The sequence below is a fragment of the Ornithorhynchus anatinus genome, chromosome 15 (assembly GCF_004115215.2).
Source record: "Ornithorhynchus anatinus isolate Pmale09 chromosome 15, mOrnAna1.pri.v4, whole genome shotgun sequence".
Lineage (NCBI taxonomy): Eukaryota > Metazoa > Chordata > Mammalia > Monotremata > Ornithorhynchidae > Ornithorhynchus > Ornithorhynchus anatinus.
In genome coordinates, this window is record NC_041742.1 from 1,250,383 (window position 1) to 1,393,491 (window position 143,109).

The 143,109-nt window shown below is 54.1% G+C and overlaps 1 protein-coding gene across 2 annotated transcripts; it reads right to left on the reverse strand.

The window, feature by feature from the left end:
* Window positions 1-17,429: 17,429 nt before the first annotated feature.
* Window positions 17,430-114,506, reverse strand: CA10 (carbonic anhydrase 10). 2 transcript variants are annotated; one of them, XM_029080107.2, is made up of 9 exons: window positions 114,306-114,506; window positions 80,561-80,635; window positions 59,762-59,904; window positions 27,184-27,369; window positions 20,808-20,903; window positions 20,469-20,541; window positions 18,897-19,051; window positions 18,259-18,433; window positions 17,430-18,111 (listed from the first exon to the last, which is right to left on the reverse strand). In XM_029080107.2, exons 1-9 carry the CDS (start codon window positions 114,331-114,333, stop codon window positions 18,089-18,091), a joined length of 954 nt encoding a protein of 317 aa, XP_028935940.1. In that variant the 5' UTR covers window positions 114,334-114,506; the 3' UTR covers window positions 17,430-18,088. The 2 variants fall into 2 exon arrangements, with proteins under 2 accessions (XP_028935940.1, XP_028935937.1); XM_029080104.2 differs by lacking the exon at window positions 114,306-114,506 and adding an exon at window positions 113,014-113,277.
* Window positions 114,507-143,109: the final 28,603 nt, after the last annotated feature.

A 143,109-nucleotide genomic window follows, 5' to 3' on the forward strand; every position in this document is an offset into this window, starting at 1 on the left:
GTACTTTCCAAGCATGAAGCTGTGTGACTTTGGGCAAGTCACTTAACTTCTCGGTGCCTCGGTGACCTCATCTGTAAAATGGGGATTAAGACCGTGAGCCCCACGTGGGACAACCCGACTCCCCCGTGTCTACCCCAGCGCTTAGAACGGTGCTCGGCACATAGTAAGCGCTTAACAAATACCAGCATTATATTATTATTATAAGTGCGGGGCTCGGCACAGAGTAGGCGCTCGATAAATACGATCGAGTGAGTGAACGAACGGCAGACGCACGACGGAGGGTCAGACGATGAAACACAACCCAGACCGACGCACAGAATAAAAACCGAGTCGGTGGGATGCCGTGGCTAGGGGAGCGGAGCTTCGCGCTCCTCCGGATTCGGAGTTCTGGAAAGTAAGAAGACTTACCCAAGGTCACACGGCAGGTAAGAGGAGGAGAGTGGCTCGGTGGAAAGAGCCCGGGCTTGAGAGTCAGAGGTCATGGGTTCGAATCCCGGCCCTGCCACTTGTCAGCTGTGTGACTGTGGGCGAGTCACTTCACTTCTCAGTTCCCTCGGCTGGAAAATGGGGATGGACTGCGAGCCTCAAGTGGGACAACCTGATGACCCTGTATCGTCCCCAGCGCTTAGACAAGTGCTCTGCCCATAGTAAGCGCTTAACAAATACCAACATTATTATTATATGAGGTGTGTGAGCGCGTCTGGGGGAGGGGGAATCCAGCTACGGTTCGTAGCGGCGGAGCTGGGGGTGCCGAGGGATCCGGTGGATCTGGGGAGGGGGGAGATTGGCAGAAAGGTCGAGGGGGTGGGGGGTTGGTGTCCCAATCCCAGCATTGGCTTGAACAATTTGACCGAGGACGTGGGTGGGTCTGGGAGCCGCCCAAGGTGGCAGCGGGAAGTCTCCGGTTGGAGCCCCGGGGCGAATCTTTCCATCAGTCATATTTATGGAGCACCTACTGTGTACAGAGCACCGTACTAAGCTCTTGGGAGACGGTCCGAGTTGGGTCTGTGCTGCCCTTCTCGAGCTCGATCCCCGCTGGGCATTCCGTCCATCTTGCGGGGAGCTTCCCGGCCCCCTCACACCCTTGGATTTCTGAACCGAGTGTCGCAAAACCAGCGTCTCCTGAAGAGGCTCTTTGGGAGATTTTGGGGGGAGAGGGAGCCGGGGACCGGCTGTGAGGTGACCAAGGGGGAAGAGGCCTCAGCTCCATCCCCGGCTTGACCCCCGAGGAGACAGGGGACGGCAGCGACCCAGGGCTCCCGCGCCAGGAACTGTGCGCCCCGCTTCTTCAAAAGCCGCCGAACCTCCTCCGCCGAGAGCCACGTGGCCCATCCATTTCTACATCTTGGTTCGTTTCCGGGCCTTCCCGAAGTAATTCCGTCCGCGGCGTCGCGTGAATCAGGGTCTTATTTAAGGAGTCGAGGTCGAAGCGACAAATGTCAATTACCGTCTCCAGCGGCTCTCGCCTCGATGGGGTCCCGTCGCTGGGGAGAGTGACGGGGCGCCGGGGCTGGGGAGGATGGCGGAAGGTCTCGGACGGTGCCGTTCCGCAGCTGGGGCAGAAAGATGCCATTCGCGTTGGAAGCCGGCGCCGGTCTTGGGTCCCAGATTCTCAACCCGGAGCCCTCCCGGGCTGCGGTTCAGATCACCCCCGGTCTCTTTCTGCACAGCGGCACTGACGCTGTCTAGAGGATAGAGCCCGAGACCTGGTTCTAACCCCGGCTCTGCCACTTGTCTTGCCGTGTGACTCGGGTCAAGGCACTTCGCTTCTCTGGGCCTCGGTTACCTCATCCGTGAAAAGGGGATTTACCCCACATGGGACAGGGACCGTGTCCAACCTGACTTCCCGATATCTACTCCGGCCCTTAAAACAGTGACTGGCACAGAGTCAGCGCTTTACGAATACCATAAAAATAAAATAAAAGTAATCTTGGCCTTCACGAGGAGGGCAACGTTCCCGGAGATCAGGTCATTCCCTATTTCTTTCCTCGAGAAGCTGATGTAGCATCCGGGTGGGGATAGAGGAGACGTGTGGACAGATGTTTGGACGACGGAGAACACATTTGCTTGTCTACTGTGGGACCTGGGGCCAGTCATTTAACTTCTCTTAAAGGGCCTCAGTTACCTCATCTGTAAAATGGGGATGATGACTGTGAGCCCCACGTGGGACATGGACTGTGTCCAACCTGACTTCCCTTATATTCATTCATTCGCTCAATCGTATTTCTCGAGCGCTTACTGTGTGCCGAGCGCGGTACTAAGCGCTTGGAAAGTACAGTTCGGCAACGGCTAGAGCCAATCCTTACCCAACAACGGGCTCACACTCTAGAAGGCGGAGACAGACAACAAAACAGAACAAGTAGACGGGCATCAATAGCATCAAAATAGATGAAGAGAATTATAGATTTATACACATCATTAATAAAATAAATAGAAGAATAAATATGTACAAATATACACACGCGTTGTGGGGCGGGGAAGGGGGTAGAGCAGAGGGAGGGAGTCGGGGCGATGGAGGGGGAAGGAGGAGCAGAGGAAAAGGGAGGCTCAGCAGTATCAGTATCTACTCCAGACTTAAAACAATATTTGCTATTGTTTTAATGAGATATCCTTCCCCTTGATTTTATTTATTGCCATTGTTCTTGTCTGTCCGTCTCCCCCGATTAGACCGTGAGCCCGTCAAAGGGCAGGGACTGTCTCTATCTGTTGCCGACTTGTCCATTCCAAGCGCTTAGTACAGTGCTCTGCACACAGTAAGCGCTCAATAAATACTATTGAATGAATGAATGAATGAATAGTAAGCGCTTAACTGATACCCTAACATTTTTTTTTTCAAGGCCAGTCCCCCTCCCTCCACCCACCACCAACCAAACGGGGAGCTCGGCCCCAGTATTGCGGGAAGGGCAGGAGAACCGGTTTCTAATCCCGGCCCTGCCACCCGCCTCCTGTGTGACCTGGGGCAACTCATTTAACTGCTCTGGGCCTCGGTTTCCTCACCTCTAAAACGGGCATTCTCCCTCCCCTGTAAGACCGTGAGCTCCACATGGGGCAGGGACTGTGTCTGATCTGATAGGGAAGCAGCGTGGCTCAGTGGAAAAGAGCCCGGGCTTGGGAGTCAGAGGTCATGAGTTCGCATCCCAGCTCTGCCACTTGTCAGCTGTGTGACTGTGGGCAAGGCACTTGACTTCTCTGTGCCTCAGTTCCCTCATCTGTAAAATGGGGATGGGACAACCTGATTACCCTGTATCTACCTCAGCGCTTAGAACAGTGCTCTGCACATAGTAGGCGCTTAACAAATACCAACATTATTATTATCTGATTATCTTAGATCTACCCTGGTGCTTAGTACAGGGCTTGGCACAGAGTAAATGCTTAACAGATGCAATTATGACCATCATTATGATTATTATTGAGACAAATTCTAGTTATTCTTGGCTCGGGCCAGGAAGGCCAGCGTCTCGCCCACCGGAGGATGCAGGTAATGCTAACTGGGGCTTGGTGATGCTGAGTCTTCAAGCCGAGGGTTAAAAAGAGGATTTTTTTTTTCCCTAGGCAGATCGGTTTTATTGCTATAGAAAAGTGACGGTTTTGCCTGTCTTTCCATTTCTTTTCCTGACTCGAGGCAATCGATACACTCTAATCAGTAACGATCATAATCGATAGCGGCATCGGGGTCCCCAGAAGCACGGGTGTCAAGCCGGGGGAGCCGGAGGAAGTGCGTTTCGGACTTAATGAGGCGCTCCGTGAGTCCGCATAGCTTCATCCTAGCGGTAAAAGTAATAAAGGCATTCATTAAACGCTCACCACACGCCAAGCACTGTGCAGATGGCTGGAGCGGATGCAGGATAGTGAGATCAGACGCGACTGCAGCCCCAGATGGGGCAGGGATCTTACCCGTTTTACAGCTGATGAAACTGAGGCTCAGAGAGGGTAGGCGACCTGCCCAAGGTCACGCCAAAGTAATGTTTAAGTGGGAAGGAGAGAGCGGCAGCGCGGTGATCTGGGTTCCAGGACAGAGGCCCGGTTCGTCTTCCGGGGAACCGCTTGCCGCTAATGGCTGGTAAATAAGCTCCTAGCGCGGAAGGGGCGGTCATTTATCCGGTTGTCATCTGCTCTGTCCCTGGAGGGACAGGGACTCTTGAGTGCTGCGGCCGCTTGGCCTGGTGTTCGGGAGAGCGCTGAGGGTGGGCCGGCTCGACCAACATGGCTGGACCAGTGACCCGTCCACCTGGTGCTCGGTGAGAGCGTCACGGCCACTGGGATCGGGGGAGCCGGCCGGTCCGGACCCTCCTCCGCAAATGCAGGGAAGGGATCCGGGCGACCGGAATCGGCAGAGTCCGGAGTCACGAGACGCACTTCGGAGCACCGAGAGGGGCCGGGCCACCGGGGTCCCGAGGTGCCCCCTCCAAATAATGGTGTTTTCATTCGGCTTGAACTCGGGAATGAATGCCGGAGGCTTAATGAGGCGCTGGCTAATTATCTTTCTTCAACGTGGAGAGATGAGCGATGACCCAACTTTTCCCAGGCCGTTGAAACGATTTCTTGGTGTTCAGCTAAACTTTGATTAAAGGTCTCATTACATCGCGAAGGAAAACGCTTTCCCATCAGTCTCCCTAACCCTGAAATACGATGTTTATGGCTTCGGAAGCGCTGCCAGCAGAGCCGGGGTGCATCCACCCCATCTCGTTCAGAAATCGTTCTGGCTCTGACTTCAGCCGAGCGAGTGAGGCAAAACTTTCCCGGGGGGAAAGGGCACGGATCTGGGAGTCGGGAAACCTGAGTTCTGGTTCCAGCTCTGCCCTCCGGGCAAAACTCGTAACCTCTCTGGCCCTCAGGTTACACCGCAGGAAAATATCTGCTCTCCCTCTTAAACGGTGAGCCTCACACAGGACTGGGACTATATTTGTTTTATGGTACTCGTTGAGGATTTACCATATGTCAGACACTGTTCCAAGCACTGAGGTAGATTTAAGTTAATGAGATATGTTACTGAGGCTGGAGAGAGTCCCCATCCCGCATGGGTCTCACAGTCTAAATAGGAGGGGAGCAGGTTTTTAATCCCCATTTTACAGTTGAGGAAGCTGAAGCTCAGAGAAGTGAAATGATCTAATAATAATCATCATCATCGTATTTAGAGAAGCAGCGTGGCTTAGTGGAGAGAGCCCGGGCTTGGGAGTCCGAGGTCACGGGTTCTAATTCCGGCTCCACCACTTATCCACTGTGTGACTTTGGGCAAGGCACTTCACTTCTCTGGGCCTCAGTTAAATCATCTGTAAAATGGGGATTAAGACCGTAAGCCCCTCGTGGGATAACCTGATTACTCTGTGTCAAGCTCAGTGCTTAGAACAGTGCTTTGCACATAGTAAGCGCTTAACAAATACCACTGTCAAATGACAGCAATTGGCAGAGCTGGGATTAGAACCCAGGTCCTCTGACTGAGAATCCCATGCTCTTTCTACTAGGTCACGCTACTTCTCTGGATCTGAGCTGATTATCTACTCCCGTGCATAGCTCAGTACTTACATGCTGTTTTGGCACATAATAATAACTGTGGTATGTGGTAAGTGCTTACTAGCCTCAAGAAGATTAATTGCACGCCCCCGCAAAATCCCATGCGCATCCAAAGATTATCCCTGGCCACCCACAGTTTAAACACCTTGAGCGAATTCTGCTACCTATGCAGCACACCATCTAAGCGTTCCCAGATACGCGCGGACAGTGAACTCCAGAAGCCCGTCCTGCCCTCCGGGAGACGGATAAGCCTGGGATACCGAACGTAAAAGCCGCAGAGCTGCAGTAACGACCGCCTTTCTAACTGGCTCTGACAGCAGGACCAACCCCACAAAGGCCCATCTGGGTTCCAGTAAACTTTCAGCTCCGGCGGGGCCGGATTCTCTGCCAGCTGCTCTGAAAAGGAATCCGGGACAGGTCCTTTCAGCTGTGGGAGGGCAACGTCCCTCCCGACAGAGCTCGACCGGAGTGGTCGGGTCAGGGGAATGTCATCTCTTCTCAGAGATCGGGAGTGGGGTGTAGAGGCGCGGCTTCTCCCTGACCTTCCCGCTTCTCCTCATTCCTCAAAATGGCTGGGAATGACTCCTGGGGGAAGTGGCTTGGAAAGCGGAGAGCAGCCCGAGTGGGCAGAGGTCAACAGAGAGCGGGATCGGAGCGGCGGACTTCTGGTGTTTGTTAATTATAATAATAATGATAACAATATTATCCGTTAAGCACTTACTATGTGCCGCGCACTATTCTAGACGCTGGGGTTGTTGGAAGATAATCAGGTTGGACACGGTCCAGGTCATGGAGGTCACAGTCTGAATCCCCATTTTTCAGATGGGAGAACTCAGGCCCAGAGAAGTGAAGTGACCTGCCCAGGGTCACAGAGCAGACGAGCGGCAGAGCCGGGATTAGAACCCAGGTACTTCTGACTCCCAGACCCGGGCTCTATCGACTAGGCCACGCTCCTACTAGTCTGCCAGGACACCCCGTGGGTCGAGCCTGCTTCGTTTCGGTCCTCCCTGCTTCCACGGGGCCTCTTCGGTTAGAACGTGACCAAAGCCGACGTGGGCAGTGGCGTCTTGAAGGAACCGTCAGCTGGTTCCCTTCTGGATCCCCATAGGGAAGGACCTCATCCCTAAGGACGGATCGTTTATCATCTCTAACTTTTCACTTCCCTCCCGGGAGGCTGTTTTGCCGGCCGGCCGCCCCCCTTCTCGGGGAATGAATGTTTTCTTTGGCTTGTTTGGAACTACTCACCCCCTCCCTCCTTGCCCTGGGGCCCCCCGGTCTTTTTGTGGAAGGACTGCCCAGACAGTCTTGGACTGGTCCTGCCCATTAGACTGTGAGCCCATCAATGGGCAGGGATTGTCTCTATCTGTTGCCCAACTGTCCATTCCAAGCGCTCAGTACAGTGCTCTGCACAGAGTAAGCATTCAATCAATACTGGTGAACGAATGAATGAATCTTCCAGGGGGTTTCAGTAATTTCTGCCTCAGCCTTTGTCTTTCCTGACCCCATCCACGACTCTGACCATCCCGGTGTTCTCTGGCTGCCCGCCTCCAGTTCAGTTTTGGTCTCCCCGGAATGCCTCAGCCACAGCTAGGGTGGTGGTAAGTGGCCTGGTTTAGCATTATTATTATTAGTTATAATAATAATCGCGGTATTTGTTAAGTGCTTACTATGTGCCAAGCACTGTTCGAAGCCCTGGGGTAGATACAAAGGTAATCAGGTTGGACCCAGTCCCTGTCCCGAATGGGGCTCACACTCTTAATCTCCATTTTAGGCCCAGAGAGGTTAAGTGACTTGGCCAGTCACATGGCCGATAAGCGGCAGTGTCAGGATTAGAATCCATATCCTCTGACTTCCACTAGGCCACAGCGGTTTGACTTACTTACCTACGCTCAGTCCTCTCTGAATCCCCACCGCCAGGCAGACCCATCCACCTCCTCTCCCTAATAACAGTCGTAATAGTGATCGTAATTACTCTGGTACTTAGAGAAGCAGGGTGGCTCAGTGGAAAGGGCCCGGGCTTTGGAGTCAGAGGTCATGAGTTCGAATCCCGGCTCCGCCGCTCGTCAGCTGTGTGACCGTGGGCAAGTCACTTCACTTCTCTGTGCCTCAGTTCCCTCATCTGTCAAATGGGGATGAGGACTGTGAGCCCCACGTGGGACCACCCGATCACCTTGTATCTACCCCAGCGCTTAGAACAGTGCTCGGCACATAGTAAGCGCTTAACAAATACCAACATCATTATTACTTATTTAAGCACTCACTATGCGTTAAGCACTCTTCTAAGTGCTGGAGCAGGTACAAGCTCATCAGGTCGGACACAGTCCCTGCCCTGCATGGAGCTCACAGTCAGAGGGAGCTGGATTTAATCCCCATCTGACAGGTAACTGAGGTAAGAGAAGTTAAGTGACTTGCTCAAGGTCACACCGCAGCTATGTGGCGGGGCAGGATTAGAACCTAGGTCCTGAGACTCCCAGGCCCTGATTCTTTTCAGCAGGCCACACTCCCTCTCCCCCTGCCTCATCTCCTCTGCTGCCCTGCCTTCTCTCCCCATCCCAGCTACTTTTGGCGGCAGCAGAACTTGTCGCAACAGCTTGGGAGAGTTATTCACTGAACTCCCCGGGGAACAAGTGCACTGTACTAAATGTCGGGGAAACTCGAACAGAAGCGCAAGACATGTATGCTGCTCACAAGGAGTTTCCGCGCTAAGGAAAGAGACAGGCATGGAAATCTTTACAGTTAGAACCAGAATAAATACGTGCCGGGACCACTGATTGTCCTCAGCTGGAAGAAGATGATCGACTGATCTGTTTGGATCAGGCTGCCGGGTCTTGTGAAACGGAGGCTTGAAAATGGAGATTAAATAATAAAAATAACCGCGGTGTCTGTTAAGTGCTTACTATGTGCCCAGCGCTGTACTCAGCGCTGGAGTAGATCCAGGATAATCGGGTCCCACCTGGGGCTCACAGTTTAAATAGGAGGGAGAAGACACAGAAGTCAAGTGACTTGTCCAAGTACACGCGGCAGACAAGTGGGAGAGTTGGGATTAGAACCCAGGACCCCTGACTCTCCAGCCTGTGCTCTTTCCGCCAGGCTACATCCGCTCCCTTCTCCCTCTTCCCTCCTTTTGGGAGCTAATGGGGCTTGGAAGAAGTGGGGAGGTGAGGGGGTGCAAGCCTCCGTGTGAGGGAAAGTCACCAGCCAGAGTTGCTTAGCAACCGCTGGAAGTTCAGGTGAAATCCGCTAATTAGTTTGGTAAGGAAGGGAGTCAGCAAGGCGTTGCTCAGCAAACGGCGGTATCCCCACGTAGCTGCAGTTCCGAGTAGACGGTCCAGCCTTGATTGGGAAAGTAGATCCTGGAAAGCTCCCCCCGAATCCGCGAGGCTACAGCGGAAGGGGAGGCGGTACAGCCTAGTGGAAAGAGCACAGGACTGGGATTGAGGAGAGCTGGGTTCCAGTCCTGGCTCTGGGTGACCTCGGACAAGTCACTTAACTTTTCTGGGCCTCAGTTTCCTCACCTGCAAAAATCGGACTAAGGTACCTACCCTTCCTTCTCTCCTAGGCTGTCTCTGTCGGGCAGGGACCGTCTGATCTGTCTTCCTCGTAGCTATTCCAACAGTGATGATCATAATAACAATTTAGTATTTGTTAAGCACTTACTATGTGCCAGGCAAATGTCCTAAACAGTGGGGTAGACACAAGCTAAATGGGTTGGACAGGGTCCTCGTCCCACAGGGGCTCATGGGCTCAGTGGAAAGAGCCCGGGCTTGGGAGTCAGAGGTCATGGGTTCGAATCCCAGCTCTGCCACTTGTCAGCTGTATGACTGTGGGCGAGTCACTTCACTTCTCTGGGCCTCAGTTGCCTCATCTATAAAACGGGGATTAACTGTGAGCCTCACGTGGGACAACCTGATTACCTTGTATCTCCCCCCAGCGCTTAGTACAGTGCTCTGCACACAGTAAGTGCTTAACAAATACCAACATTATTATTATTATTGCTATTATTATCATTTGACAGATGATCACAGTGCTCAGCACCCAATAGGCAAATTATACGTTTCATCATTCGCCGCGTCTGCAGACTACCGTCGGCCCTGGTGTGTGCCAGGTTCAATAGGGTTTGATGAGGATGATGAAACCTCGGTGGCGAAACGGCTCTGGTTTGGGGACTCGAGGATGGGAACGCTACCTGGAGGAGGAACTGAATCTAATGCCCGGCACCATTTGCCCCGTATCGTCCCTGCCGGTCGGGTTCCTGCTGGGCACGGAGGGGAACGTGAGGAGAGGCGGGCACGGGGTGGCACGGCGCAAAGTGGAACCCGATATATTTATTTCTATTAATGCCTGTCTCCCGTCCCCCAAGACTGTAAGCTCGCTGTGGGCCGGGAATGTGTCTAACGATTCTGTTGTACTGTACTCTCCCAAGTGCTCAGTTCAAAACGAACGACTGAAACTAAGGTTTAGACGGGCAGCGGGAGTCTCCCCAAGGCTCGGTTCTGGGTCCCCTTCTGGTCTCCATCTCCATCCGCTCCCTCGGAAAGCGCATTTGCTTCCATGACTTCAACTACGACCTCGACGAGGATGATTCCCAGATCTACATCTCCAGCCGCGATCTCTCTCCCTTTCTTCATTCTCGCGTGTCGCGCTGACCCCTCCGGCTTAACGCGTCCCAAAGCAGCGTGGCTCAGTGGAAAGAGCACGGGCTTGGGAGTCAGAGGTCGTGAGTTGGAATCCCAGCTCTGCCACTCGTCAGCTGTGTGACTGTGGGCGAGTCACTTCACTTCTCTGGGCCTCAGTGACCTCATCTGGAAAATGGGGATTAAGACTGTGAGCCTCACGTGGGACGACCTGATCAGCCTGTATCTCCCCCAGCGCTTAGAACAGTGCTCTGCACATAGTAAGCGCTTAACAAATACCGACATCATTATTATTATTAAAAGAGTACTCCTCGTCTTCCCATCCAAACCCTGCCCTCCCCCCCACTTTCCCGCCACCGTAGACGGCACCACCACCCTCCCCGTCTCCCAAGCCCGCAAACCCGGCCCCATCTTCGACTGAACCCTCTCATTCACCTCGCGCATTCAATCCGTCGCCAAATCCTATCGGTTCAACCTTCGCCGCATCACTAAAATCCACCCTCTCCTCTCCGTCCAAAGTGCCGTCCCGTTAATCCGAGCGCTCGTCCTGTCCCGCCTCGATTACTGCCTCGGCCTCGTCCGTTGCCTGTCTCTCCGCACTCGAGTCCATATTTCACTCTGCTGCCCGGATCTTTTTTCTACAAAACTATTCGGTCCACGTTTCCCCACTCCTCGAAAACCTCGAGTGGTCGCCCATCCACCTCCGCATCAAACAGAAACTCATTACCACCGGCTTTAAAACACTCCACCGCCTCGCCCCCTCCTTCTCGACCTCCCTGATTTCCTACCACAACCCAGCCCGCACACTCGGCTCCTCTAACACCAACCTACTTACTGTACCTCTATCTCATTTCACTCTCCATCGATCCCTCACCCACCGACAGAAACTCATTACCGTCGGCTTTAAAACACTCAATCTCCTCGCCCCCTCCTACCCGACCTCCCTGATTTCCTCCTCGACCCAGTCCGCACGCTCCGCTCCTCTAACGCCGACCTACTTACTGGACCTCTTTCTTATTTCTCTCGCCGTTGACCCCTCACCCACATGCTGCCTCCCGCCTGGAACTCCCCTGCCCCCTTCATAGCCGGCGATCACTCTCCCCGCTTTCCAAGCCTTATTAAAACCCCATCTCCTCCAAGAGACCTTCCCCGTCTAAGCACTCATTTCCTCTTTTCCCACTCCTTTCTGCGTCGGCCTCGCGTTTGGATTCGCGCCCTCCCCCGCCCCCCCCGAGGCGTTAATATAAAAACAGATATGTACCTAATTGTTGAGGGGCTGTCTCCCGCTATAGAGTGTAAGCTCGCTGTGGGCAGGGAACGGGTCTGTCGACTATGCTGTATTGTACTCTCCCGGGCGCTTAGTTCAGTGCTCTGCACCCAGTAGGCATTTCATAAATACCGTTAATCGACCGACCCGACGGCCAAAGTGATGCGTCACCTTACCGATGCTGCGGCGGTCTCGGAGCCGGGGCCGTATGCTTCGCCCAAGTCGGCCGGCTGCTTCCCAAGATTCCTCGCTGAGCCGAGCCGCCTCACGGTGGGTGCCCCTGGTGGGTCCTCGGCCGGAAACCTTCTCCGCAGGTGGCACGGACCCCAACGGGCAGAGATGGGACCAGAACCCCCGTCTCCCGATTGGCAGAGCTGTGCTCCTTCCATAGGACCACCAGTAAGACGGGGCTAAGGCATGGGGCAAGGGAACAATAATAATAACAATAATAATAATAGAGAAGCAGCGTGGCTCGATGGAAAGAGCATGGGCTTGGGAGTCGGGGGTCATGGGTTCGAATCCCAGCTCCGCCACTTGTCAGCTGTGTGACCTTGGGCAAGTCACTTCACTTCTCTGGGCCTCAGTTCCCTCATCTGTAAAATGGGGATGAGGACTGTGAGCCCCACGTGGGGCCACCCGATCACCTTTTATCTACCCCAGCGCTTAGAACAGTGCTTGGCACGTAGTAAGCGCTTAACAAATACCAACATTTATAATAATGATAAAAATGATAATGTGAAAAATTGTGGTATTCAAGTGCCCACTATGTATAAGCACTGGGGTAGATACGAAGCATTCCGATCCGACACCTCCCCTGCCCCACGTGGAGCTCACCAGCCTAAGAGGAGGAGACCGAGGCACAGGGAAAAGAAGTCACTCGCCCAAGGGTACAGAGTAGGGGAGTGGCAGGGCGGAGATTAGAACCCCGGTCTCCCAAGCCTACCGGTCCCGTGGGGTGGCCTTTCAGAGAGAGGCAGGAGCTGGGAGCATTGAGAGGCTCGGGGCTCACAGAGTCTCTGGCGTTCAGGTGACAACTCTCTCCGAATCCGTACCTCGTCCTGGATTCTGGACTCCAGTCTTACCTTGTGTCCGGGCGCTGGGAGGCGAAGACCGATCCCGGTTCCCGGATGGGGGAGGTCCGGGCTGCGGTCTTCCTGGGAGACGGCCCAGGACTGGAGCCAAAAATGTTAGGGATGGGCCGGGATGGTCGGATGGCTCAGGTACTCCCTCGGGTGCTGCTAGTTACCCACGTCAGTTGTGCCACATAAACCGGTCAAGGATGAGACATTTTAATTGGGGTGAAACGTTCAGCATGATCGGTTTACCTGGAGATACAGCAGATGTTGGAAGAAAGCACAGATTCTCTTCCTGCTCCGCATGGATGATGAGATTTCCAAAAGGCTCCTTCTCATAGTCCGGGGCCGGGGGGACACACCTGAAAACCCACGCTGCTCCGGAATGAAAGGCTCCCCGAGGGTGGGGACCACGTGTTGGAGACGATCCGCGCCACGTGCCTCCTTGGCCTCCCTCAGTCACTACCCACGTGCGTCATCTCCGTACGGCGACGGCGCCTACTGGGCGTCGACACGGTGCGACGCTCTGGGCTAGGCGCTTGGGAAAGTGTAATGAAAACCCGAGCCACGGGTGCTCGGCACAGAGCCGGTGTGCAGCACCACGTACGGCAGGCCGCGCGCACCCAGTAAATACTATCGAACAGCGTGGAGATAGGTCCGTAGTAGTAGGAGCGTTTATTATGCGTCCGCTTGGTGCGGTGCGCCGTGATAGACACTTAGGTAGTACAGAGTAGTAACGTGACAAGTTTCCTGCCCACAAGAAGCCTCCACTCTCACAGGGGAGACAAAAATATAAACACCGGCAGGTGTCAAAATCCAAAGACGTGCAACGAGTGCCGTGCGGAAGAAGGCAGCGTTAAAACGTTTCCGTATTTTTACCAAGACAGCTCTCTGGATACACCACCGGAGTGACTGCAGATGGAAGCGGGGCGTTCTGGGAGAGACGTGTCCACGGAGTCGCCGTGGGTCGGGAACAACTCGACGGCGTAAGATAGAAGAACGTGCGGGCTGAGGACGGCGCAGATATCGGCGCAGGAGGGCGAGAACGGACCAAAACCAGCAGCTAGGTTGCCTGTCTCTCGGTACACTCAGCGACCAAGCCTGGACTTTGAGATGTAGCACGGGGTTTGTGTTTGTGTGTACGTATGTGCGGCGCGCTGTCCCTGGGACCCTTCCCAGCTGATTCGATTAACTTGCTGTGGTTTCCTCTCTCTGCGTCATGGCCTCACATCTCCTTTTTGGCTGTAAACCCCCTGAGATAATCGATCACTCGGTGGTATTTATTGACGGCTAGCTACGTACAGAGCACCAAACTCCGCGCTTGGGAGAGTACAGCGTGAGAAGCGGCGTGGCTCAGTGGAAAGAGCACGGGCTTGGGAGTCAGAGGTCATGGGTTCGAATCCCTGCTCCGCCACTTGTCAGCTGCGTGACTTTGGGCAAGTCACTTCACTTCTCTGGGCCTCAGTGACCTCATCTGTAAAATGGAGATTAAGTCTGTCGGCCCCACGTGGGGCAACCTGATGACCTCGTATCCACCCCAACGCTTAGAACTGTGCTTGGCACATAGTAGGCGCTTAACAAATACGATAATTATTGTCGTTACTATGTGAGATACACTAAAGTTGGTAGAAACGTTCCCTGCCCCGTCTAGGTGGGAAGACAGACAAATAAATTCAAGATATGTGTACGTGTACTGCGGGGCTGAGGTAGGGGTGAAGAGGAAGAGTTCGGATCCAAGTAAACAAATGATGGAGAAGGGAGAGGGAGTAGGGGACATGAGGGATTAGTTGGGGAAGGTCTCTTGGAGATGGGATTTTGGTGCGGCTTTGAAGGAGGGGAAGGGGATGAAAGAACGGAGCTTTCTTTTAGAAAAATCACCCGGGCGGCAGTGAAATAAGAAAGCTAGTAAGGGGAGACAGGAGGTCACTGATGCAGTAATCAAAATGAAACTGACAAGATCCATCCATCAATCGTTGGTATTTGAGCACTTACTGTGTGTGGAGCACTGTATTACGCGCTTGGGCGAGTACACTACAATGAAGGAAAAATAATGTTCCCTGACCGGGAAGCAAACCAGGGCCACGGCAGTGAGAGCACTGGATCCTAACCGCTAGACCGCCGCCGCTAGACAAGTTGTAAGTAGTATCCATTTTACTTATCGGGCTATGTGACAAGCACGGTACTAAACTCTGGGGTACGTACAAGATAATCGGGTTGGACAGAGTCCCTGTCCCATATGGGGCTCACAGTCTAAGTAGGAGGGAGAGGAGGGCATTAGGAGACGTGATCCCCACCCTTCAGGGGCTAACAGAAGCCTAGTGGAGAGTGCTAGGGCCTGAGAGTCAGGAGATCTGGGTTCTAGTCCTGACTCCATCACTTGCCTGCTGTGTGACCTTGGGCAAGTCGCTTAACTTCTCTGTGCGTCACACAAAGCAATAGCACAGCTGCCATTTTTAAAACTTGGTTAAGGGTCATCATCGCCCGCCGCCCCCCCCAGATGAAGATTAGGGGATCTGGGGAGGGGGCAGGCGGGGTCTCCACCCGTGTTGCTGGGCAGAACTGACTACGCTCTGAGCCGGTGGTCTATTGTAGGGCCTCCTTTGCAGCCCGAGACTCTGACTTTCAGATCACGTTCTCCTTTACCGTCCCTCCCGGTTCCCTATCATTTGCAAAATTGGAACTTTTTTTTTCTGTCAATATATTCTTTGGAGTGTTTTATCCGATAAAAAGTGCGGTTTCCAGCATTAATCACCGTGATTAATGTGAACCGGCGGATAACCCTTTTCTACTTGGGAAGGTTCCAATTATAGCTTTATTTGGTTTCTTGGCTCTAGGCCCATCTTTCTTCCAGTCATCCAATCTCCCGATTTCCCTCCCCCTCATCGGGATGGACACCGGCCTCTCACACGCCCGATACCGACACTGGCGAGGAGTCCGGCGAGTAAATCGGTCGTACTTACGGAGCGCTTACTGTGCTCAGCGCCTGGGAGAGTACGGCAGAACCGTCGACAGGCGCGTTCCCCACCCACGACCAATGCCTTACGTGGCGTCCGCCCCCAGCGACCGCCACGCTCCCTCGGAAGGCAGAGCCGAGCCGCAACGTCACGCCGTCCTCTGGCCCTTGCAGCGGACACTGAACGCTGCCCGACCGCTACCCACTTATGGAGCGGGGGGCAGGTGGGGACCGGCCGTTGATCGATCAGTCAGTGTTTGGAAGCCCTGCTTTGGGAAAGAAAGGAACGGTTAAGTTCTAACCGTGTGAGCTGCCCTGGACTTTAACTTCGCCTGAGACGATCAATCGGGGGGACTTATCGAGCGCGGGCCGCAGGGTTAAGTGCTTGGAAGGGTACAGAGAAGCAGCGTGGTTCAGTGGAAAGATCCCGGGCTTGGGAGTCAGAGGTCATGGGTTCGAATCCCGGCTCCGCCGCTTGTCGGCCGTGTGACGGTGGGCGAGTCAGTCGATCTCCCCGTGCCTCAGTTACCTCATCTGTAAAATGGGGATTAAAACTGTGAGCCTCACGTGGGACAACCTGATGACCCCGTATCTCCCCCAGCGCTTAGAAGAGTGCTCTGCACATAGTAAGCGCTTAACAAATACCAACATTATTATTGTTATTAGAACGGAGTTGGAGGGCATTTTCCATGCCCACAAGGAGCTTACGGTCCAAGAGGGGGAGTCAGACGATATAAATAAATCGGTGATGGATACGTACCTAAACGCCGTGGGGCGGAGTGTGGGGCGAATACCGACTCCCCAAAGGGTTACTGAGCCCGGTGCGTAGATGACACGCAAGGGAGAGGGATATGGGGAAGAGAGGACTCAATCAGGGAAGGCTTCTTGGAGGAGATGTAGCCTTGAAAGGCTTTGAAGGTGGGAAGGGTGATGTTCTGGGAGTCTCTGGAGGGAGGAGGGAGGTTCGGGCCAGAGGAAGGATGTGGGAAAGTGGTCGGCGGCGAGACAGGCGAGATGGCTGCACGGTGAGCCAGCTGACCGAGAGCGCGGGCCGGGCTGAAGGAGAAGATCCCTGAGGTGAGGTAGAAGGGGGTAGAAGAGTGCTTCAAAGCTTACAGTAAAGAGTTTCGATTTGATGCGAAGGTGGATGGGCACCCAACCGCTGGAGCTTCTTGAAGAGTGAGGAGACGTGGATAGAAAATTTTTATAGCAAAGCCATCTGGGCAGCAGAGGGGAACGTGGCCTGGAGTGGGGAGAGAACGGGAGGTCAGTGAAGAGGTGTAGAGGTGTAATCAAGGCAGGACAGGGGCAGTGCTTAGATCAGCAGAGTGGCAGTTGGAAGATCTTGCGTGTTTTCTCTAGGGGTTATCCACTGGCCCCTGCAGAACCACAGTTTTAAAATTCCAAGAGTGCCTGCTGAAGACGGGATGGACCCGACTTGCTCTTTATCCAGCGCACGTGGGTTGAGGGAGCTCTTTTTTATTTCCTCCTTCCCGCTTTTTCCTCTGTAAATCGATCGTGCTCTCCCGAGGGCGGCTTCTGAACTTCTCCCTCTCTCCGTCTCTCCGGCGGTCGGCATCCAAAGTAACTGAGGAGTTACATAAAGAGCTATCTCTATCTCAGGGTCCGCTTTATCCGCTGACCTCTTAGATGGGGAGGGAGCGGGACCGTGTCTAATTCCCACCTGTGTTCTCTTTCCCGGAGCTTAGGACGGTGCTCTGCACACGGCAGGCCTTTATCGTATTACTATTGAGCTGAGATATACAAACCCTCCGTCCACCGCTACGGAAACGCAGAGAGGCCAAGACAAAATAAAAGATGGAGCCAACAGACGCACTTGGCGGGGTTCCGCATGCTCCCGCACGTGGACCAAAGCGCTTACTATATGGTAAGCACGGCGGTAGAAACAGGCTAATCAGATCGGACTCAGTTGCGACTCCTCCCCGCCCCAGCCCCCCTTCCACCCCACCAGAAGGGACGGGATGCACAGCGACGGGAACGGAGCGAACTCGTTAAACACATTTATTGAGTCGTTAACAGTAACCAAACACAATGTATGACCTTTGGAAAACAAGAAACAGAAAACGGTTCAGCTCTGACCTCGGCAAACCCTACTACAGATATGGGACAAAGAATGAAACCATTCTGCTTCCGGACCGTCTGCAACGCGTTCCTCTCGACAGCGGGGTCTTTCTGTTCAATAAACGGAAGGATCGTAACTCAGAAGTGAATCTGCTCCCTCTGGCCGGGCCGGCCGCCGCAATTCTCTCTCTCTTTCTCTCCCAGGAGTACTTGGAGCACAGAACACAAGTCCATACTGTTGCGGGAGGAAGCTCTCTCTCTCTCTCTCTGTCTTCCCGGGGCGAATTTCCTATGTACAAAGGCCGAAGAGTCTCTGGTTGTGTCGCGAGATTAGTTCAGGAAAACGGTATCAAAATTGTTTACCACGTTTAAGGGACCGGTCGTCTTCCAAGACGGATCTCGGGGCGACGTTCGGTGACTGGAACTTCCCACGTGGGACGGGAGGACCGGTCCGGGCCGGGGAGGGGTACGGGGGGGCCGGCGGGAGGGTGGAGGGGACATTCTAGGTTATGTCGATTTCCGGTTGTGGCGCTCGGCTGAGGCTGGGGCTGTGGTTGGCCTGGGCCCGCTACTTGAGGAGCCACTCGTTTACTGGACGGAGGAGACAGATCGAAACGAGGCAGTTAGTTTAAAAGGCGGGACAAGGGGCTGACCTGCTGACCGCCACCTCTCCCCGGTGTCCGACGGCTGGGGTTTCCCGGGCAGGGCAGAGGGCGGGGCCCGGGGCCGGCCACCCACCTCTGTACTGGAGTTTTTGGGGTCTGTGGTTGGGGCAGTCTTTGCCCTGCAGGCTGAAGTTGATGTTGGTGCGGATGCAGCGGTTGTTGAGGGGCTGGCCCGGCCGGAAGTTGTCACTCATGCTCAGGAAGATCTGGCTCGGCTGGTTCTGGCTGAGGAGCCTCAGCGAGTGCATCTGCGGGGAGACCCGGAGTGCCCGGGGGCTGCGGGTCTGCCCTCCGCGCTGCCCTCCGGCCCCCTGGGGCGGCCGGGAAGGGCCAACGCCTAATCCACGGGGCCAACCGAGGGCGAGGGGGAGACCTCGGAGAAGCAGCGAGGCCTAGCGGCAAGGACGCGGGCTTGGGAGTCAGGGGATGCGGGCCGCTCTGCCGCTTGTCTGCTCTGTGACCTCTGGGCAAGTCACTTCGCTCTCTGGGCCTCGGGTCCCTCATCTGTCAAATGGGGATGAAGACCGGCAGCCCCGCGTCGGACAACCTGATGACCCCGTATCTACCCCGGGGCTTAGAACGGTGGCTGGCACGTAGTAAGCGCTTAACAGATGCCATGGTCATCATCCCCGCCCCCTCGCCCCCGGAGCTCTGGCGCGTCCCTCTGGGGCGCGCGGCTTGGAGCCCCCGCCCGGGACCCTCTCGGCTCACCTGCATCCGGGTGATGTAAACGGGTTTGTTCATGATGATCCAACTGGCTGTTTCGTAGCAGGGCGGGGTCGTCATGGACCCGTCGTACGTGATAAAGCTAGCGGTCTCGGGGTACAGCTCCTCTATATTAAGTCCCTGGAGTAAGTAGGCATCGTCTGCAGGGTGCAATCAGGAAAACCCTTTCAGTTCAGTCTCCCACCACGTCACTAAAACACGAGGCTGCAAATTCTCCTTCGAAGACCGGGGTGACTTCTGGCTGCCTCTGAATTGCAAAGGCAAGGCTACTGGAAAGCTTTCTTGTTTTGGGGTTTTTTTTTCACTTTTCAGGTTTTTAAAAATCGAAAATGGGGAGTCAAATCTTCTCAGGTATTGAGCACTTGAGGCAGGGAACTATAATGAGCACTTGGGAGAGTATAGGGCAAGAGAGTTGGTGGACATGATTCCTGCCCACAAGAAGCTTTCAGTCTAGAGGGGGAGACAGACATTGATATCAAGGACAGGAGAAATAGGAGAGAATAAGGATAAAATGCTTCCATAGGGAAGGTTAGGAAACAGACCATCAACCCGGGAGAGAAAAGTCCCCTCTCTGCTCAGTGTATTTCACCTCCACGAATAACTTGGATTGGTCGAGCACTTTTATTTCCCCAAAGCACTCTCAAGCCAGCCACACAGCACTGCTGGGGACGGGTGACGAGAGCCTGGTATTATCACTCCCATATAACAGAGGAGGAAACCGAAGCGCGGAGAGTTTAAGTGACTCGCCCAAGGTCACCCAGCAGCCAGGGGCGGGACCAGGATTGGAACACAGAACTAGGATCCTCAAACGGCTGTCCACTGAATGGTTCCCCCAAAATGTGGGTGGGGATCTACGGAGGGAGAAGGGGAGACTTTCTGAGACTCTCCTCAAAGGTCTCATCCTGCCAACTGGGAGAGTCCTGGGGCAAGCACTGCACGATTTAAGCATTCACCCATCTTGCCATTCAAATCGTTACAACTCCAGTGACACCACCCTTCTACCTCCTACCTGGAAATAATGTTATCTGTCTCCCTGTTGGAGTTCTCTCGCCTCTGTTACACTCTCCCGAGTGCTCAGTACGGCGCTCTAGACTGTAAGCTCACTGTCGGTGGGGAACATGTCCATTTATTGTCATACCGTACTGTCCCAGTTGCTTAGAGCGGTGCTCCGCACACAGTAAATGCTCAATAAATACGACTGAATGAATAAACGAATGAATGGAATATTCTGCTCACAGTAGGCACGCGCGCAGTGAATCACTAATGACCCAACGGAGGTCACTGGGTTGTAACTTCGGGCCTGCTGAAGTGGGACCCCTCTTCTCTTGCCCCCGGGCAGGATCGGCCACCCCTAAACTCCTCCCGGAACGGAAGGCGGTCTGCACCGACCGAGCCGGAGGCGGCCGAGGGAGGCCGCCGAGGGCTCCGTGGAAACGGAGACACGAGCGGTACGGAAGCAACGGAGGCCAGCGAGGACACCCCCGGGACGGCCATCCCCACCGGCGCCCGTGGGCACGGATGACGGCCGGTCATCGAGCCCGAGGGGAGCAAACTCACTCTTGTATGTTATTCTGGTGATGGTGTCTCTGTTGAGCATCCGATTGAGGAACGGGTTCGATGAATCTGACACCTGTGGGGAAGGGCGAGGGAAGAGAGGGGTCGAGACCATCGACCGATGGTTTCTTCCCTCTCTGCGTCCTGCCGGTTAGCGTGGGCGGGGTCCAGAGACAGCTGGGCCGAGCGGAGTTTCCATCCGCTCTGCGTGCCGCCCTCCCCGGCTCCGACGAAAGCCCAAGCCCTCCCCGGGGAGAAACTGCTGGTGCGCCCCAACAGTAACCCGAACCCTGGGGGGCTGGTGCGAGCCCTCTCCCTGCCAGGCTCGGCCCGGGGTCTTACCTTCATAAATATGGAAACTACCACCAACCCGTTGGGACTTTTTGCGGCCTCTGTGACGTTCGTGTATAACTCGTGGTTATAGTGGATGAGTTGCACCTGGAGAGGGGAGGGCAGAACCAATCAGCGGCTGCGTGACGCACATGCACGGGCAGCTGTTTTCCCGCCGACGGTAAGTAACGGGAATTGCGGTTTGGCGTGCTGACCATCCATCAGTCAGTGGTATTTCTTGAACCCTTCCTGTGTGCGGAGCGTCGTACTGAGCGCTTGGGAGAGTCCAGTACAGCACAGAAGCAGCCTGGCCGAGTCGACGGAGCGCGGGCCCGGAAGTCGGAAGGACTGGTCCCGGCTCTGCCACTTGTCTGCTGTGTGACCTCGGGCTGGTCATTTGACTTCTCTGTGCCTCAGTTCCCTTATCTGTAAAATGGGGATTAAGACCGGGAGCTCCACTGGGGACGTGGACTGCGTCCAACCTGATTACCTTCTATCTACCCCAGAGCTTAGTACTGTGTCTGGCACATAATAAGTGCTTAACAGGTACCAAAAATAAAAAGTCGTTAGGTTCCGCGCCCACAAGGAGCTTACGGTCCAGATCGGGAGGCGGACCTCGAAATAAATGACGGCGACGTACGCGCGTGCTTAAAGGGTGCCGATCTAAGCTCACAGAAGGGGGACTAGGGGAAAAGAGGACTTAATCGGGGATGTCTCTTGGAAGACCCTGTGCCGAGCACTGTGCGCGGTGCTGGAGCAGACGGAAGATCATCAGATCAGACACGGTCCCCGAACCACCCGGGATCACAGTTTTAAGGGGGAGGGAGGACCGGCAGTTCAGCTCCCATTTTACAGATGGGGAAACGGAGACCGAGAGCTACTAAGTGACTTAGCCAAGGTCACGCAGCGGCAAAGCGGTGAAGGCGGCATTCGAACTCGAGCTTCCCGACTCCCGGGCTCGGGGTCTATCCGCTTTTCAAATCGTGACGGTGTCAAAAAATAAAATAAAACCACAATACTGGTACCCAGGCAGCTGTAGGAAAATTTGGCAAAAATTATTAATGTGGAGAAAGATGCTATTATCCAGCCTTTATTAATTAATCCATAGATCAATCGGCCATTCTTTGTTTATGTGGGTTATGCTCACCCCGGGCGCGCGCACTGTTGGAAAATTTGTGCCATGAATTTCCTGAGGTCCCCACTAGCCCCAGGGGTTCTCTTATCATTTTATCACACAACTGTGGCTTTAATCTTAAAGTCACTTAAAAAGATGAATTCGGTTTAATACCACACAGAAGGGAGAGGCCAGATGAATCACTGTGTTCGTCTCTTAATTTCTTTGGAACCTGCAGTAACAATCCAGATGGTTTTTAGGTTGTTGCTGCTAACTGTTTAAGCTCGTTGGTGCAATCTGCTATTTCAGGGAAGAAAATAATCAGTCAATCAACGGTTCTGAGCGCTTACTGTGGGCAGACCACCGTACTGAGCGCTTAGGGGAGTTTAACACAACAGAGTCGGTCACGTCTTCCCCTTCCACAAGGCTCCCTGCTCCCACCCGCTCTCCAACTCCTCTAATGTCCCCGAGGCTTGAGCCTATTTTGACTAGTTGTGTTGTTTTTTAATGTCTCCTGATGTGTCCGCCTTCTCTCCCCACGAGAGACAGGAACTGTGTCTATTTTCCATCTTTGTATCCTCTCCCAGCACTCAGTACAGTGCCCTGCACACTTTAAAACCTTAATAAGCGCTGTTCCTCCTCCCGCTAAGGACTTTTCAGCTTAGAGGAGGCTAGAATATAGCTGCAGAACATTGTATTAGGAGCTTGGGAGAGTTCAGTAGCATGGGGTAGTGGATAGAGCACGGGCCTGGGAGTCAGAAGGTCAGGAGTTCTGATCCCGGCTCTGCCACCCGTCTGCTGTGTGACCTTGGACAAGTCACTTGGCTTCTCTGGGCCTCAGTTACCTCATCTGGAAAAGGGAGATTGAGGCTGTGAGCCCCACAGGCCCCGTGTCCAACCCGATTTGCCTGTATCCACCCCAGCGCTTTGAGAAGCAGCGTGGCTCAGTGGAAAGAGCCCGGGCTTGGGAGTCAGAGTTCATGGGTTCGAATCCCGGCTCTGCCACTTGGCAGCTGTGTGACTGTGGGCGAGTCGCTTCACTTCTCTGGGCCTCAGTGACCTCAACTGTAAAATGGGGATGAAGAGTGTGAGCCTCACGTGGGACAACCTGATGACCCTGTATCTACCCCAGCGCTTAGAACAGTGCTCTGCGCATAGTAAGCGCTTAACAGATACCAACATTATTACAGTGCCTGACACAAAGTAAGCACTTGACAAATGCCATAATGATTATGATTATTATTATCCCTGCCCTCAAGGAGTTTACAGTCTACCCTGCGCACAGCCATGGGCACAATTTCCGGCTTCAATTTCCGGCAGTCACCAACTAATTTACATAGAGAAGAAGAGAAAGGAAAATGGATGGGCTGAAGGGGTAGGGCTTTTTTTTTTTTTTTAAAAAAAAAGATATTTCTCAAGTGCTTGCTAAGTGCCAGGGACTGTACCAAATGCTGGAATAGATCCAAGCTAATCAAGTTGGACACAGTCTATGTCCCACATAGGGCTCATTGTCCCCACTTTTCAGATGAGGTAAACGAGGCACGGAGAAATGAAGCGACCGGTCCAAGGTCAAGCGGCGGAGCCGGGATTAGAACCCAGATCCTTCGGACTCCCAGGCCCGGGCTCTATCCACTAGGCCACACGGTTTCACCGTGTGGTTTTAAACCTTTTGGCGCCAGTCACTTTAAAGAGACAGGGCCCAAACTCAAGCTGTTCTGCTCTTTCCCCAGAAAATTAGGTTAGAAAGAAGTGACTAAGCCAGGAGCTCCAGGTGTCTCTGAACCGAAGAGGAGCCTGTTTCCGGAAACAGTTGTTAAGAGGGAATCGGTGAGTCAGAGTCTTACCTGACTGAGCCGGGGGTCTTTTTTCTTTTGCGGTATTTTTATAAAGCCACTACTCTGTGCCAAGTTCTGGGGCGAGTGCTGAGGTGGATTCTGTGTAACCAGATTGGACCCAGACCCTGCCTCACAGGGTGCTGTCGGTCTGGGAGGGAGAGGTAGATCTCATTAGCCTCATGTGGTAGATGAGGAAACTGAAGCCCAGAGCGAGGTTAAGCCATTTGTCCACGTGGAAAAACTGGGCTAGAACCCAGGTTTCCCGGCTCCCAGTCTTCTGTCCTTTCCACTAAGCCCCACTGCCTCTGATGGGGAAGGAGAGTAGGTATCTTATCCCTATTTTACAGATGAAGAAACTGAGGCCAGGGGCCAGCCGGGACAGACCGGCTGAGACTAGCGACCGTGGGCCCGTTCTCTTGGGAGAGGCTCATGTGCCCACCCTCCGCAGCTCTTGCCCCTCAGAGGGCTTGAGGGAGGCCGAGTGACTTTCTGGCAACTTGCCCCTCTCTCCCTCACATCTGCCACGTGGACGGGTCACCCCCGAAACGGGCGAGCCAAGCAGTAGGAAAGCACAAGGCTGAAAAGAGCTCAGGGGCGGCGGAGAAGCTTTGGAGGAGGGAGTAAAACTGAAACCGGGCTTCCGGGCCCAGATGAGCGGCGGTGGGGGAGAGAAGACCCGATGAAGCCCAACCACCGGGCACCCCGTGCTGGGCTGGGAGCGGAACAGGGCCGCGGGAGCGGCGGCTCCGAGGAAAGACGGCCCGCTGAGACGCAGCGGCCTCTCGGGGCCCGCCGACGCAGGCCGGCGGTCCAAGTGGAGACCGGTGGCCGGGAGGCGGGGTGGACGGTGGAAAGGATGGGGGCCGGGGGTCGGGCGTGAGACAGGCGAGATGGAGGAACAGCGAAAAGGTCAGCGGCAGAGGAGTGAGGTCTGTGGGCTGGGCTGTAGAAGGAGAGAAGCGAGGGGGGGCAGGAGGAGGCGAGGTGACGGAGGGCTTCAAAGCCAGTGGCGGGGAGTTTTTGTCCGATACGGAGGCGGATAGGAAACCAGAGTAGGGGCTCAAGGAATCCATGTGATGGATTGGAGAAAGAGCTGGAGAGATGTTGGGTTCAAACACAGCACTAGCTGCGACGTTAGTCGACATCAGCATCAGGTTCGAATCGGCTGCTTCTACCGTTCGACTCTTCAGGGTGGCCACCTCGGGGGTCAGGGTCATTCGGGCCAGTCCCCTGTCCCCGGAGAAGTCCCAACAGCTCACAGTGTCTCCTCGTCCTCTGGGGATAGCTCCTCAGTCGTATTCAGCGAAGGAGTTCCCAGCACTATTTCGCCAGACGTTGTACTTTCATAACCCTGAGAGTCAGGAAGTTTATTTTGGTCTAATATCTCTCCTGAGGCGAATTAACTCAAAGGAAATTGGAGTCTGCTAATCAAAAAGCAGCACGGTCTAGTGGAAAGAGCACGGGGCTGGGACTCGGGAGAGCTGAGTTCTAGCCCAGCTCTGCCTACGGCCTACTGAGAAGCGGCGTGGCCTAATGGATAGAGTACGGGCCTGGGAGTCAGGAGGATCTGGGTTCTAGTCCCGACTCCGCCGCCTCTCTGCCGTGTGACCTTGGGAAAGTCAGTTCACTTCTCTGGGCCTCCGTTCCCTCATCTGCAAAATGGTGAGCCCCATGTGGGACGCGGACTGTGTCCGACCTGATTAACTCGGATCTACCCCAGCGTTTAACATGGTAAGTGCTTAACGAGAACTATGATTATCATCATTATTATTATTAATCCATCAGTGGTATTTACTGAGCACTTAATGAGCGCAGAGCACTGGACTAAGCGCTTGGGAGACTACAGGATAACCGAGTTGGTAGACCGGTTCCCTGCCCACGATGAGCATAAAGTCTGTTTTCTTTTTAGAAGAGGCAGTGTGGCCTAGTGGAAAGAACACACGTCTGAGAGTCAGAAGGACCTGGGTTCTAGTCCTGCCTATGCCACTTTGCTGTGTGACCTTGGGCAAGTCACTTCACTTCCCTGTGCCTCACTTACCTCATCTGTAAAATGGGGATGAAGACCGTGAGCTCCACGTGGGATACGGACTGTGTCCCACCTGATTTTCTCGTTTCTACCCCAGCGCTTAGAACAGTGCCTGGCACGGAGGAAGGGCTCAACAAATACCATTTTTTCTTTTTAAAAGACATTTGTTCCGGGCTTACTATGCATCAGACGCTATTCTAAGCCCCGGGGTAGGTACAAGTTCACTACATCAGACCCAGTCCCGCCAGGGGCTCACGTCTAAGTAAGGGGGGGGGAACGGGTAACCCCATTTTACGGTTGAGGATTCAGGCTCGGAGAAGTTAAGTGACTTGCTCAAGGTCACCCAGCAAGCAAGTGGCAGAGCCGGGAGCGGAACCCAGGTCCTTCTGATTCCCCGACCGGGGCTCTATCCACTAGGCCACGCTGCTCCTCTCGGTCCAGTCGGTTCGCGAATCCCCTCGGAAACGAACGTCCGGTCAGCACGCAGAACACTTACCAGAGAAATGGCCAGTGGGCACCCGGAACCCTCCCCGGCCGTAATGCCATGTGCGCGCACATCTCCAAAGACTGGGACATTTGAATCAACACCCGCGCTCATTCATCATAAAACCTGGGACCGGGCATTCAGGAGGAACTTGTGTAAAACATGAATAATTTGATGAAAACACAGTTGCTGACTGTGTTATACATCTAAACAGCTTTACAAAACAGCAAATGATTGCCATCAATTACAATAACATCCCTCGACGAGGCGGCAATTAATCCACCGCTCCTCAGATAACTGTTGGTGTACATTGCCAGGGAAAATGCCACTCATTAATTGAGTCATCACTGCGGCCTGATGGATCGCGCAGATTCTGCGGCGATTACTCTCCTCTCCCGTCTCTCTGGTGAACGGGGGCTCCGGGCCTGAGGGCGGTCGCTGTGGACCACCCGGGCGGTCACCAGAACACGCTGGGGCCGGGACTGGGGGGCCGTCCCGGAGACCGACAAAGATAACCGGGTTGCCGGGGTCCGGGGAGCACGGCTTTGGTCTTTTTTCGCGTAGTGGGGGATGAAAGACAGCTCTCTGTGGTGGAACTCTTATTGTTTCAGGTTGCTCCATTGTAAATCCTTGTGTAACTCCCTCCCCCGTTAGAGCAGAAGCCGCCGAGGGACAGGGAACGTGGTGCGTCTGTGCTCTGCGCTTTCCCTGAAGGCTCAGGACAGTGCACCCGCTCTAGACTGTAAGCTTGCCGTGGGCAGGGAACGTGTCCGTTTACTGTTCTATTGCACTCTCCCAAGCGCTTAGCGAAGTGCTCCGCGCCCAGTAAGCTCTCAATAAATACGATCGAATGAATGACTGCACGTACCTAGCGGGGCGCGGGCAGGAAATACAATCAGCGGCTGTGCCACGGGGCACCGGTCACTCACCTCGCCGGAGAAGGCCTGGCCGTTGAGGAGGTGCTCGGACCCCTGGCTGTCCTCGCTCCCGAAGTGCAGCCGGATCTCCTCCAGGCGGTGGCTGTAGGTCATGGGGCCCCCGGAGATGTTCACCAGCTGCTCCTTGTCCAGCCGGAGGGAGACGTGTCTCCCCGTGTTGTACATGGTCCCGCCGACCTGCAACGCCACCAACACGGGCGACGCGACCCAGGTCAAGGCGGGGCGGGAAAGGGTTGGCCTCCATCTCCGCCAGGAGTTTCGCGGGTCTGTCCCCCCGGCGGGGACCGGACGCCCACCCGACACCTCGGCGGCGGTGACGCAACCGCTGAACGAGAAGCGGCGTGGCCTAGTGGATGGACCACGGGCCTGGGCAGGAGGACCTGGGTTCTGTGGGACCCTGGCCAAGTCACTTCACTTCTCTGGGCCTCGGTTAACTCATCCGTAAAGCGGGGATTAAGAAAGGGAACCCCATGTGGACTGGGACTGTGTCCCACCAATTAGCGTGTATCTACCACAGCGCTTAGTACAGTGCCTGGCACATAGTAAGCACTTAACAAATACGATTAAAAAAAAAAAGCACCGGCCGGCGCGGCCTAGTGGAAAGAGGAGACCCGGGATCCATTCGTTCGGTCGTATTTACTGAGCGCTTACTGTACTAAGCGTTTGGAAAGTACAATTCGGCTACAAATAGAGACAATCCCTACGCTATGACAGGCAACGTCAGCTCTGCCCCTGCCTGTGCCGGGTGACCTCGGGCAAGCTGCTTCACCTCCCTGAGTCTTGCTTTCCTCCTCTGGTAAACTGGGGATGAGATGAGATCCCTGCTCTCCCTCCCTCTTTGACTGGGAGTCCCTTGTGGGAAAGGGGCTGGGTTCGTCTGATGAACTGGTTTCTATCCCAGAGCTTCGAGTGGGCCCCACATGAAGTATTTTCCCAGTTTTGAAAATGTCATCTGTGAAGTGCTTACTGGGACGCTGAAAAATAACATTTAATTAATCAGGGAAAAATACTTTTCTACATCTCTCTCTCCCCTGTGAAATCGTGAGCGCCTCAAGGGCAGGGAAACGTGGGTTTTGCCTCTGCTGCACTTTTCCACAAGTTCAGTATGGACTGTGTCTGGTACACTGTTACAGCGTGTTCTCCCGAGCACTCAGTACAGTGCTCTGCACACAGTGTGCGCTCAATCAATGCAACCGACTGATTGGCTGACTGCTTTACACTCAGAAGGTGCTTAATTAATATTTCAGTTTAACCGCTAGCACGCTTGGGAAATGCTGTTTTCTCCACTTCTTCTCCCCAACCTCCGACTCTACTCTTCCTCCTCCCTCTCCCCACCCGTCCTTGAATCTTCCCTCCTCTTCCCTCCCCCCTGCTCCCCGATTCCCTTTCCTTCCCTCCTTACTCCACCCACTCTCTCCCCATTCTCCCAAGCGGCCCTTGCCAGAATTCACGGTTGCCCGTTACAAGACCGTAACGAATAGCACAATTATCGTTACTAAATCTTGCCTCGGGCTGGACAGGAGGTGACCCCGGATCCCGGGTGGACAAATGGCCCGCCGAGGAAGTAATAATATTCATCCATCCATCCAATCGTACTGATTGAGCACTTACTGTGAGCACAGCCCTGTTCTAAGCGCTTGGATGATAACAGCTGTGGTATTTGTTAAACTCTACGTGCCAAGCACTGTGCTGATTGTGGAGGTAGACACAGCACCCAAGGACTTAGTAAAGTGCTTCGCACCCAGTATGAGCTCAGTAAATACGTTTGAATGAATGAAGATAGGTTGGACACGGTGACCGTCCCACATGGGGCTCCAAGTTGACGCAGGAGGGAGAATAAATATTGAATCCCCATTTTAGAGATGAGGAAATTGAGGCACGGAGAAGTGACTTGCCCGAGGTGGCACAGCAGGCACGTGTCAGAACTGGTATTGAAAGTCGGGTCTCGACTCCCGGGGCCTTGCTCTTTTCGCCAGTCCACGCTGCTTCTCCCAGTGAGTCACAAAAGTTGCCGCCCTCCACCCTCTCCTCCCCGTCACACCTCCAGGGCGGCGCCGTAACCCCGGGCTTCCCCCTTGGCCCATCTCCCCTGGGGAAGATGAAGTTCGGGCCGGGAAGCAAACTCATTTCTGTCATCTGCCTTTTGGTGTCGTAACAATTAAGCACACACACGTACACACACACAATCCCCCATTTAAATAACATTAATTTGTATTAATCAAAAGAAGACATGAGTTTAGGCCAAGCTTTGCTGCACTTTAATTTAAAAATAAAAGCTTGACAATGTTATGTATTAGGTCGGACGGTACGTCTGCACTGGGGCAATTAACACTGCCGCAGTGACACTTTATCTGTAATCCTCCTTACAGGGGCTGTAAATTAAGTGAACCGTGCGCAGCTCCCTCCCTCCCGACACCCCCCACCCCGGCCCCCACCCAGGGTTTTCGAGTTGGGGGGCTGAGGGTGCTGCAGAGGGTGTGACTTAACGGGGCTTGACCCACCGAGACTCAGCTCTCAATCACAAACGCCTCCCTCTCCCTTCCCAAGGCGGAGCTCCCTCTGAAGAGCAAATTCTCATTCCTTCTCTCGTCTCTCGCCTGGGCCTGGGTACGGTTGGATCAAACAGAGGGCTTTCTCGGGAGAACTGCTCGTTCTGCCTCTCCCGGTGATCGCGCGTAGCCTTGGTCGGCCGTAGCAGAGCTAAGATGATAACCATGGGATTTATTATGTGCCTGCTAAGTCCTAAACGCTGCGATAGATAGAAGGTAATCAGATCGGATACAGTCCCTGTCTCACATGGGCTCACAGTCTAAGGGGGAGGGAGAACAGCTATTTTATCCCCATTTTACAGACGAGGAGCCCGAGACCCGGAGAGGTCAGGCGACTCGTCCGAGGTCACACGCCGGCCAGTGGCAGAAACCAGGTCTCCCGACTCCCAGACCCGTTGTCTCTTCCCACTGCCTCTCTGTGCTCCGGTTTCTCCCGAGGAGCGGCGACTTAGCTGGCAGACAAGGTTGGGTATCCGACTTGACCGTTTATTTCTGGCCCGCGGACTCTGGCGGCTACCAGCTGCGTCCTTGCACTTCCTCCTGCTTCCACTCTCTGTAAATCAATAATTCTGCCTTCCTCCCTCTCTCCCGTTAGATCATTAGCCCCCCGAGGACGGGAACTGGGTGTTTTACTTCCGTAATACTTCTCTCCCGAGGACTTAGCGCAGCCTTCCGCACACGGAAGCGGCAGCGGGGCCCGGTGGAAAGAGCCCAGGCCTGGGAGTCGGCAGGCCTGGGTTACAATCCTGCTTTCTTCCACTTACCCGCTGGGTGACCTTGACAAGCCACTTAAACTTCTCTGGTCCTCAGTTTCCTCTACCGGGGAATGGGGATTCCTGCCTCCTGCTTGGACTGTGAGTCTCGTGTGGTACCTGACGATCTTCCATCTACCCTAGTGTTTAGTACAGTATGTGGCACACAGTAACAGATAGTACGGTTATTATCTACCCCACTGCTAGGTACAGTTCTTGGCACATAGCGCTTAACAAGTTGCATAGTTATTATTATTAAGGCCCGCAAGATGACCGGGTTGGTTCTTCTGAACCCGACGGATCTGGTCACCCGTCGTCTCGGAGGAAGACACCGCTGACGGGGCGATTTACTTAGGCCACCTTGGCCCCACAACAACCCAATCCAAGCCATGATTTCGACGCAGCTAATGAAGCGGAAAACAGTTTTCGGTTGTCAAAAAAACAAAACGGTGACCGGGCCGCTCACCCCGCCGACTCCAGAGCCTCAGATTATTCAAGTGGGGCGAAATGACGCCGGGCAAATTGGGAGGGGGTGGGGCACACAACCTAGATGTGTCCCTCCCGGCGCAGCCCGGTAGAGAGAGCACGGGGCTGGGACTCAGAATGCCTGGGTTCTAATCCTGGCTCCGCCATACGCCCGCTGTACGGGCCGGGCAAGTCACTTTACTTCTCTGGGCCTCAGTTTCCTTTGCTATCAAATGGGGATCCAATTTGATTCGATACAGTCAAAATGGGGATCCAATCTGATGTGATACAGTCCAATTACAGTCGCTTGGACTGCAAAAGTGGTGTGGGCCTGGGGCCAGCGTGATTAGCTTCTATCTCCCCCAGTGCTTAGCACAGCTCCTGGCATATAGTAAGCGTTTAACAATGACCGCCATTATTATTATGGTGTCCCTCTCAGATCCCTCCCCTTTCCCCCACTCCCGGGTACCATTTTTGGGGTCACCTCTGGCCAACGGTCTCCCGACAAGGTAAAAATCCCTGCAGCGTCTGGGGGTGTGGAAGAGGGGCCACAGTGGCAGGGTTGCGGGAGGCCTGGAAGAAACTCTTCGGCTTGTCTTCGGGGCGACGGGCACGGTGGATCGAAGATTGGAGGAAACGATTTTCATTCCCGTCCTACCGAAAATGATCAGCTCCGTGACACCGGGTGCTCCTCCTGGTGCTATCCATATTTACTGTGATCTCCCATGGGTCCAGTACAGTGCTCTGCACAGTGCTCTACACATAGCAGGCACTTGGCGCAACGCTCTGCATCCAGTAGGCACTCGGCACAATGCTTCACACATAGCAGGCACTCAGTACACACTCTGCAAACAGCTGGCACCTGCCCCAGCAGTCTGCACGCACACGATAGGAGCAGCGTGGCCCAGCGGCAAGAGCACGGACTTGGGAGTCAGAGGTCGCGGGTTCTAATCCCGGCTCCGCCACCTGTCCGCCGCCTGACCTTGGGCAAGTCACTTCACCTCTCTGTGCCTCGATTATCTCATCTGTAAAATGGGGAATGGGGCTGTGAGCCCCACGTGGGATGAGCTGATTACCTGGCACGTACCCCAGCGCTCAGAACAATGCTTGGCACATAGCGAGCGCTTAACAAATACCAGAATTATTATGATACACAGTCAATAAATCCTAAGGGAACGATGCGATGACTTGCCCTTTTCCTCACCAGGGCGTGCTTGCCTGGCCCTGGAAGACCAGGAATAATAATAATAAGGATCGTGGTATTTGTTAAGCGCTTACTATGTGCCCAGCAGCGTACGAAACGCTGGGGTAGACGCAACAACATCATCGGGTCCCACGTGCGGCTCACGGTAAGAGGCCAGGACAGGTATCGAAACCCCGTTTTGCAGTGAACTGAGGCACGGAGAAGCGAGGTGGCTTGTCGAGGGTCACCCGGCGGGTAAGTGGCGGAGCTGGGATTAGAACCTAGGTCCCATGTCTCCAGATCCACTAGGCCACGATGCTTCCCTCTCTTCCAGGCGGCCACTTGGTACCTCGGGTGCCCAGTGCCACTAATGGGGTCTGCCCCGAAGCCCCCCGCCCCCCCGCCGCGGTCTCTGATCCCCTCAGCTTCCCGCTGCCTGGAATCCCTTCTGGCCCCGTGGCTCAGGGGACGTCACCAGGCTCGGTTCCCGCAGGAGGAACGGTCAGGCCTGCCGAGATCACGAAGCGCGTTAATATTGATTAAGGAACAGGCGCTCTCCGATTCAATTCACAGAATTACAATTACTCACCGAGGGGCACGCTGGGAAGCGGGGTACCGTGCAGGTGTGTCGGTGAGCCCACCCGGAGCCCAGGCTGCCGAGCGGTATGAAAAACGCCGTCCCTCCAGGGGAGCCCTGCCTCGCCTTCCCCGAAGCTGCAGGCCCTTGCTAGGCTCCTCCTACAGTCCCGCCGGCCCCCACTACGCCCTCAACCTCCTGACTTCTAAGGCCACTGGAAGAAGGTGTCCGGGACCTGGGAACCCTGTCCCGGAAAACCAACGGTCATAATCACTGGGGTATTCCTTAAGTGCTTACTCCGTGTGGAGCGCCGGGATAAGCGCTGGAGGTGACGCGACGCAGTCCGTCCCACGTGAAGCTCGCAGTCTACAGGACGGGGAGAACGGGTCCTGAATCCCCATTACACAGATGAGGAAACTGAGGCACGGAGAAATTAAGGGATTTGCCCGAGGTCACACGAGAGGTGAGTGGCGAAGCCAGGATGAGGACCCAGGTCTCCTCATTCGCGGCCCCGCGCTCTTCCACTGAACCACCCCGCCTCCCTAAATATTTGTCCCTGTTGCATTTTCCTGGGCATTTCTAGCAAGTTATTATTATTATTATATTTGTTATGTGCCGAGCACTGTTCTGAGCACTGGGGCAGACACAAATTAATCAGGTGAGACCCGATCTCCGTCTCGCATATGTGAGCCCCGTGTGTGATGGGGATTGATTCTGATGTCGTTATCTTTTCTCTAACCCAGCGCCTGGCACAGTGCTTGGCACACAGTCAGCCCTTAAAGACAGGGCACGATTGTTACCACGATTAGATCGCCATCTGAGCGCCGTGGAGGTGCTGCCGCGGAGAGAAACAGCCGGGCACAGAGCGGAGACCGGGGTGAGACGCGTCCCCCGGAGTTTTCGGTGGGGACCCTCAGAGGGGCTCGGGCTTCGGGATGGCGGCGGAGACTGGGGGAGCGGTCCGTCAGGAAAGCCCGGAGCTCTGTCCCCAGCTGACCCCCTCCTCAGCTTGCACCCGTATCCCCACGGCGCCAGGGCGAGCCGTTCCTGCGGGGAATCGACTATGTCGTCGTGGCGGGGCGGTGACGACGACGGAGTCTCCCCCCACAGGGGCCCAGGATGAGCCTCAGGCCCGAGACCTGGGTGCCGAGAGCCCGCCCGGAGGAGTTGATTCTAGTGCTAGTGGCTTGCACCCCTCGCGTTCTCTGGGCCCTGCTCTTTATGCTGTATGCACTCAATAAATACCACCGATGGTTGGGCTGAATTGCAACCGTGGGGCCGGCGGCCGATTTGTTCTGGAGAAGCGATCCTCAAGAGGAGACAAGTTTTTTCCCCTTTGCCCAGGTGAGATGGCCGTCTGAGCACCGAGCCCAGTGCTCTGGGTCCAGTAAGTGCTCAACAGATACCCAGTAAAGCAGCACAGCCTCGTGGAAAGGACACCGGCCTGGGAGTCGGAAAACCTCAGTTCCAATCCCGCCTCTGCCGTTTGCCCGCGGCACGGCCTTGGACAACTCACTCCAGTGGGCCTCAGTCCCCTCATCTGCGAAATGGGGATTCGTTCATTCGATCGTATCTATTGAGCGCTTACCACCTGCAGAGCACTGTACTGAGTGCTTGGAATGTACAATTCGGCAACAGATAGAGACAATCCCTGCCCGACGACGGACGATACAAATCCACGGGGCTCAGTGCCGATGGCAAATTCTGTTACCCGGGCAGTTCCGTCCCCACGACGTTCATTAATACAAAGGAAAAGACGCAATCAGAATGGCCAGGAGAGCTTAGGGAGGAGTGTCCGACACGGGAGAAGCAGCACGGTCTAGTGGAAAGACCACGGGCCTGGGAGTCAGAGGACCTGGGTTCTAGTCTCAGCTCTGCCAAATGCTCTGCCAGTTGCTAGATGTGTGACCTTGGGCAAATCACTTAACCTGTCTGTGCCTCAGTTTCCTCAACTGTAAAATGGGGATTCGATACCTGTTCTCCCTCCTACTTGAGAATGTGAGCCCCACGGGTGACAGGCACTGGGTTGGACGTAATTGACTCTTACCTACCCTAGCACTCAAGACAGTGATGGATACATAGTAAGCGCTTAACAAGTACCATACGACCAACAGAAATATCGAGGCATGCGGGGAGCTGGGTTTCGCTCCGAGTTGTAGGTGGGTAGGGTGTCCGGTGAATCAGAAGCCGTGAGACCTGAGATGGCCACGGCAGTTGGTCAAAAATCAGTCTTTTCAGCTCAAACCACACAGCTGGATAGGCTGTTCTAGGCAGCCTAGCCTCATTCTCAAAGATAAGTAATGTAATTATGCAGAATCAAAAAAAATATATATATATATATACATCTGCACTACATATATATATATAGGATACACCCATGCACGCACAAATACCTACATACCCACGTACAACAGAGATACAGTCACCCAGACACGACACAGCCACAGGAAGCAGACTCTATTCTGCTTCAACATTTCCCAAATAACAAACCTTATCTGCCCAGTCTCACGATCCCTTAAAATGGCATCCCGGAAAATTCACTACGCATTCAAACCTCTTGGATCCCATCCGTGAAAAGGATGGGAACATTTTCCTTTTTACCTCGGTAGAGGTAACACTCTAAAGTGAGCAAGTCGTCCTCAGGCAAATGCAGAAAGCGTTGAGTTCAGTTGGGCAGACAGCACCTCCTTAACTTGAACGCACGGGGCCTCCAGTTGTGAAACAGAAACGGTCCTCAACCTTTACAAAATTTTCAGGGATTAAGTAATTGATGGAAGCAATGAAAGCTAAATGGAAGGAAAGACGCAAGAGGCTCCTAGCTAGAAAATAATGACGGCTCAGAAAGGGCCCTGATCGCAAAGATCGCAAAGCCCACGCTTGTTTTCGCCCGTTCCGCCGCTGGGGACCACAGCGACCGGGAAGTTGGGGACGGCCCAACCCCACCCGGGGTCTTCCAGGTCGGGGAGGCCTCGGGGGCTTATCTCAAGCCATTATCCAGTCTCTCGGTGGTCCGGCTGTCAACGTGTCTGTGAAGATTTCAATTTAAAGGGGAATCTCTAACCCGCTCGGGCGGCGTGGTTTCTGTGGTTATTTGTACCGATTTTCTGAATACCTAACCCAATTTCTCCTTGCCCTGCCTGTGCTGGGGCTGGGGAAGACCTGCTCGGAGCTCTCCTTCGGTCGTGATTACGGGAGTGATTCCGTGCTTACTACGTGCTAAGCACCGGGCCAACGGTGAGGCAGCATGGCTTAGCGGGTAGAGCACAGGCTTGGGAGCCGGAAGGACCCGCGTTCTGTCTGCCGTGTGATCCTGGACAAGTCACTTCCCTTCTCTGGGCCTCAGTTACCTATAAATTGAGGATTAAGAGCGTGAGCTCCTCGTGGGACGGGGACTGGGTCCAACCTGATTAACTCAAATCTTCCTCAGTGCTCAGAACAGTGCTTGGCACAGAGTTTGCGCTTAACAAGTACCATGATGATAAGAATAATAATTAACCACTGAGGTGGATACAAGATAATCATCGTAATAATGTGCCAACTGCTGAACTAGACACCAAGGTAGATAAAGCATGGCTCGGTGGAAAGAGCCCGGGCTTGGGAGTCGGAGGTCGTGGGTTCGCATCCCGGCCCTGCCACTTGTCAGCTGTGTGACTGTGGACAAGTCACTTCACTTCTCTGTACCTCAGTTACCTCAGCTGTAAAATGGGGATTAACCGTGCGCTTCACGTGGGACAACCCGATGACCCCGTATCTCCCCCAGCGCCTAGAACAGTGCTCTGCACCTAGTAAGCGCTTAACGAATACCAACATTATTACTTTACCGGATAATCGCAACGGACGCAATAATCCTGTTCCACACGGGACTCGCACTCACAAGAGGGACAGACAGAAAGGATCTCAGTCCCATTTTCTGGATGCCAAAACTGAGGTCCAGGGAGGCTAAAAGACTTGTCCAAGGTCCAACAGCAGACCAGTGGCAGAGCCGGGACTCGAACCCGATCTCCCGACGCCCAGCTCCACGCTCTTCCCTCTAGACAAAACTCTCTCCACTGAGGCCCAGGGACGGTAAGTGAGTCGCCCAAGGTCACCCAGCATTCCGGGGCAACCCAGGCCTCCCGAGGCCCAGCCCCGGGCTCTTTCCACCAGGACCCGCTGTCTCCCGACAGGTTTTTAACTGATGAACGTCGGATGAGTCTGCAGGAATACACTGTGCATGGGCTTTCTTAGCCTGATGTGAGATAATATTACACTTTGCTGACACTAATTTATCTTTATTATTTATCTTAATGATTTTACGTTTTTATTGGTGGGTTAAAGTGCCAGAAATGCAGTTTATAATTTAATTTTCGCCATCTTACCCAGAGAAATCACCGGAGGCGGGATAATGATGAAAGAAGAGCTCAGCTAATATCACAAAAAGGATGCAAAGATGATTTATACCTCTTTCTTCTCCTATTTGCAGTTCATTAAGTCACTGTCTTCTTGTAATGACCGAGGGAAAATGAAAGTACTCGGAGAGAAGAACTTTGGAATCCGCATCATTAGAGGAAGAGAAATGGGTGGTTTGACGAACTTGACTGCAGGAATCTATAGAGCACAACTTCATCAGGCTGCACATTGATCTCAGTTGCCAGAGGCAGATCCGAGATCGAATCTGTCTCTTCGGGGCACATTTTCCTTCAAACAGGGGGTTGATGTCCAGGGATCTCGGGCTTTCAGTTGGAGCGCTCTCCGAGTTCCCCATGGCCAGTGGGAGCAGAGCGGATCCGGTTCCCCGGACAGCGCTGTCCTCGCGGGGCCGTCACCGCGATCGGCACGATGGGACGACGACGACGACGGTGTTTTTAAGTGCTTACGGAGGGTCGAGCACTTTTCTAAGCGCTGGGGTAGATTCAAGCTAATCAGGTGGGACATCCTCGTCCTTTCTGGGGGCTCACGGTCTTCATCTCCATTTGACAGATGAGGTCACGGAGGCCCAGAGGAGTGGGCTGGCTGCCGCCGTCCACCCGTCAGTGGCATTTAGTGAGCACTTACCGTGTGCGGAGCACTGAGCTTAGTACAGAGCTGATGGACACGTCCCCTGCCCGGAAGGCGCTCACAGTCCAGAGGGAGAGACGGGCGTGAGGATAATTGCATAAATTGTGGACGTGGACACTGTGGGGCTGGGAATATCAGTGCTTAAAGGGTAAAGAACCGAGTGCACAGACGCTACGTACGGGAGAAGGAGTAGGGAAAAAGACGGCTTAGTCGGGGAGGGACTCTTGGAGGAGATGTGATCTTAATAAGGCCTTAAAGATGGGGAACGCGACCGCCTGTCATAGATGAAGAGGGTGGGAGCTTCAGGCCAGGGGCGGGACACGAGCAAGGGGTCGGCGGTGAGATGGGTGAGATCGGGGTACGGTGACTCGGTTGGTGTTAGAGGAGCAGGGTGCCCAGGCTGGGTCCTACTAGGAAATCGGTGAGGTAAGATAGGAGGGGGGTTAAGCCGATGAAGTGATTTAAAGTCAAAGGGAAGGAGGTTCTGTCTGCCACGGAGGCAGACGGGCAACCCCTGGAGGTTTCTGAGGAGCGGGGAGAAGTGAACTGAAAGGCTTTTCAGAAAGGCAGCAAGGGAAGCATGGACTGGAAGTGGGGAGAAACAGGAGGCAGGGAGGTCAATGAGGAGGCTGAATACGGTAAGTCAAGGCGAGATAGGATAAGTGCTTGAATCACCGTGGTAGCAATTGGGACTATAATAATAATAAAAGTGATGGCATTTGTTAAGTGCTTCTTATGGGCCAAGCTCTGTTCCCCCAAGCGCTGGGGGAGATACAAGGTCATCAGGTTGTCCCACGTGGGGCTCACGGTCTTCATCCCCATTTTATAGATGAGGGAACTGAGGCCCAGAGAAGTGAAGGGATTTGCCCAGAGTCACACAGCTGATAAGCGGCGGAGCCGGGATTAGGACCCACGACCTCTGTTTTAGTGATGTCGGACCTGGCTCCTAATCCCGGCTCCGCCGCTTTCCCGCTGCGTGACCTTGGGCGAGTCACTGTGAGCTCCATGTGGGACATGGACTGTCCAACCTGAGAATCTTCAATCCACCCCCGGGGCTCAGTACAGTGCCTGACACATAGTAAGTGCTTAACGAATGCCATTTAAAAAAATGCGAAGGTAGGACCGACGAGATTTGGCGACTGAATGAACGTGTGGACTGAACGAGAGATGAAGCAGCATGGTTTAGTGGAACGAGCCCGGGTTTGGGAGTCGGAGGTCGCGGGTTCTAATCCCGGCTCCGCCACTTATCGGCTGTGTGACTTTGGGGAAATCACTTCACTTCTCTGTGCCTCCCTTACCCCATCTGTAGAATGAGGATTAAGACTGTCACCTCCATACGGGGCAACCTGATCGCCTTGTATCCTCTCCAGCGCTTAGAAAAGTGCTTTGCACATAGTGAGCGCTTAACAAATGCCATCATCATCATCATCATCATTAACTTCTCTATGCCTCAGTTAACTCATCTGTAAAATGGGGATTGAGAATGTGAGCCCCACGTGTGACAACCTGATCGCCTTGTATCTATCCCAGCACTTAGAACAGTGCTTGGCACATAGTAAGTGCTTAACCAATACCATCGTCATTATTATTATTATTATTATTGTTATTAGATGAGTTGAGGATAATGCCAACATGCACTCATTCTTTTTTCCATGCACATTCACACCCACTTCTACACCCCTGCCCTGCAAGCTCCAAGGTGACCTGGCTGCCCGGGTGGTATTTGTTAAGCACTGACTATGTGCCAAGCACCACGCTAAGCACTGGGGAACTCCCAACAGAAGTAGGTCAGACACAGTCCTCGTCCTTCCGGAGGCTTCCAGTCTCTCCCAGAGGGAGGGGGGAGTGGATGGTGGCAATACCCAAACATCACCACCGTGTACTTTCCCAAGCGCTTAGTACAGTGCTCTGCACACAGGAAGTGCTCAATAAAGAAGATTGAATCAACGAATGAGTCCCACCCGCCCACCCTGAGCCAGAAGAGATTCCGGAGAGCAGCACAGACAGAAATGCTCCTGGGGGCTCACGGTGGCATTTTTTTTTAAAAACGGTATCTGTTAAGCGCTTACTATGTGTCAGACGCCGTTATAAGCGCCGGGGTCGAGACGAGGAAATCAGATTGGACACAGTCCCGGTCCCACATAGGGCTCACAGTCTTAATCCCCATTTTACACACGAGGCAACTGAGGCCCAGAGAAGTGAAGTGACTTCCCCAAGGTCACAGAGAAGAGAAGCGGCAGAGCTGGGATTAGAACCCAGGTCCTTCTGATTCCCAGGCCCGTGCCCTATCCATCAGGCCAAGCTGCTTTCTCAGCGAGGGGGGCCAAACTCTTACGCTCCTGGGCCGGTCCAGACCACTCAGCACGTGGACAGACGGAGTGACAGCCCACCGGAACATTCCTCTAATCTTTCGATATTCCTCCAGATCAGCAGCTGGGATGTTTAGTCCCTCGCCCCGCGGATTAGGAATTTGGATAAATACAGAACAAACGGTATTTCCAGCCTTTCACGAAAACGCCCATCGAGCCGGCGCAACGCCCGTCGTCTCCGGAAGCAATGCAGTCAACACAATGTTGTACTCTCCCAAGCGCTTCGTACAGTGCTCTGCACGCCGTAAGCGCTCAATAAACCGAATACAAATATATGCAACGGGGGTGGGGGGTGGGGGGGGGGTGACGTTCTCAAGAGGCCAGTCTATCTAGAAAGAGCAAGGGGAGAGAGGGAGGGTGCAGATTAGTCACACCGAAGACGTGACGGGAAGGATCGATAGGGCAAATTCGGGCAGCGTGCCCCGGCACCCCCCAAATCCAGGCCACACACGCGTGCTGTCACATTTGGGGAGGGGGATTCATCAGCGTTGCTTGGAATTCCCCAGTGGGGCAGACAGCCTGAAAGAATTTGGAAAAAGAGAATAACACACAGAGGTTTGATGTGTCGGGCAATTTGCTCACAGCTGATCCAAGATTGACTCTGAACGGAGGCTGAGAAGAAGACAACCCCTGCTCTTAAATCAGCTTTCGGGCATTAAGCCTTCCTCCTTTAATCCTCAGATCCAGATCGTTTTATAAATAGATAAAATTAGAATACCTTTTAAGCCCCCCCACCCGCGGGAATCATATAATCCGACGACTCGCCTCCCGCCAACTTTCCTCTCCTGAGGAGACCGAGCGGCAGTGTTCTCTTTTTCCTTCGCAAAGTTCTCTGGTCTTCCGGCAGGCACAGAGCAGTATTATCCGACCACGTCGGAGTGGTGGGATGGGACTGATGACCAAAGGGCCAGGTTCAGGTCCAGAGTTCTCGGAGGGTCACGCGAAGAGGCGGTGTAGTCCAGTGTGGGAGGAGCTGGGAGTTGGAGGACCTGGGTTCAGATCTCAGCTCCGTCCCTGGCTCGCTGTGTGATCTCAGCCAAGTCGCTTACCCTCTCGGGACCTCGGTCTCCTCGCCTGTAAAGTGGAGATAAGAGCCTGGCTTCCGCCCGTTCTGAATCCGCGAACCGCTTGAGGGCCGGGGGGGCTGGTTCCGGTCAGATTATCTCGGCCTCCCGTGGTGGTGGGGGGGGTCACTGTCTCCTGCCAATTGGCATTTTGGGGACGAAGGGTCTGGTCCTCTTCACCCGGCACTCGTGGGCAAGAAAGAAGAGGGGACCTGGCCTCCCGACTCCTCCAAACCAGGCCGCTGTTGGGAAACGGCCCCGTTCCAACAGGGGATGGTTCGCCATTTTCCTTCCCACACTCCCAACGGGGAGGTGTTCCTCAAAGGGCAGCCAGCGTTTTGGAGCCGCCTCAACGTGGGCGCAGCTGACCGGTACCCCCGGCGACGGCTGGGTTTTCCTTCCCAGGGACTTGGCACAGGTTCCCGCTGGCACAACTGGCATTCCGATCAAACGCTTTCAGTTTTTGGAAAAGGAAATCCAAAACGGCTTAAAGAAGAATCCACCTCATTCTCTTCCCAGCACAGGCCGGGAGAGGGCGAAGACGATCAATCCATCTGAGGCAGAGCGCTTGCACTACGGGATGGCAGACACGACAGGAGAACGATGCATATCCCGCGCCCCTGAGGAGCTTTCACTCTTGAAGTCTTACTTTCCGGGTGCTGCTTACAAGAACCTAGGATGTTCTGGATTTGGAGCAAGGTGAGAAAGGAAAATGAGATCCGGTCCTCTAGACTGTAACCTCTCCGCGGGCAGGGAACACGTCTACCGACTCCGTTGTATTTTACTCTCCCAAGTGCTCCGTACGGTGCTCTGCGCACGGTAAGCACTCGAATACTGTCGGCCGATTGACCGATTTAGAGATAGGAGATAGAGAAATAGCAGTTCCAGGCTGTTTGGTGCTGTCTCGTTCCTACATATTTTGGGATCGCCTGGGGGACACCAGCCAGGTCCCGGTGAGGCATGAGAACCAAAGCAGGGCCTGGTCTTCTGAGCGGAGGATTCTTCCCACCGCTCTCCGGGGTGACGTTGCCTCAACTTTCCACACCCAAAGTCCACATCCGCTTCCCTATGAGCTCCTCCGTTGGGATGTCAACTCCTTGAGAGTAGGGATTGCGTCCATCACCTATTATTTTGGTATCTGTTAGGCTCTTACTATGTGTCAAGCACCGTTCTAAGCGCCTGGGTAGGTACAGGTTAATCAGGTCGGTCAAGGACGTGGGCTCACAGTCTAAGTAGGAGGGAGACGAGGCACTGAGTCAAAGTTTCACAGATGGGGAAACCGAGGCAGAGAGGAGTTAAGCGCACACAGGAGGCAACGGGCACGGCTGGGAAAAGAACCCAGGTCCTCTGACTCCCAGGCCCGTGTTCTTCCCACTAGGCCATTCCGCTCCTCGCTCTACCGCGCTCTCCCGAGGGCGTAGTACAGTGTTCTGCAAAAAGTGAGCGCTTAATAAATGCCACTGATGGGTCAGTTCAGTGTAATTTACTGAGCACCTACGTGTGTAGGAATCTGTCAAACTCTCGGAAGAGCCCGGTGGAATCAAGTAATCCATAGGATGGCGGGCAGAGTCCTGTACTGAACGTTTGGAAAAGAACAATAGAATCAATCCTTCCGCATTAATGATAATGTCGGTATTTGTTAAGCGTTTACTATGCGCAGAGCACTGTTCTAAGCGCTGGGGGAGATACAGGGTCATCGGGTTGCCCCAGGTGAGGCTCGCAGTCTTCATCCCCATTTTGCAGATGAGGTCACTGAGGCACAGAGAAGTGAAGTGACTTGCCCACGGTCACACAGCTGACAAGTGGCAGAGCTGGCATTCGAACCCATGACCTCTGACTCCCGAGCATTACGCACTGAGTGCCTAAGATGCGCGGGTACTGAGCATTTGAGAAAGACTCAGTCCAGGCTGGTCTGTGCCTACTTTGTGCAGAGCACCGTGCTAATCATTTTTTTATGGTATTTGTTTTTTTTAAAATGATATTTGTTGAACACTTATTACACGTCAGGACGGATACAAGATAATCTGGTTGGAAACAGCCCCGTCCCATGTGAGGCTCACAGTCTTAACCACCGTTTTACAGATGAGGGAACTGAGGCACAGAGCAGTTAAGTGACTTGCCCAGGGTCACAGAGCAGACAGGTGTTGGAGCTGGGATTTGAACCCACGTCCTTCGGCCCCCCAGGCCCGTGGTCTATCCACTAGGCCCCAGTGCTTCTCTTAGCGCTTAATATGCGCCAGGCACTGTACTATATGCTGGGGTAAAAACGAGTTCATCAGGTTGGACACAGTCTACGTCCCACGTGGGGCTCACAGACTTAATCCCCATTTTACAGATGAGGTGACGGAGGCACAGAGCAGAGAAATGACTTGCCCAAGTAACAGAGCGGACGAGTGGCGGAGACGGGATTAAGACTGGGGTCCTTCGGGCTCCCAGGCTCACGCTTTACCCCCTAGGCCACGCCGCTCCTCACAGGCCCTGCCGCTCGTCTGCCGATCGACCTCGGGCAAATCACTTCACTTTTCTGTGCCTCGGTTCCCTCAGCTGTAAAATGGGGATTAAGACTGTGAGCCCAAAGTGGGACGGGGACTGTGTCCAACCCGATTTGCTTGTATCCACCCCAGTGCTTGGTACGGTGCCTGGCGCCCAGTAAGCGCTTAACAAATACCGCACTTATTATAGGCCACGGTGTTTCTCAAGCACTGGGGGAGTACTAAAGAATTAAAAGACACAATCCCCCTCGAGAGGAGATAATACTCTAGCTGGGGAAATCAACACGCAATCATTTCCAGGTAGAGGAAGGGAGCGGATATGAAGATTAAATAAGGACTTGATGAGTTGGGTCTGCGGGGGGGGGGGGGGGGAAGGGGACGGGGAAGGGGGAGCATTTATCCTCAAGGGAGGAAGGTCTGAGAGCCACCACGTCTTTGTCTGTCTCGCCGCCGACCTCTCGCCCGCATCCTGCCTGGAATGGCCTCCTTTTTCAGCCCCGACAGTTAGTCTCCCCACCTTCAAAGCCTTATCGAAGGCCCATCTCCTCCAAGAAGGCTTCCCTGACTAGGCCCCCCTTTCCTCTTCTCCCACTCCCTTCTGTGTGGCCCTGACTCGCTCCCTCTGTTCATCCCCCTCCCCCCCAGCCACACAGCACTCATGTCCATATCTGTAATTTCGTTTATTTATAGTTACGTCTGGCTCCCCGTCTAGATCGTAGGCTGACTGGGGGCAGGGAATGTCCGTTATATCGTACTCTCCCAAGGGCTTAGTACAGTGCTCTGCACACAGTAAGCGCTCAATAAATACGACTGACCGACCCAGTCTTTGAGGTAAACACTCTCACCCAGGCCATCCGGGAGCATTTCAGCGTGGAGCCTAACCTTGCGAGGCACTTTTCCACTTGAGACAGATTCATTTTTCAACAGCAGCTGCCCCTCGGGGTCCCGACCCTGGCCTCGGGTTCCATTTAATTACTGAGGAGCTGCGGGAGGAGGAGGGGAGGAATCCGAACTTCTCCTTTGCCTCCCATTTCCAGAGGCCTCATTTACAATAATCTCTTACGTGCTCTCCCGAAATTCCTGGCAAAGTAGTGGCTGAAAAGTCCAATTACAGACAGAGGTAACAAGCGCAGACAGAGCTATTCTTCGCAGGCCTACCGCGGTTCAAGTGACCGTTTGATTAATGGGGTCTAAGCGGGGAGAAGCTTTCGCTTAACGGGAGTCAGCCGAGGGAGGAGCCGCGGGATGTTCCTGCTCGCCCGCACTCTCCCACGGGAGGCCCCGGACAGACTCCGAGGAGGAGCTCCCAACTGATGGAATTTCGGTCCGTTTCGACTTCAGGAGCGAGTTTGGCTTTGGCTTGAAATTGGGGGATGACTGGACGAGAGCATTCTCTCCCTGCTCCGTTTTTCGGCCGTGGAAGGGAGATATTTCAGAGTTTATTTTAAGGCTGCATTTCTATTGACCGCCACTGATAGGCTTGCTTTTTTTTAAAAAATGGTATTTCTTAATAACTGTGGTGTCTGTTAAGCGCTTACTACGTGCCGGGCACCGTACTAAGTGCTGGAGCAGACACAAGCTAATGAGGTTGGACACAGTCCGGGTCCCACATTGGTTCGTAATCCCCATTTTACAGATAACTGAGGCCCGGAGAAGTGACGTGACTTGCCCAACGTCAACCAACAAACAAGTGGCGGAGCCAGGATTAGAACCTAGGTCTTTCTGACTCCCAGGCCCACTAGGCCACGTTCCTTCTCAAAGACCTTCGCTCTTTCCTAGGAAAATGCCAATAAAGAAACCGCCAGGCCACCCATAAAACACTCAAACGGAATCGCTAATGGGATAGGCATGGGGCGGAGAATCCAGTTCTCGGATTCGAATCTCAGCTCCGTAACCGGCCTGCTGTGTGGCCACGGGCAGGTCACTTAACCACTCTGGCCCTCAGTGTCCTCATCGGTCAAATGGGGACAGGAGACGTGGATCTCCCTCCTTCTTGGACTGTGAGCTCCTTGCGGGACAGGACCCCTGACCTAGCTGAACATGTTGCATTAACTCCAGTGCTTGGCACGTTTGGAGCACTTAATTATTATTATAATCTGTCATATTATTCCTATTATTATTACTATTAATAATAGCAACAGTAATAATAATATTGAAATACAAAAAAGGCAGCTCAAAAGCAGAGTTAAGCTCACCTTGTAGGAAACACTTCAGCACAGTATTGAGCTTTTCCATGAGACTGTAAGCTCCTTGAGGGCAGGGACGAATCTACCTTCCCTACTGTTGCACTCTCCCAAGCGCTCAGTACACTGTTCTGCATTCAGTAGGTCCTCAATAGATAGTGATTGACTGAAATGCAGATACCTCGGGCCTCCCCATCTCAACTGCATGGTTTCCCGCCTCTGGAAAATATTCCCAATTCATATGTTAGATTGCGAGATGGGAGCAGGGTGAGAGTGGGTGCCCGGTGTGGGACAGGGACTGGCTCCGAACTGCTCATCTCGTATCTACCCCGGCACTTAGTCCGGCGTTCTGCACGCAGTAAGTGCTCAAAAAATGCCACTGATGAATTGCTCATCAGCACTAAATGAAGGCCACAGTTCTTAAAATAATCATTCGGGGGAAATGCTCGGGGAACTAGGGAGGGCGACTCTGTTTTTTCAACAGCTTTCCTTTCCTGCCCATTGTCACCGTCGAACACGGCGGGGTTAGGAAACCGGGAGGCCCGCTGATTACTTTTGCAAATTGAAAACAAGAAAATGTGGGTCAACTTTCTATAGAGCAGCTCCCCCATTCAGGGAAGACCATTGGCACCCAGTAGATAGAGAAAGCGATACAAAACATTCCTGGGGAAAAAAAAAACAGCAATCAGCTCTGAATAAGCTTCTGAAAATTAGCCCATTCATCTAACTTTGCTTTGTCTGGTTCATGTCCGGGGCCTTGAGGACACAATACAAATCGAATATGAACAATGAACACAAACAACCAACACAGAACCTAAAACAAAAGCCGCAAGAAAGATTACTTATGCTCACGTCGGGGCACTTCAAAGTAACACAACGAGAGATGAATCACCAAATCCCTGGAATTCAAAGGAACCTGAAAACATGGCTTTCCCCGCCTCAAAAATGACTGTAACCGGAAAAATATCCGCTAAGCCGAAAGCTGCAGAAGCAGTAGGAGAGGCCTGGAGTAGCGTGGCCCAGTGGAAAGAACCGCGGGCTCGGGAGTCGGAGGACCCGGGTACTAGTCCTGTCTCAACCACGTTTCCTGCTGTATGACCTTGGGCAAGTCACTTAACTTCTCCTGGCTTGGTTTCTTCAACTCTAAAATCGGAACTCAATACCGATACTATGAGCCCCAGGTGGGGCAGGGATGGTTTTCAGCCAGTCAAATGTATAAAATGAGTGCTTACCGTGTGCAGACCACGGTACTAAACACTTGGGAGAGGGCAATATAACAGACGTATTTCCTGCCCACAACGAGCTTACAGTCCAGAGAGAAAGACAGACATTAATATAAATCAATCAATTACAGATGTGTACGTAAGTGCCGTGGGGCTGCGAGGGGGGATGAATAAAGGGAGCAAGTCAGGGCGATGGAGATGGGAGTTGAAGAAAAGGAGAGACTGTGTCTCACCTGATTACCTTGTATCTACCCCAGGGCTTAGTACAGTGCTTGGCGCCTAGTCAAGTGCTGAGGAGTTGGTAGAACGTGGGGTGTTGGGCATCGGCAGGAGGAGGGATTTTCGGAGGGCCCTGAGGGTGGGGAGGGCTGAGGCGTGGTGGATCTGGGGGGTCTTGAATGCCAGAATTCCCCAATTAGTCAGTGGAAACTGAGGAACTCCCTCCCTGCCGCTTCTTCCTTCACTCGGCCGGACAATTTGCAGCGGTCAGGGTCTGCATCTGATCCGGCCGTCTCGTTTATACCTGTCTCCGGTGCTCATCCCAGTGCTTGGCACACGGCGAGAGCGCCGGATGAACACCGACATTAGTTCACCCCAGGCGAAATGTGGGATCCCCGGGAATTCCACTCCATTCCATTCCATTCAAATGGACGAAGTCTGACTTCTGTCTTGAAGGTCTGCTTTCTCAGAAGCGACCTCGCTTCCCACCAGCCAATGCACCGAGACACCTGGCCCATTCTGGCCCGAGTCCCAGCCCCGCGGGCAACGCGGTGACGCTTCCTGGCCGCTTCTCCTCTGATCCCCGGAGCTGCTAGAAACGGGGCCTCCCCGCTGAGACCCTCACACGCCTGAGTGACGGCCAGGCCTGGGGCAGTCCGGGACAGCTATCGACACGTTCATAACTCTGGACAACGGCATCCGATTGATCAGCCGGGGTCATCTCGGGAAGAACAGTTCTGACTTCTGCGATCTGTCGGCAATCCCGGGGACGGGTGGTTATTTGCTTATGACCGCTGAGCTCCCGGGAGCCGGGGAAGCTCAGAGCCAGCTCTCCATCTTGACGGCGAGGGCGGCGGAGGTGAGGGAAGGGATTCAGGCTTCGAAGAGCCGACGGGCCCGGAAGCTACCATTTGGGATTTCTCCAGCCCTGACCGGTCACCCTCCGGTTTGGTGGGAGGGCTGGAGTGGGCCTGTGAGGCGCCTCAGTTCCCTCATCTGTAAAATGGGGATTAAGACTGTGAGCCCCTGTGGGACAGGGGCTGTATGCAACCTGATTAGCTTCTATCTAACCCAGTGCTGGCGCGTAACAAATAAGACGATCAAGAAGGCACCTGAGCCGGGAAGGATGGGAAATCTGAGTGACATCGCAATTGGTGGCGGAAGAGAAAAACGATCCCCGTATACGGAAGCGGGATAGGCCCCGCATCTCATTCTCTTCGCCACCAAAGCCCCGGGTTGGCTCGCCTCAACCGAGCCGAAGCCGGGCCGTGAAGATGAAACAGGTGCCGGGGGCACAAATCAAGGAACGATAGCCTACTTCGGTTCATTGTTTCATCTGGAAAAGCCAACACTCTCATCTGTCGCTCTGGCGCAGTCGGATACCATTAATCCACACAGATGGTGAAACGCGGTAATCCCCGGGCCCAGCTGCGGGGAGGAATGCTTAATGAAATGGGAATTGGAAGGGTTTTTGCAGAAAGCCCTGGAATCTCTTCTCTTATTCCCCGTAAATCTCAAATGACTTTTACCGCCATGTGCCACAAGGGCGGGACTGCGGATTGGCTCTTGAGGCCCCTCGGATGGGGTCATCCTTGCAGAGGCCGGGAGGGAGAAGAGGAGGAGGAGAGGAGGAGGAAGGTGGAAATCGCCAAGGCCACCGTCCTCCACGATAACACAGTGCAACTAAGTGCCGGCAGAGAGTCCCGAGGCAGGAATTGGACACGGTCCGGGGCTTGAAATAGGCTCGCTATCTAAGGATGTAAGGGTGGGAGAGGGGGCTGCCCGCAGACACCTAAGGCGCGATGAAGCGATAAAATGCTAAAATGTCATGAGAAACAAGGCCAAATGCAGAAAAGAGAGTGAGAAGCAGTGGGGGGCTGCGGCTAGACGAGCAGGAATTGGGCTCCCGGAGGCTCAGAGTTCCAGTCGCCCAGACAGCCTCGGCGGGGAGAGAGCGGGTCCGTCCGCGGGGCCTGGACGTCACCTCGCAGGAGGACCCGGGCTCCTGGTGCAGAGATTCCCACGGTGCGCTCCGCCTGCCTGCCCAGGGGAAATGGTGTCCTGGAGGGTGAAAATCGAGTTCTGATGGATGCGTGGGGGACCCGCCCATCGTGGCTGGTGGGAACCTGCCTACCGTACCAGGCCGCCTCCGCTAGCCCTCCCGTCCGTTCTTAGCCACTGCCGCCCGTCCTAGACCACCTCCACCGTTTTGCCGACCGGGGCCGGGGTCAGCCCTCTCTGCCGCTTCCTTATCGGCCTGATGTATTGCTGTACTCTGCCAGGTCCTTAATACAGCGTTCCGCACAGAGGGAGCGATCAATAAATGGCATCGACGTACTGACCGATGCTATTTCATACCGTGCGGGAAAGCAGACTCTTGTTTCAGAAGGCCCTGCATTTGTGTTTATGAATATGAAATTCTCAAACTAAAATGAGCTCATCTCAGGAAAATATAGGTAGACTCACATACGGGAAAGCAAGCCTTTTAAAAACTGGTTTTTTTTTCAGGGGGTGGCAAATAATATTTGCGTGTCGGGTGTAGGACTGAGCATTTACTGTATGCACAGCATACCGAGCGCCTTCGGGACGCACATCACTGTGCTGAGCACATTACCTTGAAGCAGCGTGGCCTAGTGGAAAGAGCACCGGCCTGGGAGTCAGAGGACCCGGATTCTAATCCTGGCTCTGCCACTTGCCTGCCGCGTGACCTTGGACAAGACACTTAAATTCTCTGTGCCTCAGTTCCCTCATCTGTTAAAAAGGGATTCAATACCTGTGGTCCCTTGCACGTAGAATGTGAGGCCCACATGGGACCTGCTTATCTTGTATCTACCCCAATGGCTCGGTACGGTGCTTGGCGTATACCATCATTATGTGTTCAACTGAATAAGAAATGTGGTTTCTGCCCCCTCAGGAGCCGGCAGTGAAAATAAACGCTCGGTTCCCATGGCTTTGACACTCCAGGGCCTCCTCTGAGAGACGGCGCCTTCATACACCGCCCTCTCATCCTGCCGGTGACCCACACCTCCTCCACCCCACTGGCTTTGGAAAAACCAAGTGAGCTCAGAGACTAATCCCCTGAGCACAGATCCAGTTTCCAGCCCAGTTGCCGATGAAATGGGTCCATCCATCAATCAGTGGTATTTACTGAGCGCTTCTTGAGGGCAGAGCACTGTACAAAGGCTTGAGAGAGCACCACGCCACAGATACCCCAAATAACTGAAAGCCCTGACATGTCGGTCTGGGCGTTAGTCTCACGAATGAACGATTGCTTACTGGGTGCACAGCACCGGGGAGAGGGGAACAGAGTTGGTAGACGATATTCCTACCTTGAAATAGCTGACAATTTACAGCGTGTGCCGAGGCCTTCAGAAGATATATGATAAAATTAGTAGGCCTGATTCCTGCCATAGAAGCTTACCATCTAGTGTGGAAGAGAGGCATTAAAATAAATATCAATGTATATACATAAGTGCTCTGGAAAGGACAATAGCCGAGTGCTTAGGTGACAAGAGAGGGCTGAAGGGGCAGCTTTTTTTAAAATGGTATTTGTTAAATGCTCACTATGTGCCAGGCACTGTCCTAAGTGCCGGGGTGATTACGAGCAAATCGGGTTGGGTACAGTCCCTGTCCCGTGTGGGGTTCCCAGTTTCAATCCCCATTTTCCAGATGAGGGAAGTGAAGCCCAGAAAAGTGAAGCGACTCGCCCTAGATCACCCGGGAGACGAGCGGCGGAGCTGGGATCAGAACCCGGGTCCTCCCGACTCCCCGGCCCGTGCTCTATCCGCCAGGCCACGCTGCTTCTCGGTTGGAGCGGGGAACGTTGAGTGCAAAGCGAAGATGCCCCGGCGCCGGGGGCATCCAGGATGACAAAACAAGAAAGGATGGCCTCTCCGGGGGCTCAATGTGGCCGGGACTGTGGGTGCCGCACTGGCCTTTTGGGCCACATCTACACTAAATAGTCTAACTGCGTCTTCTTTACCTACGAAGGACATTTCTTCGTACGCCTGTGTCAGCGGCGCCCAGAGGCTAGCGGGCGAGTCCTGGGAGGGTCGAGTGGACCCTTACGTGTAGCTATCTCTGTAGCGCCGTCGGGGTCCACTCGGGACCAAGAGGGCTGCTTCCTTTTAACTCCGCGCTTGTGACCGACAAATGGTAGTCCCTGGGGAGAGGGGCCCCAGGCTCAATCCCCGGCCCTCGGCCCCCGGCTGGCGCTCGGACACGCCGCCCGATTCCGCTTCTGATCCGCCCTCTTCCCATCTGGACGGGAGGAGGGAAGCTGTCGTTTCGGGTTCAAGGTCTCGCAGCCTGTCAGCAAAAGGGAGGACGGCCTTGGCCACAGACAAGGAGCGCAAGCTGGACTTTTGGGCATTTTAAAGCTGGGAGAACATGTGAAGCCAGGGAGAAGAGAAAGGATGAAGTGATTTTTTTTTTAAATGGTATCTGTTACGGGATTACTACGTGTCATTATGCATATCTCTCTCACTGCAAGTAGACGTTCATTCTTTAGTATTTATTGGGCGCCTGCTGGGTGCAAGAGCAGTGTATGGAGAAGCGTGGCCTAGTGGGAGGAGCACTGGGTTTGGGAGTCGGAGGACCTGGGTTCTGCGTGGCTCAGTGGAAAGAGCACGGGCTTCGGAGTCAGGGGTCATGAGTTCGAATCCCAGCTCTGCCACCTGTCGGCTGTGTGACTGTGGGCGAGTCACTTCACTTCTCTGTGCCTCAGTCCCCTCATCTGTAAAATGGGGATTAAGACCGTGAGCCCCAGGTGGGACAACCTGATGCCCCTGTGTCTACCCCAGCGCTTAGACCGGTGCTCTGCACGTAGTAAGCGCTTAACGAATACCGACATTATTATTGATCCGGGCTCTGCCACTTGCCTGTTTGCGTGATCTCGGGCAAGTTGGTGGTGTTGTTAATGGTAATCGTTTAGTTTAGTAATCGTTTTTCATTGTTCATATTCGATACGTATTGTGTCCTCAAGGCCCCGGACATGAACCAGACAAAGCAAAGTTAGCGTGTGTCATGCACTGTTCTAAGCACTGGGGCAGATACAAGGTAATCAGGTTGGACACGGTCCGCGTCCCGCACGGGGCTCCCACTTTTAATCCCCATTTGACAGACGAGGGAGCCGAGGCACAGAAAAGTGAAGTGACTTGTCCAAGATCACACAGCAGACAAATAGCATTGGAACCCAGGATCTTCCGCGCCTGCGCTCTATTCGGCAGGCGACTCTGCTCCTCTAACTTCTGTGGGCATCGGCTTCCTCACCTGTAAAATGCGGATTCGATATCTGCTCTCCCTCTTATTTAGACAGGGAGCCCGCTGTGGGACAGGGATTGTGTTGGACTTAATTATTCTGCATCTGCCCCAGTGATTAGGACTTGGCATGTAGTAAGGATTCAGCAATTACCACAGGTCATTGTTATTACCACTGGGCATCTGCCACGTGCGGAGCGCTGCACTGGGTTCTCCCCGAGTTGTACGTTAGCCCGTCGTGTGCGCGGAACCTATCTACCGACACGGTTATAGCGTCCTCTCCCGAGAGCTGAGTACAGTGCTTGGCACACAGTTAGCGCTCAACAATCACGATCGACCCGGTGTGCAAATCCGATAAAATATCACAGTCTCTTAACATCCCGAAGTACTACGAATGGACCCCCGGAAGTTCAGTGGATAAAGATGCTTCTTTTATCTCCACAGTGAAGTGATGGGGAGGAATCACTTTTCTTCATATCAAGCCTGTAATTATCACAGTCAATGTCACATTTGTACTGTTTCTCTCTGGCATATGAATCAAATTTACCAGTTAGCCAAGCATGAAATGATCTTTTCAATAACTAATTTGATAATGAATGCTGAATAAACTGTGAACAATCACCCCTCTAAGATCGAGAAGTTCAGCTCTCCCTCACGCTATTCCTCACAAGCCTGGTGTTAAGCACGGGGTCTCTTAAATGCGGAGTTAGGACTCTCTCGCCTCTCTGGCAGCCGGCATCCTACCTCTCGTCATCATCATCATCATCAATGGAGATACTTACCGAGTGCTTTACTAGGTGTAAAACACCTTACCGAACCCTCGGGAGAGTACGATACGACGGAGTTGGTAGTGATAACAAGCTCTGACCTGGAACACCTGCCTCCTTCATGCGCCCAGACCATTACTCTTCCCCACGTGCAAAGCCTTATTAAAATCACCCCTCCCCTAAGAGTCATTCTCCGACTAAGCCCTCATTTCTTCTTCCACTCCCTTCCGCACTGACCTCGCACTCGGATCTGCATCCTTTATTCACCCCATCCTCAGCCCCCACCGCACCGATGAACGCATCTGCAACTGATTGTATTTATTTTAATCGCCATCTCCCCCTCTTGACCGGAAGGCCCTTGACAGCAGGGAACGTGCCTACCAACCGGGCTGTATCGTACTCTCCCAAGCACTTAGTCCAGTGCTTTGGACCCAGTAAACACTCGATAGATACCGTCGATCGACTGACCGACCGAATGACAAGGCAGATTTTGCCAAGGGGATCTCTAGAAGCGGGGCCGGGTTGTGGATCGGGAGCGAGATGTGGAATTGTCCTGTAGCCAGTGAGTGAGTTTTGCCCGTGGCTGGGCGTCACCGCTGACTCTCTAACCTCAGCCAAAGACACAGATATCAATCGAAATAAGTCACTCCGCCAACAGCCTACCTTCCGAGGGCTTCCCCTCCCACTGAGTCATCACTCAGGGTTGCCTCCTCGTTTCAGGGACAACGAGGGTTTAAGCCGAGTGTAGGATGTCAATCTTGACTCCGCGTTTCCCCGGCCCTTTGTCAATCTAAGTCGAGCAACGTCATCTTAACATATTTTGGTGGCTGAATAATTTCTCCTTTTCTGCCGCCCTGGTGGGTAAACTGATCTCCGAGACGGGCATATTTATCATTTTGACAGCTCCCGTCCGCTGGATTAGATTTAGCGGCGAAGGCTGTCTTCTCTTTCGAGAGTGTTGGACTTCCCGCCGCTGTGTTTTTGCCTGCACACGAAATGGTTTACCATGTACGCGGCTATTAGGACCCACTCTCCCAGATGGACGCTCACCCTTCCCTCTGGAGGGGAAAGAGAGGCAGAGCGGCCTAGTGAAAGGAACCCGGGGCTGGGAGTCGGGAGACGCGGGTTCCCATCCCGGCCCCGCGCCCAGCTTGCTGTGTGAGATCTCGATCGAGTCCCTCACCCTCCCCTAGCTTTCAATTAATAATAATGATCATAATTTTGATATTTGTTAAGTGCTTACCGTGTCCCAGGCACCGTACTTACTAAGCGCCGGGGTGGATACAAGCGAGTCGGATTGGACACGGTCCCTGTCCCCCGTGGGGCTCACAGTCTCAGTCCCCATTTTACAGATGAGGAAATCAAGGCCCGGAGAAATGATGTGACTTACCCAAGGTCACAAGCAGACAAGTGGCAGAGCTGGGATGAGAACCCATGACCTTCTGACTCCCAGGCTCTCTCCACTACGCCACGCTGCTTCTCCGCGTGTGTGTGTCTGTGTGTCTGGGCTTACGTGGTGGGGGGGAAAGCATAAGAACCAGACCCGCTCAAAGAGGTCCACAGGAAAGATTTTTCAACTAAAGTGCCACCTGTTGGCATCGTCCCCACCTCGGTCTGCTTCCGCCCCGCGAAATTTATCGACCAGGCTCCGCCCGGGGCGATTTCATCCCCGAGAGGCGTCCCATTCACTGAAACGCACCTGACAATTGCGAAAGTACATCTGCCATTCCTCTTCTCGGCCCAACCGAAAGAGTTTACTAACACCGGCAGTCAGCGATCATAAAACAAAAATGTCCGGGGTCCTAAATCTGCTTTTCCAGTAACAGCGTTCCCGAGGTGTATTACCTGCCTCAGATAATATGCCTCAAATCCCGCACAGGGTGTGAAATGAGAAGTACTATTTCCATCCGGTACGGCGGGCTGTCAGAGAGAAATATTTCCTGGGTAGCACACCCCAGAGAACAGAGAACGGCACGGGAAGCAACATTATCATATTTTCTTAAAGTTGACTATACTCCAAACGATATAATCTATATTTTATCCTTTGAAAAACTTGGGCAACGAAAGGATAAAATAGCCATCGGAAACTCACAGAGTACATTCCAATAATCCCGTGGGAGAGGTAACAGCTCACAGTTTCCCTCCAGACCCGGTTTTCCGCCACGTCTGCCTCCTCGAGACCGTAAGCCCGTCGTATTAATAACGTTGGTATTTGTTAAGCGCTTACTATGTGCCGAGCACTGTTCCAAGCGCCGGGGTAGAGACAAGGTCAGCGGGTTGTCCCACGTGGGGCTCACGGTCTTCATCCCCAGTTTCCAGATGAGGTCACCGAGGCCCAGAGAAGTGAAGTGACTTGTCCAAGGTCACACAGCTGACAAGCGGCGGAGAGGGGATTAGATCCCGGGTTTAGAATTGTACTGGACTCTCGCCAGCGCTTAGTACAGTGCTCTGCGCGCGGTAAGCACTCAATCAGTTGATTGATTACCTTTTCTATGATTAGTGTTTACTAAGTGTCAGGCACTATTCTAAGCACTGGACTAGATAGAAGCGAATCAGGTTGGTTGTAGGGAACGTAATTATAATAATAATTATGGCATTTATTAAGTGCTTACTACGTGCCAGGCACTGTACTAAGCACTGGGACGGATACAAGCAAATCCGGTTGGACACAGTCCCCGTCCAACATCGGGCTCACGGGCTCAATCCCCATTTTCCAGATGAAGTAACTGAGGCACAGAAAAGCGAAGGGACTTGCCCAAGGCAAGTGGTGGAGCCGGGATTAGAACCCAGGACCTTCTGACTCCCAGGCCCATTCATTATCCACTCGGCCATGCTGCTTCTTGTTTGATTTTAGAGTCCAGAGGAGGAAAACTCCCAGATTCCCAAGCACAATCCCGGAATAGGTAATAATAGTAGGCAGATCCGGAATTCGAACCCATGGCCTCTGACTCCCAAGCCCGGGCTCTTTCCACTGAACCACGCAGGTACTCTGGGGAGACATGTGGGACAGGGTTACCGGGCCTGGGAGGTAGCGAGACCTGGTTGGTATCATTTCCCCATTTTACAGATGAAAAACGGCACTCGACAGTGGTCAGGTGACTCATCCAAGGTCACCCCGCAGGAAGCCAGGGTTGTAGCCCGGATCCGATCTGAAGCAGCGAGGTTTAGTGGAAAGAGCCGGGGTTTGGGAGTCAAAGGTCGCGGGGTTCTAATCCCCGCTCCGCCACTTGTCAGCTGTGTGACTCTGGGCCAGTCACTTCACTTCTCTGGGCCTCAGTGACCTCATCTGAGAAATGGGGATCGAGACTGGGAGCCCCACGTGGGACAACCCGATTACCTTGTATCTACTCCAGCGCTTAGTACAGTGCTTGGCAGGCAGTCGGCACTTAACAAATACCATCATCATCATCATTATTCCGATCGGTCTCCCCAGTCTCCGGCTCTTTCCTTCTTTTCGACTTCAAGGCTAGATCGGAAGCAGCGTGGCCTAGCGGAAAGAACGCGGGCCCGGGAGTCGGAAGGCCCGGGTTCTGATCCCGACTCAGTCACTTGTCTGCTGCTGGGACCTTGGGCAAGTCCCTTGATTTCTCTGTGCTTCGGGTCTCCCGTTCTTCCTCCCGTTCAGACTGTGGGCTCCCCGTGGGGTAAATTCTGGGTCCAACTTGGTTAACCTGCATCCGCCCCAGCGCTTAGAACAGGGTTTGACGCAGAGTAAGCGCTTAACGAATACCGTAAAAAAATCCGTGGTAATTACTGGGTGCTCACTGGGTGAAGAGCACCGTGCTAAGCGCTTTGGAGAGTACGAAATCACAGAGCGGGTAGACCCGACCCGCGCCTGCAAGGAGCTTCCGTGACCCTCCCGGTTATCGGGATTCGCGGCAAGGCACCAGATGAAACTCGGAGTTGAAAACACCGGCGGTTCCCGTCACGGGGCGGTTACAGTTCGTCCTCAGGTTTTAAGTCTGATACGTCACAGCCCCTGACGAGAGGCGGGAATTCATTTAGAACAACCGTCACCCCGGGCCTCTCCTCTCTTCCTTCTGCCCATTCGAGGGAATGGCATTCTAGAAAACGACGGCGAGCACGACTCCGCCGCTGGCTAAGCACCGTGCACGTGGAAGCGCCGCCCCGACGGAGGTCCGGGGGAAACAGCCCGACTCCGGACGTCGGGACTCCCGGGTTCTAGGCCGGGGTCTTCGCGGAGCAGGCTGAAATGGGCAAAGAATGCCCATGCTCCACGCCACGTCCCGCACCCCAGTCCGTCATCGGTGGGAAGACGCTCAGCGGGGATGAGAGAGCGTGGGTGGCGCTGAGCCAGCCACTAGAACTAGAATCAACTCCTCCAGGCGGGTCATCATTCCAGAGACTCCACCGGCGCTTCATTTCCCGTCCCGTCGCCTCCGGCTCCTCCCCACCTTCAGCAAAGACCAACAGCAGCGAGAGATCACTCACCGACGCAAACCAAGGCAGACGCTGACACGGACAAATCCCGCTGCTTCTACCGCTGAGTACGCCAATGGCCACAGTACGTATTTAAACGGAAAACAAAATCACTCTTTGCCAAATTCACGTAAGAACCGATCGACGCATCTTTAGAGAGAGGGGGTGGGGAGAGGGACAGAAACCCGTAGAAGGAGAGGTTGAAGTATTGGGCGAGGCAATTTTCAAGAGAACCGATGGATGGTTCATAGATGCCATCATTACTATTAAAACAGTTTCCCCGTCCTCTGGAAGATGGCTACTATTTGGGAATGGCAGTCAGTACGATTTCGTTACAGATCTTCTCCAAAACGGACAAGTGCAGCATCCAAATCGGACACGGGTCCACCTGAATACTGTAGGCCGAAAGGTCCCTGTAAGGTCGCCCATTTTATCTCCCAAGAAATCCTTTAATATCTGGTTCCCGGTAGCAGAAAGTGACCCCCAGCTCAGCAGTGGCCCGATCTCCAAGCCGACGATCCCCGGACTGAAACCCAGGCTTACAGAGGGCGGAGCAGCCCCGCCGGATGTCATCGGGGATTGGCGGAATTCACAGGGACAAAGTGTTTGCTAAAAGACGGTCGCACGGACAGTCCACGGGACCCGGGACCCGGGACCCAGACGGAGCAGCCAAGGGCAGAGCCGCATTTTGTACCAATCCCCTTAATTCAGTGACACGTTATGAGAGGTGACGGCTCTCTGCCTCAGAAGGAAAAGCTCCAGCTGGTGTTTACCCGTGGCCACGGGCCAAGTTGAGACCAAAGTCCCTCCTACGCCAGTGGTGCCATTTTAAACGTGGAGGTCTACGGCTCTCGCGATACGGAACCTTCTACCGAAGCTGCCATTCCGAACGCCTGGGTTAACGGCCATGAGGTCCTTTCCCAAGACGGCGGTCATAAGCTCCATTGACCATGGCTCCCCTGGCCACCCCTGAAGGGCAAAGTGGGCACCAACGGGAGGGGACATGGTGCAGGGTGAAGGAGGGAGGGAGGAGGACGAAGAGCTCCCACCATCAGAACGGGAATATGACTCCAGAATAATCGGGAATTCACCCATTCCCTTCCAGGACAACGCCTGCAAAATCCTCTTCACCCCGCGGTCCTGAGCCCCAAAGACCAATGGCCAACGGTCACCGTTTTCCTGCTCGTGATGATCGGGAGAAGCAAACCGAAGACAAACAAGCTGTTCCCTCAGCCCGCGCGAGAGGCGGGGGCAGGTGGGAGAGGTTGGGGCAGCTGGGAGAGGTTGGGGCAGGGGGCACGGGCGACTCGGCCGACAGAGGTTCTGGGCCACCACCGGAGAACGAGGTGGCCCTCTCCACCAGATGAAGACTGATTCTTCATCCCTGTCCATTCCGTTGACTTCTTTTTACCAGCTTAACCCCGAGGATACATTTCCTTGACCTTTGCTGTTGTCGGAACAAAAACACGGGACAGGGAAAGCGGGAAATCTGTTTCTGAGAACGCTGTCTTCTCAGCTCACAGCTCCCGCCCATCTGCCCTCTCCACTCCCGGCTCTGCAAACCAAACGCTCTCTTCCTCCAACCAGTAGACAGGTCCGGGGGTCCCGAGCCCGAGTTCAGCCAAACTCGGCAAGGTGCAGGGAGAGTGGCAGGGAGGATTTAGAAAGCACAATTTATACCACATTATCCCCTCTCGGATTCACAAGGAAGGTCCCCAGAGCCACAATGGGGGCGTGCGTAGAAAATGGAGTAAGTGGTGGCTCCCGCTGGTAAGAAACTTACAATCTACAAAGAAACAACCGGCATTTCGGAGCATTCGATCGGGTGCACCGTCCTCAGTCACCCCATTCCTCTCTCCCCATCTCCGTCCCCCACCCCGGCCCCGCGGCCCGGGATCAACCAGCCTTCCCAATGGGAAGGGGCTATAAACAGGACTCGGGCCGACGGTCCCTGGTCCGTTTTGCTTCCCCCGAGCCGGCGGCGTCCTACCTTCCTGCCGCCGGTGTTGATTCGCAGCGGGGTGAGGAACGGGTCGAATATCATATGGCTGGTCTCGATGTTGACGGGAGACTGGCGTTTCCCCACCGAGCAGAGGTTCCAGGCGGAGTTCACCAATCCCCAGAAGGACGGAACTAGCAAAGAAAGCGCAGCGTTAGCCGAGTGGACGGGGAGAAACGGGGCCGGGGGTGGGTGGGAGGGGGGGAAGGAGACCCAGGGGTCAAGTGCCCGCTGGAACCCGAGGGGCAAATCTGGGAAGATGGGGTGCAGGGAGGAGACTGCACGGCCTACTGGATGGAACCTGGGTCTGGGAGTCGGAAAGATCTGGGTTCTAAACCCTGCTCTGCCGCTTTCATTCATTCATTCATTCAATCATATTTACTGAGCGCTTACTGTGTGCAAAGCACTGCACCAGGTGCTTGGGAGAGTACAGTATAAGAACAAACGCACACATTCTCTGCCACAACGAGCTCACTTGTCCGCTGCGTGACCTAGGGCAAGTCACTTCACTGTTGGTCAGTTGCCTCATCTGTAAAATGGGGATTAAGAGTGTGAGCCCCGTGTGGGACAAGGACTTTGTCCAACCTGATTAACTTGTATCTACAAGGATAGTTTTTGGCACTCATTAAGTGTTTAACAAATACCATTATTATTATTATTATTATTAATAAAGAGAAGGGGGCAGCTTGCCAAGAAGGAGTGAGGGAAGACACGGTGGTTAAGGGCGAAGGCTCGGAGTCACTTAACCCCTCGAGGCCCCAGTTTTCTCACCAGTGAAATGGGGCTAACGATGACGTCCACAAAAGGATGTCGTGAGGGCGAAATCAAGTGAAAGCGTTTGGTAAACTAAGGGCGCTAAACGAATACAAGGGTTAGTTGTATTTTCAGCAAAAACTTTTATTAGTAACAACAGTTGGAATAATAGCAGCAACAGCAACTAATTGCCCGCTGAATGACTTTGGGCAAATTACATCTCTGGGTCTCAATTACCTCATCCAAAAATGGGGATTAAGACTGTGAGCTTCATGGGGGACAGAGACTGCGGCCAGCCTGATTAGCTTGGACCTACCCCCGCATTTAGTACGGTGCTTCACACATAATAAGCGCTTAACAGATAACGATAAAAACCCCCAAAACAAACTAATATCAACATCATCAATACCAGTGCCCTAATATCAATAGCAATGGCAAATACAGGGGAAGGGGAAGAAAAAGAAGGCATCGCGGTCCACAGACCATGACAATCCCCAGCCACCGGCTTGTCCCTTGTGCCTCAGTTTACCCATCGGTAGCATAGGGGATGCTGGGAGACTCCACCAGCTCCCACTCTTCCCTCACTTGACCAATGAGACCCTTTCAACAGCTCTTCACGTGAAAGAAATTTCAGGTTTCCTCCTCTTTCCAGCAGGATTTCTCAAAACTCTTCGGCACAGCCGGTTTTTCTGGAACGCGGGAGTGACCGACCCCTTCTTGGAAAACTCACCTCGACATGGTCTTATCAACCCCACAATCGATCAATCAATGCTATTGATTGAGCCCTTACTGTACTGAGCAGTTGGGAAAATACTAGTATAACAGCCACCGCCTATATTTTTTCCTGCTCTCAGCTCTTGTACAGACACACCAAGTCAGCTGGACTGTAATTGATTTATTTAACTTAATGTCCTTCTCTCCCGCGGGACTGAAGGCTTGTTGTGGGCTGGGAACGTGTCTACCAACTCTGTTAGCGCTTAGTACAGAGTTCTGTAAATAGTAGGTGCTCAAGGAACGCGACTGATGGATTGAATAAAGACCACTATTAGGACCAAGATTCCGACACAATGTTTTCTAGGCATGACTACATTCTTGTCCACATGTGATGGACGTGTAGGCCCAGAATTGGACCCTTCAAAGATGGCATCAGCTTCAGTTACCACAAGGCCACTTACATCCCTTCATCTACAACTTAAAGACACTGTCTGAATTCAGGGCACCAACCTGAGCTTTCTCTTCTGTGACCTGCTCCGCGTATCTCCACGGGTCTGAAAGGCTGAAATCCACACCCACCCATCCCACGACCCCAGGTGACTCTTCCTTATTCTCAAGAGGGAGTCAGAAGCTGATGAAAATGAAGCCAGCTGTCAGTTCGGTGGAGTCTGGGGGGGGGGAAGGGAACACGGAAGAAGCGGGTCCTTCTCCATCAGGAGAAGCCTGCCGTCATGTGGCGGAGGGGGTAGGCATATGGTGTCGGGAAGGGCCCTACTGAGCGCCCCACTGCCAAACACCTGTGGGGAAGCAGATGGCCTCCCCTCCGTCGGGGAAAGAATTCTTCATCGTAAACGTACACCGTCTTCGCCTCCTGTGCCTCCCTATTGTCGGCCAGTTTCTGGGCTGGAACTGCCGACTGGGAAAGGTTTCCAGAATCTCCTCTCACTTCCCTGTCCCCGTCCGTGCCCCCGGAAGGCTGGGCCCTTCTAATTGGAAGTGGCGGAACCAGGATTAGAACCCGTGACCTTCGGACTCCCAGGCCCGTGCTCTGAGAAGTGGAGGGTATTAGCTTATTCTCCTCTGGCTTGTTACGGGCAGGTGACGTATCTGCTGATTCTGTTTAAGGGTCCTCTCCCAGGGGCTTCGAACAGTGCTCTGCAAATTCATTCATTCATTCATTAGCGTTTATTGAGCGCTTACTATGTGCAGAGCACTGTACTAAGCGCTTGGAATGGACAAATGGGTAACAGATAGAGACGGCCCCCGCCCTTTGACGGGCTTACAGTCGAATCGGGGGAGCCAGACAGACGAGAGCAATAGCAAATAGTAAACGGTCGATAAATACCATCGACTGATTTTAGGGATGAGGCAATGGAGGCCCAGAAAGGTTAAGCAACTTGCCCGAGGCCACACAGCAGGTCAGTGGGGGAGGGGGGGTCAGCAAGAGAATCCCCCCACCCCGCCAAAACACGGACCAGAGAGCCAGCCGATCTTCAAAAGGGGAGGAGATTCATTGAGCCAGTGCTCCCGGATGAGGTTTAGAATGAGCCCAGCACCGACGAGACTGCTCGGGACCAGGGCCTTGCAAGAAGCCAAATGCTAAGCCATCTCCCCACTGGGCCACTGACCCCGTTTGTGCTCTTCCTCTCTCAGTTGCCCCCCCCAAAGAGGACGACGAGGGGGAAGGAGAGGCAAGAAAGAACAACTGCGGGGAAATGTGAGACGTGTTCTTACTCATCAGGAAATGACGGACTCTGTGCAAATTTGCCTCCTGGATGGTAAAGACACGCTAAGTGTCGTGACATTAATCTCTCGGCAGATACGGCTATCCCGCCTCTCCAAACATGAGGGTGTTGATATTCTCGATTCTTAATGCCAGGGGGAGGAATCCGTTAGGGAGGAGATGGAAAGACTTTACTGACTACGCTCTGAGATGGCGGCATTTAAAATAATAATGATGGTATTTGTGAAGCGCTTACAGAGTGCCGAGCACTGTTCTAAGCGCTGGGGTAGATGCAAGGTAATCAGGTTCTCCCACGTGGGACTCAAAGTTTTCATCCCCATTTTACAGATGAGGGAACTGAGGCCCAGAGAAGTGAAGTGACTTGCTCAGAGTCGCGCCGCTGACAAGCGGCAGAGTCGGGGTGATTCTGCCTCCCTAAGGACACCCTCTTCAGCCCTCCCCCTGCCCCGTCTCCCTGCACAGGACACCGCTTCACCCTGGCGTAGTGGTGGAGCACAGGCCTGCGAGTCAGAAGTCCACGGGTTCTAATTCTGCCTCCACCACTTGTCTGCTTTGTAACGCTGGGCAACTCACTTAACCTCTCTACGCCTTGGTTACCTCATCTGTAAAATGGGGATTGACACTCTGAGCCCGACATGGGACGGGGATTATGTCCAACCCCATTTGCTTGTACCCACCCTAGCGCAGAGTACAGTGCCTGGCACGTCGTAGGTGCTTAATAGCATAATTATTATTATTATTATCAGCCAACAAGCTCTGGACTGCAGGCAAGATGAAGACAGATCGACCTCTGGGGGCTTCTACGACACTTTAATTGGCCAGTTCCTAGACTGTGACTCTAGCCTGTGAGCTCGTCGTGGGCGGGGAATGTGTCTGATATTATACTGTACCCTCCTAAGCACTCAGTACAGTGCTCTGCACACAGTAAGCGCTCAATAAATACGGCTGAATTAATGAAATGACCCTCAGTGCCGTTCCCCAGATGGGGAGAGGCCGCTCCCGCGCGTCGCTTCTGAGGGGCCGGAGAGGTTGAATTCAGCAAGTTTAGGACCAACCGAGAGGCAAGACGGTTGGACTTCTTATATCAGAAGGTCCTCCCACCAGACTGTAAGCTCCTACAGGGCAGAGATCAGGTCATCGTCGGCTCAAAAGCACTTAGTGTACGGGGCTCTGCATCCAGCAGCTCAATGAAGGCTACTGACTGATTGGTTTCAGTCATTGAGGCCGTTGGTTATTTCAAGTGGGGATGACCATTCCATCAACAGCCCAATTTTTTCCCATTTCCCAACACGAATGGCTCTGGTGGGAGGGAAAAATGAAAGGGAAAACTCGGAAGAGCAAAACGTTGCCTAACTCTTGACACCCAGTGATGTCCCCTGGGGGGAGAAGCGTCGCTACGCTGCCCGGGAGGAATCCAGAGCCCCTGAGCTGTGGCCTGTTGAGTTCCAGCAGGAGAAAGAAGGTGCCAAGAACAGGACAGTCGGCTGAACGTGTTCCGAAGAGGCACGGGAACCGTCAGGACTTTCAGTCGCGAGCCAGTCGTTGTTCGGACTGAACGAGAACGTCGATACCCGAGGACGAATTCTCCGATGCCTGATAGATAATCTCTGAAGACAGAGCACGGGGCTGCAGCCCTGAGGATTCCAGAGGAAGCCTGGAGTTGGGAAGCTGTCTCTGGGGCAGGTCGGGCCCACGATTCTCCGGAGACAAGGAGTGGGCAGAGGTAGAGAAGCCCAGGCCTCGCTGCTTGTTCGGTGACAACGCAAAGAGCCACAATTCCCAGGTGGGGATCACTTTTCCCACAGAGTGGCAAAGGATCTTGGATGGGGGATGTATAGGGGAGGAAGCGCAGGGTGTGGACATCCGGTGGGGGCCTAGTAATGTCATAATAGTAATCATCCCACCTGCTAGGCACTTAGTTTCAAGTGCCGTTCTAACTGCTGGGACGATTACAGGATCATCAGGATGGACATTTCAAAGTCTTACTGAAGGCACATCTCCTCCAAGAAGACTTAAATAATGTTGGTATTTGTTAAGCGCTTTCCACGTGCAGAGCACTGTTCTAAGCGCTGGGGTAGACACAGGGGAATCAGGTTGTCCCACATGGGGCTCACAGTCTTAACCCCCATTGTACAGATGAGGGAACTGAGGCCCAGAGAAGTGAAGTGACCCGCCCACAGTCACACACCTGACAAGTGGCAGAGCTGGGATTCGAACTCATGACCTCTGACTCCAAAGCCCGTGCTCTTTCCACTGAGCCACGCTGCTTCTCTAACTAACTTCCTTGTTTTCCACTCCCTTCTACGTTGCCCTGGCTTGCTCCCTTTATTCATCCCCCCCACCCACCGCCTCAGCCCCACAGCACTTAGGTACCTATCTGCAATTTTATTTATTTACATTAATGTCTGTCTCCCCCTCTGGACTGTAGGCTCACTGTGGGCAGGGAATGTGTCTCTTATACTGTGATACTGTGCTCCCCCCCAAAGCTCTTCGTGCAGTAACCCGCACGGAGTAACTGCTCAGCAAGTTTTTCTGACCGACTACCCTTCCGCTTTTCCCACGGACCTGTCGATTTGGTACAATCCGGCCACCAGGGTAGTTTCTTGTTCCACTATTTTATCTGAAATATCCAGACATGAGCTTCAGTTCCCTTTACCGTTCACACCTGGCCGATCCTCTCTCTTGCAAATAGGTTCCCCTCATCACTCTACCGGGCTCATCCACCTTGGCGGGCAAGACCGAGCTGAGCACAGGTCCTGATCTCCTTTGCGGGAGCTGCTCAGGCTGAGCTCACAATGAGGACAGAGAAGCCCTAGGGTGTTTGTTCAGCCCTTACTAGTGTGTGCTAAGCACTCATCTCGGTGTGTTGGGTAGATATCGGATAAGGAGGTTGGGCACACCCTCTGTACCACCTCACAGTCTGGAATGCGCCCGTTATCTTTTAATATTGTACTCTCCCAAGTGCTTTGTACAGTGCTCTGGACACAGTAAGTGCTCAATGAATATGATCGAGGGAGATCAGGCAACTCCTCACTCTATTGGCTGTGGCCCTCGATTCCCATTTCTCTCTGAAAATACCAAGGAGTGAGGCTTCTACGGGACCGTACGCTCCTTGAGGGCAGGGATCAGGTCTCCTAACTCTACTGTACCCCCCCAACCAATAAACCACGTGGCCTAGTGGAAGGAACGCGGGCCTGGGAGTCAGAGGTTCTAATCCCGGCTCTGCCACTTGTCTGCTGGGTGACCTGGGGCAAGTCACTTAACCTGTCCGTGCCTCGGTTACCTCATCAGTGAAATGGGAATGAAGACCGCGTGCTCTACGGACAAAGACCGTGTCCAACCCGATTGGCTCGTACGAACCCTAGGGCTTAGTACGGTGCCTGACAAAACAAACACCCAAAACAAAACAAAAACCTGCTTCGTTCAGTGTTCTGTACACAGTAGACTGTAAGCTTCCACAGGGAGGTAGAGATCATATCTACTAACTCTACTCATCTCACCCGAATGCTTAAAAGACTACTCTGTATAAAGTAGGTGCTCAATAAGGGTGGAGTCTTTTGCCTAGAGGAGGTGCTGAAATCTTCAGTTCTTTGATACTGTACTCTCCCAAGTGCTTAGAAAACTGCTCTGCCCACAGTAGGTGCTCCATAAACATGATCGATCAATCCAGCATTTCCTTGGGAATGTTGTCATCTCCTCCTCCTCCCCCTGCCCCACCCTACCCAAACAGGACACACTGATTCACTCTCCAGGGAAGACCAAAATCGTTACCGGAAAAGACGATCGAGCCACCGTCAGAGTACGGCCTGCCACTTTCTCAGAAACCTCGCCACTTACTGTCTCGAAAACGTTCACGCTTCCTTCAGTGACTGCTGGTTTCTTCTCTCTGATGTTGGAGCTACTTCACGGGATGAATCCCAGAGGGCATGACGATCCGGATTAGGGGCGAGCGAGGGAAATACATTAGCGAGGCGCAGCTCAGCAAAGTGGTCTGCTGCCTTCAGGCCCCAAAGGTCGAAGGGGGCTAGGGCTTTGGGGGGCTTAGTACAGTAAGCGCTCAATAAATACGAATGAATGATGTCAGGCCAATCTTTCCAGTCCAGGAGGGCTAGTAAGACATCTGTCTACATGCCCCCTGTCTCCACTACAAGAAAGCAAGAACGACGCTCTCTCTCTGTCTCCCCCGATTAGACTCTAAGCCCGTCAATGGGCAGGGATCGTCTCTATCTGTTGCCGAACCGTACATTCCAAGCGCTTAGTACAGTGATCTGCACCTAGTAAGCGCTCAGTAAGTACTACTGAATGAATGAATGACGCTTCAACTAGAGAGCCAAACTCGATCCTTCAGAACAGATTTCTCTACACCAAAACTTTCCACATTTGTATCTGTTTTTCGCCTGCTGAAAGCCTAACACAGGTAGAGACTTGGAAAGCAATTAACAGACAGACGATCATAAAATTGCGAATTGGGTGACGGAGGAGAAAACTGAAGATTTCTAATCGACCGATTTAGCGCGTACGAATGTACAGCCCCTCCCTGATCACTTACCTAGAGACTGGTGTACAAGTTCCACTTATTCATGATATATTTCGCTGTTCTTACTTGGACTAATTATCTGTATTTTTCCTACTGCTCCCATTGATTGTAAATCACTTGCGTCTGCCTATATATAGCCCAGTAGATAGGAAAGCTCCAGCAGGCGCTCAGTACAGCACTCTAAAAACAGTAAGGGCACGGCACAGTGCCCGACACACCCAGCGGGCGCTCAGTACAGTGGTCTGCTTACAGTGGGCACTCTCAACAGCGCTCTCTGTATAGCAGGTTCCCAGTACAGTATTCTGCACACAACAGGTGCCCAGTACAGCACCCCGCCCCCAGTAGGTGCCCAGCACAATGCCCTGGACCCCGAAGGCGCTCAATCAATACTACTGATTGATGGTCAACTCTTTGGTCGGCCCAAAGAGTCAGAATTCTGGAGTTGGGGACAGAGGAGAACAGGCTTCAGACCAGTCAGAGAAGCCGGCGAATGTCCCCGTCTTGTCTCTATTTCCTGCTTCCCCGCCCCCCTTCCACTTCTTGCTTCCTCTTTCCACCCCCGCCTCCGACACTCACCAATTAAACGATCCCGATTCACACGTGTGACCAAAAAAAGGATGGATTTTCCACCGAAATGACTTCCAACAAGATTTAATCTGGCTCCCTCCTTGTTCAATCCCAGTCCCGAGGGAAGAGGGGGTTTCCCCATCATACCCCGATTAAAGATTTTAGGGTAGAGAGCAGCATAATGAATGAATCCAGGAAAAATGAGCAGGGCAGTGGAGAGAATGCCTACTCCGTGGGCTCTGAGAGTCCCCGCAATTGGCCTGGCACAGCCCTGGAGAAGCAGCGTGGCCTAATGGATTGAGCAAGGGCCTAGGAGTCAGAAAGACCTGATTCTCATCCCGGCTCTGCCCCACGTGCGCTGTGTGACCGTGGGCAAGTCACTTCACTTCTCTGGGCCTCGGTTACTTCACCTGTAAAATGGGGATTAATGGCGTGAGCCCATGCGGGACAGAAAACGTGTCCTACCTGATTATCTCGTATCACTCTTAGAGCAGTGCTTGACACATACTAAGCGCTTAGCAAATGCCGTTATTATTATTACTAATATTAGTATGCGGGTCTGGCAGCACGGTGGGAGGCTGGAGGGGTTGTTCCCCCAGCAGTCACCAGCACCCTGATATCAGCTCTGGATCTTGATAATGCCGCCAAATCAAGCCGCTTAATCGAATTGGGTACGATGTCCTGCCGATTCAGTAATATTTAATTCTCAGCTGCCGGATCATCCGGGCCTCATGCCCACCACGGCGGCCCCCTTCCCCGCCACCAACATCTCCTTGGCCTATCGCGCGGTTCTGTTGGCAGCCGTGCCTTCTGACCAGTCACCGTGCTCTTTGACCTCCCTCTTCAGCTTCCCTCGGAACCCACCCTGGTTCCGCTCTGACCCAGAGCGTCGCGAGAAAGAGGAGGGCGACGTTTCTTGACATGTGGGCAGCTGTGCTGTGCCCTTCCCCAGCGCCGCGTGCAGAGGCGGGGAGCTAGAGAAATCCCTCGGAGGGAAGGACTGGAGTCACCGAACCTTGTCCTGGAGGAAACGTTAGGTTTTTGTTTTTAAGAGTATTTGTTAAGTACCTACTATGTGCCGGACACTGTTCTAAGCCCGGGGGTAGATACAAGCTAGTGAGGATGAATCCAATCCATAGCCCTCCCAGTATTAATCCTCATTTTACAGATGAGGAAACTGAGGCTCAGAGAAGTGAAGTGCCGTGTCCACGGTCAAATAGCAGACGAGTGGCGGAGTCACCATCAGAACCCGGGTCTTTCCGACACCCAGGCCACGTCGTTTCTCTAACCGTGCTCTACACAGGCCAACCGACGGTTCCATTTCCAAAACCCTCCAGAGCAGGTTCGTGAATGGAAAGGCAGGGATGAAGAGGGGAAAAGTCAGGGGTGCACGATGGTACCTCCCTAACCAGAGGGAAGGGTGCCGGGGAGGACAACCAACACACAGTTCATCCACGCATCCCGCTGTTGCCGCTGGAGACAGGACATCAGGCTGGACGGACCACCGATCCAACCGCACAAGAGGTTTAGTTTCCAAGGATTTGGGATGGTGTTCCCTTTCGCTTTCTAACAGAACAAGTCAGCCCTTGGGGCTGTGACACCATTTTATGAGCGTTTACTCCATCTCCGAAAGGGTGCCACGACAAGTCCAACCTGCACAAGAATCCAAGCCAAATATCACCCGTCTACTGAAGGAGAAACGGAAACTGTCGCTCGAGGAACAGGTAAACTGATAGCGGGGCAAACCAGCAAACCCGCTCCCACCGCTGGAGGCCAGGCACCATAAAAAGATGAGAATCCAATTTTGGGAATTTATATGGCCCAAAGATAGCATTGCTGGGGTGGATAACCCAGGGGAGCAAAACTAGGGAAAATATTTCAGCCTGTTAAATATCAAGCCCCAAATTCCTTGATAGAAACAGCAAGAACACAGGGGTTGGCATCTTCTAATTAAAGGTATTAATTACTTTTATGCCGTACTCCCCTCAGTGCAAATCATTTCGCATGCCCGGGGAAACGTGCCGCCAGAAATACAAATACAGAATTTTCAGGACATTTACTAGGAAAAGTGTCACTGTCACGACTTCTAAAAAGAGATACCCACTAATAATAATTTCACTGAATAATAGAGGGACATAGCAGGGAAAGTTCTTCGTAATAGCTTTTGAAAATGAGGACCCTGAGCTTCCCTAAGCGACATACGGTGCTTCCCAGCATGAAAAGGGTGACTTCCTCCAGGCGGTAAACTCCTTGAGGGCAGGCATCGGGTCTTACTCTCCCAAGCACTTACAGCGAGAAGCAGCCTAGTGGTCAGAGCAGGGCCCTAGGAGTCAGAAGGACCTGGGTTCTAATCTGGGCTCTGCCATCTGTCTGCTGTGTGATGGTGAAGTCTCTGCCCACAGTAAGCGCTCAATAAATACGACTGGACGGAAGAATGAAAGTCACTTCATTTCTCTGGGTGCCAGTTCCCTTATCTGTAAAATGGGATTCGAATCCCGGCTCTGCCACTTGTCAGCTGTGTGACTGTGGGCAGGTCACTTCACTTCTCTGTGCCTCATCTGTAAAATGGGGATTAAAACTGTGAGCCCCACGTGGGACGACCTGATCACCCTGTATCTACCCCAGCGCTTACAACAGTGCTCTGCACGTAGTAAGCGCTTAACAGATACCAACACTATTATTATTAAGATGGAGAGTCCCAGGTGGGACAGGAACGGTGTCCAACCAATACTAGAGAAGAATACTAGAATGCTAGAAGCAGCTTGGCATAGTGGATAGAGCAAAGACATGCAAGTCAGAGGTTATGGGTTCTAATCCTGGCTTCACTGTCTGCTGTGTGACCTTGGACAGGTCACTTCACTCCTTTGTGCCTCCGTTACCTACATCTGTAAAATGGGGATAGAGACTATGAGTCGGAAGGGGACTGTGTCCAACTCGATTTGCTTGTAACCCCCCCGGCACTTAGTACAGTGCCTGGCACATAGTAAGCGCTTAAAAATACCATTATTATTAATATTATTAAGAAAGGAAGATGTAAAGAAGTGTGACAGCCCTAAATCTGTGGAGTCCCAAATACCGCCCAAACACCCGTTAGTCACGTCCCTGGCTGCCGGGTCTATCAATCACACAGGAACTCTTCGACGGTAGCCTACCCAAGCACTCAGTACAGTGCTTGGCACCCAGTGAACCCTTAAATATTATTATTATTATTTATTAGTCTGATCGGGGAGAGCCGCCCAAACTCGATGGATTCACTTTTCAGAAATGACCCTGAAACTTTAAGTGCACTCTTAGCACTTAACGTGCTCCATTTATTGAGTTATGAATTCGACTTTTCCACAGTTCAGCTTAGAGCTCCTCCCCCGTGAGAAGTTCCAAAGAGTACCGAGAGAATGAAGAAAGGAGAAGCTGGAATTGACAAATGAGACTCTGACACGCAGGGATGCAGAGTGACTGGCGCCCATTTACCCGCAAGCCCCCGGGATGGAAGATCCAGAAAACAGGATTCCCAAATCCTGACGTGTTCCACTGGATCACCTTTGAGTCCCGTTCCTTCTCCAAGATCCCTCGGCCCCCGAGCGTCCACCTCCGTCCTCTCAGTGCCTCGTCTGAACAATCGCTCGGTGGTACTTAATGGGCATTGTGTGCCGAAGTAATAATAATGATTATGATGGCATTTGTTAAGCCCTTACTATGTGCCAAGCACCGTTCTAAGCGCTGGGGGAGATACAGGATAAGCCGGTCGTCCCACATGGGGCTCACGATCTTAATTTCCATTTTCCGGACGAGGGAACTGAGGCCCAGGGAAGTCAAGTGACTCGCCCACAGTCACAAAGCTGACAAGCGGTGGGGCCGGGATTAGAATCCAAGACCTCTGACTCCCAAGCCCGTGCTCCTTCCACTAAGCCAAGCTGCTTTTCACTGCACTGAGAAGCGTTTGGGAGAGGATAATAATAGTGTAACTGTTGCTCAGTTGTAGATTCCAAGTGCTTAGTACAGTGCTCTGCACATAGTCAACGCTCAATAAACATGATTGAATGAATGAATATAATACAGCAGGTAGACACAATCCCTGCTCACAAGAAGCTTACGGTCCAGTGGGGGAAAGAGACGAAAAAATCACTTGCAGATCAGGGAAGAACAACGTCGAGGAAAGGCCCCCTTGACCCTGGAGGGGACCCGGTGTCTGGTCTTACTCCTTCCCGCGGGTGAAGCGAGACTATTTTCTCTGCCTTTCCACCGCACCCTCCTGTCTGGCTTCCAATCGTGCCTCCGACCGGCATCCCGTCACCGACCGAGTCAGCCTGGGATGACTCACTGTGCCTTCTTCTCCTTTAACCTCCGTCTCCGGGAGCTCCCCTCCGCTCCCAACGCCAACCTCACACCTAACGCTGCATCTGTCACCCGGCCCCGTCGCCCACCGACACGACGCTCTCTTCCTCTTCCCTCCCGATTCTCCGTGGCAGAGAAGCGGCAAAGCCTCTCCCCGTCCCGCTCAGATACACTGACTATTTTAACGGCTCTTTTTACCAATTATTCCCTACAACTCTACACCCACGGCTTGCGTCGACACCACGGTTTCCCCTCCGCTCGGGGCCAGCGTTGCCTTGGTCGTCACCTGCTTTCAGTTCTAGTAGAGTTTCATAAGCGCATCTATCCCAGGGCTTAGCACGGTGCTTTGGACACAGTAAGGGCTCACCGTTATGATGAAGACGATGATAATTCATTTTTGGTGTCACGATGTGGCACAAAAGCCACGGGAGAGATCGATCGGTTGCTTTCTCCTGCCCGCAAAGGCGAGAATACACTCTGAAAACTCCCTTCATCGTCGGGAGCAGTGATAGATCGGGTACTCCGGGCAAAACGCTAATAGCATTAACAAGTACTAATGACAATGAGAAGAAGAATAATCGGGGTATTTGTTAAGCGCTTACTATCTACTAAGTGCTGGGGCAGATACAAGATAATAAGGTCCCTCCTGGCTCTCACAGATCGAAGTAAGAGGGAGAACGGGTGTTAAGTCTCCATTCTGTGGAGAACAGGTATTAAATTCCCATTCTGTGGATGAGGGAACCCAGGCACAGAGAGAGAAGTGAAGCGAAATGGCACAACAGGTAAGTGATGGAACCGGGACTAGAACCCAGGTCCTCTGACACCCAGGTCCCTGTTTTTTCCACTAGGCCATGCTGCTTCTATTATTAATATTATTATGACTAGTTATTATTACTATGACCCCCCCCAGGGCTTAATCGGGGCTTAATGAGGAGCGGCGAGGCCTAGAAGATAGAGCACGAGCCAGAAGGACCTGGGACCTAGTCCCGGTTCTGCCACTTGTCTGCTGCGTGACCTTGGGCGAGTCGCTTCACTGCTCTGCGCCTCGGTTACCTCATCGGTAAAATGACTGTGAGCCCCACGTGCGACAGGGACTGTGTCTAACCCGATTTGCTTGTTACCACCCAGCGCTCGGTACAGTGCCTGGAGTAAAGCAAGCGCTCAACAGATACCAGAATTATTATTGCCCTGGATCTACCCTAGCACTTAGAACAGTGCCTGGCACTTAACAAACATTATATTTTTTAAAAAAGTCTGAAAGTGGTGATGGGCACGCCGTAGATCAATCAGTCGATCAGTGGTACTGATTGAGCACATACTGAGTGCAGAACGCTGTACCGAACACCTGGGGACAGAACAACACAAGGACCCTGCCTCAGAGAACCTACAATCTAATGAGGAGAAAGACGCCGGGAGAGTATGAGAGAATGAGTGGACATGATCCCTGCCCTCGAGGAAGTTTCAATCACTCACCACAAATGCTGAGCTTGGATTGTAGTTGGAGGAAAGAGTGCAGAATATTTTTTTTTAATGGCATTTGTTGAAACAGGATGCTGCCCTTTCCCAAAGAGAATCATTAAGTCAAAAGCTTCACTTTCTCTGTAGAAGTGAAACTTGGAATCTTATGTGGTCAGCTATTTTTTTTTTTCTCTCCTGCCCAAATCCCTGCGGGTTGTGTTTTTGAGGGGGAAAAAATGAGGAAAAGTGATTTTCTCTTTCAAGACAATTTTCTAAAGGATCGATACCCTTGGGCTTGCGAATTTTAAAATAATGAAACAATTATGGTCTCTGTTGAACGCTTACAATCAGATCAGACACAGTGCCCTCTCTATAGTTTAAAAAGGGCGGGAAAGCAAGTATCTAGGATCCCTATTTTGAGGTCGAGGAGACTGAGGCTTAGTCGGAGAGGCAAAGTCGGTTGCCCGAGTTGAAAATTGGAAATATTGGGGGACAAAGAGTCGGGGTCGAATCCCAAACCGGTGAGCTCAGGACGCCGACTGCCAATTTCAGGAGGAGGGTTAAACCGTCCTATTAGACCGAGACAAGGTTCCCATGTACGATTGCCACGTGGGTTTAATGGTCAGGGCAGAAAAGTAACAGTAATAGTCCTAGGACGAGAAGACTTTACCGAATGCCCTTTCGGGGTGGTGCACGGTGCGCTTGGGAGGCGCCGAGTGAAAAACTCTGTGCACGGCCCACAGGTCAGTGCTCCACACAGTGTGCGCTCAATGGATACCATCGCCTGATTGACTGGGAAACAGAAAGCTGGATCGGATGTAGTGACTGGCTGGCTTTGAACAGAAAAATGAGCTCAATTAAAGTCACTCATTTAATAACATGCGCTGAGCATCTACTGTGCTTAGGAGCGTGCCGTAAAAGGGAGCTCGCCCTCGAATGGGGAAGACAGGCAGACACCGTCCCTCTACGTACAACGGGAAAAAAGCAGGTGACACGCAAGCTGGTCCCAACAGAAGTGGCAAAATATGAATACTCAATCAATAGTATTTACTGAGTGCTTACTATGTGCGGAGCACGGTACTAAGCACCTGGGAGAGTACAATATAACTGAATCAGCAGGCGATTTCCCTGCCCATAATGAGTTTACAGAAGAAGGGGATAAACGAGTAGAATAAGCATCCTGTTAAAAATAAAGCTTCTTTAGATTTTTCCCCTTATGCTGATATTCATCAGCCCAAAATGCCGTGGTTAGAAGCGATTTATGGCAGAGAAATCAACAGATGATTATTGGTTGAAAATTTGAATTTATGGCGGATTGTGCTGTGTGGTTGTCCAAGAAGTAGCATGGCCTGTTTAGTACATAGCCAACGCTTAACATATGACACAAGTATTATTATTATGGTTACTGTAAAGAACCAGGCCTTTAAATACATACAGACAGACGTATACACCTCTAAGCTAAATAATTTTATGTGGGTGTGATTTATAAATCTCTAGAAAAGAAGGGAAAGGAGTGAACTCTCGTTGAGAAGCAGTGTGGCCTTCTGGAAAAAACACTGGCCTGGGAGTCAGAAGACCTGAGTTCTATCAGTGGACTCCACCATGTGCCTGCCGTGTGACCTTGGATAAGTCACTTCATTTCCTCTGTGCCTCAGTTTCCTCATCTGTAAAATGGGGATTGAGACCGTGAGCCCCACAACAGTCTTATTCAATCTTAACAGCTCAATCTTATTTACTGAGCACTTACTGTGTTTAGAGAACCGTGCTGAGCGCTTGGGAGAGTATAACAATAACCAGACACATTCCTTGCCCACAACAAGCTTACAGACTGGACTGTGTCCAACCTGATGAGCTTCTATCTACCCCAGTGCTTGGCACAGTGTCCGGCACTTAGTTACACCAATATTATTAAAAAAAAAGTAGGCCTATTCACAGGTTGGGGAAAAAACCACCTAGAATCTTGGTTATCCAACAGGTGCGTGGGACTCTTTCTCATTTGCTTTAACAAAGCATCTCACGTTTTCTACGTTGTTTAATTCAGCAACAGCAAAATTATCCAGAGAAATCTTTTATGATGGAAAGTTTAAATTAATTCCTATAAGTTTGTGAAAGATTAACATCCAAACTATCAAAACCCACACTGAAAAAGTTTCCCAAAGTTAAACTTGGAGGCAGAAACTTCAAAGCTCCCTATTCTTCCTTTCCTTCTCCCTACCGGTCCTCTTCCCTCCCCTGCTCTGCCCATCCCTTCTCCCCATTTCCCTACTTTCCCCCCTCCCTTCTGCTTTTCTCCTGCCTTCCTCTGTTTCCCTCCTCTCTCTTCAATGGCTCTGTCTTTCTCCCATTCCCCTTCTGCATTCTTTCCATTCCTCGCCCCCCTCCTCCTTTCCCTTCTCCTCCCCTTGGACCGGGCGGTGAGAAGCCATCAACCGGCCGGCCCTCAGGGGACCGGGTCGAGGGTCCGGAATGGGGGAATCTCTGGCAGGAATCCTGTTCTGAGTGGGTCTGTAGAGGGTCTCCGGACAGCCCCTGTGGGTGCCGGTGGGAGACCCCCAAATTCCCAGGAATTCCCAGGCGCCCGCAGGCCCTGAAATTTCAAGTGTTCCCTGGGCCCCAGTCCAACTCGGGGTGGTCTGCTGGGCTGGGGGCAGGATGTCGTGTGGGACACCTCCCGGGGGCCGGGAGCTTCACTGGGTGCCTCCCAGATGCAGAACACTACAGTAGGTCCCCGGGAAAGAACAGCAGCAGTAAGAGACTCGGTCCCTGCCTTCAAGGAGCTTCCAATCTCCGTCGTGGTCAGCGATCAGCCCCGCCGGGCTCCGGGGGCAGAGTCCCAGGCTAAGGAACAGTGATGGATTCGGGACGATATCAGGCACGGTCTTAAGGGACTGACCCGGCTGGGCTCAGCACACGGTGCCTGGCATATGGCGGTCTCCGGGATAAGGCTGCCCCCCGTCCACAGCACCCAGCACATGGTACCCAGCCCGGGGCCGTCCCTAGGGCATGATGAAGATTCATTCAATCGCATCTATTAACCGCCTACCCTGCGCAGAACACCGTACTAAGCACTCGATGACGGCACCTGTTAAGCGCTGGGGCAGATAGAAGCTACCCAGGCTGCACACTGCCCACGTCCCACACGGGGCTAGCTGCATTAATCCCCATTTTACAGTCGAGGTGACCGAGGCACCGAGAAGTGAAGCGACCTGTCCAAGATCACCCAGCTGAGACGTGGCGGGTGGGACGAGAAGCCACGTCGCTCTGACTCCCAGGTCCGTGTTCTATCCACTAGGCCCACCTGCCGGTCCCCGGACACCCGGCTCGCGGTACCCGGCCCACGGCCATCCCAGAACACGGATGCCCCTGGCACCCGGCGGCTGGCGCCCGGTGCCCAGCCCGTGGCCGTCCCCGGCAGAAGGGATCCAGCCCCCGGCTGCTCCGAGGTCGCCGGCCCACTTGACCCAGACACACTCGTACTGTTGTACGGACACCCCCCCCCCGGTTTCCTAACCGCGCTCTAGCCAACGTGTGGGGCGACGACGCGTGTTACGGCCAAGCAGGGGGCATTTCCCATGCAAAATTCTGCCAGAGGATAATACAGGTTAATCATCTGCTTACCGCTGGAATTTATTCTGGGACTGAAAACCAGGGGATCACATTACCGTACAAGCAGCGGCATAATTCAGTGAATTTTTATGATGTGTTGAGATGGGTAAATTGCATTGTGAATGATAAGTGATATTTCAGTATCGTAGATCCACAAATCTATCATCCTAAGTAGATAGTTTGATTTATTCCTCTAAGAAGGAGGCGGACCCTTGAGATACACATCTTATTTTCAGTGTTGCCCCGGCAAGAGAAAGCTAACTTATTTATGTGTTTTCATGAGTAATGACTATGAATATTTTAAGGAAAGGATTTAGCCCTTTAGTAATGAGTTTCATCGAAATAAGTCACAGAAAAATGGTAAAATATGCTAATTTGATGAGCCAATACAATCTGATGGATAAAAGTTGACTAATCAGCAAGAAGGCTTGGCGTTGCCCACCCTCTGCCTCAGCAGGAGAAGGAGGAATCGCACACATCTCCCGTGGAGCACCGCGGCCTAGAGGGAAGAACACGGGCCTAGGAGTCAGAGGACCTGGGTTCGAATCCCAGCTCTGCCAGTTGCCTGCTTCGTGGCCTTGGGTAAATCACTTTACTGCTTTGGGCCTCAATTTCCTCAAGTGTAAAATGGGAATTCACTGCCTGCCCTCCCTCCTGCTTGGACTGTGAGCCCTACGTGGGACGGGGTCTGCGGCTGACCTGCTTATTACAGGACCTGACACATAGTAAGCGCTTAATAAATACCAAAATAGTGGGGATAGGATCTTCTTGTTTCTACCCTACCGCTTAATACAACGCGTGACACTTAAGAAGAACTTAACAGATGCCACCCTCATTATTTTTTATGATACTTTTTAAATGCTTACTATGTATCACTCCCTGCTTTAAGTGCTGGGGTAGATACAAGTGAACGAGGAAACGAGGTCAAACACAGTCTCCGTCCCACACGTCACAATTTAAGTAGCGGGAGTGACGGGTACCTACTCCCCATTTTACAGTTGAGGAAACCGAGGCATGGGGAAGTGTAGTGACTCGCCCAAGATCCCACAGCAAGCAACTGGCAGAGCCGGGATCAGAACACAGGTTTTCTGTTTCGCAGGTCCATGCTCTTCCAGCTAGGCCATGCTGCTTTTCTATTTATTATTATTTCTTTTATTATTGCTTGCCTACTTTACCTTACTTTCTCACATACCCAATATTGAACAGTAGGCGCCCAACGGGAACCCAGAACAGCCCTCATTCATTCATTTAATCCTTCAGTCGTATTTATTGAGGGCTTAGTCTGTGGAAAGCACCGTACTGAGTGCTCTGGAGAGTACGCTGTAACAATAAACAGACACCTTGCCTGCCCACAGTGGGCTCAGAGTCTAGAGGCGGAGACAGACATTAATATGAATGAATCGATTACATATATGAGCATAAGTGCTCTGCGCTTGGGGGTGGGGGTGAATAAAGGGAGCAAGGCAGGGCAACGTAGAAGGGAGTGGATGAACCAGGATTGGGAGGGCACAGAGCAGGTCCTCAGCATAGCCCTCCGCACCCGGCACTGTGCTCAACCCCCAGCAGACAACGCCGTATGGCGCTCCGCATACAGCAGGTGCAGAGCACAGTACGCTGCACAGAGCGGAGTTCTCCTACTGAAGGCGGGCCAGAGCCACGTATTACGTGAACCCCACTGTCAAGGGGTTCCCAAGCCTCCGTCTACTCCCAGAATCCCAGACACTCCTTCAACCCGATTTACTGAGCGCTTACTGGGTGCAGAGCACTGTACTAAGCGCTCGATCCGCTGGCTGCCGGCATATTCCCCCTCGGCTGGAGGTTCTGGCCCCCATCGCCACCGACGGTCTAGTGAAAACGCATCATCTCTTACTCCAGTGGTCCCGTGACAATGACCCCTCAGAGAAGCCGGAGCTATTTGCAGGATCATGTCGACTCGGAGGATTTTGAAAAATTTCCATTTTCCACGTGTGAAATCTCTTAAGCAAACCCAACTTCATCCGTAAAACACACGGCTAATAAGGCTAATCTGCTTATGCAATTAAGACATTAACGTAACCGTCAATTCGGTGGCAATCAACCCAACTCTCCTAATCTCTAATTAGCAAATTCTCTAACTCTTCCCAATTCATGATGTTTTCAGAAACAGCTAAGGTATCACATGTCTGGACAGCTGCATCTGGGAGTAAATTCCTGTTCCTGGCAGAGAGTCAAGCCCTCAGAACGCTCTTCCTGGTTTCAAGGTTCAACGGAGGTTGAAGGATTTTGGAGGGGCCGGTGTGTTTGTGGGGATAACTCCCTGAGTCTCTTGTATTTCCACACACGTCATCCTTTCCAATGGCCATCTGCATGGCTTGATGGGAAAAACAGGTAGCAAAATCCAGAACAGGGGCAAAAAAATCAGAGGACGCAGGCAGACGAAATCCGGCTCTCTTTCTGTGCCGGGGCTTATACAGCCCCGCGATGCGCCGACTGAAATATTCAGCAAGTCCTTTCCTTCTAAATGTCTACAGTAGCAGAACCAAGCAGGTGAATGGGCGAGGTCTTTCTGCTCCTCCAGCATCCCGGGGGGGCTTCCTCTGGCTCTCTGGGACCGGAAATCAAGCACTCAGTACAGTGCTTTGCACACAGAAAGTGCGCAATAAAGATGATTGAATGACTTAATGAGTGAAATCGGCTCTAATTTCTCAACGCCTGAAGGCCCACCGGCAGCCAGTCTCTCTCTCTCTCTCTCCCTTTCACATTTCCCCTTCACGCTATTCCGCCGTGGGACGCTCTAGGTGACGCCATAGGATGGCACCCCACCTCCAGGGAGGGCACTCGGCCACCCCAATCCCGCCAGTGGCCCCGCTCTGGAGAGGAGCTTTGCCGCGCTAGGGGTGCCACAGACACGTGACCTGGGGCGAGACGTATACTTGGCATTTAACGGTCCAATGCTGAAGACGCCCGGAAGGTGCTGTTTCCGCCCATCGGCAAAGCCGGTGGTGCCGCGGGGACCGTTCTCCCAACCGCGGCGGCGGCCCCGAGCGGCCGAGACACGACCGGACGGTCCCGGGTCTGGTGGACGCCGGCGGGAGCTTACCTGGAACGAAGCTGCCCTGGACCACTTCCTTGTACGCCCACCAGCCTTCATGGATTTTGGGTGAATTCTGCTGAGCTAAATTGAAAACAAAACAGAAAGAAAAGATGACGACCCCTCTCGAGGGCAACGTCTATTCTATCGGTGTCGGGGGCAAACCCCTCTAGGTCGTAAGCCCTTGTGGGCAGAGATCGCTTCTCTTTGGAGAAGCAGCAAGGTTCAGGCCTGTTTCTCCCCACTTCAGTCCCCACCTCACTCTGCTGCCCGGATTATCTTTCTACAGAAAACTTCTGGGCATTTCACCCCTCTCCTCAAAAATCGCCAGTGGTTGCCTATCAACCTCCGTATCAAACAAAAATTCCTCACTATTGATTTCGAAGCTCCCCATCACCTTGCCCCTTTTTACCTCCCCTCCCCTCTACAACCCGGCCCGCACACTCGGCTCCTCCGGTGCCGCTAACGCTCTCACTGGGCCTCGTTCTCGCCCGTCCCGCCGTCGACCCCTGGCCCACGTCCGACCTCGGGCCCGGGATGCCCTCCCTCCTCACATCCGCCAAACTAGCTCTCTTGCCCCCTTCAAAGCCCTGCTCAAGGCTAGCCTCCTCCAAGAGGCCTTCCCAGACTAAGTCCCCCTTTTCCTCAGCCCCTTCGCGTCGCCTCGACTCACTTCCCTGCCCCTTAGCACTTTTGTCTACACGTATATATCTATGATTCCATTTATTTATATTGATCCTTCTTTACTTGTTTTGATAAGTATACATCTATAATTCTACTTATGTATATCGATGCCTGTTTACGTGTTTTGATGTCTGCCTCCCCTCTTTCCAGACCGTAAGCCCAGTGTGGGCAGGGACTGTCTTTACTGCCGAATTGTACTTTCCAAGCTCTTAGTACAGTCCTCTGCACACCATAAGCGCTCGATAAATACAACTGAATTGATAAAGCCATTGTACTTTCCAAGCTCTTAGTACAGTCCTCTGCACACCGTAAGCGCTCAATAAATACAACTGAATTGATAGAGCATGGTGCTGGGAGGTGGAAGGACCTGGGTTCTAATCCCGGTTCTGCCACATGTCTGCCGTGTGACCCTGGACAAGTCACTTGTCTGCGCCTCGGATACCTCATCTGCGAAACGGGGATAAGAGTGCGAGTCCCATGGGGGACAGGGATGGTGCCCGATCTGATTAACTTGGCTCTACCCCAGTGCTTTCGACAGTGCTCGTCACATAGTGAGCGCTTCACGAACACCACCATTATTATTACCGTTAACTCTATGGTGCTTTCCCAAGTGCTTAGTACAGGACTCTGCACACATTAAAGTGCTCAGTCGATCGTTCACTCAACAGTATTTATCGAGCCCTTACTACGTGCAGAGCACTGTACTAAGCGCTTGGAATATACAATTGGGCAACAGAGATAATCCTTGCCCAGTGACGGGCTCACAGTCTAATCGGGGGAGACAGACGGACAAAAACAAGACAGCATAATCACAATAAATAGAATCACTTCAGTTCAGTTCAGGGACGGGGACTGGGTCCAACCCGATTTGCTTGTCTCCACGCCAGCGCTCAGTCCAGCGCCCGGCACGTAGTAAGAGCTTCACAAATACCACAGTTATTATCATCAGAGGCTTCAGCAGAAAGGGGTTCAGGGTTGGCCGGGGTGGGGACGGTCACCCCCGTGAGGCGACAGGCTTCTGGGGGAACCCGGGGCGGGGACTGTCCTCACTGACGCTTACTGTGTGCAAAACACTGTACTGTTTGCGAGAGTACGCTATATCAGAGTCGGTAGACACGTCCCCTGACCCCAGGGAGCTTATAAGCGGGGGAGACAGACGTTAATATAAATAGATAAATCACAGATAAGGACGCAAGTGCTGAGGGGTAAATCAAGGGTACAAATTCAACTCCAAGGATGATGAGGAAGGGAGTGGGGGAAGAGAAAATGAAGGCTCAAGAAATACCTTCGAGTGATTGAATAATACTTCCCTGTCTTGGGAGCTGGTGCTCAGGGAAACAGGACTGCCAAGGGGGTCTGTAGCTTGGTTCAGAGTTGCCCAAAGAATTGATTACATCAGACACGAAATCCAAGGAGCAGAAAAAGACTTGGCGGGCGAGGGGGAAAAGTGCTAGTGCTTCGCAAACTCACATCCCACCGTGCAGCACCTAGAATAACCACTGGTTTTCTTTTAACGGATCAACACCAGGGCATATAAAGCTACTCAGTTATTAATCTGAACCGCTCGAGTTGCAAATTTTTATTTATCTGCTTCCCTCTCCACAGCGGAAGCTTCTCGTGGGCAGGGAATAGGTCTCTTCTTTATTGTCTACTTCACAAGAGCCTCGTAGCGCACTGACCCGGGTCTCCAGGGGCTTGCAATCTGTGTGTAGACCACTGAACTGAACCCTTGGGAGTATTTAATAGACCTCGTAGACACGCTCCTCAGGGAGCTGGGAGTCCACTCTGTGCAGAGCACTGAATAAAGCACTTGGGAGAATAAAACAGAGGGAGAAGTCACAATCCTTGTTCACAGAGAGCTTTCTCTTAGCAGCTGTGGTGAAGGTTTTCGGTGTTCTCTGCATATGGCCCCCTCCCTCGCGTCCTGGGGACACCGGTGCCAGTCTAAACAAGGACTCTCCCCAGTGCCAACAGAGCCAGGATGGAGGGGAACGGGCCCAGCTGAAAGACCTATAAATGCTTAACTTTCCTCTCTGCGTTATTTTTTAAAATAATATTCGTTAGGTGCTTATTGTGTGCCAGGCGCCGTACTAAGCTAATACAAAAGATTCAGGTTGGACACAGTTCCTGTCCCACACTGGGCCAAGTCTTAATCCCCATTTTACAGCCGGGGTAACTGAGTCACAGAGAAGTGAAGGGCTTTCCCCGAGGCCACACAGCGGACAAGTGGCGGAGACGGGATTAGACTCCAGGTCTGCTGATTCCCAGGCCCGTGCTCTACCCATTAGGCTATGCTGCTTCTGGGGGTCTGGGGAGAGCTCCATGACACAACTGGGGTCACTGGCCTGATGATTTGAGCCCAAGGCCCGTGTCTGGGGTTGGAGATGGTGAGGATGACGGGACGGGTTTCTGTCTACACCCCCCGGTCCAGGGGGACTGAGCTGTCCTCTAACCCTCTCTCTCTCACCGAGGGTAAGGTCTCTGTCCCTCATCCCACCTCTTGGACTGACCTATCACAAATACCTGCCCCTGGGTCCCATCCTGCCCATCCCTAACTACCACCAAAGGAATAACACGGGGTAACGGTAGAAAGGGAACGAAAACAAATCGCACTGTCAGGAGGAGAATGCTTCTGAAACTCAAAGACTCACCAATAAGCACTTTTTTGGAGGAACAGCAAAATGCCAAGCATTTAAACCTAAAGTATATGTCAGGCTTAATATACAGCCCCCACACTGCACTAACCTGTCTCTTCAGCCCTCCCCCGCCCCTCTTATACACGCCCAGCTCTGGGCCAAACGCCTTTCGATCCGCAAAAGAGAAGCCGGGAGTTGGAAAGGGAGAAAACACTCTTTGTAAAATGGGAATCAAATACCTGTTTTCCTCCTCTTTAGGCTGTGAGTCACAAGTGGGACAGAGATTGAATCTGCCCCGATGATCCTGTATCTCCCCCAGAGCTTGGCACGGTCCTGGGCTCATAGTAAGCACTTAGCAAAATCACCATTATGATCATCTTAGACCATCCGGGAGGAGGTAGAGGTCAGAGGGCAGAAACAGCTTCTGGCCGCCCCCCAGCAGTTCGCCTCACGTTTTAATCCGGTTCCCGCTCCGCCCAATCGTCTGCCGTTTGCTCAGAATGGAATGACCCAAGATGGCAAGGAATGGCAGCCATATCCGTCGCTTCGGAAACGAGTTCCAGGTACGGGGCCTGGCAGGATTTACGGGGCTCCAGTGGATGATCGGTAAGGTCATTTTTTAATAATAATAATAATAATAATAATGTTGGTATTTGTTAAGCGCTTACTATGTGCCGAGCACTGTTCTAAGCGCTGGGGTAGACACAGGGGAATCAGGTTGTCCCACGTGGGGCTCACAGTCTTAATCCCCATTTTACAGATGAGGTAACTGAGGCACAGAGAAGTTAAGTGACTCGCCCACAGTCACACAGCTGACAAGTGGCAGAGCCGGGAGTCGAACTCATGTCCTCTGACTCCGAAGCCCAGGCTCTTTCCACTGAGCCACGCTGCTTCTCAAAGGCTTTCCTGGAAAACCTTTCCCAAAGGTTTTCCAGGAAAGGAGAAAATCCACACCTCTAACCACTCAGAGCGGACGAGGTCCTTTAATTGGCAGAATTCCCATCGAGGGGTGATGCCTACGCTCTTCAGTTCAAAGTCATCCCTCCACTTCAGAGAGGGATCTGGGGACAAGCAGAGGGCCAGAGGGAACTTGGTGGGAGGGTGGGGAAAGTGGCTGGGGAGAGGGACAGGAAGAAGGTGGAAAGGGAGAGGAAGAGAATGGAGGTAGAGACTCCCTCTGGAAAATGCTGACAGAGATGTTCCCTTTTTCTGGTCTTCGTATCCCCGAGGACCAGAGAATGGAGAAAAATCATGATTCAGCCCACTCTGCCAGCTCTTGGAGCAGGTGGGGCGTGAAGACACTCTCCTAAGCGCTGGTTCCGAGAAAGAGAACGGAAAATCACAATCCGCCGTCAGATGCAGGTTAGCAGGGAGGGGACAGGGAGGGTCTGGCGGACGGCAGGATGAAGAAGAGGAAGTCTGGGGATCTGGTCAGATCCTGAAGGGGATTCTATTAATAAAAATAATGATAACAGTACTTGGGAAGAACTTATTTTGTGCCAAGCGTTTTTTTAAGCGCTGGGGTAGATCCAGCGCTTAGTACAGTGCGTGGCACATAGTATGTGATTAACAAATACCATTATCATCATACAAGTCCATCAGGATTGACAAGGGCCCTGTCCCACACGGGGCTCGCAGTCTAAGTAGGAAGGAGTGGGGTTTAATCCCTATTTTACAGATGAGGTAACGGAGGTACGGACAAGTGTAGTGACTTTCTCAAGGTCAAACAGCAGACACACAGAAGAGCGGGGATTAGAACCCAGGTCTTCTGACTCCCAGGCCCGGGCTCTTTTCCACCGCACCACGGCGGCTCGTCACGTGGGAGAAGTCTCAATTGCTGGCTCGGAAATGAAGGGAACTTTATTTAACCCCGTCTCCGACGGAGGGGTGGGCGGGCCGGGGGCGTGAGGGTCAATCGGCTCTATGAGCTCGTATCCCAAAGGTCGTGGGAAGGTGGGCCGGATTCCAGTTAAATTCACGAGCTCCTTCCACCGTTTAGGCAAAAGTGTCGCTGCCCCATCCCCCGGAATTTCTCAACTGGCTGAAAATTCATATTAAATCGTCCGCTCTCCGTCGGGAGCGGAAAGCAGCGCGAACAGCATCCGGGAGCCGCCACCCCTGAAGACAATATCTAATTTCTATGTCCGTGCCGACATGTGGTTAGCTAAACATAACCCTTTTTCAGCCTGAGCTGGTCATTTAGCCTCATGCATAAAAGATCTAGGTCCGATGACCCACAGCGCTGTCCGGCTTTATGACTAATGAACAGGGAAGGCACCTGCTGCTGGCGAGCCCGGGGACAGAAAACCGGAAACACCCACGAAGCATTTTTACCTCCGCCCTCACACGACGGGCGGCCCCGCTGGGAGCCACCTTCATGGCCCGGGGCTCAATCGACCAGGAAACGGCGCATACCGTTAGCAAATCGAGAGAGCCTAGAGTGAAACTTTGGCCTTTCTAATAATGCCACAAACTCCACGAGTTCATCTGATGAGCCGGTAATTCACACACTCGATTCACTCCAAACACACGTTCTCCCGAGCTGCGCTGCGTGGGTCGAATCAGGGGACATTCTACGGACGACACGTGTCCAAGCTGCATGGCGTAGCGGATGGAACGTGGACCCGGGAGTCAGGAGGTCAGGGGTTCTAATCCCGGCTCTGCCACTTGTCTGCTGTGTGATCTTGGGCAACTCACTTCCATTTTTTTGCCTCAGTCACCTCGTCTGGAAAAATGGTACTGATACTTGATTGGCTTGTATCCACCCCAGAACTGAGTACGGTGCCGGGCACATAGTAAGCGCTGAACCAACGCCGTCATCGTCGTTATTATTACATCTGGAAAAAGCGCGAGGTGGGTATGAAGGAGCCATCGAGCCAAGGTGGGTAGCACTGCACACGGGGTGAGGAGTTCACGCTATGCATCTTCCTTTTGATTTTTGATGAAATGGATGTTTTTGATGAAACGTTAGAGAAGCAGCGTGGCTCAGTGGAACGAGCCCGGTCTTGGGAGTTAGAGGTCGTGGGTTCTAAACCCGGGCTCTGCCACTTGTCAGCTGTGTGACTTTGGGCCAGTACTTAACCTCTCTGTGCCTCAGTTACCCCATCTGTAAAATGGAGGTGAAGACTGTGAGCCCCACGTGGGACAACCTGATCACCTTGTATCTCCCCAGCGCTTAGAGCAGTGTTTCGCACGTAGTAAGCGCTTAGCAAATACCACCATTATTATTATTTATTGATATTAATATCTTACCCCCCGCCCCAGGGTGCAGCTCTAATTATAGAACCGAATACCTATGTACCGAGCACTCTGTTAAGTGCTAGAGTACATGCAGAATAATCAGGTCCAACACAATCTACCGGGGAGAGAGCGCAGGAATCTCTTCCCCACTTTCCAGAAGTGGAAACGGAGGTCCAGAGAGATTAAAAGATATTTGCCCAAAGTCACAGAGCAGGCACTAGAACCCGGGTACCCCGACGGCCGACCCCGCGCTTGCTCCACTAGGCCGCACTGCTCTGTCGCCTGGGCTCTCTTCGCCTCCCTCGTCAACAGAAGCCGACTCAGAGGAGCAGAGCCCCGAAATCGTGACGTTTTGAAGAGAAATTCCACGTCCCCTCTCCTCTGGCCAGCCCGAGCCCAGCCCCGTGATTCTGTGGTACTGCTGGCTAATTAACCAAGGGGAAACGATCGTCTAAAAAAAACCACATGCCACAGGGCCTCCCTCTTAGACCTTTTTGAAAATGGCCCTTCGTGAGCAATTTTCATCGGGTAGAAATCGATCGGGGGACCTTTTCAACATCGAGTTGAATGAACATTTAAACCCCAGTTATTTATTCACTGGTGACGGGGATCGACGGGCCCAACCTGTCCGGGCCAGCGGCGACAACGTGGTCGCCTTCTGCCGGCCAGAGAGCCGCGTCGGTCCCCATCGCCCTTCTGGCCAACCAAACTCCAAGTGACCGACAGCAGGAGGCCCCAGCAGCTGCTGCGCGACCCTGACGGGTGCCCCCGCGCCTGCAGGGTGGAATACGGGACTCGGGGAAGACCGAGGTTCGGAGCAGCCACGGGGAGAACCCGGGGCGGACGGTCCGGCCCGGCGGGCAGCCGGGAAGGCCTCCCGGAGGTCGGGATCCCCAGGGGCAGGCTGGGGAACAGAGTGAGGCCCGGCAAGGGGCAAACCTATCGACCCGGTGCCCACCTGTCCCTCGGGGCAGGTGATGTGGAAGGGCGTCGGGCACATGGCCACACCGATGCGCACAGACGGGATTTCACCAAGAGCAGCATTCACCTGGACCACAGAGGATGGCTGGATATACATATAGACATGCAGTGTGGCCCCGCGGAAAGAATATGGTCCCGGGATTCAGAAGACCTATGTTCTAAAAACCATCATAAAAATCGTGGTATTTGTTAAGTGCTTATTATGTGCCAGGCACTGTGTTAAACACTGGGGTGGATACAAGCAAATCAGGTTGGATGTAGTCCCTGTCCCACGTGGGGCTCAGTGCTTTAATCCCCATTTTACCGGTGCACAGAGAAGCGAAGTGATTTGCCCAAGGTCACACAGCAGACGAGTGGCAAAGCCGGGATGAGAACCCAGGTCCTTCTGACTCGCAGGCCCTTGCTCTATCCATTAGGCCGTGCTGCCTCCCTAATACGTGCGTGTGACCTTCGGACTTAACTTCCCGGTGCCTCGGTTTCTCCACCCGTAAAATGGACACGAAATGCTTGTTCCTCCTCGGAATGTAAACCCTTTGAGGGGTAGGGATTGCGTCCGACCTAAGCCCAGTTCTAGACTGTGAGCCTGTTGCGTCCCGGGAATGTGGCTTCTACGGTCCTCTCTCAAGTGCTTAGTACAGTGCTCTGCACACGGTAAGCCGTCAATAAATGACTGACTGACCGCTTGCCACATAGGCAGAGCTTAACAAATATCACAGTCATCATCGGTCATTCGGTGGTATTTATTCCAAGCGCTTAGTACAGTGCACTGCACATAGTAAGCGCTCAAGAAATACTATCGAATGAATGAATTTATTGAGCACTTACCGTTTGCGTTAAGCACGTGGGAGTGTTCAACAGTGTTGGTAGACACAGTCCCTGCCCACAACAAACTTATAGTCTAGAGGGGGGAGATGGATTTTAATAGAAATAAAGACATTTTGGCTACGGACATAAGTGTTGTGGGGCGAATATCAAGTGCGTTAAAGGGTACAGATCGAAGAGCAAGGAGCAACACAGAAGAGAGAGGGACTCAACCTTCCCAAAAAGCGAAACAAAAATCCAATCTTGGGTGTAAGCATATTTGGAATAAATGGCAAGACCGCTGGGAAAGACGGACGTGGGGCCAGAAAGTTTCTCCGCTCTGATAACCCTGCAATCTCCCGCGGTGCTTAGTACATAGCAAGCGCCGAACCATCATCATTATAGCCATTTTTCAACACCCACTAGATCGTAAGCTGCAAAGGAAGGTAGGCATTGGGTGGACTTGAGCGTAGCGTACCCTCCCAAGTGTCCAGCACAGCACACAGTAAGCGCTCAATAGCACCGATCGATCGCATTTTGGGGCTGTCGGGGGGCGGCCACGGCCTCCGAGTAAGCACGAGTCGAATAAAGAGAGAAGAGTCAGGTCAAAGAGCAGACGGGGACCAGAGCAAAGCCGCTCTTTCCGGGCCGCTCTGTCTCGGCGATAGGGCTGGATCACTAGAGAGAGAAGCAGTGCGGCTTCCTGGAAAGCGCACGCATCTGGGAGGCAGAGGGTCTGGGTTCTAATCCCAGCTGTTACCTGCCCGCTGGGTGCCCTTGGACAAGTCACTTAACTTCCCTGGGCCTTATCGGTTTAGACCGTGAGCCTCGTGTGCAACAGGGACTGGCTTCAAACTGAGTGTCTTGTATGCGCCCCAAGCTCAGCTCAGTGCTTGGCCCATAGTAAGCGCTTAACAAACATCACCGCTATTAGCCTGAAAGCTCCTTGAAAGTAGGGATCGTGTTTACTGACTCTGTTGTAGTCACCCAAATGTTCAGCCCTCGGCACGGTACTCACGCACATATGTAGAATTTATTTATATTAATGTCTGTCTCCCCCTCTAGACTAGAAGCTCGTTGTGGGCAGATAATGTGGCAATTTATTGTTAGATTGAACTCTCCCAAACACTTAGTACAGTGCTCGGCACACAGTAAGTGCTCAATAAATACGACTGAATGACCGAAGGAATGAATTAGACCATAAGCTACTTGAGGGCAGGGATCAGGCCCACTTACTCCAGCGTACTCTCCCAAGCTCTCAGTACAGTGCTCTGCACACAGTAAGCGTTCAATAAACACCACCGATTGATCATTTAACTGTCTGATTCCACTGGCCTGAGCGCCGCAGACTTGACCTGAAATGCAACTGCCACGATCTGCTCAGAATTGCACAGGGGCCATCCTGGGGAGTGGCATAACCTCATTTATTCATTGGTATTTATTGAACGCTTACTGTGTGCAGAGCACTGTACTGAGCGCTCGGGAGAGGACGCTGTAACAGTAAACAGACACCGCCGGGGACGACGGGAAGCCTAGGCACACCCCTCCAATCGGCCCGGAGGGGACCTCGACGCTGGGGGGGGGGGTCCCCCTTTCCGGTGCTGCGAAGGGAAGCTCCGTCGGAGAAACGGGGGGTGTTAATGCATAGCCCCGGCGAAAGCCTTTTCGACAATCGATGCTCTTTATTGAGCGCTTAGGAGAGCCAGGGTTATATTATCATTAATGTTTATGATTATGATTGTTAATAATAAGCACTTACTAGGTGCCAACTACAGGCCAGACACAGGATAAGCAGGTCAGGCACAGTCCCTACCCCACGTGGGGCTCGTGACCTAAGGACGAGGGAGAGTTGGGATCTGATTCCCCTGTCATTTGTGAAGAAACTGAGGCCCAGAGAGGGTAAATGATTTGCCCAAGGTCACACAAGTGGCAGCGGGAAGTGCGGGCATGAGAACGCTGGTCTGCTGCCTCCCAGGCCTGTGCTCTTCCCGCTAGGCTGCACTGCCTTCCCTCCACAACAATATATTTGAAAGCCCCTTCCGCAAGTGAAGAAACCCTGGCAATGTCAATGGAAGAACTTTGGGGCCGCCCTCCGGGCTGGGAAAACCGGGAGGAGTCCGGAAGAGGCTCCGATGGGGGCAAGCCGGCGAAATGGGCAGAGGGCAGGAACTGAAAGAATCACGGAGTAGGCTCGGAGGAGGCTTGGAGGTTTGGAGGCTCAGATTCGTGGAGGAGGAGTCGAGGAGGCTCCGAGTCGTGCAGGAAGAGGCCGGGAGGCTCAGGGCCACCGATGAGGCGAGGGGGAGGAGTCGAGGAGGCTCAGAGCCGTGGAGGAGGAGTCCAGGAGGCTCAGAGTCGCGGAGGGGTCGAGGAGGCTCAGAGTTGTGGAGGGGTCGCTGAGGAGTTGTGTAGTTGGCGAGGAGGCTCAGAGACAGAAAGGGGGCTGAACGATGGCAACGAGGCTGAGAGTCAGCGAGGAAGAGTCAGGGAGGCTCGGAGTCGGCGAGGAGGTGATGGGGAAGCTCAGAGTCGGCGAGGAGGCTCCGTGGCCGGGCTAGGAGGTGGAGATGGCGCGCGGGCCAGGCTTCGGGGTGGACTTGCCCAGGGGAAGGGCTTGCAGCCTTCCCAAAACAATTCACCTCGAGGCTCCCGAGGCTTCCCTTCGTTAGGCCAAGAAATCGCCACTGCAGCGCCGGACTTCCCATCACCCCTAAATTCCCGGATACAAGGCCTGGGTGAGGGGGGTGCTGGTGGAATCACCCGTTTCCCTACTTCTGTCGTTTCAGAGGTTTTTCCGGTGTTAATTACACCCACGTTCACAGGCAAATATTTCATTGTGATGCAGATTGCACTTGTAAGGGCATGAATTATTCTGCACAAAAGGAATTAATCATGTTTTGCCTCTCATCGTGACACGTTTCCAGACAAGCAGATCGCAGATGCTCTCCGGCGAACCGACACCCTCTCCCTCGCCCCTGGCCCCGCGGGCGGAGGGAGAGGGTAGAGGGAGGGCAGGGCAGAGCAGAGCAGGAGGGGAAGATTCCGCCTGGAGAACCCGGTTAGGCCTCGTCCACGGTTCGGTGGTCGGTCTGGATCTCCAGCCCCGCTTAAATCCCGTTTTCTCCATGGAGCGTGAAGGGGAAGCCTGCCAGGGCAGACCCTCGGACTCTGAGGGTTTGAATTTCCCTGCTCGGTTTCTCTGATTGATTACTTGAGCTTCCAAGAGCCCTGGGAAAAATCCACCCAGACCATGACATCCGCACCGTTTTCCCGCACACGGGCTCTCTCTATTGTGAAACGTGGAGAGCAGAGCGGCCTAATGGAAAGAGCAAAGGCCTGGGAGTCAAGGGACCTGGGTTCTAATTCTGGCTCTGCCGCTTGTCAGCTTTGTGACCACGGGCAAGTCGCTTTATTTCTGTGGGCTTCAGTCCCCTCGTATGTAAAATTCGATACCCGTTCTCCCTGCCATCTGGACTGTGGCACTGGGACCGTGTCCCACCTGACTGTCTTCTATCTATGCCAGAGCTTAGTAGAGCACTTAGCACCCAGTAAGCACTTAACAAAACCACAGTTATTATTCCTGTTATTACAGGGTAAGACAAAAGTGTAAATGCCATCTCGGTAGCGATCCAAGAGCAGGGGCCGGGTCTGTTAGTATCTGACATCACGAAATCTGAGGAAAATGGAAGCCGGATCACGTGGTCATTAAACTGGCCAGAAGATATTTTCTGCAGTAAACTGATCCTCCCCTTTCTGATAGTAGGATATAGTTGTATATTTGAATATATGGCTATTCCGATATATGAAAATATTTGATTACGTAGAAGCAGTGTGGTCTGTCGGAAAGAGTACAGGCCCGGGAATCAGATGATTTGGGTTCTAATCCCAGCTCCCCCACTCGTCTGTTGTGCGACGTTGGGCCTATCTCAACTTCTCAGTGCTCCACTTTCTTCTCTCCTACTTAGACTTAGAACCTCACGTGGCACCGAGACTCTGTCTGACCGGATTATCTACATACCGTCAGCTCGCTGCGGTCGGGAAGAGTTGACCGCTAACTCTGCCGCATTGTACTTTCCCGAGCGCTTTGCACAGAGCCCATATCACTGGTTGATCATCTCGTATCCACCCCAACGGATACAATATCCTAACTACATCTTAAGCGCTTAACCAACACTACCATTACTTATTATCGGGCTTTCTGTCCCGGGGAGCGGAACTTCTTACACTGCATTTTCTCCTAATCCCACGTTGGCCTTATTTTGGGTCAGTCCCTCTGATCGGGCCTCGAGGCAATAAATGAAACAGCTAGAGGCTGTTGTGTTTGGAAGCTCAGCCCCAGAGGCCTCACGCCTGGACACGGATTTCCAATCTCCCGCTTCTCACTAAGGTATACTGGGATTGCTATCCTCCATCACCCAAACAATCCCCACGTCATCAAATGCCAACTCTGGGCCAGGCCCGAAATTAATCAAGAACACCGTAGAGGACAACGAGCCGTTTCCTGCCCTCAAGGAGCCTACAATCACTGTTAACGAAAATAATGGCATTTGTGGAGAGCTTTCTGGGCACCGAACGCCGTGCTCCGTGCTGGGGTAGATGCAAGATAGAATAGAGTCTGAGAGGGAGGAAGAGCTGCCGAGCCATTTGACGGCTGAGGAAACTGAAGTCGGGAGAGGTTCAGATGACTTTCTCGAGGTCGCCGAGCAGGCAAGCGGCGGGGCCGGGACGAGAGGCCGGGTCCTCCGGCTCCCGGCCCCTGCTCTAACCAACAGGCCCTGCTGCAGGAAAGGTACCGCGGGCTAGCAGAGCCCAGATCAGATGATTGCAACCGGGTTTTCCCGGCTCCTCTGCTCTTTTCCACCTTAAAAACCAATTAGGGGTCCTAAACTGTGCCCGAGGCAGGGTCTGCAGTCTACCACCCTGCAGAGAAGCAGCATGGAGTACAGCACGGGCCTGGGAGTCAGAAAGCCACGGGTTTCTCTTTCCTGATTCTCTTTCCCTCTTCAAAACCCTACTTAAAAATCACCTCCTCCGAGAGGCGTTCCCAGACCGCGCTCCTCTTCCCCCTCTACTCCCTCTGCCATCCCCCCTTTACCTCTCCGCAGCTAAAGCCTCATTTTCCCCTTTTCCCTCTGCTCCTCCACCTCTCCCTTCCCGTCCCCACGGCGCCGTACTCGTCCGCTCGACTGTATATATTTTCGTTACCCTATTTATTTTGTTAATGAATTGTACATCGCCTCGATTCTATTTAGTCGCCATCGTTTTTACGAGACGTTCTTCCCCTCGACGCTGTTTATTCCCATCGTTCTCGTCCGTCCGTCTCCCCCGATTAGACCGTAAGCCCGTCAGACGGCAGGGACCGTCTCTATCTGTTGCCGACTTGTTCATCCCAAGCGCTTAGTACAGTGCTCTGCACATAGTAAGCGCTCAATAAATACTATTGAATGAATGAATGAAAGGGTTCTAATCCCGGCTCAGCCACTTGTCTGCTGTGCGGCCTCGGGCAAGTTACTTCACTTCTCTGGCCTCAGCTACCTCATCTGTAAAATGGGGAGTGAGACTGTAAGCTCCTTGTGGGCAGGGAATGTGTCTATTTATTGCTGTAATGTACTCTCCCCAACACTTAGTACAGTGCTCCGCACACAGTTAGCACTCAATAAACGCGACGGAACGGACGAATGAATGAGACCGTGAGCCCCGCGTGGGACAGGGACTGTGCCCAACCCAATTTGCTTTCATCCACCTCAGAGCTGAGTACGGCGCCTGGCACGTAGTAAGTGCTTAAAAATACCATAATTAATAATGATAATAATAATTATGGTATTTGTTAAGCGCTTACTATGTGCTGAGCACTGTTCTAAGCACTGGGGCAGATACCGGGTAATGAGAGCGTCCCACGTGGGGCTCACATTTTTTAATCCCCATTTTCACAGATGAGGTAACTGAGGCACAGAGAAGTTAAGTGCCTTGCCCGAGGTCACTCAGCAGACAGGCAGCGGAGCCGGGATTGGAACCCGCGACCTCTGACTCCCAAGCCCGGGTTCTTTCTACTAAGCCACGATGCTCATCTATAATAATAATAATTATTATTATCATTACCCGGCCAAGCAGAGTCCCTGCCACGAACCCACCGGGGGCTTGGGTTAGCCGTGTGCCAGGAACCAGGACGCCGCTCAAACACCGTCCGCCTGGCCTCTTGCACGAACGGGGAGCGGGAAGAAGAAGACCTGCAAACCCTGGAAAGAACGAACCTCCGAGGCGAGTGCGGGCGGTGGGATGGGGGGAGGGAAGCCAAGGGCTTTGATGACCTAGTTAGAAAACCACCTTGCCATCATTTGCAAAAATCATGAGGCTGCGGAAATTCCTGGAGGAGGCCGGAAAGAGCCCGCTTCCCTTTCTTCAGAACCATTTACCGGTTCCCACCCTGCCCTCTCCCTCCAGGCTCCACGCACTTCCTTTGGGGGAAGGGGGCGTAGGCGCTCGTGCATAAAAATGATAATAATTCTCATTATTATTATTATCGTATCTGTTAAGCAATTGTGAGGTGCCAAAAATGGGTAAACATCGGAATAGAGACGGAATGGTCACACAGAGGGCGGCTAACGGTGGGAAAGGGAGGGAGGGAGGGAGAGCAGGGCTCTTATCCCCATTTTACAGAGGAGGAAACCGAGATGCGGAGAGAATAAGTGACTTGCCCGAGATCACGCAGCAGGCCGGCGGCAGGGCCAGTGGCATAGCCAGGATTAGAACCCGAGACCCCCACGCTCCAAGACCCATGACAGGTCAAGCCGCCCCAAGCCTCCCCGTTGGCGTGGATTTCCATAACAAGCAGAGGAAAACGGAGGAGAAAGGAGAGACGGCGACGACTCGGTTGCCTTCACGCTTCTCTGTCTGATTCCCTCTAGGCCGTGGGGGCTCATTTCGGGGATCGGGGGCTCTGTGTGAGGGGGAACGCAAGAGTCTTCCTCCTGCCCTGCCTGGAGAAGGCCACTTGCTTCCGAGGCAGTGAGGCCTAGTCAATAGCACACGGGACTGGGCGATCCGGGTTCGAGTCCCGGCTTAGCCTACGGCCTGCTGCGTGACCCGGGGCGAGTCGAGTGACCCCATCTGGACCTCAGTTTCGTCCTCTGTAAAATGAGGATTTTAAACATCGTAAAATGAGGATAACAGTACCCGCCTCTCCCTCCCTCACGGGACGCGGGGAGGACAGAATGAGGGGTCAAACATCCTCTAGTCCAAGTCTCTCTGGAAGGCCTGACCGTTTGCGGCTATAAAGTCATTCCTCCGTATTCAAGAGAAAAACATCAAAGGGGGAAAAACGGTGATCATTAGATAAATTGCAGGCTCAGGGAATTTTAATCCTTTCAAGAATCACAGAAAAGGAAAAGCGGCCAGGGCCGGGGTGGGGACGGGGCAACGGTGACCCGACAAAGCTGGGCTTCCAAGTCAGATTCGAGGTGTGAACTCCCAATCCCGACCAGCCGGTGACAACACACTAATAATAATAACAGTGATGATGATGGCATTTGTTAAGCGCTTACTACGTGCCAAGCACTGTTCTAAGCGCTGGGGAGGATACAAGGTCATCAGGTTGTCCCACGTGGGGCTCACAGTCTTAATCCTCATTTTATTCTACCACACCACAGCCCCAGAGAAGGCCCAAAAGAGCAGTCTGTCTCCCCGTAGAACCCGAACTCCTTGAGGATAGGCTTCCCGGGTCTTTTACACACAGCAATCAGTAGAGTGCTCTGCACACGGTAGGCATTCAATCAATACCATGAATCAACTGATTCGAGAAACAATTCAAAGGCGGAGAAGAAGCGACAAACTCCAGTGTAATACAGTGATTTTCACACTGTGGGCATGCAGCAAAGTGCATTGATTGATTGCGACCCAAAACGGTTCACGCGCCAATCCTCCTATGTAAAACGGAGGCTAAATCTTAGACCCTCCTACCTAAGACTGTGAACCCTATGTGGGACAGGGACTGTGTCCAGCCCGATGATCTTCTGTTTACATCAGAGCTCAGCGCAGGGCTCGGAACACGGTAAGCGCCTATCCAAAACCGGAATTACGTTTTCTAAAACTAGAGAAAACGGCCAACTAAGCCCAGCTGGGTCCGACACTTAGCTTACGCTGCTTACGACGTTCGTCTCGCTAGAGAGAAAGAGTGAGGTTTGAGAAGCAGAACGGCCGGGGGAAAGCGGAGGGGGTGCAGGAGTCACAGAGGACCCGGGTTCGAAGCCTCGTTCTACCACTTGCCTGACGTCTGCTCTGGGCCACCTTCCTCATCTGTAAAATGTAGATTCAAAACCCGTTCTCCCTCCGACTTATGCCGCGAGCCCCATGAAGGACAGGGATTGTTTCTGACCTTTAATACGGGATTTAATACAGCGCTTGGCACACTAAGTGCTTAACGTATACCACAATTATTTTTATCATTAGAAATACCGCTGGATTTTTGCATGCCCTCCTAGACACCACTAAATGCTTTCTGTAGACTACAAGCCCCTTCTGGGCAGGGATCGTGTCCCCCAACTCTGTTGCCGTGTGCCCTCCCCGGCATTTAGTTCCGTCCCACTGACTGCTTGATTATGAGGGGTGGGAATTTCCCAACAAAAACACACTCCCACGGGCTCAGCAAACACCACTGATGGATTGTCCCGAGTTAGGTGTATTTATTTCCCAATCTGTTACACGGCGAACGTGCTCCTTGTAAAAGAAACGACCGATCGACTCTCGAATGAGCCTCCGAATCTGCGGGGTGTTAATGGCGCAACCGACCAAGGCAGGCTGAAGCTAGCGGCCGAGGCAGGCCGTGGGAGCGGGTCGGGGTGGACGGAGACCCTACCCTTTACCTTAGGCGGTGACTTCTTCAGGAACGGTGCTAAGGCAGAGGCGTTTTATCGGGCAATACGCCGAACGTCGTTACGTCGGCAAAACTGCCACGAATTTGCCTCGGTGTGTTAGAGAGCTTCAACCTTCTGGATTAAATTTCTACAAATCAAGATAATGGCGATGTTCCAGTCTAAATGCAAATAGCGGGACAACCTTTTCCCGGAAACTTCAGAGACCTTCCCAGAAAAGGCTGTTTGTTTCCCGTAATGGTGTCCGGTGTTTAGCCGGGGCATTGTCGTGGGGAGTAGAGAGTTATCTTCAATTGGGCCATCCGTACCCACTAAAAATGGGCAGGAGGAGATTAAATCCCTAATTGAGAACTATGAAGATAAATGCATCTGAATTGTGCTTATTTTCCTTCACAACTGGGATTTCTTTAAGAATAACAGGAGAGTAGAGCAACTCCCGGCAAACGTTTGGAATGATTATCAGCAAGTAATGCGTTAGTAAATGCTAGGTGCCCCGCACTGCGCTGAGCCCTGGGGTAGACTCAAAACAATCAGATCACACCCGGTCCCCGGTCCGCGCTGGACTCCCGGTTCGGTTCGAGAGGAAGGGACAGCAGGCGTGCATCTCAGTACTTCCAGTGTGCCACAGAAGAGTGGGTATTTTAGCCCTATTTTACAGATGTGGAAACTTGAGTCCCAGAGAGGTGAGGGGACTTGCCCAAGGTCCCCCAGCAGGCACGTAACGGAGCCGGGACCAGAACCCGGGTCTCCCGGCTCCCCCTCCCGCGCTCATCCCCAAGCCCGGGCTGCTTCCCGGACACCCAGGATGATGCCAAATGGATCACGACGATGGGCCGCGTCAATTCCGACTCTGGAGCCGGTCGGGAGGGTGGGGTGGGTCCCGGGAATTGGGAAGGGAGGCTACTCCCCTGGCTCCCTGCTACAGCTCCTCGTGGGCAGGAAGCAGACCTTGAACTTCTGTTACACTTTCCCAACTCCTCAATATGGCGCTATCCCTCCTCGTGGGCGCTCAGTACATCGCCACCCTCAGAGAAAAATACACACTACCACCTGGGCCACTAAATGGAAGTCCGCAAGAAACAGTAGTCGCCAGGCCAACTTGAACTCTTGAGTGCCTACAGTAGCTACTCGGGAAATACCAAAACGTGACGGATTTTAAGCTCCTGGATCGCGTCAGCCAACGACCGTAGTTCCCCAAGAGCTCGGTACAGCGCCCGGCACACGGTGAACTGCAAGCCCCTTTGGGGCAGTTGGGGCGTCTACCAAGGCCATCGCGCTCTCCGAGGGCTTAGAACAATGCTCTGCACGTCGCACGTCACCAGCTCCGCGAGGGATCGTGACTCTACCCACTCTCCCGGACGCGCCGAAGCGCTTAGCTCCGCCCGCGGTAGCTGGGAGTTGTTGGAGACGGCAAGCCCCCCCGGGGGCCAGGGACTGTGTCCAACTCACCCACCCCGGCACTTAGCACCTACGCGTAGTATAGACCCAGAGTAAGCGCTTACCAAATACCAATGTTATTATTATATTATTATTAGCAGGGGCCTTAACAAATTCTCTCCATTCAGGTCCAAACCTGGCGACGGATTTTCCCAGGAATCGTCTGGAGCCAAAAGCTCAACAGCCGGGATGAACTGGGGGGTGACTTGAGTTGTGCAGATTAGGCCCAACTGACGTAGGAAGTAAGGGAGGTCAGGTCTCGGAGGAAAAAGGACACCAGCGAGCCGTTTCCTCGTAAGTAATGAATTTCTCTGCAAGCCTGGAAGCGCTTCGCCTTGACTTTACCAAATGCTCCTTGTCCAAACGCCGGGAACAGATGTGTCCAGTACAATAAGGTCTGAGCTTCTGTATGCGCAATGAAGTATAATATTTATCTGCACATTTCGGAGCTAGAGACCATTCACCATTTGAAACCGACATAAGGTCTCTCTCCAACATGTTAGCGGTCCTTGGAGTGGCGTAGATTCTGACTTAATGAGCGGCGCCTACCATCTGTCAATAATGCCACGAAGAGGGACCGAGAAACAGCCATTCCAGAAACGCGAGAAGAAGCCGGCGCTTTAACTGCGGCCCATCGATAAAATGCTCCCGCTGCTATCGGGAAAGAAGAAAACTACTCCTGGGGAGAGCATTCATTGGACCGCGCTGGTGCTCTTGAATTTTAAAATTGAGTCGGTAGAGTGTAACGTATTTAGTTCCCGGAAGAGCTGAGGTTTTTAGGCACCCATTTCGTCTGGAAAGATGGGTTCGTCGGAGCAATTTGAAAACTCAGACCTCAGCCCGCCCCTCTCTTTCCCACTGATCACCCCCTCCCCAGACCATTCTCCACTCATCTATTCGTTCTTCCGCACGCTTGCCGATCCCCATTTAAATCTGCTGCAAATTTCCCTCTTGCTCTCACTGTGTCCATATCATTTAGGCTTGCTTGTCCCCCATCCGGTAAGTTCCCTGAAGTTAGGGCTCAAGATCTGCGTCATCCCGACTTGCTCGCTTCGCTCTTCCCCCCACTCCCAGCCCCATAATCCTTAATATATATATTTTATTCTATACTTTATATTATATATTATGATTTATTTACTATATACAATTTAATTTATTGTACTGACGTCTGATCATGTGCACTGATGTCGGTCTCGCCCCGTCCCAACCCCCCGCCCCCGAGACTGTGAGCTCGTTGTGGGCAGGGATCGCCGCTGTTTACTGTTGTATCGTGCTTTCCCAGGTGCTTAGTACAGTGCTCTGCACACAGTAAGTGCTTAAGAAATAAGATCGAATGAATGTTGAGGACTCAGTCACATTCTTCCAGGTACTTAGTACGGCGCATTGCACACAGTAGGTGCCCAGTACAGAGGTAGGCATCGAGTTGGTACCCAGTAAAGCAATCGACACTTGGTAGACACCCAAAACAGCGCTCTGGACATAGTAAGTACTTGGTGTGGAGCTGGGCACACAGTTGGTATCCATTACAGTGCACTGAGCCCAGTAGGCACCCGATCCGGAAACGGGCACGTAACAGGTTCCCAATTGATACCTAAGACTTTGCTCTGCACACATTAGGTGCCCGGTACAGAGGTAGGACCCACTGGAGATACACGATAAAGCTCACGAATGAATAAAGATCAACAGAGAAGCAGCGTGGCTCAGTAGGAAAGAGCCCGGGCCTGGCAGTCAGAGGTCGCGGTTCTAATCCCAGCTCTGCCACTTATCAGCTGTGTGACTTTGGGCAAGTCACTGCTCTTCTCTGTGCCTCAGTTACCTCATCTGGAAAATGGGGATTAAGACTGTGAGCCCCACGGGGGACATCCTAATTATCTTGTATCTACCCAGTGCTTAGAACCGTGCTCGGCACATAGTAAGCGCTTAACCAATACCAAAATTATAATAGAGAATTAATAGACTAGACTCTAAGCTCCTCCCCTAGACTGTAAGCTCCTTGTGGGCTCCTTGTAAGCTCCTTAGAGAAGCAGCGTGGCTCCGTGGAAAGAGCCCGGGCTTGGGAGTCAGAGGTCATGGGTTCGAACGCAGGCTCGGCCACTTGTCAGCTGTGTGACTGTGGGCAAGTCACTTCACTTCTCTGTGCCTCAGTTACCTCAACTGTAAAAATGGGGATGAAGACTGTGAGCCTCACGTGGGACGACCTGATGACCCTGTATCTCCCCCAGCGCTTAGAACGGTGCTCTGCACAGAGTAAGCGCTTAACGAATACCAACATTATTATTATTATTATTATAGGTAGGGAACATGTCTTAACTCTCTTATACTGCACTTTCCCAAGCGCTTAGTACAGTACTCTGCACACAGTAAGCGCTCGATAAATATAAAAGATGGACTGGCCGAATATGCTTTACGCCAAACTAGGGAGCCATCTCCCCTCCCTACCCTCTCGCCCCGCAATACGGAGAAGTCGCAAAAGCAAAGTAGGGCTTTGTGTCCGGTGGCCAGCGAAATCCCGACCCTCAGCTCCGGACGGATGGAAATGGAGGGAATTTGGGGGATTGGCCGTGGGCATGCGATGGAGCTGGGAATGGAGAAGCCCAGGGAGCAGGTGCGGCCCAGGGCGGCGCCATGGAAGGGGCGGGGGGATTTGGCAAAGCGGGTGGGGCTAATGGCCGAGGGGTGGGCTACCAAACCCTTCCAGGGACTAATCAGGGTGGAGACTTTCTGGGAAAGGGTCCGGAAGTAATCCCACTGGAGAGGAAGATGGGGGTGAGCGTCTTCGGGGGAGCGGGGCTTCACATCTGAGAGGGCTGAGATGATAATAATAACCAGTCGTATTTACTGAGGACTCACTGCGTGCAGAACACTGTACTGAACAGTACTACTGTACTGTTGGTAGACACGTTACCTGCCTACAGCGATCGTACGGACGAGAGGTATTTGTTAAACACTTACTACGGAGCACTCTACCGAGTGCCGGGGTGGAACCAAGATAAACAGGTTAGACGCAGTCCTTGTCCCGCACGGGACCCCCCCCCTAGAGGGAGGGAGAACAGGCGCTGAATTCCCATTTTATGCATGAAGAAACTGAGGCCCAGAGAAGTGAAGGGATTTGCTTCAGGTCCCACTGCGGGCAGGTGGCGGAGCTGGAATTAGAACGCGGGTCCTCCGATTCCCCAGGGCCCGTGCTTTCTCCACTAAGCCACGCTGCTTCTCACGCCACTTGGGGCCGTGGTTGCGAAGCTCAGCCCGGTTCCGGAAAGCCGGGAGGGAAAGGGTCCCAGAGCGACGCGAGAATGATTCAAACGACTCTCATCATCCGTCAGGGAAGGAAAAAGTGCTTCAGCTGGGCCACGGTGGGAGGAATTCCCTGCTCATCCCGGAGGTCACGGACCCAAACTCCGTCTCCTCCCCGCCCAGGCAACCCCAGTGAGCTGTAGAAGGGAGCCTCTTCCAGGGGGTGGGCAGGAATGATGGATTATGATTAGCTACAAAGTACTTGGGGTTTTTCCGAGAATCCTGCAACCGTTCGCTGTGTCACGAGGTTAAAATTTTGGATGCCTTCAATTAGCTCAGAGCAGCCGAGTCAGGTTTAGGCGTGTTTTAGACTGCAAGCTCCTTCACTCCTAGTGTACTTTCCCGACAGCCTGGTACAGCGCTCTGCCCACAGTAGGCAGCTGGTACAGTGCTCAGCACACGGTAGGTGCCCAGTACAGTGCTCAGCGCCCAGCAGGCCCCTCGTAATAATAATAATGTTGGTATTTGTTCAGCGCTATGTGCCGAGCACTGTTCAAAGCGTTGGGGGAGATACTGGGTCATGGGGTTGTCCCACGTGAGGCTCACAGTCTTAATCCCCATTTTAATAGTACTAATAATAATGTTGGTATTTGTTAAGCGCTTACTATGCGCCGAGCACTTTTCTAAGCGCTGGGTTAGATAAAGGGGAATCGGGTCGTCCCACGCGAGGCTCACAGTCTTTTTACAGATGAGGTAACTGAGGCCCAGGGAGGTGAAGTGACTCGCCCACAGTCACACGGCTGACAAGGGGCAGAGCCGGGATTCGAACCCCTGACCTCCGACTCCCAAGCCCGGGCTCTTTCCACTGAGCTATAGTACAGCCCCAGGCACCCGGTAGGCACCCGAGAGAGTGGTCGGCACCCAGCAGGCCCCCAGTACAGCGTCAGGCACAGAGTTGACGACAACACAGCGCTCAGCGCACAGTAAGCATCCAGTTACAGCACTCGACCCACGGTAGGTGCCCAGTACAGTGCTCACACTAGGTGACCGGGGTATCCAACGTGTCCCAGTCACCAGGGAAAAGGTCGATGTTTCTCATCATCCCCTATAAAATGGTTTCGTTGCTGTGGTGAAATGCCTTTCGCTGCAGGGCGTCCCTCCTCTTTCCAGAGTTCGGGGGGATTCTCTCCTCTCTCCCGGCCCCTCTACGTTGTCGGGGAACCTCTCCTCCGACCAAGACGGCTCCTTTCCTGCCAACTTTACTGTCCCGCAGGCCTAAATTAAAAGGGTCTTTTTGGTGCGCACTCGACTTGGACAACCGTTGGATCTCACGCTCCAACCCTCCAGCTCAGTCTCTGATGAGGCGGAGGGGCGTGGAAACTCAGACGGTCAGAACTGGTCCCTTCGGTGACTGAACCCACGAGGGCGGTGTGATTGGTGGTAATAATAAGTGTAGAATTTGCTAGGCACCGCACTAAAAGCTGGGGTAGATACAGAGTAACCGGGTTGGACACAGTCCCTGTCTCACACGGGGCTCACGGTCTGAATCCCCATTTTCCGGACGAGGTGGCTGAGAGAAGTTGGGTGTCTTGCCCAAGATCGCACAGCACATCCACGGCAGGGTGTGGATTAGAACCCAGGTCCCTCTGACTCTATCCACTAGGCTAGGCTGTTTCCCCAACCCAGGCTCCGCTAAACACGGCCAAAGCCTGAAGGCTTCGGCTTTCCAACGACTTTCCTGAAGTGAACCGCAGCTTGCTTTTCCGCCAGGGTCCTCCTTTCTGGGGATGGTCCAGGGACAGGGGCACCTTCTGGAACTCACCCATCCAGCTTCTAATTCCAGCTCTACCTCGGGCCTGCTTCGTGGCTTTGGCCAAGTCACTGAGGCCTCAGTTTCCACATCTACAAAATGGGGAGAAGATCCCCGCTCCGCCTCCCTCGGACGGTGAGCCTGGTGCGGGACAAGGGCTATACCCGGTTTGATTCTTCTGAAGCCCTCTCAACCCTTGCCCCTGGCCCATGATAAGGACTTAATGCCATTAATGGTGATGATAATAATAATAATAATAATAATGATAGTCATTTATCACCGCCTTGGGTTCGGACAGAGTGGGGGAGGGACCCCGAGGAAAAGGAAGAGGTGAAACTCACACAGACTCGGTGGCCCATCTGCTGTAGGGGCTAGAATCCAGAAATGGACTTGGCGTGCCCTCGCTCTCTCCGACCCGCCAGACTGTAAGCTTGCTGCGGGCAGACGCGCCCGTTTACCGTTATATTGCACCGTGTGCTCTGCACACAGTTAAGCGCTCAATAAATACGGTGGACTGTTTCAACCCAAGGTTGGCTGTTGGCTGTACATTCCAGAAAATACACAAGGCAAGGGCTCTTCAATGGCGAAAATGGCCCATTTAGCCTTTATCCCCCTTCCTTCTTCCCCTTCGATCCCACCACATCAGACGAAATTTCCCTACGGCTGACCCTTAGCTCAATGTGGGCCAGGAGTGGATGCTGTTTCACTGACTACATGCAGGGGCGGGACCCTGACTGAAGCGGGATCGGTATTCCTGTAACATTCAGTGCCAAATGACAAGCTAACGACAGGGCCGGAGGGGAAGGAGAAAAGGGTTCTCACAGATCTGGACATCTGAAGGGAAGAGGAGAAGCAGTGAGGCCTCGTTGGAAAGAGCACGGCCCCGGGAGTCAGGGGACCTGAGCTTCCAATCCCGGCTCTGCCACTTGTCTGCGTGACCTTGGGCAAGTCACTTCACTTCTCTGGACCTCATCTACCTCGTCTGTAAAATGGGGATAAAGACCGTGAGCCCTGTTTTGCGACGGGGACTGTTTCCGACCCGATTACCTGGCGTCTACCCTAATGTTCAGTACAGTGCCTGGTACACTGTAATCTCTTATCAAGTGCCACAAAAAACAAACAGACAAAAAACTCCCAGCATATTTCGGGCCCTAAATCCCATGCCAGGAACAGGGAGGCGAGCCTGTAAGGTCTGGATTGACATCAAATGCAGTTTTCTATCCATTCAATGGGGCTCTTGAGTGATTAACTTCAGCCAGGTTTCTGCCGAGATCCCCGATCCATCGCCGCGGGGCCAAAATGCACTTTGTGATGTTTCTCCCACGTGGAGATTTTTCAAACACCAATAGCCTACCTGAAATTCAGACCGCCCGAAATTCATTTCCGTCTCCATCTCCCCCCCCGTGCAGTTTAGTGTCAACTCCCCGGGCGCAGGGATACGGTCCATTAAGTCTACCCGACTCCTCCAAGCGCTGGGCGCGCAGCTCTGCCCACAGAAGAGCGTAAGCTTCTGGAGGGCAGGGATCGTGGCACCTCACCCTACTGGACTCTCCCAAGCACCACCAGCACCATGCTTTGCAGCCAGTAGGCAACTGACCGACTGGGGAGTAGATCGACCGATAACGATTCTAACACACCGACATTACACACGCCGCCGCCCCATCACCATCTGGCTCAGAGTATCGCGGTGGCTTATTGCTCCCGAAAGAAGTCATCTAAAACAGGGTCGCATTCACCTCAAGCGGGCAGGCAACACTAATTCCTTGAGATCTGCCATCAGCTGGGCTCGCGTTTCTTTACCGCCGATAAATTCGGTCAATTTAAGGGGAAAGGGAACAGGGTTTAGGGGATTAGTCACAACGGGCCATTAATGTCTGGATTCTCCGTTTTAATCCACCGTGACCAACACGATTAAAAAAAATAAATAATAATCCGAGCCCCATGATCTGAGAAGCTGCGGAGGAGGATCCCACAGGCTCTGGGGGCTCAACAGCCTCGGGTCTCGGTTGCACCGTTCATTACGAACGAGACAAACGTTCTTGTCTCCCCCCCTCTTTTTTTTTTCCCTTCCACGATAGCTTCCCGAATCTCTGGCTCGCCCTACCTCTTCCGGGAAGCCAGTTTACGGTTTTAACCTAAGGAAGGTACACGGGTAAACGATCTTCATAATGGATATTTATCCTTGAGGCGCCATCAGGCCGATACTGCGTGTCAAACACTGGATTGAGCAGTCTCTGACGAGATACAAGGCACTCGCAGCTAAGAGGGAGGGAGAGGAGGCATCTTATCCCCATTTCTCAGGTGAGGAACTTGAGTCCCAGAGAGATGACGTGGCTTTCCCGAGGTCACGCAGCTGGCCAGCGGCAGATGGGGGTCTGGAACCCAGCTCTCGTGACTCTCTGACTCTTTTCACTAGGCTATACCCATCCCGGCAAAGGCGAGCTGCCTAGCTTCTTCGACTTCCAGCGTCAGCCTCATTTCCCTCTAGACTTCTCCAACGATAATCACTCTTTCTCCAGCTATGCAACGGAAAACCTAACTCCACCTCTTCAGGAAAAACAAATACCCGTTTAAAGAAGCTGGCATCATCGACAAACAGATATCAAAGAGCGAAATGCAAATCAAACCGCACCCGCATTATCGACATCAAACAAAATACAAGAATCCCGAAATGCCCACATCCCATTAGTGAACTGGATCAAAACACTGTTCTTCTCTAGCCAAAATCCCTCGTCCCAGGTAAGGCCAAATTTCAGGAACATCAGCTTTTATAAACACAAATAGTCATATAGCTTTACAAGCACACTTCCTCAAAGAGACCTAGTTCTAAGAACGCGTCCTCACATACAGCGCACGGAAGGTTCTTCCACGAGACGACCGGTACAGTTCTGCTGCAAGCCAGGTGGGGAATGAAATCTCTCACTCGCACACACACCCACCTACGCACACCGGGCCTGGGAGTCAGAAGGTCATGGGTTCAATTCCTGCCTCCACCACTTGCCTGCCGGTGTGACTTGGGCAAGTCACTTCAATAAACGGCAAATCATTACTTCACTTCTCTGGGCCTCGGTTCCCTCACCTGTAAAACGGGGACTGAGACTGTGAGCCCCACGTGAGACGAGGACGGTGTCCAACCCAATCTGCTTGTATCCACCCCAGCACTTAGTACAGTGCCTGGCATACAGCAGGTGCTCTACAAGAGCATTGATGACTATCACGCGCACCTAGCCGCGCATGCAAAGCGGGGCGGGAGAGAGACTTCCGTCCTGAATTCAAAGGGCTCCACTCAACTTGAGCAACTGCCGTTCCCAAGTGATCCCGGGCAATTTAGTTTTCTCACTTCCCTAGAGCTGCTTCTCCTCAGCCTCACCTCCAGTGGAAATCGGAGGTCCAGGGACCGCCAGGCCCCGCCGTCACGGTAGGTAGGTCTGTGGATTCTCACCTGGGGCACGTGCCCTGAGATCGCTGGCTCGTGCTTCTGGGCCACGGCAGAGAAGCGAAGGGGCTGATGAATCCGAAGCTCTGCCCGGCCAATGCGAAAATCAGGGGGTCGGGGTGGGGGGGGGCGTCAGCTCCCGCCAACATCCCCGGCCGCCGGGCGTAGAGAATCGGGCCAAAATACCGATCCACAAGACCGAAAGGGTCCTATTTCGATTTCAAAGAAATCTCATTCGTAGGCTGTATCCGCGGTGACCGACGACACGGCTTCTCTGCCTAACGGTATTAAAATGCAAATGCAATCAATCCCAAACAGCAAACACAAGATCTGAACGCCCCACGAAGGCCCTAATCTGGCTCACAAATAGCCATCCGTGTTTCGGGACGAAGGCGCTTCAGGTGTCCACCGGCGCTTACGTACTCATCTGTACCAGTTCTCAACAACTGCGTACGTGCGCGTGTGCCACCGAACATTCCATTATAAATTCCGATTCTACCGTGCCTCATGCTTCTCGTCATCGCTACCGTTAACTCCTTAAAAAATGTTTCAAAAGCAACAGGGAAACGACACTGAGAAGCCACCCGTTTCCCTTCTCTTTAAAGAGCCCCCAAAGGCTGACGACGGCGACGGCCTCTGCGAAGGGCTCACCGTGTACCAAGCACTGTAGTAAGCGCCGGGGGGAGATTCGAGATGGGTCGGATGCGGTCGCCGTCCCGCGTGAGGCTGAGTCTCAGTGGGCGGGAGAGCGGCAGAACGGAGGGGTAATCAACTTATCCCAAAGCTACAATTTACCCAGTAGCGATTCCGCCTGTGAACTGCAGCTCAATTTTTTTGTTGCAGAGGGATGAACAACTGTACGCTTTTACGTCGGCGCTCTCTTTGTGTTCCCACCACAACCCTGGGAGCTAGGGGTGAGGATCCCCATTTTACAGACGAGGAGATGCAGGCCCAGAAGTTAAGCGACCCGCCCAAGTTCACACACTGTGCCTTCTCCCCATCTCCCCCGGCCCGGAACTCCCTGCCCCCCGTAAATCCCCGGGCTTTCAGCTCTCCCCGCCTTCACGGCCCCCCTGCATTCCCACCTCCTCCGGGAGGCTTCCCCGATTCATTTCTCTTCCCCCGTGTCCTACCCCTCGACGGCCACTTCAGCATTTCCACACACATCTCACACCCCGCACCGCCTGACCGCGAATTCACGTAGAGATCCCCCTTTCTATCGATCCATTAACCAATCAGTCGATCGATCGGGGGCATCCACTGAGCATTTACCGGGAACGGAGCGCTTGCGAGAGTACGTTAGGTTAGGTAGACGCGGTCCCCGCCCACGAGCGGCTTACAGACCAGAGGGGGAGAGAAACATTAAAAAAAAATCCAGGTGATAGGTACAAAAGTGGCGCGGGGCTGGGGGTGAAGATCTCCTCCTATTTTAAAATTATTTCAGTTGCCTGAGTCCTGTGCTAGACCGTTAGCTCCTTGAAGGTAGGGATCGTGACTACAGACTCTACCGAATTCTCTCAAGTGCCCGGCACAGAGGTCGGCACACAGAAGACCGGCAGCCGCTCGAGGTGGGGGATTGGGATCACGAGAGGTCCTGTCCTCTCCCAAGGGTTTACTACAGCGCTCTGCGCACAGCGGACTGTCAGATCCTCGAGGGGAGGGATCGTGTCCGCTAACTCTGTCGGGCTCTCTCAAGCATTCAGTACAGTGCTCTGTACACTGTAGACCGTCAGCTTCTTGAGGGCAGGCAGCGCGGCCGCTAACTCCGCGGTACTCTCTCAAGCGACCTTTACAGGGCTCTGAACACACCGCCCCCCCATCCCTACATCTGTGTCCCCTCCCTCCGTCTAACCCTCGAAGACTAGGTGACGGCTCTGTTTTAATTCATTAATGCCGGCATTTAAGGAAGCGCCTCCTGGGAGCCAGGCTTTGGGAGTGACGCGGGAGAATCGGACGGGAATCGGTTCCCGTCTCGCTGGGGCCTGACCGGCTCCATGGAGAGAAACACCACGGGCCGTTCTTCTGAGAAGACACCGGGCCCCTAACGGGTCGGAGGTACCGAGCACTAACATGCCTGCGATTCACCCTCAGAATCACCCAGTGAAATTCAATTCCCCCGCCCTCCACCCCGGGAAACCTCGTCCACCCAACACCGGGTTCCACGGTCGCCTTCTCCAGGCCGCCGTTCTCTCCGGCAGCCTGGGGGCAGACCAAGACGGGTGTCTTTCTGGTCTCATCCCACTCCCCGGGGAACCGCTCCGGGATGGGCGGGCGGAGGTGGCCGAGCCTGCTTCTTTAAGCGGAGGCCGAACGCAAGTCACAGATCACGGCGCCGCGAGTGGAGAGGGATGGGCCCTCCCCAGCCTCTAGTCCTGCCTGTCTGGCAAGAATCTTCGGCGGATTGCGGAGCCTTCCATCCGGCTCCTCCTCTCCCCTCTCCTCTCTTCCTCCTCTTCTCGACCGCCCCCCCCCCCCCCCGCCCAATCCTCAGCCAAGCTACGGAAGCGGGTACACGGGTGGGGGGAGGGAAAGGGGACGGGGCCGGGAAGGGAGCAGCGCCCCAGAAAGGGATGTGATCTCGGCTTCCGTCCCGAAATATCGGCGTAGAACTGGATGGCGACTGTGCTCCCGGAGCAGACAAGAGAGGGGGCCATTGCACCGTGGACAGTCAAAGCTCAGGCGAGCAAGGCAGACCCTCGGAGGGGATCGGTAAAAAACGAAGACGCCGTTCCTATCAGAAAAGTACTCTGCCTCCGCCTCCCCTGTAAGCCCCCGCCTCAGACCGTCAGCTCCTTGAGGGCAGGGATCCAATCTCCTCAGTCTACCGTACCCTGGCCTCGGTAAGGAGCTCGGCACACGGTACGCGCTCTACGAATAACGCAATCATCACCGCTCTCCCCAGGATTCAGGGCAGCGTTCTGCACCCAGTAGGCGTTCAGTACCGACTAAGGACGGTTCGACCGGAGGGTCCAGGGACCTTCCCGCCCGACACCTTCGGGCGTGCCAAGAGACGCGGGCCCGAAGCGGGCATTTCGGTCTGCGCCCATCAATCTCGAGTTCCCGTCCGGCCTCTCGTTCCCCGACGACGACGACGGCTCGGTCAACGGACCCGACGGTCGACAGGCACCTCCCCGGACCTCGGAGGGACGCGTTTTCTTGGCCGTCCTTTAAACGCTCAGTTTCTAATATTCCAACCCTAACATACGTGGGGACAAACATCCCATCGACGTGAGTTTTTCCGCCCCGTGTCGATCTCCATCTACGGCCCGAACACGTGTACTCTGGAGAAATTAAAGAGCTACAGATAGCTCGGCCCACACGATAGAGGGGGAGGGAGTAAGGGGGGGGGGGAAGTGGGGAGGAGATGAAGGAGGAGCAGGGGGAGAGGAGAGGGAGGGAAAGGGAAGGAGAAGCTGAGGGCAAGGGAGAAGGACCGAGAGGGGAAATGAGGGAGAGCGGGAGGGACGAAGGGAGAGGGAGAGGGCTGAAGAGGGAGAGCGGGGGAAGGAGAGCGAAGGCACCGAGCAGACTCTCATCACGATCACCGTATCGAACGCCCTCCGAAAAAACGTGGAGCTGGCGGATCGAAGGCCAGACCGACCCCTGACCCTCGGCAAGCCTCGACGGGATTCGGGCGGCAAGCCCGCCGCCAGACGGAGGGTCAGGGAAGGCGGGGACCAAACGCCGGAGACGCTCCGGGACGCTCGGGATCGGCCGGATCGGGAGAGGCCCGCGGGGGCTCGGCTCTCGACGTAGGGTGGCATCTCCCCCCAACCCCGCCCCCGGGAGCCGGTGGGGGGGGGGCGGCCTCCATCAGACGCCGTCAGGACGTCCCTCACCGACCGGAGCTAAGCGCGGAGAGCAGAGGGGGCCGGGCGGCGATACGATCCTCGGGCCGGGCACAGCTGCGGCGGGACCCCCCCTCCTCCAAATCCCCCAACAAACGGCGACCTAAATAGTTGTAAATCCCTCTACGGGGGCTGAAGGAGGAGATTAAAGGCGGGAGGAGAAGCGCGTGTGGGCAGGGCCCGGCCGGACGCCGGCCCGAACGAGGGAGGAGGAAGAGACGAGGGAGGAGGGGAAAGGGAGGACCGGTCCGTCTGTCCACCTGTCGGAGAGGCCGCTCCTCCTCCTTCCCCGGGGGGCGGGAGGTGGCCGGGCGGGGGGGGGGAGGCGAGGCCCAAGAGAAAGGGGGGGAGATCCCCAACCGCGTAGGTGGAGCCGAGAGACGGACGGTTTACACGGGGCCGGGGAGTGTGTGTGGGGGTGTGTGTGTGCGTAGGGTTGTGGAGGTGGGGGGGGGGGGCGAGAAGGAGGGATGAGAGTCGAAAGGAGGAGGGATGGGAAGATGGCAGGGGGTGGAGACGGGGTGGGGGGGGGGGGGAAGACAGGTGGGATGCGAGGATGGCGTAAGGAGGGAGGGGAACGAGGGGTGGGAAGACGGAGGTGCAACGGGAGGACGGAAGGGGTGGGAGGACGGCAGAGGAGGGAGACGAGGATGGGAAGACGGAGGTGCAACGGGAGGACGGAGGGGGTGGGAGGATGGCGGAGGAAGGGAACGAGGGTGGGAAGGCGGGTGGGATGGAAGGACGGAGGGGGTGGGATGACGGCGGAGGAGGGGCGCGAGGGCGGGAAGACCGAGGCGCGGGGGGAAGACGGGTGGGACGGGAGGACGGGCACGGGAGGACGGGGTAGGAGGGCGACGAGGGCGGGGAGACCGAGACGGGAGGGACGGGAGGGAAGACGGCCGGGCCGGGAGGGCGGAGGGGGTGGGAGGATGGCGGAGGAGGGCAACGAGGGTGGGAGCGCGGAGGCGGGATGGGAGGAGGGAGAGGGGGAGGACGGCGGGGAAGGGGGGAGGCGGAGGGAGGCGCCCGTCGGAGGAGGAGGAGGAGCGGCGCCGAGGAAGGGGGTCCCGGGCCCGACGGGACCGGGGGGCGGGGGTCTTCGAGGAGGAGCGCGGCCGCCCCGCCCCCCGCAGCCCCCCATCTCCCGGCCCGCCCCCTCCTCCGCAGTCCCCCCCAACTCCCCGCGGGCCGGACCCCGCGCCCCACGCACACCCGCTCGGGGAACTTTCCGGGGAACCGGGGAACGGGGCTCGGGGGGCCGGAGGGGCCGGGGGGGGGGGGGTGTGGGGGTCAGACCCGCGCGCCGGACCGCTCCCCCCGGGGGACGCCCCCGCGGCCACCCGGCGGGGAAGCACCGGAGGGACCCCGGAGCGGGCGGGGGACGGGGATGGGGAGATGGGGAGCCGGGGATCTGCCCCCCGCCCGGGGGGGGGGGGGGTCTCGCCCGGGAAGCCCGCCCCCCGCCCCCTCCCCGCGCCGGCCGCCTACCTGATGTGCAGACGATGAAATTGGCTTGAAGAAGAAGGAGGACATCCCAGACAATTTCCATCCTCCGATTCTCATTCCAAGAGCATCACCCGACGGGAAGAGAAAAAGAGAGGGGGAGGAGGAGGGGGAGGAGGGAGGAGGGAGGAGAAGGGGGGAGAAGAGCAGCGCGGACGCACCCCCTCCCGAGCGCACGGAGGGGCGCACGCACATGCACCTAAACGCGCCGCCCCCTCCTCCGAGCGGCCGGCTCAGCGCGGCCGGGCCCCGCCGGGGGTCGGGGGGCGGGGGAGCCGGCTGGGGGGGCCCCGCATGGCCGGCCGCTCCTCGCCGCCCCGACGGGCCCTTCCTCCGGCCGCTGCTCGGCTCCGCGCCGTCGGGCCCGGCTCCCCCGACGGCCGTGCGGGCGGACCCCCTCCTCAGCGGGCCACGGCCGGCCGCGACCCCCGGGATGCGCCTGCCCCGCAGCCCGCACCGACGGACACACACAGACACAGAGACAGAGAAGGCGGCCGTCACCACCCCCGACGGCCCCGTCCCGGGGGGGGGGGCGGGGGGCCCCGACGCTCCCTCCCCGGTGCTCCGCGCCCGGAGCGAATAGCCGCCCCCCCACCCCGGGACCGGCTGCGCCCCGAAAACGGAGGGGGAGGGGGGGGGATAAGGGCGGGCAACTCGCAGGACGCACACGCATCCCGCGGGCCGCTTTCTCTCTCTTTTTAATTCGCTCCCGGCCCTGCGGCTTCGCGCCACCGCCCCCCGTCCGGGAGCGCTGGCCGCAAGGTTTACCGCAGTGCAACCGCAGGGGTCGTCAGCGCCCGGGACCCCCGGGACCGGGGGGGGGAGGGGGCGGCGGGGGCGTCCTCAGGGAGGGTGGCTCTCCCCCCTCCCCGGGCCCGGCCGGGGTCCCCGGGAATCCGAGCATCCCGACGGGGATGGGGCAGGGACCTCGGTGGGGACGGCCAAGTCCTCGTCCCGGCGCGCAGGGCGCAGCCCCGGACCGTCCCTCGACCGGTCCGTCCCGGGGTCCCGCCCGCCCCCCCCCCCCCCCCCTCGGCTCTGCCCCTGCGGGGCGCGGACGGGGACCGGGGTCCCTCCCTCCCCGCTTCGTCCAAAACAAGTTGTCCGGGGGCGAGGGGCTCCGGAGAGGCGCTTAGGTGCATTGCGACTCTCTCCTGGGCTGGGGCTCCCCCGCTACGGCCGGACGGGGCTTTGTGCATAATTTATGCCCCGTGTCGCGTCCCCCCCGCGCCGGTCCTCCCCTCTCCCCCCTCGCTCTGGGCCAGAACCCCACTTACCCCCAAAGTCTTCCTTTTTCCGGCTCATGAAGCAGGTGAGGCTCTGGCCCGCAATCCCCTCCCCTTCCCCCCTCCCCTCGGCGGAGGGGAGAGAGAGGGAGGACAAAAAAAAAAAAGGGAAAGAAAATCCAGGAATCCGGGAATCCAGGTCAGGATTAAAGCAGCCGCAGTCGGCCTCCGCGCCGCCCCCCCCCGGAGGGAGGGAGGGGCCGGAGCTACCGGGGGTGGAGGGGGGGGGTCCTTTGGGGGGTTTTTAGGGTCCCTCTGGGATTGGGTTTTTTTTTTTTTCCCCCCCGCCTCCCGTTCTCTGTCGTTTGGCTCGCCGGGTCCGGGAGAGTAGCCGCCGGCCGGGAGTCCGGACGCTGCTTCTGGCCGGGCTCGCACAGGCGCAAGCGGAACGCGTGGAGAGCCGGGCCTCGAGGGACAGAGGGAGGAGGAGGAGGAGGAGGAGGAAGGGAGGAGGGGGAGGAGGATGGGAGGAGGAGGAGGTGGTGATGGAGGAGGAGGAATAAGGACCGGCCGGAGCGGAGGATGGAAGGGAAGAAACGAGGGATGCGCGTAAAAGGCCCCCAAAGGCGCAGGGCAGGGGAGGCGCCCTCCCGATCCGCGCCCGCCTTCGGGGTCGGAGGGATCAGGGGAGGCCGGTGCCGAGAGGAAGGGGCGGGGGTGGGCCGGGGGTGAGGGCGAGGGGCCGGGCGCCTGCCCGGGGAGGAGGCGGTGGAGAGGGAGGGGAGGGAGGAGAGGCCCGGGCCCGCCGCGGCTCTCTCCTGCCGCGGCCCGGGGGGCGGCGGGGGCGGAGAGCCCGGGGGGCGGGACCCCCGGACCCCTGGGCACCGGGGGGAGGGAGGGCGGGGAGCTTGGCGGTGCCCTGAATTCCGCCCAGAGGCGCTCCACCGGGGTTCCCGCCGGTTCTGCGGAAGACTCCGGCCCGCCTTCTTGGCACGCCGGCGGCCCGGCCGTGCGCGCACATCCAAGCGCGCACATGGCACCGCCACGCGTGTACGCCGCCCCCCGCCGCCCCACCGTGCCGGGACCGTTTTTGCCTTTTCACCTCCTGGGCCCCGGGGCCCACCCCGGGACGGTGGCTCCCGCCCGAGGCCCACGTCGATACGGGTAAAGACGCGGGAAGGAGCGGCCCGGCCTGGTGGAAAGAGCTGGGGGAGGATGGGGAGAGAGGGGTGGGAGGACCCCCCTCGATGGGGGAGAGGAGCGAGAGGACCAGAAGGAGAGGGAGGACCAGGAGGAGGAAGAAGAGGAGGAGAAGGGGAGACCCGTCCCCCACCCCGGGGTGACCGACACGTAGGCCTCGGGCCCTCTCCGGTCCAGCCGCCCGCCTTCGCCCCGCCGGGGACCGGGAGACCGTGGCCGCCGTCCGGGGGGGGGGGGGGGAGTCGGCGACGGTCCCCTCCCTCTAGGCGGCGGGACGGCCGCCCCCCGGGCCCGCCCCGGACCCTCCGCCCCGCGCCGAGGACGTCCCCTCTCCCGTCGGGCCCTCCCGGCCTCGGCCCCGCCTGGCCTCGTCTCCCGCCCCGCTCCGCGTCGCCCCGACTCGCTCCCTTTGCTCTTTTTGACGATGATGCCGATTAGAATTACGGTATCCGTTGGGCGCTTACTAAGTGCCGGGCGCCGCCCTAAGCGCCGGGGTGGAGACGGGGTTGGCGGGTTGTCCCGCCTGGGGCTCGCGCTCCCGATCCCCGTTTTACAGATGACAGGACTGAGGCGCGGAGAGGTTGAGTGACTCGGCTGAGGTCACGCGGCAGACGGGTGGCGGGGCCCTGATCGGAACCCGCGTCCCCTTACTCCCGAGCCCGTGCTCTTTCCGCTGAGCCGCGCTTATTGTGATGGTATCAAGCGTTTACTATGTGCCGGGCACTGGGCTGAACGCTGGGGTGGACACCGGGAAACGGGGTGGGACACGGCCTCTGTCCCGCGTGAGCCTTCCGATCTTAGTCCTCGTCTTACGGCTGAGGTGACTGAGGCCCGGAGAAGTGAGGTGGCTTGCCCGAGGTCACCCAGCAGACAAGTGGCGGAGCAGGGACGAGAACCCGTGACCGCCTGACTCCCCGGCCCGCGCCCGATCCACTACGCCGTGCTCTTCCCTCTTCTTCTCACCCCACAGCGCTCGTGTACATATCTGCCGTTTATTTATACTGATGACAATAATAATAATGATGATGACGACGATGGTGTTCGTTAAGCACTTACGATGTGCCAAGTACCGTTCTGAGCCCCGGGGCAGATCCCGAGTGATCAGGTTGTCCCACGTGGGGCTCACCGTCTTGACTCCCATTTGACGGATGAGGTGACTGAGCCGCAGAGAAGTTAAGTGACTCACCCCGAGGCTCGCGGCTGACAGGCGGGCGGAGCCGGGATTAGAACCCGCGACCTCTGACTCCCAGGCTCGGGCTCTTTCCGCCAAGCCGCGCTGCTTCCCCATGTCTGTTTATTTATACTGACGTCTGCCCGCCCCCCGCCGCCGAGACTGTGAGCTCGCCGTCGGCGGGGGGACGTCACTCTCTTTTGCCGTATTGTACTTTCCCAAGCGCTTAGTAGAGTGCTGTGCACACGGTAAGCGCTCGATGACTACGTTTGAACGGATGAACGCGGAGAGGGGACGGGGGCTCGGGGGTCAGAGGTCGTGGGTTCTAATCCCAGCTCCGCCACTCGTCTGCTGCGTGACCTTGGGCAAGCCACTTAACTTCTCCGTGCCTCGGTTCCCTCATCTGTAAAAGGGAGATTAAGACTGTGAGCCCCACATGGGGCAACCCCATTACCTTGTATCCCCCCCAGCGCTTAGAACGGTGCTTGGCGCGTAGGAAGCGCTTAACCGATCCCATTATTATTATGATGACTGTTATTGTTATTATTATCGAGTCAGATCTGCTCACTCGGAGACGGGGGACAGCGGAGAGCCGACGCTGAAGTCCAGTCGGGAAATACACCCGCCCCGGTGGATCTGTCGGCTTGGCGGGGCGGGGGTGTTTGGAAATGACGATATCTTCTGCGCGCACACACGTATAGACACACGCAGGTACGCACACCGGCGCTTACTCTGTGCCGAGCGCTGGGCTGGATACAAGATGATGATAATAATAATGATAATGTTGGTATTTGTTAAGCGCTTACTAGGGGCAGAGCGCTGTTCTAAGCGCTGGGGGAGATGCAGGGGAATCAGGTCGCCCCACGTGAGGCTCACGGTTAATCCCCCTTTTACAGGTGAGGTGACTGAGGCACAGAGAAGTGAAGTGACTCGCCCACAGTCACACAGCAGACGAGTAGCAGGGCTGGGGTTAGAACACAGGACCCCCGGGTCCCAAACCTGTGCTCTTCCCCCTAGGCAACGCCACATCTTCCCGTTTCAATTCCTCCGTCGTCTCCCTCCAGCCCCCTGCACAGAGCGTTTGTATCCGTATAGTTGGTTGCCAATCCCACCCACAGTTTATTTTAGGGCTCATCTGCCCTGCTGAAAAAGAAATTCCTCGAGGGCAGGATGTCTACTAACTCTGTGTTGCTCTCCCAAGGGCTCAGTTCGGTGCTCTGCACACGGTAAGCCCTCCGTAACTACCACGGATGGATTGAAATCCCTCCCGCTACCGTCTCTTTAGCCTTGCCCGAACTCATCCAGTCCCCCGATCTCGCGACTCGCTTTTTCATTCGTTCATCCATCCGTACTGCTTGAGCACCTACCGCACTGTGCTGAGCACTCTGAGGAGCGGTACAGAAAAGCACGGTCCCTGACCTCGAAGAGTGTGCAGACGGGGCCGAAAGGTAGGCACCGACCTGTGTTCGTAACGAGAGAGCAGGAGGAGAGACGCGCGCATCGTCTACCGGCTGATACGCTGGTAATAGCAAGCTCGTGGAGACATAAGCGTATGAACCACATAAACGTAGGGGAGAAATCGCCCTAAAATGAAATATCAAGGGGCGCTGTCGGACGCTCGGACCAGGACCCAGGGGCCTCACCCAGCGGGGATTCTTGTTTCCTTGAATTTTTTGCCAAAATCTCCCCCTTGGGACTGTCAGATTATTATTATTATTTTTTGTGCTATTTTTTTGAACGCTATGTGCCAGGAACCGTAATAATAATTACGATACTTGTTAAGCGCTTAGTATTCATTCGACCGTATTTATTGAGCGCTTACTCTGTGCGGAGCACTGTATTAAGCACTTAGTATGTCCCGAGTACTGCCCTAAGTGCTGGGGTAGATACAAGTTCAACAGGTTGGACGCAGTCCCCGTCCCACATGGAGCTCACGCTCTGCATCCCCATTTTACAGATGAGGAAAGTGAAGGATACCAAAGGTAAGTGACATACCCGAGGTCACCCAGCTGGCGTGTGGTACGGCCCGGATTAGAACCCGGACCCCTCTGACTCCACTAAGCCACAGTGTTGCTTACGCTGTACTAAGCACCGGGGTAGATAAGTTAATTAGGTTGGGCACAGCCAGGGTCCCACATGGGACTCACAGTCCTAATCCCCATTTTGCAGACCAGGTAACTGAGGCCCAGAGAAGTTAAGTGAGCGCTCGAGGTCACCCAGCAGACAAGTGGAGGCGCCGGGATTAGAAACCCAGGTCCCGACTTCCAAGCCTGTGTTCGACCCACTAGGCCACAGAGAATGTGTCTGCCGACTCTGTCGTATCGTACTCTCCCGAGCGCTCAGTAGCGAGTGCTGCGCACAGTACCCATTCGATACCACTGATTGATAACCAGTAATAACGATGGCATTTATTATGACTAAACTGCTGGGTTAAGCGCTGAAGTAGGTTTGAGATCATAAGATTGGACACGGTCCCCGGCCCACGTGACGCTCAGTATTCTACGAGGCAGGGGGAACGGATACGTGGTCCCTATTTTACAGATGAAGAAGCTGAAGCTTAGAGATCTAAATAATAATAATAATAATAATGTTGGTATTTGTTAAGCGCTTACTATGTGCCGGGCACTGTTCTAAGCGCTGGGGTAGACATAGGGGAATCAGGTTGTCCCACGTGGGGCTCACAGTCTTAATCCCCATTTTTTACAGATGAGGGAACTGAGGCACAGAGAAGTTAAGTGACTCGCCCACAGTCCCACAGCCGACAAGTGGCAGAGCTGGGATGCGAACTCATGACCCCTGACTCCAAAGCCCGTGCTCTTTCCACTGAGCCATGCTGCTTCTCCATCTAAAGTAACTTAACCAAAGCCGTGACTTGGAGCTCCTTGCTGGACCGTGCTGCCTTCCCCAGTCCTGAACAGATGAAACATTAAATCACACAGGACCCAAAGCCTAGGAAGTTATCCCACCTGGAAAACATTTACAAAGGTGCCCATTATTTACTGTTATTAATACTGTGACATTTTAAGCACTTACAAGGTGTCAAGCATTATTTTAAGTCCTGGTGTAGATAAAGAAAAGTCCTCATCACTCCACCATCTTGCCCCCTCCTACGCCGCCTCGCTTTTCTCCTTCCGCAACCCCGATCGCGTACTTGGCTCCTCTAGTGCTAACTTTCTCACTGTGCCTCAGTCTCCCCGTCTCACCGCCGACCTCTTGCCCACTTCCTGCCTCTGGCCTGGAACGCCCTCTCTTCTCAAATCTGACACACAGTTACTCTCTTCCACCTTTATTAAAGGCCCATCTCCCCCGAGAGGCCTTCCGGGATTCAGCACCCCTTTTCCTCGCCTCCCACTCCCTTCTTCACTGCCCTGACTCGCTCCCTTGGCTCTTCCCCTCTCCCAGCCCCGCAGCGCCGACGTGCATATCTGTAATTTCATTTCATTGACGTCCGGCTCCGCCCCTCTAGGCTGTGAGCTCGTCGTGGGCGTGGAATGTGACCGTTTGTTGCCGTCCCGTACTCTCCCAAGTGCTTAGGACAGTGCTCTGCACACAGTAAGCACTCAGTAAATACAACCGAATGCCTGAATGCAAGTGAATCTGTTGAGACGGAGTTGCCGTCCCACATGGGACGATATTATCCCACATTAAGACTGTGGAGCTCCATCTGGGACAGGGACTGTGTCCAATTTGATTAACTTGTAGCTATTTCAATGTTTAGAGCAGCGTCTGGCACGATGTAAATGCTTAGCAAGTGCCATAGTGAGGATAACGACGATCATCGTTCACATTCGAATCTCACGCAGGTTCAGAGAGGGTCTCCCGTACTGGCCATCTCTAAGCAAAGCCTTAACCGCTGGTCCAGGTGGCTCAGAAGGTTCCTTTTACAGGAGGGTGGATCCGGTAACCTCCCGGTTCCTCCCATCTCTAGTAGAAGCAGTGGTATGTACTGAGCACCTTCTGAATGTAATGCACTGTACTGAGTGCTTGGAGCACAACAGGTGGGTTCCCTGCCCCTTAAGGAGCTGCCATTCAAACGTCCATAAACCTTATGCCGACATAATAATAATAGTAATGTTGGTATTTGTTAAGCGCTTACTATGGGCAGAGCACTGTTCTGAGCGCTGTGGGAGACACAGGGTCATCGGGTCGTCCCACGTGGGGCTCCCAGTCTTCATCCCCATTTTACAGATGAGGTCACTGAGGCACAGAGAAGTGAAGTGACTCGCCCACAGTCAGGCAGCCGACAAGCGGCAGAGCCGGGAGTCGAACCCATGACCTCTGCCTCCCAAGCCCGGGCTCTTTCCACTGAGCCACGCTGCTTCCCTACATCACTGCTTTGAGGACCCCACCTCCCCTCATCCCCTCCCATTTCATCGTTAACGGTGCCAATATCTTCTTTTAATCTCCCTACCTCTGGGAGACGAAAAGAAAGACACCAAGTTTCGAGCATAGATCTTCCCGTCGTCCTTTCCGGGTCACGTGTGCAGACCCTCGCGACTCTAGGCCGTTGGCTTGTTGTGGGGAGGGCATGTGCCTCCCGGCTTTGTTATACCATACTCTTCTAAGCGCTCGGTAGGGTGCTCCGCACAGAGTAAACGCTCAGTAAATGCAACTGATGGATTGATCCTGACGGCCAACAAGATCACCCAGCGGACGTGACGGAGCCGGGATTAGAATTATTACGAGAAGCAGCGCGGCTCAGTGGAAAGAGCAGGGGCTTTGGAGTCAGAGGTCATGGGTTCGAATCCCGGCTCGGCCACTCGTCGGCTGTGTGACTGTGGGCGAGTCACTTCGCTTCTCTGTGCCTCAGTTCCGTCATCTGTAAAATGGGGATGAAGACCGTGAGCCCCACGTGGGACAACCCGATTCCCCTGCGTCTACCCCAGCGCTTAGAACAGTGCTCTGCACGTAGTAAGCGCTTAACAAATACCAACATTATTATTATTATTATTATTAGAACCCAGGTCCTTCTGGCTCCCAGGCCCGGGCTCTTTCCGCTAAGCCATGCTACTTCTCATACGTCTATGGGCGCGCGTGTGTGTGAGATCCCTGTTCCCTGAGGGCAGGGGGCAGGGCCTGCGTTCTTGCCGCAGTCTCCCAAGCGCTCAGTACACTGTGCCACCCCCAATCGGCGCTCAGTAAATACCGCCGACTGACTGAATTCTCCAGGAACTATCGGTGTAACGTAATTCGTTCGCAAGTTGGAACGCTGTATTATCGCAAATAAGGAAACCAAGAAGGAAATTAATCAGCTTATGAGTTAGTTGTCAGTCAATTTGTATTTTTCCTTGTAAGCTGGTCTTCAAGCTATTATAAAGGCTTAATTCATCAGTTCCATTTATTATTTCATGTACAAAGCCCAATAAATAGTATTAAGACATCAAATGACTGTGTGAAATAGTATTCCTTTCATTCAAAGCCTTGTAAAACTGGAGCGAACTGCTGTCACTCAAATGCTCAATAAGTGAGAAATGGAGAGAGCCAGCGTTCTCGAAAACAGAATTGCCTCTTCCGAATCCTTGGTCAAAAGGGGTTCCCGTTTTTGAGCCATTTCCGTTCAGCTTTGGGCTGGTGCCTTTAGAGGTCCTACTGACTGACCGTCCCCTGCTTCCTCTACGGCCTCCCCAGCCTTGCCCTACTATGTCCGTCGACACGAATCTTCTACTGGGCACAGAACACCGTACTAGACGCTTGGGAGAACTCAACGAAAGCATCCTCCAGCTGATCAGTTCCCCTCCCCGGCACCACAGGGAGACGGTTCCTCCCCTTACGTTTCTTGGTCCCGAGCGGAGAGTCAGTTTGATTTGGTGACAGCCTTGAAGAAAGATGGCTCTGTCACTCTGCTCCCAGCTATTTTGAGACCCGTCTCCCCCGGGAGTTCCGGCTCCTTGCGGGCGGGGAACACCTCGTGTTCCTGTTCGGCGTTGCACGGCAGAGTGCGCAGCACTCGGCGGGCTGCCGGTAAATACCGACGCTTTCACTTTTACAGTGGAGTCGGTAGGCTGTCACCCTCCCGGTTTAAATTCAGCCATTTTGGGACTCCACAGCCAGACCGAGCGAGCCACTCCACGTGCGAGTCTTCCCTGAGAAACCAGGTGTTGTCTGTGGCCACTTCCCGGCCTTCCCACCCCGTGAGTGACTCTCACGGCCCGTGGCCATCTTCCAGTCGGAAACCCAAATGGACATTGGGTTTACCGGTCAACCTCCGTTTCAACCATTTTTACGGCCTACCACATGTTCGTACACCCTCTGGGGAATATTTTCCTGTAGGGGACAGTGGGAGAAACTTAAGAGCCAAATCCAGATAAAGAGCTCTCTGGAAAATCCCCAAACTTCTCTGACCGCTAAAGGACGTCGTCTCTGGGCTGTTCCAATTTAGGCCTCCGTGTTTGCCGAGGGCTCAATCAGTAGGTGAAAGAGCATTTACCGAGTGCCTACGACATACAGCAGGGCACTTAACCGATCGATTAGGGGTATTTACTGAGCATCTACCGAATGCAGAGCGTTGTACTGGACACCGAATCAATCCATCTAGAGCATTAGCTGAGCACCTACTGAACGCGGGACACTTTCCCGGGTATCTAATCGACCAGTCAAGACACCAAATCAATCGATCTAGAGCATTAGCTGAGCACTTACTGAAGGCGGGACACTCTCCCGGGTAGCTAATCGACCGGTCAGGAGTATTGATCGAGCACCTAACCAATCGACCGACGGTACATACCGAGCCCCTGCCGGGTACAGAACACAGTACCGAGTTCTTGGTAGAGCACCAAAGAAGTAGAAGACGCGGTCGCTGACCTCAGAGCGCTGACGAAATAGCGAGACAAAGACTCTTACAATATATTACAGGTAGGAAGAAGGAAAAGGGAATGAGATACACAAGTTAGTGCTCAAAAAGTAGGGTACGGACTCGTCTTGATGCCCACTGAAAGTAAATGTCACGTCAAGCTATATTTTCGGCGGGATAGAAAATCTAATTGGACTGCGTTCTGTACTTGGAAAGCAGTGGATAGTCGAAGACATCGTTCTTCCCCGAGGATGCACAGCAGCTCCCTGTGATAGCCCGGCACCAATTTGTCAGGGAAGAATAAGGCTCACCGGGCGATGTTGCCGCTGGCCAAATTCATCACTCGGGTTTTCAGCGGAGGGTTTGGCTCTGTCCGACGGCTCCGCTTTCATCTGCTCCATTTCACAGACTGGATCATCCGAGGGGGAGCCCTGGGGTTCAGAGGTCCCAGGTTTGGCACCCCCCCCACCCCCCCAAAAATAGGAAAATTCTGTGAACACGGAAAAAAAAATTTCAAAAACGGATACTCATTCGTTATGAATAAGTACTTATTTCTTTATTCCCTTCCTTAATAATTAATTGCCCAAGGCTTTGTCCCAAGCATAATCGTACCTTATAAAAACACGAGACAATGAAATATTGTGCAAAATGCAAAACACCAATTTTATCACGAGTCATAAAAATTCAATTAAGTAGCGAATAAAGAGGGGAGGTAGTAACCCAAGCTTAACATAAAACTGGAGAATGTAAATAGATTTTGGAAAACAAAGTAACAAGGGTGTGACAATTTATAAAGTGCATGGAAAATTCATCATTTCCCTCCACTGGCTTGTAAGCGGAATCACAAATTAAGGGAACAAATAGCATTATTTGATATCCAGACTGTGCCTTTGGTGCTGAGGAATCTCAACGGACAGTTGTAGAAAATCTTCTCAAGGGGACTGTAGAGGGAAAATCATAGAGCTACGCCCACGGTACACACACTTATACACAGACAGGCCCGCGCTTCGAGTTATTCTTTGCTACCATCGCAGGTGGGGTTGAGAGACGGCCTGTGAATGCGGGTAAGGCCGGGCAGATGACCGCGCCACTGACCCCCTGCCCCGTATTGTGTGCCCGGAGGGACGGACGGTCACCGGGTGGCTGGGTTTGCCCCACACCGGGCCTGCTTCCACTTCCCGGCCTGTCCTTGGGCGACCCCATCTCCGTGAGGCCTTCCGTCGAGAGGATCTGCACTTTTCTTCCCCTCTGGCCCTCGGGCTAGAAATACACACCGGTGTTTCCCAAGCGCTGGGTGCCCCACTGAAGCGTCTGACCCCGAGGAGACGGACACCGTCCCCTATCTCCTCTGACGCGGCCGCTGCCCGGGAAGGGGGAGGGCTGCCGACGCTGCAAGATCCGGGTCAGGTTTAGTCCCAGGTGAGGTAACCTACTATATATAAACCTACTGTGGGTTGGTTTAACGCTCTTAATAGTATTTGTTAAGCTCTCGTTATGTGCCGGGCACCATTTTTTTTTTATGGTATTGGTTAAATGCTGACTGTAATCCCACGTTCTGTATTAAGGACCGGGGTAGATACGAGTTAATCAGGTTGGACAGGGTCCCCGTCCGAAACGGTGCTTGCGGTCTTCATCCCCATTTTACAGATGAGGTAACTGAAGCACAGAGAAGTGAAGTGATTTGCCCAAGGTCCCACAGCAGACAACTGGCGGGGCTGGGATTAGACCCTAGATCCTTGTGACTCCCAGGCCCACACCTTAACCGTTAGGCCACGCCGCTCCTTCCAGAAGGGCTGACAAATTTCGGACGAACGTCCGTGACAGATCCCAAGTTAGCAGCCGCAGAACAGTGGTGCAGCCACGTTGACCGGCCCTTCCGGGCCAGCGCTCCGCCTCCGGCAGCCTTCCGCTTTCTCTGGTCCCACTCACACTTGGGATCGCGGGAGCTGGCAAAACGCGGTCCTGCAGTCAACCGGCGCCCCTTAACATCACCCGGTGGGGACCTCCCCTTGGTTTTGAAGGCGGGGGAAGTGTGGCCTGAGGGCAGCAAGTCAGGGGTTATGGACGGGGCAGACAAAGTCCAGGCTGGATGAAGACCCAGGGAAAGGACAGGGAGAGGATGTCACTGACTAGGGGTGGAACCACGGGGTCCCCCAACAGGGTCACCTTCGTGTCCTCGGCCCCTTCGCTCCCCTAACATCAGGTAGATCTCGTCTATCTCGCCACTGACCTCTCGCCGCCGTCTTGCCTCTGGCCTGAAACACCCTCCCTCTTCGTATCCGGCAGTCAATTCCTCACCCCGCCTTCAAAGCCTTACTGAAGACCCACCTCCTCCAAGAGGCCTTCCCTGCCTAAGCCCTCATTTCCTCTTCTCCCACTCCTTTCTTTGTGGTCCTGACTGGCTCCCTTTTTTGACCCCACCCTCAGCCCCACAGCACCTACGTACCTATCTGTAATTTATTCATAATAATGCCTGTCTCCCTCTCTAGACTATCAGTTACCCGTGGGCAGTCAATCACATTTACTGAGCATTTACTATGTGCAGAGCACTGTACTAAGCACGTGGGAGAAGATCACAATAAACACACATTCCTTGCTCACACTAAAATTACAGTCCAGAGGACGCCACAAGCATATTTACTGAGCGCTTTCTAGGTGCACGGCGCCGTCCTAAGCGCTTGGGAGAATCCAAGGATAAACACACAGGGAATGTGTTAACGTTCAACTACAACAATTCTGTTTCAGAGTACTCTCCCGAGCGCCTGATACGGTGGTTTGCACACAGCACGCGCTCCATAAATACGACGGACCGATAGATTTAACGTTGGATTCTCCCTTACTGAAGGGACGCGAGCCTTCAGGTCAATTCTCCCGCAACGGTTTCAGATCAGAGGCTCCTCCGCCCTTCCCGATAAGGGCCTCCATCCTCCTCATCGCCACCATCCTCCTTCTCTCCCCCCAGAGCCTAGCCCACTGCTTGGCATCTAGTAACTGCGGAATCAAGTCCACGGTCACCAAGTATTATTATCCTAAAATGACGATCATAATCACGTATTGACGTTAATTATCCGCGAAGGGAAAGCCCGTCCAGGCAAACGATCCAAGCGCGCTTCGGCTGAACCCAGAAGGGATTTTGGGGAGCGTCTCCCGGGCAGGGAGCACCGGATGATGTCGGGCGGAAAGCCGGTTGCCTTCACGGAACCTTTTAAATTATCCTTCGGGTTTATATTTAGACTGTTTATTTATAAAGGGACTGGCTCCAGTAATTAAGGTCCTAAAGTGGATCATTATCCTGTGATTTGCAAGCAGGGCAGGTTGGAGTAGTTTTGAAACCATATCGCCGGAGGAATTCTTCCCCGGCACTGCCGACGGAAGCAAGTGAGGACTAGTGGAAAGAGCCAGAGGACTTAAGGCGACTCCTGATGACTGAGGTATTCGTTAGGCGCTAACTGTGTGCCAAGCACTGGGGTGGAGACAAGATAATCAGGTCAAACGCGGTCCCTGACCCCCACTCAGTCTAAGAGTGAGGGAGAGCGGGTGTTTAATCCCCACTACGCAGGTGAGGAAACTGAGGAACAGAGCATTGAAGGGACTTTCCCAAGGCCTTCCTGTAGGTGAGTGGGATTAGAAGCAGGTTCTCTGACTTCCAAGCCTGTGCTCTTTCCACTCTACCATGCTGCTGCTCAGAAGTGGGTTCTAATCCCAATTCCACCATTTGCCTTCGGTGTGACCTCGGGAATGACCGTGACTGTGGTATTTGATAGATCCTTCCTATATGCCCCGCCCAGTTAATTCATCCAATAGTATTTATTGAGCGCTTCCTACGTGCAGAGCACTGTACTCAGCGCTCGGAGTGTAAGCACTAGGGTAGACGAAAGCTAATCAGGTGGGGCAAAATCCCTGCCCCCCAGGGGACTCACTGCCTTGATCCCTATTTTACAGATGGGGGAACCGCGGCAAAGAGACGTCAGTGACTTGCCCGAGATCACAGAGCGGACGTCAAACCTGCCTCGTCCTCTGATGATGATAAGAGTAACGATGATAATAATAATAACGACGATGGCATTTGTCGAGTACTTCCTAGGTGCCAAGCGCCGGCCTCGGGGAACGAGTTGATACATCAGTGCATAGCGCAGAGTTCCTGCCCGTCGTGGGGCTCCATCTGCTGCTCCAATTCTAATCAATCCATCAAGTGTATTTACTGAGCACTCACAGCTTGCTAAGCACTGTGCCAATCTTCACCCCGGTCTCTCGTCACGCTTTCTTTTCATTTTCTCTCCAGCCATTCCCGTTGTTTTCCATCCCCTCTGGGAGCACGGGTACTTACTGAGCGCCTGCTGAAGGCAACATGCGTCGTACCGAGCGCTCGGGGGAGCCCCGGAGAAGCGGGAGAGACGTTCTCCGCCCACCGGGGGCTTCCACTCCGGCGGACTGGCGGTCCCCGGTCTCGCGGGCGTTTCCGGACGCCGAGTCCTCGCTCGATGATGCCCTGCAGAAAACAGACGTTGTGCCGCGGGGACGAGGTCCGAGCGCCCGCGGGCCTACGGGCCATTCACGGCCGAGTTACGGCGATGGAGCTCCATCTTCCCGGCCCACAGATGGTGCCGTCACGGAGGCCCCCCGCAGTCGATCGATATGACGCAAAATAGGATTGAATCATCACGACTGTTTGATTAGATGAGGCTGAAATTACAGTGAGCGAGTGTATCCGATCTATTTCCCCTGCATTCGGAGCTGTGATAAGTTCTACGAGGTTAATTACTAATGATTTACTAAAGATGCTGCTATTCGGTTGAATAAGGTCCTTCTTTCCTTAATTAGCGAGGGTTAGTGGAGTTAGGGAGCGGCAAGCCGTTCTTGAAATTCCTGGTCTTTAAACAAGTTCTAAAAATGTGTTTTCCTCCATTAGACTTCTCTGAAGGCAGGGAACGTGTCTTGTTTTTATTGCACTCCCTCGAGCCCTTACAACACAGTAGGCTCCTAGTATAGTGCCCTGCATTCGCTCATTCATTCAGTGGTATTTGCTGAGCGCTTACTGAGTGCAGAGCACTGTACTAAGCGCTTGGGAGAGTACAATGCAACAATAAACAGTGCTCCGTACGCAGAGAGTGCTCGATAAACGCGACCGACTGAATGAACAGACACGCTTCATGCCCACAGTGAGCGTACAGTCTAGAGACGGCGACACGGGCATTAATATAAAGAAATAAATGACAGATTGCTACATAAATGCCGAGGGGCCGGGAGCGGGGAAGAAAAGAGGGAGAAGGGAGTGGGAGAAGAGGAAAGGGGGTGCTTAGTCGGGGAAGGTTTCCTGGAGGAGACGTGCCTTCAGTAACGCACACAGAATATGCACGGGACAGGCCCTCGGTACCCAGGCGATGCCCAAGAGAGTGCTCAGCCCACGGTAGGCACCCAATACGTACCCCGTCTCACCATCGCTGAGAAGCGGCGTGGCTCAGTGGAAAGAGCCCGGGCTTGGGAGTCAGGGGCCGTGGGTTCGAACCCCGCCTCCGCCACTGGGTGACCGTGGGCAAGTCGCTTCACTTCTCGGTGCCTCGGTTACCTCGTCTGTAAAATGAGGATTAACCGTCAGCCTCGCATGGGACGGCGTGATTACCCTGAATCTGCCCCAACGCTGAGAACGGTGCTCTGCACATGGTAAGCGCTTAGCGAATAACCAACATTATCATTATTATCGGCACGCAGTGCGGCACTCAGCACATAGTAGGGGACCTCCACACAGTAGGTGCTCAATACCCTGCCCTGCACAGAGTAGGTGCTCAGAACAGTCCCCCTTACACAGTAGCTGCTTTACAAGTCATTCATTCATTCAATAATATTTACTGAGCGCTTACTATGTGCAGAGCACTGTACTGAGCGCTCGGAACGGACAGTTCGGCAGCAGACAGAGACGGTCGGCCATCACGAGCCTGGGGCGAGATACGGGCCCCCGACTATCGTTAAACGGTGGGATTCATCTGCAGGGAAACGACGGCTAGGACCAGAGAGATGTGTCAGCACGATATTAAGGCGAAGTTTGGAAAGCGCACACTTCAGCAGAAGCTGAGGCGCCACCCTTTTACGAAGTAAATATATTTAATTTGAGCCGAATCAGAGAAGGCGTCCGCGCGGCCGGTAGATTCATCGGCGGCACCCGGACTCCGTGTTTCCCCCCGGGCCGCTCTGAGCCCCGTCTCTTCGGAAACAGTTTCTCTGCCCATTACAACCTGGACTCCGGGCACCTCCGATCCCGCCCCGCTCCCCCAAGGCACCGCGGGGCTGAGCCGAGGCAACCGGCCACGGTTTCGGTCTGATATTTTTCCCTCCGGAGGGAAATTTGTATTTATTTATTTATTCATTTATTATTTTTAATGCTGTCTGTTGAGCAGTTATCGTGCAACAGGCCCCGTACTAAGCATCGGGGTAGATAGAAGCTAATGAGGTTGGACGCGGTCCCTGTTCCACGGGGGGCTAGAGTCTCCAGCCCCGTTTTCCAGACGAGGTAACTGAGGCACAGAGAAGTTAAGCCACCGGCCCCGGGTCACACAGCAGTCCAGTGGCGTGGCTGGGAATCGAGTCCGGGTCCTTCCGACTCCCAGGCCTGTGCGCTATCCACTAGGCCACGCTGCTCCTCAAGGAAACGTCCTGATGTCACGCTGATTTGCAACTGGCCGTGTTCAGATTAAAAACCCGTGACCTAGAACCCGGCCCTGAAACCCTCGAGACACCAACCAATCGATCACGTTTATTGAGCAACGGTGTCGTAGGTAGAGGCACTGTACTGAGCCTGGGGGTGGGGGGGGGGGGAACTCAAGAGAAGCGACGTACACGGTCGCCGCCTTCAAGGAGTACGCAATCTCGTGGCATCCGTAACTTTTCAAACCGTCGGTGGGTGGCCATCGTTAATTATTAATCAATCCATTCTAATAAACTAGCTATAAATTAATGATCAGAGGAGGTGCGTGGTCTAGTGGCGAGAGCACGGGGCTGGGAGTCAGAGGACCTGGGTTTTAATCCCAGTCCCACCCTGGACCTCGGGCAAGTCACTTGACTTCTCTGTGCCTCCGTCACCCCCCCCCCCCCGGTAAAATGGGGACTGGGTACCTGCTCTCCGTCCTACTTAGACGGTGAACCCCGTGTGGGACGGGGCCTGTGACCCGCCTGCTTAGCCTGCATCTTCCCCAGAACCTAGAACGGCGCTTGCCAGGGAGTAAGCGCTTGACAAATAGCACAATCACTCTCTTTACGACGTGACGGTAGCTGTTCAGCGCTTACCGTGCGCCCAACACCGGCCCGGGCGATTATGTCCGTCTATTATTATTGTTGTCACTCGAAGAGCGGGGGACCGGGAATCTGAAGCACCGTGTGGGGCTCGGTCTGACCCGATTATCTCGTATCTAGCGCTTAGTACAGAGCTTGGCAGAGAGTAAAGACCTAGCAAATATCGTCACCGTTATCATCGTCACGTTGCTGCTATCTTCTGGTTCCTAGCACCCGCTCTGCCACGGATCTACCCCCGAGCCTGGCACATAGTAGGTGCTTAATAGACGCCACAATTACCGTGGGCAGGGAATGTGTCGGTTTACTGTCAGAGCGTACTCTCCCAAGCCCTTAGTACGGTGCTCTGTTCACCGTCAAGTGTTCAGTAAATGCGACTGACCGAACGAATCTACCCGTAGTACCGTAGTAGGGCCTTGGGAGCGTCCCTTATAGAGAAAAGACAGGATCTCCGCCTCGGAAGAGCCTACCATCGAACCCGTTTCGTGGCTCACCCCACTGGCGCCGAAGCGTTGGTTTCGATGAGCAGATTGAACACAGAGAGCGGGCTGAGGCCCTTGGTCCGGGGGAGCCCGGGCCCCGAGGAACGTCCGACGTGGAGGTTCGGCCCCTCCGGCGGGCTGCTCCCTCGCCCTCTCCCTGAACCGGGCCCGTCGGGAGGGCGACGGGCTTCCTCGGAAGCCGGGGGAGACGCGGCCCGCCATTTTGGACCCGCCCGGTCAGCCGGTGCCGGGGGGGCGGGGAGACTGGTTTCGGGTGCGAGATGGGTCTATTTTGTGCATTTTATGCTTTTAATCTCAGAGAGAGCATAAAAAATATCCACGGGCGTATCCATCACTCTTCATTTCCCCCCTTTCGAGTCAGAGCTAAAATGCATTAAAATTAATTTATTATTTAAAATGGTGGGAAGAGAAGAGGTAATGCCCTTCACAGAGATGGAGGAATTAATTCGAGCTATAAATCTGAGACCAGACTGCAAAACCACTAGGAACTATTATAGCTGTCTGCACCCACCATAATGTATAAAAATGACATATATCCGAGCAGCCCATTATGGATTCTAATCCATTCAAACCCTCCCTTCCCCTTTTCCTGCATATCCTGGATCCCTTTAACTCTGAGCAGGAAGGCCCCCACAGCACAGGGATGACGATAAGGATAACGATGTCGAGCGTAGTATCTCTCGGGCGCTTTCTCGTGCCCGAGCGCTGTGGTAGACCGTGGGGCACTGCAGTCGGATCAGCACAGTCCCCGTCCCGCACGGGGCTCACAATCTGACGCGGAGGGAGAACGGACCTTCAATCCTCATTTTACGGAGGAGGAAACGGAGGCACAGAGAAGCGACCCGCCCGAGGTTACGCACGGCAGTCGGGTGGCGGAGCCGGCACCCGAACCCGGGTCTCCCGATGCTCAGCCCTGTGCTATTTCCGCCCGGTCCCGTTCCACGGTGTCCACGGTCGTCGACGGGTGACGGCGGAGCCCGTCGCCTCAGACTGGGCCTCGAGGGTGTTTCCTGGCGGGAGGCTGCCGCGCGCCACGCCTGAAGGAGACGAGCGATCGGCTCCAGGAAGGCCCAGACGGCCCGAGAACGAACTCCGTCCCTCGCTTTGGCCACCTGCGTGACCTCCCGGACGGACTACGGGGCGATTTTTTGAATGCTAATGAGGGTGACATTTCAGGTCTTGCTACAGGTGTTCAAACGGCCATTAAAGAGATTTAGAATTCAGACCAAGGAGACCGACAGCACCGTCGCGGCAGAGACCCTCCGCCCCTCGGGGCGAATCAGGGCTCCCCCGGCTCCTTTATGGGTCCGAAGCCAGCCGCCGGGAAGCGGCCCGGATTTCCCTCCCTCCCCGAGTGGACGAATTAAATCAGCCCAGAATGGCATCCCAGCAGATGGCTATCTGCATAATTTTTCATCATTCCGACGTACGCATCATGGGTGACCTTGCGTTCCCCCCCGGGATGGAATTATCCAGGTGACTCGATCGTTTGAGCCGCTCAGAATCTGGAGGTACGGGGAGGTTCGGGCTCCTCCGTGGCCCCCGTGGCCGGGGGAGCGATGAGCTGAAAACTTCGGAAGCTGAAAATCGGTGGCGAGGAAGGCAACACGCTCTCCGAAAACAGTTTGACGACAACCTCTTCGGTAATTAATTACGGCATCAGGGGCTTACTAGCAGCTAAAGGCTGGGGTAGACGTAAGATAATCCAACTGGACAGAGTCTCCGGTCCACAGGGTTCATGGCCTAGAAGAGGAGTGAGGTCCATCAAACCCATTTTAGAGATGAGGGGACCGAGGCGCAGATTCTCCCAAGGGCCGGGACTAGAACCCAGAGCCTTCGTCTCCCACACCCGCGGCTTCTCCCCCCGGCCACAGAGTCATCCGGCTTCTTCGAGGCCTTCCTCAAAGCGCTTTCCTCCAGAATGTCCTTCGTGATGTAATTCACAACCCACAACCGTCCTCGGCATTTGCACGCATTTTAGTCCTCCTCTCAGCGCTTATGTACATATGCATATTCAACTACTCAATTCTTTCTCCGGCATTTTCCTCCTGACGCTTTCGTAGAGCTACCTGTTAGAACCTTGCTCCTCCTCCTCCCCCAGTAATTTATAAATACAATCTATCTCCGCCATCAGACGAGACGCTCCTTGAGGGCAGGGAGTGCATGGAGTTTGCTTCTGCTGGGCTCCCCGGAGCGTTTAGCTCAGGACTCCGCCAGAGTGGGTGCTCGGTAAATGCCGACGGTTGACCGATCGACTGACGGTCCCACGGGAAAGCGGCATCTCCCAGCAGAACGAAAATGGGCCTGGGAGTCAGAGGACGTGGGTTCTAATCCCGGCTCGGCCACGTGCCTGCGGCGTGACCTCGGGCAGATCGCCACTTCCCGGCGCCTCGGGTTCCTCACCTGCAAAATGGGTTTAAAGACCCACTCCCTCCTACTTAAGACTATGAGCCTTCTGTGGACCAGGGGATGTGTCCCATCTACATATACGATAACTCCCCGGCACCAGAAGAAGCGTGGCCTGGCGGAAAGAGCCCAGGCTGCGGAGTCAGGGGCCGTGGGTTCTAATCCCGACTCCACCACTGATCAGCCGTGTGACTCTGGGGAAGTCACTTGCCTTCTCTGTGCCTCAGCTCCACCGTGAGCCCCATGGGGGACAGCCTGATGACCTCGTATCTTCCCCAGCGCTTAGAACGGTGCTCGGCACGCAGTCAGCCCTTAACAAATGCCATCATCATCGTTATTATTATTATTATTACTTGGTACAGAGTAGGTGCTTACCAAAAACAATTATTATTAGCTCAGACAAGTCGTGTTGGAGTACTGTTTGAAGAGCAAACACTGATCAGAAAGTAGCAAGGCTGTGCCCGTCGGGCCCCTCCAACACTAAATATCTCTGGAACACTGATCAAAGCTTGGCCAGCTCACAGATTTTAAGGAACTCCCGGAGAAAAGAAGCTAATATCCTTAGCATTCGGTTAAGGAGCTCTCTCGGAAACCGGTGAGATGAAAAGCCGTCCGCTGTAGTGGAGAAGCAGCGCGGCTCAGTGGAAAGAGCCCGGGCTGGGGGGTCAGGGGTCATGGGTTCAAATCCCGGCTCCGCCGCCGGTCAGGGGGTGTCACTTTGGGCAAGTCACTTGACTTTTCTGGGCCTCAGTTCCCTCAACTGTAAAATGGGGATGAAGACTGTGAGCCCCCCGTGGGACCACCCGATCACCTTGTATCCTCCCCAGCTCTGCACACAGCGAGCGCTCACCAAATGCCATCATTAGTAGTAACGGCGTTTATTGCGCACCCGCTTCGTTCGTTCATTCAAACGTATTTACTGAGCTAAATCCAAGCACTGTACTAAGCACTTGGCAATATAACAACATACGATATTATACTGTATAACGATATAATACAATATAACAATATAACACAATATATAATAATAATAATAATAATGTTGGTATTTGTTAAGCGCTTACTATGTGCAGAGCACTGTTCTAAGCGCTGGGGGAGATACATACAATATAATATATATATATATATATATATATATATATACAATGTAACAATCAACAGACACATTCCCCGCCCACGGCGAGTTCGCCCACTCGGTATGGTGCACTGTACCGGGCGTTTGAGAAGTCCAGAACAATAAAGTGACACGTTCCCTGGGAGGCGGACACAGAGAAGCAGCGTGGCTCAGTGGAAAGAGCACGGGCTTTGGAGTCAGAGGTCATGGGTTCGAATCCCGGCTCGGCCACCTGTCAGCTGTGTGACTTCGGGCAAGTCACTTCCCTTCTCGGTGCCTCAGTGACCTCATCTGTAAAATGGGGATCAAGACTGGGAGCCCCACGTGGGACAACCTGATTCCCCTACGTCTACCTGATTCCCCTGTGTCTACCCCAGCGCTTAGAACGGTGCTCGGCACATAGTAAGTGCTTAACCAATACCAACATTATTATTGTTAAAGCTGCTTATAATCGATCAGTCGGCGCTATCTTATCGAGTGCGTAGTACTAGGGAGAGTCCAGTACAATAGACTGGGTAGACACATTCCCTACGCTCCCTCGTGCTGGGACCGTGAGCCCCACCTGGGACGGGGCCCGTGTCCAACCTTCAACCAACTCCAGCGCTTAGAACACATAGTAAGCAGTTGACAGATACCGTAAAAAACCCCAAATGGTGACTACAGACTAGAGAGGTCAAAAATGAACAAGGCAGACATATGCGGATGTGGGTCGAAGAGAGTTTAAACCAGCTCCCAAGAGTTCTTGATCTAGATGGGGTGCTGGGAGAGCAATCGGGGAAGGCTCGATGGAGGAGGCGATAATTTGAATGAGGGGATCTTGATTCTATTTATTTGTTATTGCCTTAATGAGATGTTCATCCCCTTGAGTCTATTTATTGCTAGTGTTCTGGTCTGTCCCTCTCTCCCCCGATTAGACCGTAAGCCCGTCACAGGGCAGGGACCGTCTCTATCTGTTCCCGATTTGTTCATCCCAGGCGCTTAGTACAGTGCTCTGCACATAGTAAGCGCTCGATAAATACCATTGAATGAATGAATGATGTCGAAGGGGAGGGAGCTCCAAAGTGAAGGAACGGAGCGACGAAGGGGACGGAGGAGGGGGAGCGGAGAGAACTTTCAGAAGGTTGGCCGGGGGAGGACCGAGACGGAGAGTCGAGGACTGGCTGGGGAAACGAGAATGAGGGTGAGAAGGTAGGAAGGAAGAAGCGAAACGGCGGTCAGATGCAAACGAGCCGTCCGAGTGAAAGGGAGGCCCGGGGAAGGAACGGGGAGGAGTCGAATCCCGACGCCTTCCTTTTCTTCGAGAAATGCTGAAACCGTCCAGGGAGAATCACGCGCCAAATGTGCAATAACTCTCTTATGGAAAGGGAGAAAACCAGGTAAAAATGAAGTCATTACCCATTTATGAAAGGGAGAGGCTTTAAATAGAGAGGGGACAATCACATTAACTCTGCCTGATGGCTGTACGTTCTTTTCTTTTCGGAAGAAGAATCGAAAGGAAACCAAATAAGTTCAAAACAATAAAAAGTCACGGGGGCCGTGTTAACGACATCCTCGCCCTGCAGGGAGAGGAGAACGGTTACCGATGAATAAAGATGTCCTAGAAACAGACCCTGCGAGGAGTTCAGAGCCGGCGAGACAGCGGAAAAGATGAAAAGGTTTAAGCTTTAACACACACAGGACCCCATTCCCCAGTGCTCACGTAAGGTGGAATCTGAATTTCCAATTTCTTCCCTCCTCTCCTTTAGGCTCCCGTATTTTATTGAGAGGACATCGTAAGCAGGCTCGGTACAGTCGAGAGTAAAAGCTAAATCCACAAAGCCCCCACGGAGAGAGCACTAAACTGGATCCCGCAGAGTTTACGCAGCCAAAAATCAAAGACCGGGGGGCCAGGGATCTCGCCGAGGGGTCTCCCGCCGTAAGCCGCGGGCGGCCCTCCGGGACGCAGCGCCCGTGCGGAGGAGTTGATTCTAGTGCTAGTGGCTGGCGGAGCGTCACTCGCGCTCTCTCGTCCCGGGCCATCGGGCTCCTGCTGGGGCAGTGGGTTCCACGAGCAACCGGGTGGTCTTGTGAAGGTTTTTCTCGTGGGACCCCAATATGCCGGGGGGGGGGGGCCCTCTGGGACCAAGTGCCCGTGCGGAGGAGTTGATTCTAGTGCTAGTGGCTGGCGGAGTGCCACTCGCACTCTCTTGTCCCTGGTCACGGGGGCTCCTGCTGGGGCAGTGGGTTCCGTGAGCGACTAGGTGGTCGTGTGAAGGTTTTTTTGGTGGGTGTCCAAGGGACCCCAGGAGGTGAGCCAAGCAAACAGTGGCTTTACGACGACCCAGGGCTCAAGCCGGTGCTAGAACCTCACTGTTAAGTGTGCTAGGGGGAGAAGTTGTTTGTTGGCTTTATGATACTCCAGCGCTTACTATGTGTCAGACACTGTGCGAAGCGTTGGAGTAGGCACGGGTCCATTGGGTCGGACACGCTCCCTGCCCCGCGTGGGGCTCCCAGTCTTCAGTGGCTTACTATGTGTCAGACGCCGTTCTAAGCGCCCGGAGTAGACACAGGTCCATTAGGTCGGACACGGTCCCCGTCCCGCGTGGGGCTCCCAGGCTTAAATGGGAGGGGAGAACCGGTCTCGAATCCCCATTTTACAGTTGAGGAAACTGAGGCACAGATAAGGTAAGCCCAAGGTCACCCAGCTTGCAATTGGCGGAGCCGGGATTAGAACCCAGGTCCTCTGACTCCCAGCCCCGTGGTTCTTTCCGCTTGAGCATCCTGTTCGCTTGGCCTAACGGAAAGAGGCCGGGTCCCGCAGTCAGAGGAACCGGTCTTTTATGGTATTTGTTAGGCGCTTGCTCTGTGCCAGGCACTGTACTAAGCGCTGGAAGAGACACAGGCTTGTCCGGTTGGACCCAGTCCATGGCCCCCGTGCGGCTCCTCGTCTTAATCCCCATTTTCCAGATGAGGCGACCGAGGCACAGAGGCGTGAAGTCACTTGCCCAAGCTCACGCAGCCGACACGTGCCCCCTGTGACTCCCAGGCCCGTGCTCCATCCACAGCAGCGTGGCTCAGTGGAAAGAGCCCGGGCTTGGGAGTCAGAGGTCATGGGTTCGAATCCCGACTCTGCCACTTGTCGGCCGTGTGACGGTGGGCAAGTCACGTCACCTCTCTGCGCCTCAGTTCCCTCACCTGGAAAACGGCGATGAGGACTGCGAGCCTCCCGTGGGACAACCTGGTGACCCTGCATCTCCCCCAGCGCTTAAAACAGCGCTCTGCACGTAGTAAGCGCTTCACAAATACCAACATTATTATTATTATTATTATTATTGTTGCTTCTCATCCCAGATGGTTCTAATCCCAGCTCTGCCTCTAGTCTGCTGTGTGACCTTGGACAAGTCACTTGGCTTCTCTGTGCCTCTGTCACCCGTCTGTAAAATGGGGATTAAGGCGGGGAGCCTCCTGGGGGCCAGGGACAGTGTCCAACCTACTAAGCACTTCACAAATACCATGGAAAAAACCCAACAAAATCCTAAAACCCAAGAAACTGGAATAGGGGCGCGTGGCGGCGGGAACCTGTCAGGGATGGCGGAGGAAGATTCTGGGTCGCCCACTGCCCGTAACGGTCCGATGCCAAGTCCTGCGATAGACTCGAAAACGGTAGAAAGGCGGCAGGGGGAGGCACGGTGCTCACTGGGCGCCCGCCGGGTGCAGTGCACTGTGCTAAACCCTGAGGAAAGCCTGAGAGAAGCCTGAGAAACATTCCCTGCCCACGGAGAGCTTCTCTTCTAACAGACCCGCACACACTCCATCGGGCAGTGCCGTTTCTCCCCCTCGCCGTGTGGCGATCCCGTTCTACCAGGGTATGCCAGAGCAAAGGCTCCGACAGAGCTGCACTCCAGCGGAAAACCGGGAAATCAACGGCCGAGGGTAGACCAGTCTCGAGAAGGGAGGGGCTCTCCGAGGAGGGGCTTCCACCGGAAAGAGAGACGAGGAGGTCAGAGAGAAAAAAGCACCGGGCGTCGCAAACACTGGGCACACCAACGAGACAAGGGACGGTCTTTCTGGATGCCCGGAGTAGGCCGAGGCCGGGGGGGGTCACCGGCGCGCTGGCGGAATAACGTTCCCTGATTCCTCCCCCGCGTTCCTGCCGAACCTGGCGGCGAGAAGCGTTCTAGAGCACAACTGGGTTTCCATCTCCAGATTCCGGAGCCCGCTTCGTGGCTCGCTCCGGCTCCCGTAGTACCGGGCCGACGGTTTCTGCCTGGCACCATCAGGAAGAGAATGGCGTCTCGCCGCCCTGTATGGAAGATATACGGGCGGCTGGAAAATGGATATGTTTAGAGTTGAGAGGCTCCGAGTGGTGCTTAGGGGATAGCTGTGCTCCCTCAAGGTTAGGGGAGCAAAGTCAAACCACCAAAATTTCAGGCAAGGAAAATGAAAAAAACAAGTGAGAGAAATGAAATACCCTTTCAAGATTTTTCCTTCTCGCTTTCTTTCCCATAATAAAACACAGACAGGGATGAATTATGCATTATCCTTTTTTTTTCCCCTTTGAACAACTCCTGGGGTTATTGCAGAAACTTCCACAAATTATCTGAGCCCACTGTAAACAGTGTCAAAGTTATTGGTGTTCTCGGTTAAATTGTTCCTGCTATCGACATGCAGGTTAATGAAATCCCATCTCCCATCATGGATAAAATCCATTAAACATTGACCACCTGTCTCTCTCCCGCTCTCATTTTAGCCTTCTCTCTTCCAGTCCCACTATTTTCTTCTCCACAGAAGGGCCTTTTGCATCTTGCCTGATCTTTGCATCAGCAGTGACAGAGTCGGGACCGGAAGACGAGTCCTCCCGGCTTGCAGTCCCCGCGCTCTTTTCCCTGAGCCACACTCCCTCTCCGTTCACGCAAGGCGAAGATCAAGACCCCAGATCGTCTCTCTGAAACCATGAGGCACCTCACACAAGTGTCGGTGTACTCAGTGAGTGCTTACCGTCAGGAGAGCGCCGTACTAAGCACCCGGAAGAGTGGAATCTGACAGATTTCCAGCCCATAACGAGCTCACGGCCTAGAACGGACTCACAGTCCAGCACCCTGTCGGACAAGAATTGCGTCCTCCTCATTTTCTCTCCTCCTGACTTCCCCCACTCAGCGAGGCTAGGCAAGTCTTCTCCCGACTCCGCCCTCCGATCGCTCCTTTCCCGCCTTGCTCTCTCCAAGTCCGTCTCTCCCCTTGCCCCCCGAGGATCACGGTCCCTCTGACTGCTAAGCAGACCCGGTTTTCGTTCCCGGGGGAGGGAGGGAGGGGAAGCGTGTCCCACTGCGCCGACGTGGAAATAAGGTCGGGGGATTAAGAGCGAAGAAGGAAACTTGTTCTACGAACTCCATCTCCCCCCCCCAAACCAGAGGCCTGCATTAAACAGAAGTCCCTGGGAGCGAAAGCCGACGGGCAAGCTGGGGGAAGGAAGCACTTGGACAGTTCAGGTGCGGGCAACCCATCTCTCGTATCGACTCTCTTTCGGTCTCTCCCTGCCCGCCGGGACGCGCCCCGGAAGACTTGCCCAACGTCCGCGTGAGCACCCGGAGAGCTTGAAGCCGAGGCCGTCGCCCGTGGCCCCCGACCTTCCATCGGCCGCTCCACGGTACCGTCGAGGCCCAGGCTCCGCTCCCGAGCCGCGCTAACTATAAAGCACAGATGGCTCCAGTTCCCACGTCCTGCTGGAAATAGTTGTATACCGTTAAAATGCAATTTTATCCTGTCTGGAAACAGGCAACTACGATCATTAATGAGATCGGTAGAACGATGGCCAAGTTTCGTAATAAAGTACACCTCATCATGACCCGCTAACGTCTTATGTCATAATGAAAGTCTCCGGAGACGATGGATGTCCCTTTTGAATTATGGGTTGATTAAAAGGGAGCACGATGTGTTATCTGAAGGTTGTGTGAAGGCTAAATAACCCCATCGGTACAGGACAGGATACAGTATTTTATGCTGTCTGGGGAGAGTTGTCCAATTATATTTTACGGTCGGGACCGAAGAGGGATTTCTGCTTCTTGGTCTCTCTGACTCGGGGGGAATCGGGCCCCGGGGAGGTCGGCCTCCATCCGCAGGCGGTGCGGATGGACGGTTGGCAGGCGGGTCTCTCGCCTGCCGCGAGACTCTCCGTCTCTTTCCGGACCGACGGGACGGAGGTCTGGGGGGCGGGTGGGAGACCTCCCCCTACCCCCGGCCCGGCCCCCGACGGTGCTGGTTGGAGGGCCGAGCTCATCCTCCTCCACGTGACCCGCTCTCCTGCCCACGGCTGCCGACAGGGATGGGGCGCCGCCGTTTCCCTTATGTTTTGATATTTTTGAAGTGCTTACTGGGTGCCAGACACTGTACTAAGCGCTGGGGCGGATACAGGCTAATCAGGCAATCATAATAATGTTGGTATTGGTTAAGCGCTTACTAGGTGCAGAGCACTGTTCTGAGCGCTGGGGTAGATACAGGGTAATCAGGTTGCCCCTCGTGAGGCTCACGGTCTTAATCCCCGTTTTACAGATGAGGTAACGCAGGCGCGGAGAAGTGAAGTGACTCGCCCACGGTCACACAGCTGCCAAGAGGCCGAGCCGGGATCCGAACCCATGACCTCTGCCTCCCAAGCCCGGGCTCTTTCCACTGACCCACGCCGCTTCTCTGACGCAGTCCGTGTCCCACACGGGGCTCACAGAATTCATCTCCATTTTACAGAGGAGGTGACCACGGCACGGCCAAGTCGAGTGACTCGCCCAAGGTCACGCAGTAGACCAGTGGCGGAGCTGGGATTAGAACCCAGAACCCTTCAAAGTCTTCGGCCGACGGCCACCCTCGGAGGGGACCAGCGTTGGGAGGAGGAGAAAGTGAAACGGGTAACGAGAGGGGAAACAGCGTGGCTCAGTGGAAAGAGCCCGGGCTTGGGAGTCAGAGGTCACGGGGTCGACTCCCGGCTCTGCCACTTGTCAGCCGTGCGGCCGCGGGCGAGTCACTTCACTTCTCTGTGCCTCAGTGACCTCATCTGTAAAATGGGGATTAACTGCGAGCCTCACGAGGGATGACCCTGTATCTCCCCCGGCGCTTAGAACAGTGCTCTGCACATAGTGAGCGCTTAACAAATACTAACATTATTATTATTATCTTTAGCCCTTATAATCAATTGATCAAGAGCATTCACCGGGGGCCCGCTGGGTGCCGAGCGCTGTGCTGGATGCTTACAGCGGGCGGAGGGCTTTATCGGGCGTCTGCCGGATGCAGGACTCTGTACTGGGAGCCCGCTGCGTGCAGAGGACCGTACGGGGCCCGACCGTGGACAGAGCGCTGTACTGGGCACCTACGGCGAGCGGAGCGCTGTACCAGTCGACTACGGTGCGCGGAGCGCCGTACCGAGTGCCTTCTCTGCGCCGAACGCTCTGACGGCCTTCGGCAAAACTACGATAAAAAATAAAAGATACCGTCCTTGCCCTTGAGAAACTGAGAGACCACTGGGGGAGACAGCAGCTATAAATTATTTACATTTGGTGGGCGTGGGAGGAAAAACACAGGCCCGGCCGGGTTGAGAAGAGTATACAGAAATGAACGAAAGAGCGGCCTCTCCGATAGGATGAAATCTTGCGGATCAGGAGGAGACCGAGAGAACCCCGGAATAAAAGCCGAACCTTCCCTAAAAGGAAGGCTCTAAAATGTCGTCCTCCTCCTTGGGCCAAGCGACGCACCAGCGGCATCAAGATGACCCCCCGAAAACCCCTCTCGGGAAGGCAGGGCGTTCCCTTCTTTTCGTTCTCTGCCCCCGCGGCTTTCGTCGGTGACCAGCCGCTCACGGAGGGCGGAGTCTGGAGCGCGGCCTAGTGGAAAGAGAGCAGGCCTAGGAGTGCGGAGAGCTGGGTTCGAATTCCCCCTCGGCCGCTTGGCTGCTGGGTGGCCTCGAGCAAATCACTTAACTTCTCTGGGCCTCAGTTTCCTCACCTGTAAAACGGGGATTTAAGACCGTGAGCCCTATATTGTTTGGATTGCATTTCTTCTGTTAAGCGCTCACTACGTGCCGAGCACCGTTCTAAGCGCTGGGGTCGGTCCAGGGTAATCACATCGTCCCACATGAGGCTCACAGTCTTAATCTCCATTTAACAGATGAGGGAACTGAGGCACAGAGAAGTTAATGATAGTGTTGGAATTTGTAAAGCGCTTACTATGTGCCGAGCACCGTTCTAAGCGCTGGGGGAGATACAGGGTCATTGGGTCGTCCCACGTGAGGCTCACGGGTAATCCCCATTTTACAGATGAGGTAACTGAGGCACAGAGAAGTGCAGCGACTCGCCCACGGTCACACAGCTGACAAGGGGCCGAGCCGGGAGTCGAACCCGTGACCTCTGACTCCCAAGCCCGGGCTCTTT

Coding starts and splice junctions, on each gene's coding strand:
- CA10 (XM_029080104.2), bottom strand. CDS start 113,074: ATGGAAATTGTCTGGGATGTCCTCCTTCTTCTTCAAGCCAATTTCATC. Junction 20,904..27,183: donor GCCAGGCCTTCTCCGGCGAG/GTGAGTGACCGG, acceptor TCCCCTCTCCAG/GTGCAACTCATCCACTATAA. Junction 18,434..18,896: donor TTTACATCACCCGGATGCAG/GTGAGCCGAGAG, acceptor GTCTCCCCGCAG/ATGCACTCGCTGAGGCTCCT.